The 117,180-nt window shown below is 40.4% G+C and overlaps 1 protein-coding gene and 1 long non-coding RNA gene across 2 annotated transcripts; one reads left to right on the plus strand and one right to left on the minus strand.

The window, feature by feature from the left end:
• The first annotated feature begins 13,627 nt into the window (after window positions 1-13,627).
• Window positions 13,628-20,805, plus strand: LOC124071236. Its single transcript, XR_006845307.1, has 2 exons — window positions 13,628-13,726; window positions 19,266-20,805. It is a non-coding gene; the product is annotated as an uncharacterized LOC124071236 (long non-coding RNA).
• Window positions 20,806-35,686: 14,881 nt separating this feature from the next.
• Window positions 35,687-112,367, minus strand: LOC124071008 (reticulon-4 receptor-like 1). The gene is made up of 3 exons (XM_046411428.1): window positions 112,032-112,367; window positions 38,497-38,951; window positions 35,687-37,485 (listed from the first exon to the last, which is right to left on the minus strand). Exons 1-3 carry the CDS (start codon window positions 112,042-112,044, stop codon window positions 36,586-36,588), a joined length of 1,368 nt encoding a protein of 455 aa, XP_046267384.1. The 5' UTR covers window positions 112,045-112,367; the 3' UTR covers window positions 35,687-36,585.
• Window positions 112,368-117,180: the final 4,813 nt, after the last annotated feature.

Consider the following 117,180-nt stretch of genomic DNA (forward strand, 5'->3'; position numbering starts at 1 on the left):
CTGTTCAAATCTGAAAAGGGGCTAGTAAGATCAGAAAGTCATTTCCAAGTTGAAGCCTTGCTGGTGATTGAGACTTAAGATGGAGACATGTCAGTCCACAGCCCCAAGGCATTATGGGACAGAGGAGGACACAGTGAAGAGATTAAGAGAAATGCATTTTTTTTTTGTATTATCCTTAGAGAACTTTATCTGAATGTGACATGGTAAGCAGTAGTGAACTGAATGGCTGGTAAGTTTGTCATATCTTTTCTCTGGGAATGTGGGACCTTCAGTCTGGTGAATATGCAGTTTGTCTCTATCTGCAGAATGTATGTGAGGCTACAAGGACGGCAAATGGAAATGAGCTAGCGGTTATCGCAGAGGTCGCAGCCTTGATCACAGTCTATCTGACCGCAGTCTTATCTTAAGACACACTGTATTTCAGTCATGCCTTCCTGTGAGGGTGTGGGGGAGAGACTTTGCAAGAGACCAACATACCTGAGAACCAGAACATGCAAAGCCTACATAGTGTTACAGGGCCATTTTTCAGGTTACATCTTATGCTGCCACCCCTCCCCAAAAAACCAAAATCATCACTATACCTCTGGCTATGGCCTCAAGGACCCCCAGTCATTTTAATAATCCCTGAAAGAAAACGAATAGATAGATAGATAGATACTTTATTGATCCTGAGGGAAATTCAAGAATGACTTGGTGTTCTTTATTATCAATAAATCTAAAGCACAATATAAAATAACAATAAATAATTATTTACAAGAAAATGTTTGAGAACATTAAATTGCACTAATAATATTAAAAGAGAACACAAAAACGTTTCAGTGTAAATTACAAAATTGTTCTAAATAATAACTTAAATGTGAAAAAAACTCAAATACACATAATTATTAATGTAAATGTTAATATAAATTAATATAAAAAAGAAAATGAAATAATAAAAGTGAATAAGCATGAATAGAAATGAATAAAAAATAAACTTAACTGGGCTACACTGCATAGCCCCCCCCTAGTGGTTAGGAGGACTCATTGCAGTCACTAACTTTCATCACGTGTTGTAGGTGTAACACTGGAATAATGTCATTCATTGTGAAGGTCAGTATTCAGGAGATGTTGTGTATAAAAATGGACAAAGTTGAAATTAAGCAGCAAATGCTGCTGGATGACAACCTCAATGATAGACTTTTATCCAGGAGACTGAGGTTCATGTCCTGTTGCCTTGTCACCTTTTTATTTTTTGACTTTGCAAATTTATTATTTTCATATTGTTGAATAATTGTAATTTTTCATTTCATTTGCAGTTTTGTTAGGTTTGGGCAAACAAAACTACTTGGTTAGGTTTAGTAAAAGATCATGGTTTGGGTTAAAATAATAAGTCAGTAAGTCAGGTTTTCTAGTTTATCCAAAAAGATGGCCCAGTGCTAACCAACAAGAACTTGCATGAGGTACACAGCACTGTCTGATGCAGGACGTCAGGCACCGCCTCTGGTGAAATACCAAGTCTTTAGGCAGTTCCATGGTGGTACGGGGAAGCTGCATCTCCTAATTTATGTGAGTCTATTGAGGCGAGAAGCCTGTTCACAGTTCAAATTATTATGACTCACTGAATTTTGAACTGACTTTTGGGAGCTTGATCCTGCAGCTCCACTGCTTGGTGACTTCTGCTCAGACTCTGGCTCCAAATGATGTCATCAGTGCAAGACGGCAGTGCTTGGATTATTTTCGCTTCACTACAGGGGGAGGAAATGTAGATGTGTCGTCCTTTTTTATATAAGTCAGTGGTCTGAACTGGTAGTGTACAGTGGATTTTCAGAGACTTTTTGCTGACGTCTGCCTGCTGCAGAAAACTACACTTTCACAGAGGGGAGAGTGAATCAAAACAGCAAAGTTGTGAGCTGGAAAGCTAAACAATGAGCAGAAACTCACTATTAAGTTCCATAAAGCTGAGGTGAGCTGCACATTGATAATTCTCAGCAGGTTCATCACTAAGAGTGACCCCTCTTACTTTGTCACAGTGTTGCGTTCGCTAGGTTGCAGGTGAGACACGGGAAAGCCACGGGTGATTAGGTGATTAGTGGTAACAGGTGAACAAGTGGGAGGTTCACTTACCTGGTTGAAGCATGGGCCAGTAAACAGTTGAAACGTAGACAAGTCATCCAATAGCGGCAAACTAGAATCCGGTAATGAACGAGCACGGGCTATAAGCGGGTACGAGCACTAGTTTGGCATGTTGTCTCGTCAGGAGAGATGCGCCACCGGTAAGCTGCTGTTTACATTCTTTCAGCTGCGGTTTAAGTTTGTCTGTTGTTTGTGTTGCCGCTGTGCTGCCGTGATGCGGTTCATGTGTTTGACAACTGTTACTTTGGTCACGCTGATAAAACATTCTTAGCGGTCTGTTGATTAACGTTGCCGGTTTCATAGTATCCGTGTCTGTTTGAATTGTAGCGCTTTCACCGTCACATGAGTACACTTCCTATTTTGCGGTGCTGGTTGGGTGACGTAGTTGCTTGTAATTGGTTGTATTCCTGCTCGCAATGCAGGCTGGGTAATATAGTCAGTCGGTTAATACTACTAATGAATTGCTATGCTCTGCTTTACTATTTAAAACTACATTCACTGGTTGCATTTAGGACAGCACTTTTAGGCTATTGATTTAATATGTATGCATTGTGGTTTGTGTGTGGCAATACAAAGTTTAATGTTAATGTACTTTGCTTGGTCATTCAATTAACACACTATTTATATTGTGCTATTTAAAATGCTTAATAATGCTTACTGATTATTGCAATTGATGGATATGTATTTATATGAATTCATACAGTATATTTAGTCTATATTTGGGTGTTTTTTATATGGATATATTTTTGTATTATTCAGAGTTTATACAGTATGCTTACTTGGCTTTCAATATTGCTGTTTACATCATAGCCTTTTTATTCTATAGGTTTATAACCTACTGCAATTTGTGGCTACTACTACCTACTGCTATTTGTGGATGTTATCAGTGGATTAAAAACTTAAAACTGGAAAATCAAACAAAGTAAATAAAGACCACAAAGAGTTATAACAACGTGTCTTCTCCTGGCGCCCCGTTCGGTGGGGAGAATCTTAAAGAACCGAACACACAGTGTTTTCATATTGTCATCTGATGTATTGGCTTTTTAAAAATATGGATTATAGCCACTTTAGAGAGGCAAAACATGCACACCCCATGTTGCATTTCCAAAGTATAGAAATAAATGTGCTTAGAAAAAAAGATTTTTTTTTTTGTCAATACATTTGGATCTGTTCATGTGTTGACTAGAGAGTCCACAGTGTACAGTACAAACCTAAAGGCTGTGGTAGGAAGGTAAGAAAAACAAAAGCAAAAGATTATGTGAAGTTCAGGGAATTGTTTTCTTTGTCTGAACCAAAAGGAAGTGCTTGGTTCTTTCTGAGGGCTCATCGTCTCTTTATATTTAGTTTTTGTATCTGAAAAGATTCAAGTAAACATGTGGACATAAAAGTGCTCCAGGGGGTCAGATTCCAGCTTGTGGAAAAAAAAAACTGAATTCACCCAGCACACAGCGTCCCATCAGCTATCTTCATGTTGTGCTTTGATGTGCATAACTTAAAACAATAATTCTTGTTAAATCCACAACATACATTCACTGGCGGGAGGAAGAAGTTGTGTTTTACCCAAAGCTTGGCGAGGACTGTGCTGGTCAGTTTGCCAGCTTCGACTCTGCTGGTCTCCTTGAACATTTTGATCGACAGTTTGACTGCGTGTTTCAGCTCTAGGATTTCACACTGTTATCAAGGACGCTTCACCCTCACAAGGGTATTTATAGGCTCTGTTTTCTGGGTGTGAGTAAATGTTTTCAGTGCATGAATGTATGTATGATCTCATTTATCCCACTTACAAAGAGCTCCAGAGACGCCAGCAGGGCATCCTGCAGCATTCTCCGGTCTTTCATGTTATACTGTATGTTCAGAGCTATAGGTATTTATTTCCTGTTCCGTCTCTCTTAACTTTTCTTCCTTGTAGGAAGCCATACTTCTTTTTTGTTCCATCAGCCTTTCCTTTTTGCCTCCTTCTGCTCTTTACATAAATTACTCAATCCCCTTTCAACACCTTCCTCATTCTATTACTCTCCTCATCTGTCTTTCCCTGTCCACTAACAATTTTGTTGTTTTTTTTTTCATACTGTTTCCACCAGCATCATCATCATTTCTCTCTGAGCTTCATCGATTTCTTTCTTCAGTCTGCGCTGCCTCTCATCTTCTCCTGTCTTTGTCTCCCACCAAACACCAGTTAAATAAACCTTCTCTCTCGCTCTCTCTCTCTTTCTCTCTCTCATATAAACAGATTTGGCCTGAGGGCATTTATGTATGTTTTTGTCGGCTCCACTTGGAGAGCCAGAGGCCTTGCCAACACCAAGGCCAGCATGTACTGTGCACGCTATGTGTCTGTTCTTATGCATCATAACTGTTCAGAGGTGGAAAGATTTTAAATTGCCTGTGCGTTATGAAACGGTGAACACTAATATGGATTGTGACTTAAATGGCGAAATTACTAGATGCAATTATGACATGACTGACTGTTTTAGGTAAACATTAGTGGCCTAGCTGAGTAGGTATACAAGTATGACTGGAAAATTCAGTTGACGCTGGTATGTTTATGTGACATGCATACCCAATAAGTGGATGATGAAATTAAAAAACACTCCCAAGAATACTTTGAGAGGGCTTTGGAGCATTACATTAAATGTCACAGTGGCACAGACTTGCCTCGAAATAATTAGATTTATCAAGAAGCATTATGCAATTGTAAACGCATAGCCTGAAAATTTACCCCAAATATGAATCAGGTTTTATTTGATGTGGATTCAGGTATATTATTTTTTTAAAGCATTTATGTGTACAATTTTTACATGATTGTTGCATCTTTCTGATTCATTTTGGTTATGAAAAAAATGGACTGTCTCGGTCACAGACTGGTGCAGCTGAATTAATTGTTGCAAATATTTTGAACCCGTTAACAATTACAATCAGTGGGAAATAGAGCATTTTAAATCATCATGTTAAACCAAGTAAATCTTATGGAGCAATCAGTCTCAACAATTAATTACAGACAACTCTATGTTGTTTAGATGAAATAACAAATTTCTGAGAATTTTGTGTTGATGACTCAGTTTTTTAAACTAGTGTGAAATCTGCCTTTACATGCAACCATGGCATTTGATTGTGAATTGCCCTTGATGTCTAAAGTTGTGGGTTTGAGCCCCGAGTAAATAAATAAATAACAGAAACCTTATACCTCACTAGGGATTGTGCTGGGGACTTTGTGTCCTGCATGTTTTACATGTTTCCCTCTTCCAACACACCTGATTCAAATGATCAGTCATGAAGCAGGAGCCTGATGACGACCCAGTCATTTGAATCAGGTGTGCTGGAGCAGGAAAATGTCTAAAAACATTTTAAATTTAAAACAAACAAACACACTGTATTTCAGTCATGCCTTCCTGTGCATGAGATTTAAAGATTTAAAACAAACAAAAAACAAAACAATTAAATTGTACTATATTGCTGTTTACAGGCTTTCATAGCGTCTTCATAGAATTGAATTGGAATATAGTATAGAGCACTTCCACTTTGGTTAATTATTTCCAAGAGTGCCCTTCAGCAGCCCTCAGAGATTGGATGACAACTTCTCGCTGTTATGATGTCTGTGAAGAGAGCGGTGCCAATATCAAGAAAGCAGAGGAATCGTAAATTTAACAGAAACAGATTGAGAGAAATGTGTGAATAGCAGACATTACTCAAAACACTGTATTATAGTTTGGTCTATTGTGGCTGCTGTCAACAGACAAATTGGTGTCTCTGGGCTCTGTTCTGAAGAATCAATGGTGCAGAGTGCTGCGCTCATGCTGTGGTAGCTAGCTTTTGGATATTTCACTGCTGGAGGCGCGTGGCACAGTTAAAGTGCTGTTGGAAACAGGGTGTGATTGTGAGAAACACATCTTCAGGATGTGGTATGGGCTTGCACCTATCATCATCATCATCATCATCATCATCATCATCATCATCATCATCAATCAAATTAGCAATCCCCCTTTTCTTTTCACTCAGGAGTGAATTCACAACAAAAGCTTCTCTCCTGAGGAATCCGATGTCCTTGTGTGGGAGGTAGAGAACTGTGTGAATGACTGAATATGTGGCGCCGACAATTAAATTAGCTTGGATCATTTCTTAACGCACTATTGCAGGACAACTGTTATCCATTGTAAGGAACAGCTGGATGATATTTGGGCAAACAGAAGCAGTGGCAAAAGTTTTTATCTTCTAATGGGGGCATCAACCAGCCAGAATGATCAAAATCTACAGCCCATGTTCAAAGTGGCACTGTGACAAATGGCTGCATATGAGTGAGAATATAAAACTCAGCGTGTTGAATGACAATTATTTGCATCGCAACCAGTCCAGCCTCCAGCTAGAGTGATAAATATCAGGCATTGAGAACACATGATCTGTGTTTTTAGGACTGGATTGCCTTGCCTTAACTTTTTTGGGGTTTTTTTTAAGAAAAAAGTAATTTACAAAATAATTAGACCTTTGCATTGCAAATAGTCGACTGTTTGGCAAAATGTCTGCTTTTTGTCGATCTATTGACTTTTACTTTTAAAATATTCCAGATACCCTCCAGATATGTTTATTCCACAAAAAGTTTAAACAAAAATACTTTTATTGGTATTAAAACCACATCTAAAACTTTTCCCTCTCTGACCATTAATACAGAATCTTTGAATATACAAATATGTTTTTGTTTCAAAAGTTAATTGCTGGATGCAAAATATCTCCTACTTTGTTTTTTGTTGTTGTTCTCAAGCTGCAAACTGTGTGAATCTCTCTCTCCCTCTCTCTCTCTCTCTTTCTTGAGAAGCTCTCTTTCCTGACTGCCGTTCCCTCACGCAGATCTTGGACCTGGACCTGATCCCCTTATGGATCATCGCTCACTTATGTTTTTTTAATCTACACAAATCTGTATTGTGACAACAAAATGTATACATTCTGATTTGTTCGCTACTCTCCTTTGTGTGGCGGCTTCCTTCTTTAAGTCATCATGGCGGAGAGGAGGTCATATGGCACACCTGCTGCTTAACAACACTTCAAGTTGCTCAGTTGTGCTTCTGCATCCACATTCTTCAAATATATTTTGTCAGATATTTTGTCACTGTAACCGCTATTTTGTTGGTCTTTTTCTGTACACATGGAACATCTATCGCATGTTTGTTCATTCAGGGACAGGGGCGAGGGATTACTCTTCTCTATCTCTTGTTCTCTTTCCTTTTTTTCCTGTTAAAAGGTTTTTTTTTTCCCTGACTCAAGTTGTCTGAATACAGAGGGTGTTGTACAGATTGCAAATTCCCCTGAGGAATTGAGAATTTGGGGCCATATAATATAAAACGGACTTGGCTTGACAATACTGGATCAATTAGCAGCAAAAACGAGGCTTTCAGCTGCTGGTTTCCTTTAAATATTCTGAAATATTCATTCCTCTAGAGATAAATTAGATTAAAAGAAACTAATAAATGCAGATTGTTCCAACTGAGGTATGAGTCATACTGAAAAGTGAAGACTATGAAAATCAGGTGAATCAAATGCAATTACCTTCACCATCACCACATCTCAACCAGCTGAGCACGTATATGCACGATTCTGGGGTGATGGGACATCTCATGGATTAATGATGTTTGTCCTTCCAGTGGGGTTTTAGACACTTGGAAATATATGCTAAGAAGCAGAGTTTGTATGATGATTTTTTTTTTTGCATTACTTGCTAAAACAACCAGAACAAAACGCCATGCTGTGCCACAATTTACCTTTGGAGTGTGATCGATGGGAGGCATAAGCACAAATACCTGTAATACATAGCGTGACAAATTGTTCTGTGTCTTATGATTGCAACTGCCACGGCTGTTCATCCACCTCTCCCCGCTCAAGGTACAGTCGGGTTTCCAGTAATTGGACAAAATATCAGTAGGTGGGAAAACAACCTGCGTACAGCTGAACAAAATGTCACTTTACTGGTGCAAAGTACATGCTGTCTTCTCTTTGATGGATGTTTTCCTCTGTAATTGTTGAACATATAAATGTGGAACGGCGAGTTTGCAAACTGACACTGATTTGAACTACAAACAAACTGCGACTAAGCTAAGATAAATAAGCAAAGTCTTTGAATGAACTAATTCACTGCTTGAAAGTCTGTAGGTGCAATAAAGAGAGGAAAATTAACAGTAAACATCAAACTGATTTGCATGAACAGGGTTGTGGTCAGAGGATTAATAAGCTTTAATCATTGAAAATTCACACAAACAATTTGACAACATTAATCTTTCCCGAGAGATATTGTCACCCTGCATAATCCACAGCACACAGGGACTATTTCTTCACATAAAAGTAGTTCTTGTGAACACTTATTATTTAGAATGACAGTACTTTTTTAAGCAGCTCTGTGATGGTGATATTTAACAGGTGTAATGTGATGAATACAATGACTCCTGTCCCATTGTCTGCTACAGAAAACAGTACTTCTTGTACTAAGGTGTAGGTAAAAATCAAATATCTCATAATCTGTGCAAATAAATCCCAAACTATCTGCATGGCTACCAGACTCAGTGAGAAAATGTGTTTTTTCCTCTCCTTTTTTTGTAATAAAAGCCATAATTGACTGGAGGTGTCATTCCTCACCTGTCCACCAGGCTCCCTCTGTGTTTTCCCACCTCAGCACACCTGTCGCTGGTTATTCCCTCATCAGCCCTTGTGATTTGCTGCCAGCCTCACCAGCTGCACCACATTTTGCCATTAGTGTGTCTGTGTGTGTATATATATAGCTGACATTTTACCTGCTGGCTTTTGTCAGGTTGTTGACTGCCATGTTGCTTTTATTTTATTTTTTTTATTTTCCCTGTCTACCATCCACCAAACTCCCTCCCTTCTTTCTGCCTGTGTGCTTCTACTGGCTGTTTCGTTAGAGATATTGCCAAAATCCTCAGTCTCCAACCTCTTTTCTTTTCTTCTGCCCTATGAGCCAAAGAAATGGTCCACAACATCCTAAACTGTATTAAAACCACTCAAATTGTTGGGAGCATGACAACTGGGCAAGATGTTGATCTGAAGCAAAAATAGTGGGCCCTATATTAACTCCTTATGCTGTGCCCATCTAGGAGCTCAGTGTTTTCAGTCAGTGCATGTGACTCAGTCTCTCTGTGCACCTGAAGTCTCTTCAAGATGAGCCAGTAGATAACTGTCTTAAGCCTCTATCTTCATAACCTCTAATCTGATCACAGAGAGATGACTGTGACAACTCCCCCTTGTTTGTTTTGCTTATCTGCAGGATTAGCTACAGCTGCTAGGAAAGTTTCCATTAGCAGGTAGTGAGAGGAAGAGGGGTTCAGGCTTTTAAAGTGAGATCTGCATAGATGACTGCCTTTTAGCTAATCAAACATTCATGAATGAACTGAAGGATTTCACATTGCCTTGCATGCATTGCATTGCCATGTCTCGCTTGATGGTTAAACATAAAGTTAGTCACATGGAGATGTTGCATGTGCAGCCTCGCTAAACAAAATGAAATATGTAGTCTTTTAAAGTATGACTTTAAAAGCTTTCTCACAAATATTTTCATATCACTCGCTCAAATGATTATACACTATATGGGCAAACGTATTCAGACACACCTATTTATGGGGCTGTTTTTCTGGGGTTGGGCTCGGCCCGGATTTCGGAAGGGAAATCCTAATGCTTCAGCTTACCAAGACATTTTGGACAATGCTATGCTTTCAACTTTGTGGCAACAGTTTGGGAAAGGTCTTTTTCTATGCCAGCGTGACTGTGCCCCAGCACACAAGGCAAAACTCCATAAAGATATGGCTGTATGAGTTTGGTGTGGAAGAACTTGACTGGCCCTCACAGAGCCTTGACCTCAACCCCATCCAACACCTTTGGGATGAAATCAAATGGAGATTGTGAGCCAGGTCTTTTGTCCAAAATCAATGCCTGACCTCACAAATGCTCTACTGCATGAATGGGCAAAGATTCTCACAGAAACACTCCAAAATCTTGTGAAAACACTTCCCAAAAGAGGGGAAGTTGTTATAGGTGCAAAGCTGTATCTAGAATGCAAGTCCCTATAGGTGTAATGGTCAAGTGTCCCAATACTGTTGTCCATATACTGTATTTCAAGTCAAGAACAAAGGAACAAGTAGTAAACATAGACAACAGCAGCATGTAAGCGAAAGCCTATTCCCTGAAAAACAAAAACAAAAGAACATGGACCAAGAAAACAGCAGTGGAAATCAAACAAGAGAATTGTGTTACCGTTGTAATGCCAAAATCATAAATCACGAATTGGTTAAATCATTACAACTAATCGTTATGAAGACAATCATACTCCAGCCATTTGGACTTTCTGAGCCTGATCAAATTACACAAATGAGATCCATGAGATGGATTTAAAGATATCTTAAAACAATGCAATGTGGTCCATAAGGACACTGTCATCTGTATACTGTGCAGACATCCCTATGCACTGCATTTGTTTTTTCATAAAGGCTTCACGAAAGGAGGGCTGAACATAAAAGGGACCCACGGTGTCTGCATATCCAGCACATGTATAACTCTCATTATGCTAGCATGTGTTTTACAGTGATTTGTTTAGGAAATGCATTATCCTGCTATGAAATCAGAGTCAGAAGATGGGGTGATGTTTCTTTCAGCTGCTTTGCTCGCATCTCTCCATGTTTCCAGCTGGGAGCTAAGTGGAGACACGGCTAATTACCCTGTTTACATTAAAAACGTAATTACACCCCTATGGGTAGTTACATGTTGAGTTTGCAGTACATACTGAATGTGAGGAAGAGGGGTAGAGGGTGTGGAAGCTCTTTCCCCTGTGATTGTGTGTGGATTCATCATAGGTACAAGTGAAGTGTTATTGGGAAGATCTTGAAGCTTACAAAGCAGGTTAATATTTAATTAAGCATTCAAACACGCTTTGAATGTTGGCGTTCAAGGAGGATTAATAGGAGAAAAAAAAATAAAAGAGGCGTTTGAAAAGGCAAACATAATAGAACATGTCTGCCTTGCTGCTGAGCTTCCAATACCTGGTATCTGACTTAGAATAAAACAACGCAGCTTGAAGCTCATAAATCTCTCCTACAGGGACATGGCTAATTGCAGATGCACCACATGTCTGAGGCACTGTTTATTGAGCCAGATTATCAGTCTATGGTGGCGAGGCAACAATGCTGCAGACCCTGTTCCTTAACACACAACCTCTAGAGATGGTGTTTGCTGAAAATTTTACAATCTTGAATGAAATTAGATTTTAAAGAAATAAGAAAAGGAGAATTCCTATATTAAATGGGGGATTGGAGAGTAGTAGCTGCCAGGGTGGAGGTATAATGTTTAAAAATGGTCTTTTCTTCCTTCTGCTGTTATATCAACCTGCTGAAAGACCCACACACTTCTAGCATGTGAGTGCACATATTCAATCACACACAAAGTCATCCACTAACAAATCATTCTCTTAAAATGCTGCAATTATTCCAGCTTAGCCATGTCTGTTTTTTATATTGTTTCAGTATTATAGCCTCGAGTCTCCATTTTGTCTGCTGAAGTGATACTGAATTTCACAGAATCACACAGGAAGAGATAAAAAAGCAATAGTTATAGCAAATATACTAAAGGCAAAAGCCCAGTCGAAAACCATACATACATAAGGTTTCAAATTGCTCTTCCTCTTCTCAGTCACATTAGTAGAAAACAGAGGAACAACGTTTAATTGTCCCTGTAGGGAACCCCGTGTTGCTGCACATGCTTACAGTTACAGCACTCATGTGACATATGTAAGTGACATATTATTGAAAAGCTGTTTGTGCTAAAACATTGCGCAATTCAGCAAGAGAGAGAGAGAGAGAGGGAGATGGAGAGGCAGGGAGGGAAAGCAAGATAGATAAGACACATCCTGTTAAAGCACAAATGTCTTGTTGCACTTTTCTTTGTGCCCTAAAAATTGATTTTGACTTTCCATCATGCAGACTGTCCTAGTATTGTTGGAAAATGGAAAATGCAGCTTTGTTGGACACACTTGAGTATCCTTTTTGGAAAGTAATTTTACCAAGGGGCAACCACATATGGCTGAGTGCAAAGGTGCTTTAAATATAAAAGCAGGGTGGACATTTTTCACCCTTAAAAGCACTGTTGTTGTTTTTATGAGCTGCTTGCCCATGCACGTTATTTGGATCTCACATGCATGAATACACGCATGAAACCGCAGTGTGTTCTTATATGGCGTGATCCACAATTTGACAGACACACACGCATGCACACACACACACACGCATGCACATACAGTGGTAATGCAGTCTGAGAGATAGTAGCCTTATTTCGGTGTAAAAGGGTATCAATGTATGAATTAATGTATAAAATGCATGTTTAAACGTGTTCAGAAAATGCTTTGCAACATGTTTGCAAATTTGGTGAGATGCATTCATGTTGGCAACTAAGGGTGCTCTGATTGTTTGGCCACTGATTGGCTGAAATCTGGAATAAATAATTTGATCAGCAGTCTCTATAAAGGCAGATCAGAGGAGCCAATCTATAAGCACATTCCACCTTTGCTACACCCTTACACAAAGTTTCATCAAAATCGGGCCATCTGTTTTTCCCCAATCCAGCTGACAAACTAACAAACCCACAAACAGGACCAAAAACTTGACATCCTTTGTGGAGGTGACGTGTCCACTGAGCCCATCTGTCCCATGACGATCCTCAATGTTTTCAGGTCATAGAGGCTCTGCTGTCACAGCTTTAAACAAATGGCCAGAAAGAGGAGAATGGTCCACACACAGCTTATTAAAGATAGAAGCTCATAAGCAAATGTGAAAATCACAGCCTGACCATCCATTGTGAACATTTAGCATTTTGCCAAACCCAGCATTACCTGTAAAGTAATGTAACATATATGAAAAAAATGAGAGAGTAAATGTAATCTGTGGCTTAAAACCCTGAAAGAGGGGTTTTTTGTTTTGTGTGACGCTTGCTTGCAGCTAACTCACTCGTGGAGGCTTCTGTTCCTATATCAAACTTTGCTGTGACACTTTGATTTTCTTGTCGATTACAAGGCAGTGAACAGCAGCTATGAACTTCAGAATGGCCATCTGGAAACCTGAGAGTGACAGAGAATGTTTTTCTGGAGTGATTTTCTCATGTCACGCCTACATCCATCCAAGTTCATTTCAAGAGAGGCATTGCCACGCAAATATCCCTGCATATCACTGATGACGGATTGTTCAGCACATTGTTGACAAGTTTTTGGAATGTGGCTTTAAATCATTCATGCTTGCTAATATCACAATGAAACTTATAAAGGAGAAACTCCTATAAAGGAGCTTATACCTAGATAATCCCTATTTAATGCATGTTCAGTTATAGCATGCTGTTTAATTGTCATAGTGCAATAAAACAATAGGAACTGTCTGTCCAGACATGATTAAATCCTGTAACGGGCCAATGAACATTCATCTTGTTGCCACCTCCTCCTCTTCCAGACTTCTTGGCAGGAGTGCTTGTGCAGAAAAAGGCTGATATACTCTTTTCTGTGTCTTTTGCAGGCGTTATGGATGCCACTATATTTGACAAGTGTTCAGAGGGTGAAGTTCACCAGTGGTGGGCGAGCAGGGCAAGACTAAGTGTATGAAGCTGCATATTTACTGTCACTTTTTCAACTCAACCACCACTTTACCTCCATTAGACTGTGACCACTTCGCTGCTCTTTTCCTTTTTCCATTCTTTCCAATATGTTATTGTCTTGATGTTTCATAAAACTCTACCTCTGTGACACTTGCCATGATTATCAGTCTTACACAATATGCTGCTATTATTAATGAAGAATACAATGAAGAAGCACAGTAGTTTATTTGACCCTGAACTCTTATACCGTCTTATGCCACAGTGTAATGGAATTTAACATATTGTGATATGGTTTCTTGTAATAACTAAATGTAACAACATTGGCCACCTGTTTCGCCTACTGGCATGGTACAATAGTGATACTGACATCTGTATCAGGCAGGCATAAAAGTATGACTCAAGATAACTTACCTGGGATTTGCGAGATTAGAAATGCAACGTTTTCTATGAACGCAATTTGGGATTTTGTTTAATAAACAAATCTCTTTCCATGCATACACTGTATAGACAAAACAATTGGGATCCCTGACCATTACATCGCATTCTTAACACATAGACATTAAAATGAAGGTGGTCTTCCCCTATCCAACTACAACAGCTTCCCCTCTTTTGGGAAGGCTTTACACAAGACTTTGAAGTGTCTCTGAGAATTTTTGTCCATTCATGCAGTAGAGCATTTGTGAGGTCAGACACTGATGTTGGACCAAAAGGCCTGGCTCAAAATCACCGTTCCAGTTCATCGCAAAGGTGTCGGATGGGGTTGAGGTCAGGGCTCTGTGTGGTCCAGTCAGGTTCTTCCACACCAAACTCATCCAACCATGTCTTTATGGACTTTGTTTTGTGCACTGGAGCACAGTCATGCTGGAATAAAAAAGGGCCTTCATGTTGGCACAAAGTTGAAAGCATAGAATTGTCCAAAATGCCTTGGTATGCTGAAGCATTAAGATTTCCCTTCACTGGAAGTAAGGGGCCGAGGCCAGCTTCTGAAAAACAGCCCCATCCCAATACTTTTGATATATACTGTAGCATGTATTTCAATGCCATTGTGTAGAAACAAGCTTTGGAACTCTCACGTCCCCATGTACTTCCACAGGCAGATATTTAAGTCATTTTATGGTCACACGCTCCATTCAGACTCCACTCATGCATGTCCACAACTGTCTCTGGCAACACGTGGTCCTTGCTTGTATACCTCCGCCTGTTTTTAGCAATGTGACTCCCTCCATCTACCCAGCCTCCTCCTCCCTTATCAGCATTCAGCTGTAAGCTGTGAATTTTGTTTCTTTTAATGTGTTCATGTTCATCAAAATGTTGTGTATCTAAGGCTCTGCCGGGGGCCAGCATCAATGTCTGTGCCAAGCTTGCTGAAGTGCAGAGCCACAGCACCAAATCAAATGCAAATTTTTGCTGTGATAAATGGTTAAAACCTTGACATGGATGTCCTGACTGAAATGTTTATTTATCATTTTTTCTGATATTTCAGTGCTTGAAATCCTTACAAACTTGATTTTGACAGCAAGCATCCATATTCATCAAGGCTCAAACACATCAAAAAGAGGCAAAATAAATGTGTTCCATAAAAGGCCTATCAAAATTGAGGTTAAAAAAAAGAAAAAGAAAAAGTGAGTGTAGATTTGCATGTGCTTTAACAGTGGCATTTACCCTTTAACAGCACCAGCCTTTTTAATCTTCTGTAAGTAGCATCTTTTTTTTTTTCCTTTTTGAAAATTTGCCTTCTTTGTAATAACGTAACCAAGATCCTCTGTGGCCATTTTGTCTTCAATCTAATTAGAATCAGTCTCTCCTCACTTCTTCGCCTTCTCATTTATCCCGAACCTTCCGCTAATGAGTTGAGTTTAATCAGGCATTCCATTTCACTTAGAAACCAATAAATGTTGAGCTCATTCACAAGTGAGTTTTCATTTAAAAAAAAGAAAGAAAAGAATAAAAAATTCTCGCGCTGTCTGTCTGAAAATACAGCCGTTCTCTTTGCGCCCGCTCAAGAGTCACAGAAGATTATTTTAACACAAAGAACTCTTCTCGCAGCTCGTTTCTGAAGCATGGACATAATTGGAGGGAAGGTTATCACTCTGTGGAAGGCGAGCTGAAAGAGGTGTTTCGCTGAGGAATAATAACATATTTCATTATGGATAGTCTGGTAGTCAGGGTGTTCAGGGGAATACTGACTTATTGTGTTGTCTTAAGATTACGGGAAGACATTGTTCAGTTCTGAGGACAAAAGAGCCAGAGAGGAAACACGTACTGTATGATGTGTGTAATAACAGATCCATCAAACGATGACTTCATTTATGGCTCTGTTATGTCTCCATATAAAACTGACTCAGAAGATGACATGCTGTGAGTAGGCTGCTTCAGTCAGTGACACACCTCCATGTGCCACAGAGAGGTAAGGACTTAGAAACACACATACTGTATCAGCAGTCAGTGTGGTCAATCAAATACAGTACTGCAACGAAACTGGATCCACACTTCTGTATTCGTAGACAAGACACGTGCCAGCAATTAAGCTTTACTGTTTACATCTATTTTCAGAAAACATTCAACTCCCAGTTTGTAATCTAAACTGAGCTAAGTCATGATCTTAATAACAGCCAACAGCTCAATTTCAAGTTGGAAGTTGTAAAGCATTTGGACATTTTTAGATATTCCACTTAACATCAAGTGATTAGTGAGTCCAGGGTTTCAGGTGACACTTGTATCAGCTGAGTTATTCAGTGTCTGGGTTACAGCTGAGCAGAGGGTTGAGTACATTGTTAGGATAAGTGTTATGGACTACAATAAAAAGTGCAGAAGTGCAGTCAGGCTTTGGGTTTTCATAGTTTAAAGTGAGACACTAAATGCAGTGCCTGGATTTATCCACATGTTTATTTGATGTGTAACATCAAATTAAAATGGCAGTTCCAATTTTTGTTCATCTGAACACCAGGATATTTCAGGGTTTTTTGTTCAAGTCATTTCATGGAAAATTAACTGCCTTATATCATCATAACTTGTATAGTACAAAAGAAAATGGGATTCACTTTTCACTTGTACCAAACTGCACAGCTCACACAATTGGTTTTACTCTGCAGTCTCTTTGAATTGTCCAGTCTCAGTTGCCAGAGGAAGAACATCTGTGCAACTTGAATCTTTGGCTTGTCCCCAACCTGGTTTAGTCCCCCTGTTGTCTGATGTTTCCCTTTCTGACTTTACAAATGAAACCTTTTTGACAACTACACCACAAGATAATTGAGATCTAATAATCTCTATTTTTAAGCTTTCTCATATCCCTCTAATTTGAAGTATTAAGTTTTAATTTAAAGCTGGTACTGAGCAAGAGAACACAGAAGAAAGGACAAATATTCGAAGTCGTCACCACAAGGTCAGCTTTGGAAGAATACATTTCTACTGTAACGTTCACTTCCAATCTGGACAAAGATCAATCTGGGAACCTGCAGCTCTCTGGGACAAGGTCAGAACAAGCAGGGTGGGGATCACATTAAAGTCAATACAAGTGTCCAGGCAGTTACTGCAGGTTATTGTACAATCCACAACAGCTTTTCCACTTGGTGGTGTAGATGTAAAATTTGCAGGAGGAAATGCACGATTATTGTGCCTTTAAATCATGTATAGATAATTCTCATATAAAGACAATTTTGATACAGTTTGAACTTGGGTCGATACGAAAGCTAAAACATGAAAATTTCTTTGTCAGCCGTTCCACCCTGTTCATATGGTTTATAGGGTTATCTCATAGTGACTGTACTGCTCATTCACTTGTATGCCATGGAAAAAACAAACCAAAAAAGCAAACAAACAATTGACTCGGATCGAAACTTCATCCTATCATGTCTATATCCAGATCAGAAGTATTGAAAATAGCACCTAAAAAGCTAGTTTGGAACAAGTCAGCTGCAGTACAGTAAAGTAAATTTCTTCCAAATAAAGTGCTCCTCTGGATCGAAGGTTGCTGGATAGAAGGCTGGTCCTCTGTATTCATTTGGTGGCATGTTGTAAAACCAGTTCCACTCTAATATGGACACTTGTGAAAGAGCATACGGTAAAACTGAGAAAAGGTTAGCTATTCTCCTCACTACACTGCCATATGATATAGTCTTTGACTTGGAATTTGAACTTTCTATTAAGTTTCGGATGTCAAGGTGGATCCTTATTCTTGAGGGACAGGAACTGTGACATCCCTCCCGCTGTCCAGAGAGCTGTCCTTGTCAAGCTGTCCTTGTCAAGCTTGGCACACAACTGGCTGACAGTTGAGGGTCGTCAGTTCATCTAGTTCATCTGGGCTCCCAGGCTATAAAATCTAACCCATATGTTGTTAGTCCTGCCTTTCTTCCTTCGGCTGACATCTGCCCTGCATCATCTTCTTTTCCTTGCACAACTTCAACACCTCCACAGAACACAACTCAGACATCCCTGTTTTAACTGCTGAAGTTTCTGATATGAAGTTTCAAGGGAAAATGTGAACAGGCTCTTCCAGTTGGCCTACCGCAAATCATTTTGTCTAAATCTGACCCACTGACAGCCATTAAATAAAACTATATAGAAACGTCCAGTTTTATCCAAAGATATTGTTTGCTTATGGAGGTCATAGAGGCATCAGTTTTATGTATCTTTAATAAATCTAATAAATTGTGTGAATTTACTTGTTGGCTGTGACACAAAGATTGCACACTTTGTCTGGGGTGCGAGAAAAGTATTGTTGCATTACAGCCTAAAATGTGATTGGCTTGTTCCAAATTTAATCCAATAAAATGAAATGTGATTTCTTTTCAAATCTTTGGCGCATGGAAAAAAAATGCTACTTGTTTTGACGTTGGGGATGCTGGGGGATGCAAGAAAACTTGTTCCAGATAACCTGGACTGATCTGAACATGGCAGCAGGTCAGAAATGTATTTTTAAATCAATTCTTTGATTGTGAAATGCACACAGGAAGCCAATTTGCAGGAGACACCATTACAATAGCGGAGCCAAGGGAAGATAAAAGCATGGACAAGTTTTTCCAAATCCTGCTGAGATGTGCGTTCTTTAATTTGTGATGGATGATAAAATGCTGGTGTCTTTGTCTTAATGTGGAGTCCCAAAGAGGCGGTTTAGTTGCTTTACATCTGTGAAATATCTTGTTACAACGTTTTGTATTTTAGAGCAAAAGTGGCTTAGAGAGCTCATTAGGTTACCTGCTCTAAAGCCAAAAGAACAATATTCAAACACAAGACAATCATTTCATAAGTGTGTGTGTGTGTGTGTGGTGTGTCTCTCTCTCTCTCTCTCTCTGTGTGTGTGTCTGTGTGTGTGTGCTAAATAGCCATAAGATAGAGGGGTTATGGAGACTGCCAGGCAGAACTAGGACACACATGCAATGTAGGTTAGCATTTATGAGGGAACAGCACTATCTGTCTGGGACAATTCACCAGAGACAATATGCGTGTGCATGCATGGATTTATATGTGTGTGTGTGTAACCTAAAGAATAATATCTAAGACCCATGTTTATATGCGTGTGTGTATGTGTGTCTCCTACCCAGAAGTCCTAAGAGAAAACAGGTTCCCTGGCCTGTGGAGTAAGTTAGCTGTCGGCAGTAAATAGCTGCCTGTGTGGTACTGGGCCACTGGGCAGGCAGAAATAACGAGGACTGAAGATCGAGCCAGCTGGAGCTTCACTTCACACAGCATGACTCTGCTCGACTTTCTAATGGCCAGCGTTTTGTTATGTGTAAGAAAACTTGGGTCAGTTTTCTGTCAGTTGTCTCTCAGGCCTAAAGTAGAGGAATCTTTATTAGTACCAAAAGTGCTGATCTGGAAATGAAGGCCTGGGCAAGAGGATGTTACACAACATGCACATGGTTCAGCAGTCGACATATGGGAACAGACCGGAGCCTCATCAGATCAGGGATTATTTTAATGTCAGCAGATAAAATATTGCAGTTGGTTATCCAATAAAATAATGTAGTGCAATCACAAAAAGGCTAAATTGGCATTATGATAAATGTTCTTTGCTAATTTAAGCTGATAAACACAATAATTCAGAATTATAGCAATTCAAACTGAGAAATGTTGCATAAGTGATCTTGACTATTGTGACAGAGCTTAGTGCTAAGTAAACATCTTCATGCGCATGTGTGCATTTATGGATGTGTGTGTGTGTGTGTATTTTGATGTTTGCTGCACTGACGTGTGTTTGCAGAACAAATGGCTTAGTGGAGTACAAGCATGGCCAGTTGTATTTGTCTGCTGCAAGCCCCCCTTCCAATCTGGTATCACCAGAGCACATTGTCTGAGTCACCCAAGTGTGTTTGCATGTGTGTGTGAGACTTAAGCTGGAACTTATTGTGAATTGTAAGAAATTGGTCAAAAAGCAAATGCACCATGTTTCTCTGAGCTCTTTTTTTTTTAAAAAAATTTTGAACAACAGCCATGCAGCAGTCATGTAGCATGAAGTGATTGTGGCGAAGCTGGATGTGGTTATTGGATGCCGTAATATACTGCCTGCGGTGAGGCCAAATATTACATCAGGCTGAAGTGCTTAAACAACAAAGACCGTTACAGAACAGAGAACAACTATTTTTACTCAGACCAGAAACATCCATTTAATCCTGGACAGAGAAAGAAGAAAAATCAGGTTAAAAAACTTTAAAGAGCATATATACTGATTCTACGTCACAGGGATGTCGTTGTGTTGGTGGAAACAACAGAAACAAATATATTACCCTGTATGTGGACCATCACTTAAAGAAAAAAAGGGGGAAAAAACTATAAAAATACAATAATATGTTCTTCAAATCAGTGACCCCTGAAATCCAATGATGCGTACAATAAATGTTCAAACGCGCAGCCCAGCAGCTTACGCAACAGTCCATATGTGTGGAAGTAATCAATCAGTCAATCAATTGTTCTGCAGAGCTGATGGGACTTGATGTGTCCAGTGATAATTCTCTTCACATTTTGTTTTGTTTTTTTTTTTATTGTGTCTTTTATCCCCTGATGATAATAAAAAATATTAAATGTAGCCGTTTTAAACAGACAACAGCTCCTCGTTAAACTTATGCACACCTGGCAGAATTCAAACACACTGAATGTGATTCGTCTGTTTATTTCAGAACTAGTTGCTCACCTCGCTGCTATGCAAGTTCGACTGAAATTATTCTCTTTCTTTGTTTTGTAAAAAAAAAAAAAAAGATCACGAAAGCTAATGAGTTGCCAGAAAAACTCAGGTTAAGTGAAGATTTGTTTTTTCTTCCAAAACTTGTGCATTGTATTTTATTAAGATGGTGATAATTTCAAACATTTTTTTTCTTTTTTAGCCATTCTTCACTGTCACCTATGGAAACTCACACAACCAAGATAGAAATTAAAATGCTGCAAAATTATAGCCAAGCATAAGACCGCATTATTCCTGCTCAAAATCACATTTTGTTAACGCATCAGTTGTTGAAAAAAGGCCCTTTAAAGTAGTCGTAATTGTTTTGCTCCACCACTAAACCATATATATATACATATATATATATATATATAGCAACTTTGATACTTCTACTATAAAGAGGGCATAAAGAGAAGACACTGAAGCAGGTTTGGCACAGCAGAACACAGAAAGTCTAAGTAGAGTAACATAGAGGCAAGGATGGCGGAAATGATGGATCTCAGAAAGCTGCTGCAGAAGAAAATATGGGAGGAATCCACACAGAGGGATGAAGGGAGGTTGACAGGGTGACATGGATGGGTGTCGCACCCTCCTCCGGTTCTATTGGTCTTACAGTGACGAAAGTGTCACTGCAGCGAAGACAGTTATCAAGAGGAGGGAGAACAACAGTGGGAGAAGAAGAAGAAGAAGAAGAAGAAATGAGGAGAGCAAAGGAATGAGAGGGAGACAGAGAGGAACCGAGTCGAAAGAGAACGAAAAATCGTGAGGATGAGGTAAGATTGTGAGGGTGGGAGGACAGAGAGGAACAGCAGGAGGTACAAACACTTCAAATGTGAATCATAGGCATCTGGCAGGAAACGGGAGGGGGGGGAGCTGAGATGTGAGACATAAGGAGAGGTGACAGAGTTAGAGAGTGGGTGAGTGAGACAAAAGCAGGCAGAATGATGGAGAAAATGAGAACCTGAGAGGATTTGATGGAAGGAACAAAAAAGTTGCAAGTAAAGCACTGACGATGAGAAGAGAAAGAGAGGCAAATGAATCACGTAAATCAGCACGCTTAGCCTTATGTCCTTCTTCATGCCTTATTTATTTGGTTAGAGTTTGTAAGGGTGATGGGCTTTCGCCGCCCAAATGTTTTTAAGAGAGAGAGAGAGAGAGAGAGAGAAAGGAGGGAGGAAGAGAGTGAAATGTGACAAATCTTGTCAACTCGTCCTCCCACATAATCTGCTGACAGCTTCTCTGTCCAGTAAAGAAAAAAAAATAAATAAAAAAATAAAAAAGATTTCAATTCCATCATTTTTCTTCCGACATTAATGGGCCCTCAGATGGGGAGCTGAGGAAAAGCTTTACAGAGAAACAGTGAGTGACAATGAACATTTCACATGAGTAATCGTTTTCCCGTGGGAGTTTTTAGCAGAGTATAAGCAATTCACAGCTTCATTGTATTCATGAACCGGCAAGTTATGCACAGATTCCCCACGTTTGTGTTGGATTCAGCCAGTCTTTTTCGTACAATAAAGAAAGTTGAGGCATGTTATGACAGCTGAGCATGAACCTCATCCCAACTCATACGAGCAGGAACACAGGGGGAGTTAAAGGGGCTCCAAGCAGGTTGAATTCAGGTTCAGCTTTGACTTGAGCGATAGGTCAAAAATTGATTTTGTACCTGTAATATCCCAGGGTTTGTTTCTAAACCTGCCATGACCTGTTGTGACATTATGTTTTTCAATTTGAGACAACATCGCACCAAAAAAATACTAAATTTTAGTTGAAAACCACTCACAGCAAATCCTTGTTTTAACCCAGTGTTTGTGTTTTTAGACTTTTTGTTATACTTTTCAGGTATTTGCCCAGAATAACATAGTATTATTTGTAATTGTTATATTTAGTCTCTTTTAAACTTATTTGTTACTGATTGTTTTGTAAACATAATAAATTTGTGACAGTTTTAGGGTAAAAGCTTGTCTCAAACTAAACGACAGTAATTAGAAACTTTGCAAAGCAACTCATTGATTCTGGACAAAGTTAACTCATTATTGCCATTGGCATTGACATTTTTAGTGTGCAGATGTCAGCTCTCTTGGAGTTCAACAAGTCCTCTCAAGTAACTGTCAAAATAAGTTGCTTGTCAATGACCCATGAAGCAAGGGGGCAATTGCAGAGGTGGTGCAGATGTGATATTGGCATGACAACAAAGGTGCCAAAATATTCTCAGCTCAAGTGGAAGGTAAATTTGGATTATTTTGTCACACACACTCATCTCAAGGTCAAGAGTGAACCTGCTCAAGATTCACGAGTGTTGAACAATCCCTCCCAAGCCTTTGTGTAATATATTTGGAGTTATGCCAGAAGATGGCTCCATTAAGCTCAAGTGCTTGTAACGTTTACCTCCTTAATTGCTGAAAAGCTTATTGCTCCCCCATGCAACTTCACAAGATAAATTAAATACTCAAAGGGACAACACAACACTTTATGAGGCTCTGGTCAGATGTTTTTCAATTACTATTTGTCGTGTATTTTTTTTTTTTTTTTTTTTGCATTTTATTGTGCTACAGGCCACATCTGCTGTTATATGGGCATATTGTGGTGGGAAGGAGATAGAAAAAATAAAGTACCTAAATTTGTTTTTGTTTTTTTACCACGACTGCAGTATGAGCATTTGATTTTTGATGCTCTGGCACTGCTATGGTTAATGACTTTAAGTTTAAATATGAAAAATACTTGGTTCAGGTGAAAGAAAGATTGTGGTCATGATTAAAAGAAAAATTATATTTGTTGGTCTCGCTACTTCTTCAGTGTGCTTTTGCTCCTGACAGAAAAGTGGTCATAATTTACACATCCAAAAAACACCTAATGTTGTTTTCATGGCATTTTACGCCTACACATAATTTTTAAGGTTGGGGAAAAAAAATCATCTTCCTCCACACTGGATGACAATAGCATATGGATTCCAACTCTTCACTGAAGCTGTATAAGCTCTACGCCTGAGAGAAAAATTCAGACTCCACGTTTTTTTAGTTGCACCATCGAGAATATTTCTATTAAATGAAAATATTCTGACTAATTTTATGCAAATTCACCCCAATTTCATTCTGGCATATTTGATATCTTTGGGATCTTAACTAAAATGTACACACAAAAAAGAAGCAAAAAACACAAAAGTGTTATGGGTTAATGACAGCCTAATTTTTTCTTGTTTGCTCGCTTGACAATACAAATACGTTTAAACAGTATACAATACTCTCTCTCCTCTATTGTTTTGTGTGGGGGCAGTTTTCATGGCTTGTTCACAGCATGTTGTCTGTCATCTCTTCTTGAATAAGGGATACTAATGACTGCACATATTAGACACAGACTTGCTTGCAGGAGAAATTGTTGCAGTTCATATTTATATATGAGCTGGAGCCAATAACAATGTCGTGGATCAGTTTTATTATGCTTGATTATATTCGCTAGTCCCTAAACTATTTTCTGCTGGTGTAAATGTAAGCTGCCCACCAAACCAAATTCTTATCTGTAATGATGATAAATGCCATGCTAACTAACTCTGTAAAGTATTATTCAGTTAATACCATGGCAACATATTTTCAGTATTCCTGCCTTGAGCAGTTACATTAGCCCCAGTCTCTAAGGACACACTGAATAGTCTTGTGACTTTGTATTGATGACAACTAAATAAAAACACCATTATAATCATCCCCCTGACACACACACACACACGCACAGTGTAAGGTGTTTGGGAGACATAAGGCTTAGGCAGGCTCATAAAAAACAGATTAAACCATGATGGATCAGTGAATCTGCTACAGAAGTCAGATAAACAGGGCGAGGTTATGGAGACAAGAAGAAGATAAGGACAAGAATGACAAGAACCTCTTTTGTTTTTCTCTTATTTTCTCAGCCCTGCTCCCAACCTGCTTCCTCCTTCCTCTTGACTGTTTTGCCTTCCATTATGGGAACACTACAAACGTGCACTCAGGGAGACACAAAGCTCAAGGCACAAGCCACCTACTCTTAAAGTCATTGTTTTCTCTCTCTCTCTCTCTCTCTCTCTCTCTCTCTCTCTCTCTCTCTCTCTCTCTCTCTCACTTCATCTTTGTGGTTTTAATTTTCCAAATGCTTAGGCTTTAATTAATAAGGGAAAGAGAGAGGCCTTAATTGAAAGCATTCCTGAGAATACCAACTACTACTCCTGAGGACTGCTCCATTTTCTCCCTCTCAACAACGGAAAGCGCAAGCAAACCCTTATGCTCCTCATTTTACACATTTCGGTGTAGTAGCACCACCTTTCCTGAAATCACACCTAAATATGTTCAAAATTAATATCTGTATAATAGTAAAAGTGTCACTTAAGTTAGAAAGGGTTGTAGTTATTGAGACATGAGTAATTTTGGGGGGTTAAATTGTGGTTTACAAAAACTGTACCGGAACTGGATTGATTTTACAGGAACCTTGCCATAGTAAATTCTCAGTGTAACTTGTGACTGAAGTTATGTACTGCACATTTGTGAATGATACTCAAATAAAAAAAAGTACTTAGTTATATACTGGAAATAAAAATACAGTAGTGATACCATAAACCTTTACTGTTTACACCAACCCTTTTACAGTGTAGGTCTCCTGATGTTCTCAAAATGTGCTCGGAAACTTTACTGAAATCAGATTAAATATAACCATGTAAGTCTGCTTAGTCATGTGTGATGTGATGAAATCTGTGCTTCAAAAGCCACAGACACTGCAGAAAATCAATGATGCAACATATGCATGAAAACATGTTTTTGGCCCAGCCATGTAAGTAACCTTACAGCCGCTTTCTAAAGCGGACGACCAGAATGGAGCGATGCAGAGTTGAAACCTGCACTCCGGGCTAAGAGGATTACAGCTGAACATCATCCAGCGTCCGTGGCCAGATGAAAGTCATTCTCGACTTTAAGAAGGACAGTCTCACTATTGTGTGTTCTGTGGCCTGATTGGCCCTATTGTATATTGCCCTACTGCACTTTGAGATACACACAACTCTCCGCTGTTAACAGCTGCTGTGGTCCAGCTACATTGGCTGGGAATGTAAACTTATATTGTCAGTCTGTTTATTCCACTCTCATGCTGTTTGTTACAGTACTGAACCTTGCACTCAGGCCTGAGAGGTTTTAAATTGAACATCGCCTGGCGTCTGCTGACTACAGGTTCATAATAATTCATAACAATGGGAGGAATAGAGTCAGTGCAATGTACTCTCGTCAGCCATATGGTGCATTTGTCTTCTGCAGCCAAATGATCACTACCCCCACCTATCTACACTGGGACAATTACTTTAAAGAGAAGTCTGCCTCCTAGTTCAGGTAATACAGGAGCTGCATGTTGCTAAGGTTGCTTTAAGTTTATTTTTAATCCAGTAATTTGGATAAAAGCCAACTTCTGAGTAACCTTTGCTGAATTTCTGTTGAAATGTCAAAAGTGCCAAATACCATCCCACAGAAACTATTTATCAGAGGCAACATGACTACATCCAAGGTTTAGCACTGCCCAAAATGATTGTGCCCCATGTACTGTAATGAGTCTCTGGTATTGCCGACCTTTACCAATTACTTGAAACTTGCTCAACTTAACCAAGAGGACCCAATCTTTTTAGATGGGCATGACAGAAAAGTTTACTGATTCTGGCAGATGAAAGTTATGACTTTTTTCTAGCAGCTTCTCAATCATGCCAGCGATCAATCAGTCGTAACTGTCACCAGCATCATTTTCCTTTTTACCACACTGACAGTGAACATTCATGCTTCTGTGCCTCAAATCTCAGTGTGCAAGCTTTGGAAGATATGTCAGTCAGCTGCTCCAGCAGTGGAAACCAGTGAAGACAGTAAGGGAAAAAAATAAAGACAACGTCTGATAGCTCCACTAAAGGTGCTGAACACCTGTATCCGCTCTATGTCTATTTACTTAGCCAGTCTGATCTTCAAGATCAACCCCCAAGCTGGTCCCAAGCTCTCATCTGTCCCCACACACATGCTCCAGCAAACCAGCTGATCTGAAGACCAAGAAGCTTTCCTCCAGCCTTTTTGAAAACCTGAATCTCAGTGATTCGGGGTACACCCTGGACTGGTCGCCAGTCAATCACAGGGCCAACACACAAAGACATACAACCATTCATGCACACACTCACACCCAGGGGCAATGTAGAGTAGCCAATTAACCTAATGTGCATGTTTTTCGTATTGTGGGAGGAAGCCGGAGTACCCGGAGAAAACCCACGCAGGCACAGGGAGAACATGCAAACTCCACATAGAAGGGCCCAGACCAGGATTCGAACCTGGAACCCTCTTGCTATGAGTCGACAGTGCTAACCACTGCACCACCCCAGAGTGGACCCCTGACTAACAATTACAAGGTCATCCACTGGCTACAAGATGCATGTATTCATTGAGAGTCAGGGTAACCTTCAGATTGGAAGATTCCTAGCCTAAAGGATTCCTTCAGTGTTGTGAGGAGCTATTTCACCATTGCAGCAGATTACATGGCCTGCAAGTTGCCCTCTGGGGATGAACTGCTTCAACATGCCACATGAATAGATGCAAAACTGCCACATTCTCTTCTCTGAGGTATTTCATAGGCATGTTGGTGTTTTGCCCGAGGAGGTGACAGTGGATGATGTTGAAGAGTAGTTCTGACTGTTTCAGTTCACAAGACTGGATGATGGTATCCTTTCCAAGAGGGCTGATGAGGCTTGAAGGCAATCTGATAACAACAAGAGGAGGAAAAGCTTTTCGCAAACCGTTCTTCTGTCATGCTGGGCTACTTTGTTATTTTTTGCAGTAATGCAAAAGAGTTTTCAGCTTTTTGACCAAAAGCACAACCCAGAACTATGCCAGCCTCAGTGGTAATATGCTAAATTCTCTTATGACCAACAAGGTTCAGGCAACTACCACCTGAACTCCGTGTTAGTGTCAATTAAGTCAAATTGACGAACTGTAGGCAGTGTGTCAAACTGGTGCAATTAAATGTTTGTGCTACTATTAGTTTGCTTATTTATTTAATTTTTGATAGATTTTTTTCATTAGACCTTTTACTGCCAGAAGTTCTATTAAGATTGATTCAGGCACATTTTTTTTTTCTCAAGGTCAGCATTTAATTCATTAAAACATTTTCCTGCCAGAGTTTATACTGAGCTACTGTAAATGATTCAGTTTTTATTTTCAGGTACACACAGAGTTTATTTTTGGATTTCAGACATTTAGAAAGTAGTAGAGGCTATTCATAATATATATGTGATGTATTGGTTTTTCGCCACACAGACACCCATTAGCCAAAAATTTTGTCGGCATAAACTCCAAGACTTCAGTCAAAGTTGGCAGGTCAGCGTTGTCATTATTAAGCTTGTTTTGTACTGATAGTCATCTGCTACTTGTCACTGATATGTGCAATGGACGTGACTTAGCCTGCAGCTGAAAATCAGGTGGCTTCCTGGACTTACACTGATCCACATCAGTGCTTTAAATAATATATTCACTGCTCTTTTGAGGGCCAACCACATGGCGCCTATGTAATATCTGGTGCCTGAGTCAGTATGTAATGTGGTTTTGAAGGAAGTTTATCATCCCTGTGTGATGGGCTGAGTTTGGTGTGAGCCCATGGAGAATGTTGAGATCAAATGTCAGGTATCATTTCTGTACATGTCGCTGTATTCAGAACCATCTAATTTATGTAATTAGTCAGACTGTGATGTGTTATATCTTTACATATGTGTTGATGTCTGTCTCATGTCTATGCCCAGCACCAGTTTAGAAAGAATAGTCACTGACTGTCATACTTATCCACAGTCAGTCAAATTCACTTGTGTTATTTCTCACAGTTTGATGACAATGCTTAAGATAGTTTAGGCTATCTGTCTTTTTTAGCTCTTCTCACCCTTCAGAGTAAAGGTTGACCTGGCTCACGCCGACACCCCGGCGTCTCCTCCGAGGACAGCTCCAGAGTCTGCTGATACCAAGGCCTTGACAATAGCAGATGATTAGACACTCACTGTGCAAATCTCGTGTCTGTGCATAACACTCTCCAGTATAGGTTATTTCACCAAATCTGGATGCTCAGTCCCTTCGTTATTGTCTATTTTGGGATTTTATCAAGAATGTGTGAAACTATCTTGAGCAAGTTGTATAAGATGTATAAAAGACTTGTGATGGGTTTTCTCAGGTCAGAACTGGGTGGCATCACATGCAGCTGTACTGATGACTCCTGATTCTCATTGAGCTATATATATTAAAAGTATATTAAAAATTATATTTAAAGTTTACATTTTTGGACTGGGCTCAGTAATGTAACTGCTATATATGAATATCTGTGCAGATCAATCAAACAAAAATGATGAATCTAGGTTAGATATCATTCAGGGTTTTCAGTCAGACATCACTTGATCTAATATTAAAGGCACTGAAGTTGTGTGTTATAAATAGCTAATTCAGTGATTAACCATTTCTCCAACATGGAAGGCAGATTACAGGAAATCTCTCATTACCTCATTATCTAACAGTGTTAGCATGTGCTGCTGTGATGCCACCAGGGCAGGGGAGATTAGCCAGCTCATCATGAACACAGTGATTGGAGATATGCTCCTGTTAAGCTTTGTGGAGGAGGAGGAGGAGGAGGAGGCATCTTCTGTTGAGCTGGGCTACAAGCTACCATCACGGTGAACAATGACTACCAGTGTGGTGAAGATGTGTGAGGAAAGCACTGTGCCAACATGTGTCTTTCATTCTATCTCATTCTTATTTGTGTGTTCATTCGGTAAGTTGAGCTGTAAAAACACCATTTGCCTTCTCACTCTAAGCAGGCAGGGAAGATGGCACAGTCTCCCAAGCAAATTCACTGTGCTTTACTGCATGTGCCTGATGCTATGGTTTGATAGGAATGTGAGCTTTTTTGGGGGGACATAGTTAGTGACAAGATCAAAAAATCAAGACAAGCTTTTTATCAATGCAGTTTAAAAACTATAAAAAGTACTGCTCACTGTCGAAAAGCTGCAAATAATTAATAATATTGAAAAACTTATGATGCAGGGATTAGGTTGGGACAGCATCGAGATGACAGGTAGAGGACTAAAAGTGAAATCCTGTATCCTCCAGGAATGGTTTCAAACCACCCAGCACAGCAGAGCACTCAGAAATAATAGATAGCACCCCATTAGCAGGGGAGCTCTGGGTTCTTTTTCTTTTTCTTCTTCTTTTTCTTCTAGTTTTTTAGAAAAAAAATAGTAAAATACAAATGCAGAAATAAAAAAAAAAAATCATGCTTCTTAAGAAGGTTTTTAGTGGGTGGAATCAAATAGCACACAGCTGTGGGGATTCTTGCCATGTTGATGCTTTTCTTTTCACACCCTGACCTTGAAGTAGGCCATCCACACAGGTCACTGAACATGGGTCAATCCTTTTACACTGTTGCTTGACTGGCGCCCAACCTGGTTTGAGTGTGTGTACTGTAGGACAGTCAAGCATTTTCTGTAGAGGACTAATCAGCCAAGTCAACTGAGAACACCTTTGTTCTTCTTTGACTGAGTTGCACTAAGGTCACTGTTCAGGCAACCAGTTAATCACACACAGTCCCTAGTGGGAAGCTCGTTAGGGGGGAACGGACAAAGCAGTGAGCTATAACAGGATGCTCACATGCAGCAGCTTCTGTTGTGTGAGTCGAAAGGTTTTTGCTTCGATGTGTTCTAGTCCACTGACTACTGTTGACATACTATTTTTCAGCCATGTTGTCACTGTGGCTCTAATGCCAGAGTTGGTCTGTCGGTTCGTCAGCCTGTCCACCACTGAAATATCTCAACAAGTATGGGATTGATTGACATGAAATTTATGAAAAGTTCTGGAGACGTTCATGGTCTCCAGAAGACGAATCCCTCTGACTATGGCAATCCCTTGATTTTTTTTTTTTCTGTTGCACCAGAATAAGTATATTCTCGTTAAAGTATATCTCGTCCGAAAAAACCTTTCCCCAATTCACCTTTGTTTCACTCTCCACATGATATATTATTTAGGCTCACAGATATTTACTAAGCTCCAGCCATTCACCGTCATGGTTTGTCAGTGATATTCATCTCTCAGATGGAAACAAGTTTAGGGAGAATAATGTGTGTGCATGATGTGTTTGAATTTAGACATCTGTTTTTGTTTGGTTGGGGGAGCAGTGCATTAAAAATGTAGTTAGAAACACAAATATTGTACAGATACAGAGACATCACTTATTTAAAAGATTAATCCGGGATGATGAAACATTTAATAATGCTGCAGCAAGACTCCAAAACTGATGAAAACACACTGACACATGTTTGATTCACCATGCATACACAACAGATGAAGACATCGGCTGCATATTCAAATGTCATTTCCCAGATTTTCCTGTTTAAAAAGGCTGTTAAAAGGTTGACAATATCTCCAACTGTTGCTGATTGTAACCTTTTTTTTGTTCATATGCCCATGAACTTTTGTTGCTCTATAATACTTTGATATTTGGACTTTTCAAGTAACGATAAGATGCACGGTAGGCGCACTGAATAAAAGAACCACTCTGTGTGGTGGGTTGAGACTGACTCGGAGTAAAAGGAGCTGTCAACAAATTTGAGTGAATCTGATGAATATTTTGACTTCTTCCTGACAGATCAAGTCAGATCTAGCAGGGCACAGGCTTGTGGTTTCACGGCTGCACGTCTTCGTTTGGCTCCATTACGGTTCCACACTTTGACCTTCTTCCTAATTAGAATCAGATATCTGGCCGTAATGAGTGCAATGTACCCAGATGGAGTTATGGCAATGAAAAAATGGCTGGTGTTAAATGGTGCTTACGGACAGGTACTGTAAGGCATGTGAGCTGGGGCGTGATAGATGCCATGCGCTTGGATGACAATAGAACATCAAATCATATGGTGGGAATATTCCACTTTCATTCTTCTTGAGGAAGAGTGATTGGGACACAAATGGCGTATGCATCAGTTTGGTGGAAATGGCAAGCATTTGCATCTTACTGCAGGTGTTTCCTGTTTCTTAGTTTGCCGCTTGTTTCACAAAACCTGCTGCTGTTCATTCTAGCAGTGCTTTATTTCTTATTTTCACTCTCCCTCACTCTTTTGAGCTTTTCTTTTGCTGAGTCTCAACTCTTCAGGGATTCACACAGAGAAATCAATTTTGCTTGGCCTCTTTGCCTTTGGAAGGGAACATGGGCATATATAAATATTCACATGCGGCTATTTCAGATCCTCAGCTTAGGGACTGAACTAGTGGATGAGTTGTTCTTCCGTTTGATCATGAAGCCTGTATACATGCGTCTCTATGGATGGTTTCTCTCTTTCCTGATTCATCCCTCGATCCGCAGCTCTTTCCTCACTACCTTGTTTTCCCCTTTAACTTCTTCCCTTCTTAACTTCCCACATTCCTCTGTTCATCCTCAACAGCATCTTCTAATTTCTTTTGCCTCCCTTCACTTTCCCTTTATTCATTTTCACCTTTCTTTTCTCTCAGCTCTCTTCCTTTCATTCCTCTGTCATCCTTCTGTCATTTATCAACAGTTCTTCCCTTCCTTTGCTCTCTTCATCCTTCCATCCTTCATTCATTTGCCCTTCTCTTCCTTTACCCTCCTCATTTATTACTTATCTTTTTCTTCCATAATTTTTCTATTTGTCTTCCTAACTCACTTCTCCCTTTCTTCCAACTTCTTGCTTCTTTTACTGCTTACTTTCTGCCATCATTCTCAATTCATTCCTTTGTCTTTCTTCTTCCTAAATGAGATCCTCCCTTGCTTCACGATTCTCTTTGTTGTTGTATCATAGATGTTGCTTTATTTTTAGTAATTTTAATCTTTTCCTCGGTAGTATAAAATATATATTCAGTATATACCTTTTGTATTTTAAGTTCCTTCATAATGAATGTGCTTTTACCCATGTGACTTCTGTTTTAGAAACTGATTCATTTTTCATATTCTGCATGAACTCATTCAGACAGAAGCTCTGCGCTCCAATTTAAATGCTGTTCTCCATCACATGTGGTGTCTCTACATGGATGATTGCATGTAAACTGCAGGCCAGGCTTCGCTGTGATTGACCAAAGCTGATACTGTAGCCACCCATATTATGCCCACTTCCTCTCCCCTGGCTGCTGGTCTGTTTGGTGCTGATAAGTACTTCATGGATTTCTTTTGCAGATATCTCCACCCCTCTTCCTTTAAATCCTTGTTCTTTTCCCTCATTGTTTCTCTCTCTTCCTCTCTCCCCCGATTGTCAGCTTTGTTTTACAAACAGAGCAGTGATACTGTCTCTCAGAGGCACACCTCTTCCCCTGCCCTGGCCGCCTGTCAGGCTGGATCTGCCATGACAGTAGGCATACTTGGTGCACCGGTGGACACGCACATAAAGCACACAAACACACGCAATTCAGTGCCGCTTGCAAACACGCATCCATAAATGTGAACAATGTGCAAACAATCAAAGTGGACATAGCACGCACTAGCGCCCTATTTGACCTCACCTTGACCTGACACAAGACACCTCCCTTGGAACCTCATGGCTAATACAGCTCGACAGGTGTGTGTATTTGTGTGCGTGTGTGTGTGTGCTTACAGTCATTCTGATGCATATTTTATATGAGGCTGCTGAGTGTATGAGTGAAACTAGGACATAAAGGAGGCCAAAATATACCCTGGTTAAATGTGGGTGTGTTTCTTTCCCTGCAGTAGATGCATTTGTGAACTTATTCCATTACCTTTTTCACTTTTTAACCATTTTTCTTTCCTTTCATTGCCTTATCATTCAGCCTCAGGGCTCATTCTGGAGGTCTGTCTATTAGCCACGCTCACACACATACACTACACTACACGCACAGACAGATGTGCATACGCACCAACAAAAGGGAGGCAAACAAACACAGACCACCTCAGCCATTTGAGGACACTTTCTGTTTAATGTTATTTATAAACAGCTTTTGAGTCTGGCATTGTTTGATAACCACATACAAAACATTTGCGTTGCACAAATGAAGAGAGGAGAGGAAAAGAATAAGGAGATACAGGAGGAGGGGAAGTGGGAGCGATGAGGGTGGAAAAGAAAGGAGCAGAGGAGGTGGAAAGAGAGGAAGAGAGTAAGCAGACAGGGGAGGGAGGGAGGGGAGGAGGTGAGGAGAGGTAGGGAGGGAAAGACAGAAGTATGAATAGGAGGATAGAAAAGAATAGAGGAGGAGCAGGAAGGGGTGGTGCAGTGTACTGTTTATCTGGAATGAGTCAGCAAAACAGACAGAACTGAAAAAAGTGAAATAATGATAGTAATCATATTAAATAAAAAATAAAGTTCCAGTCCCTAGCTCCCTATTTATTTCTTTAGGGAACTACTGAGACACAACGGAGAGTTTCTCTTTTTTTCTCTTTTTTTTTTCTTTCTTTCTTTTCTTTTTTTTCTTTTTTTACAAAAAAAGTCATCCTCACAGGAATAAACAGACACATTTTACATCACCTCTGGGTTCACAGCAGCACAAACAAGTTCACCAGTAGGGGTCTCTAATCCTACATGTCAGAAGAACGACACCAGTGACAGGCTTCTGTTCGTCCCCAACATTTAGATAGATAAACACGAAAGGCGGGGCTCAGCAGGAAACACACAAGCAGGGTACAAATGTGGCCTCTGCTCTTGGATTCCAAACCATTGTGAGGTTGCCAGAAAACCGAACAAATAACTTTTTGTGCTTTTTGTCAGCATTTCATGGTTTTAGCTTCTGAGCTTGGTCATCCTTTGTGTACGAGGGCAGCTTCTTTTCAAAATAGGATTCATAACTTTGTAATGCAATAAGAAATAAAGAGACCTTCAGCATAACTGGCTGGTTAAGGTACCTGGACGGCCTGTGTGTGCTGTACAGGCTTCATCTATTGCAATGGAGCACTTGAGACTTTGGGCTAATGACTCCGAAATACTTCAGGTCTAAAGTCAAAACCTGTACAGCATCTGGTGCTCAGCTCTGGGATTTTAAAGCCCTGGACTGACAGGGGTTAGTAGCTTGCAGTGGAACAGGAAGGCTGTGAAGGTAATCGGGCTTGATTTGGGGTGTGTGTGCTTGAACTGCTCCAGTTCATACAGGGCACTGGGTCCCAGAGTCCTCTCTGTCCTTGTTATTTCCTGAAGAAGAATCCCGAGCCTCAGAAAGAGCTCTTCTCGGACGTAGCAGCATAAACATCCAACTCTCCAATCAGGGCTTACAGATTGTCAAGTCCATCTGTTTTGGAGTGCACTAAACATACCAGAGAGGACAAAGAAAGAAATTCCGTTGGAGTTTGTCAGTCCCTTTTCCCTGTGATGATCATCACAGACTCTGAATTGCTTTAGCGTTCCAGTATCAGCAATTGATTAAACCATTGCAGGAGACATATTATTGTGTTGCTGTGTTGGTCATCAGTACTCCTCCCTGATTGTTTGGGCTCCTGTGACTGTTTTGATTGAGTCATCTTTGCTTGAAGGATATATTTACTTTCTACTATTCTCCACAGCCTTTCAGAAGAAAGTGCGTAAGAGTTTCCGGGAGATAGAAGGTTTATAAGCAAGGCTCAGGCCTCTGTTTTTCCCTGGTCTGGCATGAGTTGACCTTTCAGGCTCATTGAGGCCCCTGTTTTGTAGCCAGTGAGGTCGAAGAGTGGATGAAAACATCCTTTATCTCCATGGTTTGTCCTCATCGGCCACTGGCTCATTAGGCACTCTTGCAATCTAGTGTCGTTCTACCTGCATGGCTTCAGTGGTGTTTTTTTTGTTTGTTTTATTTATTTATTTATTTTTTGAGGGGGGGGGGGGTCTTTTTTTTGTCTTTTTGTCTTTTTTTTTTTTTTTTTTTTTTTTTTTTGTGGACACAGAAGCATACAAACAGTAACACTCATTCACTTGCTCATTTACACTGACTGTGACCTGTTGACTCTTATGATAGATTAGCTCTGAATGGCTTTTAATTAACTGGTTTGCCATGACAAGGACAAACAGACACCTTTTTAACAGGGCTTATTCAAAGACGTGTCAGTTATATAGATGCATCACAACTGCAGTGGCGTTTTCTTAGAATTTAGACTGAAAGCCAAGGGTACAGATGTACAGTACAGTAAAGTGGGCTCACCTTGCTGTCAGTATAATCACTTTATTAACAGATATGAAGTGATTATAGTTATTACTGCTCAAATGACTCATTTTACTGCCGCTTGTGTCTCCAGTATTCTGCATCTTAAGGTGCTGTTGAGTGACTGTGCTTTTGTCTCAGCGTGAATGACAGATGGAGCGTGCGCTGAGAAAGCTCTGTCTTGTCAAGAGGGCTAAACATAGAGAAGAAGTCTTGAACTGTTTTGATCCTCATTGCATGTTCTTCTTGCTCTTATTTCAATGAATTATTGACTTGTTATTTTATGTGGCTGTACATAAATTCAGTTAAGCAGTCGATGCCACAGAGACAAATGTAAAGTTTTCCTGTTGTTTCCTTGGGTGACATCATAAAAGCTATGGGCTTAAATGTTTTCCCTGACTTCCATGTTTGATTATGTCTTGTAAAGATATCCTGCCTTAATACTGCAGGGATACTTCAACAGTAGATATTTGATAATGTTCTTTATACACAGTCATGTACACACACAGTTATACACACATGCCTCATTTAAAGAGCCAGGGCAGGGTGGTTCAGGAGAATGAATCATAAGGTTGCATCTTTCCTGTCTCAGCGTAGGATCACAGAGATGAGGGAGAGCAGCAGAGCTGATGGTAAACAGAAAATATAATCTGCAAGGTGTGACTGTGCTTTATTATTGGCTCTCTGGACCCCACTTGGTGGGCCAACAGAAGTTCTGGGGATGCATTTGTTCTTCCTTCTTGCAGTTGCAGATAGGTCATATTTACCTCCATCTGGAGTATAGTCCTTCTCAACCTCCTCCTGTAGTACCTGCACCTCATTGAGCCCCCCTTTCGCCTTGCGGCCCCGTCGAGTACAGTTTCTGCGGCCTCCCTTAGGCGGCCGTGGTAGAGGTGAGGGTGAAGGCGAGTTGTGCTGGTCCCCATGGGGCAAGTACGGCCGCTGATGGTGGTTGTGATGGGTTCTGTGACGATTCAGGTGATTCAAGGACTCCCCATGCTCCATCTCCCCACCGGGGGCACCACGTGCATGATCCTCGCTTGACAAGCAACTGGGCAGCTCCTCTTTCTTCACCATTTTCAGGTCCTTCCCCACCAACTCTGGTGGTGAAACACACATGAGTGAGGAGGTAGAGCCTCTGAACCTACGTAGCCAATCCCAAAGTGACAGGGCCTTGCAGTCACACTCCCAGGGGTTGTCGTTAAGTCGTAGGTACTCCAGAGCAGGCAGTAGAGTCAGGCTGGCACCAGATAACTCAGTCAGGGAGTTATTAAACAGGTAAAGGGTGGTGAGGCGCCGCAGGTCATGGAATGCCTGGCGGTCAACCCACTGGATTCGGTTCTGGTGGAGAAGTAGGCGGTCTAATACCCCCAGACCACGGAAGGTGTTTTGGCGAAGGCTCCACAGTCGATTGCCATGCAGGAAGAGATGACTGAGATTCAGCAGGTCGATGAACAGATCATCTTCCAGGAACTCTAACTGGTTGTCCTGCCAGGGTGTAAGGGAAGGAAGAGAGGCAAAAACAGCAGCTCAAAATGCAGTACAGAGCATTGCACTGAACATCACTTTCATTTTTCATGATTTATTTTACATTCACTTTCTGTATTATGATATGTTGCTTCTGGAAAAACAGTGTTATCACTATTGTAACACTGATTTCAGCACTAGTATATCCTTGCAGCTTTTTACTCAGCTCTGACATCACACAAGAAACCAGTAGCATCACATGTTATGTATAAATGTATGCAGAACACAACAAATAGGTTTGTCTTATTACACAGAATACGGTGACAAAGCACAGTACATGAATGAAATAGCTGGACCATCAAGGAATTCAAAGGATGTGTTATTTTTTTGATGGAGATTTGTTGGATATTCAGTGACCTGTACAGCTTTCAGAGGGCAGTGGCAAGAAAAAAATGGTGAGCAGTGTAAAAGGGGTCAGAAATGATTCTCTTTACCCCTTGAGTGGTGCGTTTCAGGTTAAGGGCTCAGTTAAAGGAAAGGGCCCAATGACCAATGGTCATGCGTGATATACTCACAGCTAGGGGTGGTTTCTGTACGCTTGACAAGCTGTTGAACCGAACTGTTACAACTGACATAAAAATGCTGTCAAACATTCAAGCTGTAACCTTTACCCCCTCACTCAGTGTCGCAATCAGTTCATTTTTGCAATCAATAATATGGATATGTGGTCCTTTCCATATAGCAGAGGCTAAATAATTAATAAAATCATACAGCATACTCCGGCCTGAATTTTTAAACCTGCTTTGTTTTCCTACAGTGGTTGACCACAGAAGCTCTGCTGTAGATTACTTTAGTCTGAGGGCTGCTTTGTCGTATTTTCCCTGCACTCGGGATAACAGCTAACATTTGATCAGCATCCAATTCATATGCAGTAAGTGCTGAGCCGGGCTGATGGACAGATTACACCATAATGCGATTGTGGCTGCAGATGCAATATACAGTAGAGATAAAAGGAGGTTATTATCCATGTACCTGTAGGTAGAGATACTGAAGATTATGGAGGCCCGCAAAGATCCCTGGAGGCAGGCTGATCAGGCCACAATGGTATAGATGCAGGGCGTGTAGCCTACCCAGACCCAGGAAGGTATCTGAAGCAATAGCCTTCAGGTGCCGGTTGTCCCCAAGGTCGAGCTCCTCCAGGCGGTCAAAGCCATGGAAGGTGGACGGTTGTATGTAGGAAATATTGTTGGAGTAAAGCCACAGCATGGTGGTGGTGGGCGAGAAGTGGCCGCGAAGCAGCCGCTGAATCTTGTTGTTCTGCAGGAAGACACGCTCGCTCTGGGCAGGGATGCCCTCGGGCACCTCATGGAAGTTGTGGGCCTGGCAGGAGACGGTGCTAGGTGACGTGTAGCAGATGCAGTGGCGAGGGCACGGCAGAGAGAGATCCAGGCCACACAGCACCAAGAGTAACTCCACCCCGCCATAACCTGAGAGCAGGATGAAAATGAAATAAAGATACAAAGAGATGGAAGGAAAGGGAGCATGAGAGAAAGACAAGCAGAATTAATTGAATTCATACAGCAGAGCTCCTGTTATCAGATGCATCTTAAATGGAAAAACTCATTGCTCTCAGTTTACAGGGACAACAATAGGCATGGTTCAGTGCAGACAAATTACAACACTAACACAAATATCGTACAAACACACACGCAGATGCACACAGTGTTTCATGAGCCCGTTCTTCACACATATTTTTCAATCATTCCCAAACTGTTTACCCTTAATCTTAACCTTGCCTACCCTTCGCTTTTATCTTCATCCAAAACTGTTTCAAAATCTGAACTCAGGGGACCATTTTATCACATTTTGCAAAAAAAACTTGAATATCCTGAATACCAAGAGGCGCCCTCACCACCACACCCAGACGGTCACATTAAAATACTGCTCAGGTACACACTTCGTGGAGCAGAAAAGAGTGTGTGCAGTCTTGTGTTTCTTTTGTTGTGTTGTAGTATGATTGTCACAGAGGTACTACTATTACTATTCATGTGTTCCTTGCACCAATCTTGATGACACGGCACACATGCAGACAGACACACAGCAACGCACGGTGTTATATCCTTTGGTTATCCTCTAAAGGCGACAGAAAATCGATGCTTCTCCTGCTTACAAGTGAACACGCTCCACACCTGTAATACATTCCCACAATAAGGGAAACTGAGAAAGAGGGATAGAAGGAGAGACGGGAGGTGAAGAATAAAGCGGGAATCATCTGCAGCATGGCTGTGAAGTGGATATTACTTTTTGTTTCCTGATTCCCCTCATCTCAGTCCTTATTCATGTGGTCCCCCCCCCCCTCTCGTGGATCAGTCCAGTTTTTGATGTATTGTGGGACCACAGAGGGTGGAGACAAGCTGATCCAGGGATAATTTTCAAACAGAGAGAGGGAGTTGTTATACAGTATGAACATCAGGCGCTGATATGTGCCTAACCTTGAGTGTGTGTGTGTGACAGATGTGATGGACAGATGTCAGGTTGACCAGGACACTGCTGCTCTGTAAAGAACAACATGTTCTGAAATGTCAGTAGGGGACAGATCCCCATTATCCTGTGTGGCACACGTGAGAATAGCTCTGTGCACTTGTGTAACCATGTAGGTACCAGGTACGTGTCTGTCCATATGTCTTTCTATATATGTTACATTTTATCTGAAATTTATTGTGAGAGCAACTTGTCTCTTGTATTTGACAAAGCTGACCTTTTCCTTCCAAAAATAAATAAATAAATAAAAAATACACAGCTGTCGTGTTGTCAGAACATCTCTTCTGTCCTGCTGTACCAACAGCAAATCAATACTATGCAATCTTCTTTAATACTGCGCAAATAAACAAATTCCAAAACCTTCTTATTATATATGATTAAAACAATAAAACAAGTTTTTACTGTCTGCAATTCTCTGTTAGACTTAAATTTATCTTTAATAAATGATTATTCTTTTAATTGAGCCATAGTGATGGTTTGACTCTATGGACGGCAATGTTGGGCCACGATTACGATCAAAATATCTCTACAAATTCTTCCTATATTGCCATGACATTTAGTACAGATATCTACTGTATGGTCCCCAGAGCATGAGCCATGCTTACTCTATCTTTTCCTGTAGTGGCACTGATATTTGTGACTTTTCATCAGGGCAGTAGTTCATTCTTTTCAACACTTTGGTTTATAACCAGCAAAACTAATGACATTCCCATCATCCACATGTTGTGCTTTTCTTTAAAGCTAATTAGCAAAATAATCCAAAGTCATTTATTCTTTACCAGTTACTATACACTTATTTGGTGCGACATTTTTTGTTAAAAATGACTAATGTATATATGGCTGCTAATTAAGAGTAATAGACAGTTAGCAGTATTTATATGTCACAAAGACTTTCCAGCTTTGTCAAACAAGGTGAGATATTGATATTGCAACACCGTTTTACACACATTTCCATTCAGCATGAAACATTTTGCTGGTGTGACGTGCTTATATTGAAAGACCCACTGCTGCAGACGGGTTGAATAATAATTATTAAGCAGTGATCAGTTCACATTTCTAAAATGTGTTGATGCTCAAGACTTCTTTACAGCCTTTCACATGTGCTAACCAAGATTTGATTGGTCAAACATTACTGTTGTAAGCTGGAACATACAGTATGGATTCAGCCCCTTGGGGTATCCTCCTCTACTCTTCTCCTCTGCTTTATCTGTTCATCTATGTTGCCCTTTGCTTTATGCTTCTCTGCTTTCTTTCTCTGGAGCATTTACACAGCCCTTCCTCCACAGCTTTATCTTCCTGGTCTGCCCTGCCTCCTGCGCCTGTTAATTAGGTGTAAAGCTGCTATTTGCCACATTGTGTGGTGTGTACAAAGAGTGAACTGTACATGCACATCTGTGTGAATGTGTGACTTTGTGTCTTTGTTTAATTTGGTGAGAATCACTTGACTGAGCTGTAATTTCTTGACTTGGACAGAAGGGTGTTTATACCTTTTGCTTCAAGTTTTATTAGTTTTGAGAAAAAGATAATATTTTGATTATATTTTAAGAATATTATCAAAAAGATACGCCAGTGACAATCACATGTGACTAAAAGGCGATCCATAAATGAGTGAATGAGTTAAACATCATCACAATTTTCTTTGCGTTCAAACCTCAACTCGTCACAAATGACATTTATGGTTTCAAAGCTTTTAGTGTACGTTTGTAATGTTAAACTCACCAGCTGGGTGTTCCCACTGCTCCCATTAATTATTTTTACATTCAAATTGTCTTCAGCACAAGTCTGCTTGACATGTACTTGTGATAGTGCTTCTAGCGTCAGTTTGCATTTCCAATCGCTTTTTTTTCCATGTTGCCTTTCTGTTTACCCCTGCAGTGTTTAATTGTTTTCTTTTTTGTATTTTCATCATCATCACTCTGCATCTTCATTTTCTATCTTCTTCCCCAGTTCTTCTTTCATTCGTTCTGATTACATGCTCTATCTTTCTGCTATTCATTGTGCAGCAGAGTGTACACGTATGTTTGAAAAGACGACTGTCCCTAGTAGTGCGTGTGCTGTATATATCTGAGCACATCTGAGGGAAATGTGGCTTGCAGATTAACAGTGGGTGTTTAAAGTTTACACGCCGACTCATGGAAGTGATGATGTATAGCAATCTCACACTGGCATCGTCTCGTTTTATTTATTTATTTATCTTTCACCATTCAAAAATGGAATCATTTCCATTCACTATAGTGTATACTAAGGCAGTGGAAGGTTTGCGGTTCAGGGTAAACGTGGATAATCCATAAACTGTTCTCAGCATGAGTGAAAGAAAGGCTCCCATCCCGCATCAACAAGAAATCCTTGGTATCTTGGTGTCTAATATTAAAAACATGGTTTCAAACACCTTAACTCCATGTCAGCACAAATCCTTGGATTTCCTACTGTAAATTTTAAACTATCTTCAGTTCAACAGCTCTAGTGCAGCCTTGAATACATAAATACACAACTAATTGCAAATCAGCAATTAGCTGAGGCGTTAAGCCAAACTGGCGTTAAGCCAAACCTCAAACCTGCGATGACTCCCGGTAAGGAGCATCAAGGTACATAAAAATCTCTTTCACCAGTAATTTTCATGATGCATTTCCCCATGTACTGCCAATAAATAGGAAAATGAATGAGCATGAGCTGCAATTAAAGTGATTCTTGCCTGGTGTGAATCTCTGGTGAAGGGGCGTAATGTTTTAAAGCTCAACCTTCGTAAGATTGAAATATTTTTCTGTGGTTTTGTCAAATTTCATTAGATGACAGTGGGATAGGTGAAAAAGGGAGCAATTAAAGAAAATACTTTTTCTGTATGTGGACATCCAAACACTACAACCACACAGCATGTAATTGTAGATCATCTCATTGCAAAACCATGGGCCATGCACCATATTGTTCGCAGCTTGAGTCTTTGTTGCATCTCTCTCTCCTTCATTTCCGGTTGTCTATCTACCCTCTGTAATACAGGCTTTATTATGCCCCCCAAATACTTAAAAAATAATCTGCTGCTACAGCACAAGAGCCTCCAATCTTCTGGAAAAGCTTTTCACAAGATTTTTTGAACATGGCTGCAGGGATTTGTATTCATGAGATCAGACACTGATGTTGAGTGATAAGGTCAGCGTTAATCCCAAAGAAGGTGATGGATCATGTTGAGGTCAGAATTCTGGGCTCTGTGCAGGCCCAGACCTGAAAGCAAACTGGACAAACCTGTTCTTTATGGACCTGGCTTTGTGCATGGGTGTTTTGTACTCATGATAGCATGATGGGCACCTTCCCCATGTTATTGGGTTTTTGTGCTTTTTTTATTGAGTATGTGCAGACCCTTAGTTTCTCAGACGATCAAAAATTCATAATAGACTCGTAATCAACCTTGATTGCAATTCGAAGTGTCCTGTGAACAGTTTTACAGATGTCTCTTTTATGACGGTGGTCTGTGGGGAAAAGACTTTTTGGGCTGCAGTGAGTGATCACTGATCAAAATTGGAAGCACGGCTGAGGACTGCTGCTGTATCCAGGTCTACATAATACATTCATGGTGGAGACAATATGAGTCACAGAAGTCGGAGAAATAAGTGAGCCAGAGAAAAGTAATTTCACATGGCATGCTCTAAAAGGAAGAAAAGTAGACAGCAAGAACAAAGCTTTTCATCAAGAATGGATAGAATCTTACATGTTCATTCTCCCCATGGGCAGTTCAAAACCAGTATGTCTCACGTCTCAGACCAAGAACTGAGCATATGTTGAGCAAACATACCCACTCAAATCCAGAAAATAAAACCTTTTTATATGGCAGTGAATCATACCACATGTAAGACATTTTGGACCTTTGCTTGAAAAAAATCTTCTAGAATTGGACCAGATTTATTTTTTTCTTTCTGAATCTCAGCTTCTGTTAGTTTTGTTTGCATGGATATGCTATTAGATTTGGGCACATGAGGGGCAAACTGTAATTTAACTCAAAATTATAATTCAACGCAAACTACACTAACAAACAAGACCCCAACTCAATCAAGATTAAGTCCTCTGTCCTCACCCTGTATCATTTTCCCTTTAAAATAAATGAATCTAATAAATAAATCTAGACTTGTGTGTCTGTACTCCCATCAGAGTGCAGCCCAAGGATTGGTGACACCATCATGTGGAAGCGCTTTTGTCCTGCTGGGCATAATGAACATGTCTGTGTATGGCAGCGGCGTCACTTACGGGTCCTCAGCGCTTTCATTTCAGACCAAGGTTGACGCCAACGTGCTACTCAATCAATAAACAAACTAAGATCCTGAAAAGCTATTTGTTTCAGCGACGTTGCTACTACTTTAGAAATGTAGTGAAGCAAGTAACGCTACTGCTGCCCAACACTGTGAAGAGGCGTGTCCACATACTTTCAGCCTAATTCGGTAATTCCACTATTTGAAACTTGACAGATTACTGTTTACTGCTCTGCACAATCAGATGTTTTGCTGTTCAAATTCCAGCTTGACTGGATCATGAACACATGAGTGAATATGTCCTTTTGTCCTCTGGGTTAGTGCTCATGTATTGCTCTCACTTCATACCAGTAATTGTCCATTTCAGCAAGTGATGCCTTCTTAATCAAAACTCTCTCTCTCTCTCTCTCTCCATGTCCCCCTCTATTTCCCAGTGGTTGTTTGTCTACATTCTCATCTTAGCTTCCCCGGTTAGATATTTGGTGAGAGCTTCATCAAGCAAAGCCAGGATTTAATTACAAGAGCTATCTCCCTGTTCTGTCTCTCTCGCGTCCCTTCACACCAGTCATAAAGTGCACACAAAAACACACAGAAAAGAGAAGAACAAACACATAAACATGCTTCTTGTCAGGCCGTCATCACAACCACCTCCTAACTACAACTTGGCATCTGGAATAGACACCTGCCACTCATTCTGGCAAATACAAGGAGAAAGTGGGGAATGTAAGAGAGGGAGGGGAAAAGAGAGGAGCAGAGCCAGGGAGGGGAGGAATGGGCAATATCATACTCAAAGGGAATGAGGAGCTCTTAAAACATGAAAGCAGAGGCAAGGGAAGAGAGGCACAGCATGGCGGTGTGGGAGGGTAAGAGAGCAGAGTGAGTGAGACTGTAGCTAAAAAAGGATGACGGGGATGACAGGGATCTACTGCGAAGCATACACCATTATAGGTAGGTGTGTAAATGTCTGTCTGCCCTGCACAGAGCACAACTGTGACTTCCAACGATTTGGCAGCTAATTCTGTCACCTTCTATGAGGTGAGTCACGCACTTGCAAATTGATTACACATAACGCACATGCATACTCACTTAAAGAAAAAAAAACATTTTGTCACGCTGAAGCACATGTATGCTCTTATGCATCCAGGTGCACACATACACATGCATGCAGGCCACAGGCTCATACACCCACATGCAGATACAGATAATCAACCTTAATTAAGATGCAGTGGCAGGATTTAATCAGAGAATTGAAAAAAAGCAAGTGCAAATCAGTGAAAAGGCAGAGGAATTTAGAAAAACGGCGAGGAGACAGAGTGAGAGTGCAGGAGAGATGATGCCGAGCTCAGACACTCAATATAGATGCTGCTCCTCTCTTGTTGGTGGTTGATTTAGCTTAGCATAATCCCAAAGATCATTTAGCATTGCTCATTCAAATGGTGATAAATCTCTGGCAGAGTTAATGAGAGATTTAAATGGCGTCATTGCCTCAAAGACACAGCTGAAATATCTCTGCACTATATAATCCTCCCCTCTCATGTAATATAGTACATAACCATTACATCCATCTTCATACTGGAGACAAATCAGGTCAATATTTCTGGCTCTGCACCACTGATCCTCTGTGGCCTTGGAATTACTACTTTGTTGTCTCTAAAAAGTTTCTTTTGTTTAAACTCCTACTTCTGTGACCCCTAACAACAACAACAAAAAAAAAAACAACAATAAAAAAAAAACAAAAAACACAGCTTTCAAGCAAATTGCTGGCTGACTGGACACAGACGGAGTAACAATTGATTTCTTGAAACAGACATGATTGTAGCTACACCCCTGTCTCAGTCCTCGATCCTGTCTGTTTACAGAGCATCAAAAATGTTGCAGAGCCAAAGAGAGTTTACCCTTTTAAATCATTGTTTTTCATCTCTCTTTTTTTTCCCACGGCTTCTTCATTGTGCAATTATGGACGCACCTAAGAAATGTTTCACGCCATCATGAGGTAAAGCAGGTCAATGAATGCAGAGAAGGACTGTTTTATCTCATTTACAACAAATCCTGTGTATTAAGAAATGAAATGATGAAATGACAAGTGCATTGGCAGACATTAATCAGCAGCTATTACAATAATTGATTAATTGCTTTAGTAATGATTTGTAATGATTGGACCAGAAACTGGCTCCTGCCCATTGAATGATTTGTTGATATTTTCATTATTTTTCTGACATTGTTTTAAAGCAAATAAAATAAATAAATAAATATAAACATAATTTATTTCCAGCCCAAATGTGAGTTGGCTACTGGTCATTTTTAAAAGCACACTATAAGTTTTGAGTTCTACCCTCCAAAGAGCCAGTAGTTCTACGCCATGAAAACGAACTTTGAAATCTTGGCTGTTAAGAGTGACTGAGGCAAACATAGTTACTTGCCAAATAGAAACTAATTCAGTCTTTCTCTACAACATGTCCTTGAACACACCACCAAAGTTTTCCAAACTGTCCTTTCTTGCAAATATGCAATGTCAAGAAATGGCTATAAAGTACTGACTGTGATGGACTACGCACTACAGCGAGTACTTTATCTAAAGCAGTCCTTTAGATTTTGTACTATAATGGGAAAGTGACGACTCTTTAACCTCAGCATCTCCAGGGCAGCGGTGTCGTCTGCCTCGCTCCAGCAGGGAGGCAAAGTGCTTGAAGTTGAAAGAAACAACGATGTTTTCTTAATTATCATGAAGCACCTTAAGTGGTACCTCACCTGTTTAACAAATCTGAGAAGGTATGCTTGACTGCTATTTTTCAAAGTATTTTATAATTAGCGTTGGTCCTGTGTGGTCTTTTCTCCACTGTCTGACACTTTCAGTGGTCTGATTCTCTGCTCCAGGCCCTTCGGCCCCTGGCCCGGCGCTGTGACATCTGTTCAGCTCATAACATACTGGCCCATTAGAAAAATACGCACACTCTACTCTGATCAGGGTGAACACATTCATCTCTCTGTGTGTGTGTGTTTGTGTTTGGGACTGAGACAGTGAGGCAAAGACATTGAGAGAGAGATTGAGAGAGAGAGAGAGAGAGAGAGAAAATGCAAAAATAACCTCTACCCTCTTTGCATGCAGTAATTGGGTCATTTGAAAGGCTAAGCTTATCTCAACACTAATCAAGCTCTAATTATACTCAGAAAAACTTTGCCTACCCCACCCCTCCCTCCCAAACACACACATACACACACACACAATCCAAGCATAATCAGATGATGCAGGTCACAGCTTTCCTTATTTAATTCCTGCCTATTAGTGAAGGAAAGATGTGAGCGGGAGTACACCGCTGCTACTGCTGTTGCTGTCCTCCATCTCATCCTGCCTCACTGAAGCCACAGTGATAACACAGACCGACAGGGTGACATGTGTCCATGGGAAACAGGGGCCACGTTCAGATTTCAATGAGGAGGTGTGGCACCTCCTCCTCAGGCATCAAAGACTCATTCATTCAGGCACACAAGGACGCAGGAGGCCGAGGCCTCCGCACTCAATAATCGACACAGCACAATGCTGAAATCGCCAAGCACAATTTACACTGTACCCGGAGAGAATAATTTTACTCATAGGTAAAGATCAGAACACAAAATAAATCCATGTGATAATAGGGTTAGAATCTACTTCTCATGTGCACAGTCAGTCGTTCATTTGCATTATTTCGCCATCTTTCTAGTTGCTTTCTCTTTCTTGAATATCTGAGCTGTTAATACTGAGAGAAAACCTTGTTTACTGTAAACCGTGGCAACCAGAGTTATCTTAAAGCAAAAAACACAATGTTGAGGTGCATAAAATGTGGGTGAAAGTGTTTTGTCGTTAAAAAAAAAAACAAACAACCCCCCCCTCCAAAAAAAAACAAGGTTGCAGGCAGGAGTGCAGTTTCAAAGTGACACACACACACACACACACACACACACACACACACACACACAGAACACACAGACAAACACGCCCCAATGGAGCAAATACAGTACACACCAATCACAGGAATTTCACAGCTGACTGACCCTGATCTGGCAGAAGGCATCTGTGTCTGCTGAGATGATGTGTATAAATGTGTGTGTGTGTGTGTGTGTGTGTGTGTGTGTGTGTGTGTGTGTGTGTGTGCATCAACACACACTCCACAGCGGTGATGGCTGAGGTTCTGGTTGCCCTCCTGTGTCTTGCCCATCACTGGATCTGGAACGCTCTTTGGCAGATATCCTCAGTGGAGAGCGGCGAGAAATTAGCCTGTCCAACAGGCCAATGAGAGGAGGAAGAGAAAGTTCAGCATCAGGGGCGAGCTGTTTCTTCTCTTAATAGCTGTTTGTCCAGTTCCCCCAGCACAAGGAAAATCTCTCTTCCTCGGCTTGCGACTAAATCATTCCTTGCTCTCTACACTGCAGGTATGAATCACCCTTTGTCACCCTCCTCCGTTCTCCTCCCTGTTGTTCGTTTAGTTTCCCATCTGTCTCTATTACAAAGATTGTTAAAAGTACATCAGGACATATTACTGCATAAATCTTTCATAGCACTGACTGTCTGTGCTCTTGCACCTTGTTTCCACAGTATTTATTTTTGAGGCTCTCAGAGCGAGAAATTTCCGTCATGCTCAGGGATTACACTTGTAAATCAGACACGCACAGATTCAAGAAAAGAGAAAAGAATAGAGGAAGAAGGCAGAAGGCGAGCGAGATGAAGGGTTACAAATCCAAATATCCAGAATGACAAGTGAAGTGAGCGATTTCAGCACAGTGACATGTCCAAAGGATCATCTGTCACCGGGCTGTTTTATCGGATAACACGCCATTCTAGCACACTTGCCTTAGACTGAGCCAATCACAGGCAGGCATTGGCCATTTTTCATACTGATTGGCCCAAACAAGAGGGGGGAGATCGGCATCAGATCTCTCATTAAACTGGCTCCCCATGGAGAATGATTTTAAGCACTATAGAACTGTCAGCACTTGATGCGTTGCATCCCAAACTGAGTTATCCAGCAGCTGACAAATGTGAGACCCACAGCAACAAAATGATTAATGACTTGAGAGCACAACTACATATGCAGTACACTGCACTGGAATGAAATTGCTGGATCAACCCCCTCCATCTAAATCCAAACTGTCAAACTGAACTGTTTCTAATAGTTTTCAACTGACAGCAATTCAAACGTTCTCACAACACCATTAGCATGATATTAGTGCAGCAAAGTGCTACACTACCCCTTCGGCCTGCTTTTCCTTGTTGACATTTGTCACACCGTGCCGCTGGAGGAAAATACATTCAGGTGAAATGACAGAGAAATAGCACAGAAGAGACATCAGTCAGGAAATATGAGAAGGGCAGTGGACAGGAGAGAAAGAATGCACAGGAGGAGGTGTCACAGCTTTTCTCCATCAGCTAAACAGAGATGGATGAAGCGAGAAGAGCATGTCGGTGAAACTTCCTCAATCAGTCATCGGATCTGGCTAATCTGAAGGTTGCCGGTTAAACTCTGCCATCAGTCATGGAGTTAGGCTTCTGTGAAGGTTAGAATCATCTGGAAAAAATGCTGTCCTTCTGCTCTCTTGTTTGTTATGCTGATTCCTTTGCAGTTCCTCTGTGGTTTCTGTAAGGTTGTGTTGTGTTTATCTCTTGATTCTTAACATGAACGTGTTTTCCCTCTTTATATTCAATGGGAAACTGTGGTGAAAATCTGCCTTGAGTAAATACTCAATGTCTACAGGATTGAAGAAGGGCTCTGAAAGGTTTGTAGCCTTCTCCTCCACTGAGGACCCCAGCTGTACAGCTTGAATTCACAGCATTTACAATGGAACCCAGTGATGACTCAGCTGCAGCATGAAAATGTCTTTAAACAAACCAAAACGTTCACAGAAACCTTTCAACCCACTCCGGCAGTCAACAATCATCTTCTTTGCTGGTGAGCTATATGCTAAATGTGTTCCAGACAAATTCAGCTGTCATGAAATCACTAAATATGCTATTTCACTTTGGAGCTGTGAGGAGGCAATACAGAAGTAGGGCTTTTAATAATGCTGTGAAGAAGCTATTAGGTGTTCCTGTTTGAGAACATCGTCAGGAATGATTCACATCTATTGCAGAAATCACTGAGAACAAAAATTAATACGTTATATGTGTTTATTGTACTGCTACAATGTCTGGATAGCTAGCCTCTGCTCTGTTGCTGTGAACACACAGTTAACATGGTTACAGGTACACAGAAAGTATGTTAATCTCTTACAGCCCTAAAAGGTGCTATTTGGCCATAATTTCAGTTCAAAACAATCAAAAATATATACTGAAGTTAGCATGCTAACCAAGTAACTGGAGGCCCGTCTTATCTTGTACCACCACTTTGTACTTCTAGAGGCAATACCCCCTCCTTAGTGTTAGGAAGAAAATCTCAGTACTGCAATAGTTGAAGAAATGATGCTGGACCTGGATGTCTTATGCTTGAAAGATTTATTGTACTTGAGCGCTTGAGGAGAATCAGGAGTCATCAGTACAGCTGCATGTGATGCCACCCAGTTCTGACTTGAGAAACCCCGACACAAGTCTTTTATACAAATATGAAAATGCTCAAGATAGTTTTACCCATTCTTGGCAAAAGCCCAAAACAGATGATAAGGGACTGAGCGTCTACTTCATGAAATAGCCAAAACAGGACAGAGTTACATACAGAGTCAAGATTCGCTCAGTGAACATACAATCACCTGCCAGTGTCAAGGCCTTCATATCAGTCAGCTCTACAGCTGTCTCCAGGGGAGACGTCTGGGTGTCTGCCATTGAGATTTAGTGCTACTGTGATGCCCCAGGTCAACCCCTAAAAGGGAGGATGGGAGAAAAGTAAAAGAATTCCCTTACACTTAGTTTCAGCTGTGAGACACAATGAATGGCAAGTTCACTAAGATTCCAAAGCTGTCAAGAGAATGAATATTGTTATACTTCTTTTCCTTATTAAACAGAGAATTATACATGCTTGGTCTTGAGTTGTCTTTCTGCCATCACCTCTGGTTTGGTCGAAATAAATCCTCAGTTCAGAGAGTATGGTATGAAAGTCTTTCTTTCTTCACCTCCCTCCTGTCCCCACCTGCTGTGTCTTCTTGTCCCCAGCATGACAGTTCTCATCTGAGCTGCTCTAAATTGCCTTTATACTGGATCCCCTGTTGTCAAACTGGCCACTGCTGTTCTTGTTACTGTCCCAGGTCCCAGTCCGATGACCATCTGTGTTTACTAGGATGTTGACTGAGCCCAGTTGACCTTGGTGATATAACCATAATCTGAGGTTACAATACAGGCACAGTGAAGTCAGCTGTAGGGTTAACTGGGCTAAGAGTAGCTACAGCTACAGCCAGTCATAAATGCAGCATAACTAGATAACTACAAAAGATTGATATCTACAGATGACTACAGAAATATTACCTTTTTGAATTTTGCATTCTAATAGAAGACAGATAAAAATAGCCAAAGGCGCACTGGCATTTTGGGAAATCTGATAAATCTATAAATAGAGGAACATGAAATTCCCTCTGTAAATGTCTCTCTGTAACAGAGCACGAAAAGAATTTACATTTACAGAAAATTTGAATTACCACCTTATGCCTTCCGCACCACTCAAGTTCCAATCCATGTCTGTCTTGGGTTGCACAATATATGAACTGAATGACAGAGAGCTTCATCACGAGACAATAATGACAATCATAAAGCTTTACACGCATCGTCAACCCAGCAGCACAGAAGACCTACACAATCAACACAGTTTCAAAATCAGTGTCACCAATTCAGCATTCAACCAAATGTAAAATATGCTCACAATCTTCCTTTCTGTTGAAGAAGCGTCTCACTTAAACAGCAAATGAGTCTTATGAATCCAAAGCACTTGAACCTGAGAATCTTGAAAAAGTGTTGCACTGTTAAGGGGCTCCCTTGATGTTGTCCACACGAGTATATACAGTAACATCTACATTTAACACTCAATCTCTGAAAAGCACTTTGTTGTTAAGTTTGAGCATCGCCTCATTTTTGGCTCATTTGAATTGAACAAGAAAGACTGGAGTAGAAAGCTTTTGGTCACATTGTTATCTAAATGGGTGCACGCCAGAAATGATGTGGCATGGCATCAGATTGCATTATTCATACTTGAGATTTACTGTCAGTGAATATTCCCACACCCAGCCACCATAACTGAATTACTCATCATTCCTCTTTATTCCCCTTTTTACTGTCCCCTGTTTATTCACTTCCTGTCCTAAATTAGTTCCATTTATTTTTTCCCTTCAGTTTCTTCTCACTCTGAGAGTCTGGGTTTTCTGGGTGTCTCTGCATTCTCATGCTACCCTCTTTATTGTCTATCTTTACTTGGCTCATTATCACTATTTGTTCTGGTCAAAAGCAGTTTGAATGAAAACATCTCACGGAGAGGTCTCTGGATTATCCACTGTTGAGGTTTTCAGATGTCATTTTTCAGTGCTTTGAACATCACAAAACAAATTTGATTCACCTCCACTGCATTGTGGTAGCGGCAGAGGTTACAAGCTGAATATATCAAAGCTTTGACAAATAAAGCTAAAATTATCCGCATGGAAAGATTACCCACGACGGACAAATGAGAAAATATTTTTGTCTGATTTGGGTGGAACGACTCTTTTAAGGTAGATTAGGTAGGCAGGTTAGAGTTGGGTCATGACTGAGTTTGGATCTGCCGGGTTAAATTTGTCCACATAGTGAGCGCTGCCTTGGAGAGTGAGCTTGGAGTAGAAAATTTACCTTGAACTCTTCTCTCTTTTTTCCTCCTCTTTATTCCTGAAATAACTCTTTTCACTTCTCCTTTTAAACACACACTCACACACACACACACACACACACACACACACACACACACACACACACTCACACACAAGGATCCTTTGACAGAAGACATCAGGATTTTGAATTAATCTAAAACATTTTATTCCAGGCAGTGTGACTCCACTCTCTCCTTCACCTGAGGCGAATAACGAAGAGAAAGAAGTGTGTGTGTGTGTGTGTGTGTGTGTGTGTGTCCCTGATCTTTTTTCAGCATGTTTTGATTTCCTTCCTGAAGGCCACACACGTTGTACACATACACACTTCCTCCAACTGCACACATTGAAAAACAGGAACACCCCCCCCCCCAAAAAAAAAACAACAAGCACATGCAAGCACACATTGGAGTATAACACGTCCAAACACACACACACACACACACACACACACACACACTCTAACACTGTACCCACGTTTATATGCCAAGAAGCATGTATGGTGACACACATTTTTGCTTTCACAAACGTGTATTACTCACAGTTTCACAAACACACACCATCCCACGCACACACACATATTGCACATCACACCAGCTAGAAATTAATTATGAATGCATATCCCCGACTCCATCCTCCTTCGCAGTACACTTTGTCCGTCCACTCAATCCACCTTCACCTTGGCTACATAATCCTCTCAATTTCTCATCCGTTTTGTGCCACCTTCCTCTGACCCTCTGTCTTCCCTGTGTTTCCACTCCTCTATTCCTCCTCCTCCTCCTCTTCTGCTCCTCCACCTCCTAAATGTCTCTGGATTAGGGTTGACCCGTGCAGCATGGCTCTGAATTCTGATGCTTCTATTTTGAAATGCTGCATTTAAGGATTTTTCGAGCATTTTTCTTCAGCTAAATTTTAACACTGAACTTCATGTGAGTCTTCATCAGTGTTTTCAGTTTGTTTTTACGCCTGAACATCAGCAGAAAAAAAAAAAAAACCCCACCAAATCATTTCTTGTTCTACACTCTTTGTTCAGGTTGTCAAACAACAAAGCTGCACATCACAGGTTACATCTCTGTTCTGCTCCCTTCTGCTCTCCATGATCACCTGCTGCTGTGTCAACACAGCTGAACTCATAATGAAGTGAAAATATTACCTGTTATCTACTTGGCAATCAGCATTTGCTGTGCTCCTGCACTACGACTTCAAACAAATATCTATTTTATTATTGCAAATGAATGACAGCAGCTGCGCCATGTAATCAGCTATAATGACATTTAAACTGAGTCTTCACTGAGAAATTAGAGGCAACAGACAGTTTGCATTTTAATTTCATTTCCATACAGGCCGCTGACCAGGCACCATAATCTGTATCCAATAATAAAAAAATCAAAAACAGACATCTGGGTTTCTGTTTAACACTCTGGAGCAGCTTAGCATAAACCAGAGCTGAAACAGTTAGTTCGGTAATCAAGTATTCAGTCAACAGAAAATGAATCCCAAACCATTAACAATCAATTAATGATTTCAGTCATTTTCTAAGCAATCGTGCCAAACATCTTTGTCAAAATATTTGTAATGGTCATAATGATAATGAACTAAATACCTTTGGGTTTGTTTTTTTGTTTTTTCAACAAAAAAAAAAAACACTCAGTATGAAAATGTTGTCTGCAGAGGCAAAAGGAACATGTATTTTCAAATTCCACCAGCTTAGTGTGGACAAATTTTCGATGATATTTTATTTAGGAAAAGGTCTTAAGTTGCTTTGAGTTTAGACAAAATGAAGCACATTTGTTTGAGAAGTTTGGCCTATTGTGTTGAACAAAAAATATGCATTTATTTGAGGGGGTTTGGCATACATATGCCAAACTCAGTTATCATATTGATTGGGACATTTGAAACTACGGTCCCAAGGGGGATGCTTGGGAACTTACATGGGAGCAAAAGCTAATATAGATGTATGTGTGTGTGTGTGTGTAGGAGAAAGAGAGATAGCAAGATCTCTGGCTGACATTTTCCCTCCAACTAGCAGAGCGTTGGTGGGTAATGCCAGTAACATTAGTGTTCATGTGTGTGCTTATGCTTTTTACAAATGCCACTTTCTACTGCCAGCTTATAGCAGAAGCCCTCCAGACACACACACTCACAGGCACACGAACACTCACACACACTCTCTCACACACACACAGATAGAGGGTTGTTACAGTTGTTCTCAGCTGCAGGGTTTTTGCATGATGGAAAAGTGTCTCACTGCACTGAGGTAAACTGTATGCCAGCACCTTCCCCCTTACACACACATACACACTCAAACCCATTTCTCTCTCTCTCTCTCTCTCTCTCTCTCTCTCTGTCTTTATCTCTCTGTTTGTCTGTCTCTCTTTCAATTAGAGCCCATATGCTAGAAGCCCCCCAGCTCTCCATGTGCCCCTTTGAAGTGAAGTAGATTAAAAAAACAAACGTTTGGAAAACCTTAAATGAGCATTTGGAGAGCTGAGAATAGGGGAGCTCACACACACAAACACACACACACACACACACTCCCTCCCAGAAATATATTTATTAACATGCATGGACTAACAGTACCACAGACAGGCATGTATACGGAAACAAGCAGATCTCGAATGAGTCATGAATAAATTCAGTGACGAGAATCTGGATACATTAATATAAACACAAACACACAGTCACCGTATTAATATTTGATTCAGTATTCCACATGACGTCTGCCTCTTTCATAAATGTACAGTATGACTAGTGCTGAGAGCTATAAATAGAAAAAATAAATACTAAAAGTGGCTGGTTGCTCAATGTCCTCTTAAAAAAATCTAACTTATGCTGCATTCAGGAAGAAGTATTCCCAGCTGAATGTAGAGCAGGTTTGGGAAATTGGATTTTGAAGCTATTTTGTCCACTTCTTTAACTCCATAGATTCCTCTGCTCAGTGTATTCACGGCAAAGGGATTTGTTACCTGTAGTGCTCTCTCTCTCTCTCTCTCTCTCGCTCTCTCTCTCTCTCTCTCTCTCTCTCTCACTCTCTTTCTCTGGTTGGCCCTTACAAAACACACACAGCGATTGCACTCTGACTTTGCAAAACATACTCAGGTACACACACGCACACGTGCTGTGTTCAGCTGGTATTTACATGCCATAATGCCTTGGGATCAACCTCACCATTTAACAGCTCGGTAATTAATGCCAGTGCTTCTCAGCTGGGAGGGTGAGACAAACCACATGTACACAAAGTACACACAAACCAATATAAATATGCACAAGCAGATAGGCCAAGGCCAAAAATGTAGAGAAAGTGGTGCACAAACTGAAATCTTACAAAAACCTCATCTTAAAGGATAATTTATAGCAGTAAACCCTATTGGTAAACATAATTAAGATAGAAGTTAATGGACCACTCATTAAGCCCCACCCTCCGTCAGGTACTGGTGCAACGCCTGTCAAGCCTTTAGTTCCTGCACTGCACAAATGCTGTTCACGCTGGTAGCAGTAGACCACCTCCCACAGTGCTCTGTAACTTTTAAAGCAATTTTATTTTGTTTACACAGAAGTAAACAAAATAAGCTCCTAAAGACAGCAGATATTTTGCCTTTGCTATAGCTAGGTATAGGATAGGCTACTGCTAACTCTAAATCCTCAGTGGTTCATTAAAAGTACTGTGTCCAGCTCATGCTTTTAACCCCAGAGAATAACTGATATAACTAATGACATGCCCTTTCAATCATGATGTTTCAAACCCTGTTGATAACATTAATTAAAGCAAACTTATCAGCAAACTTAAGGCTTGAGCAGTGTGATAGGAATCAGCACGATAACAACTACCTAAAATGAAGGAAACCTTCTCTAGGAAAAATTTATTTGATGACAGCCAACAGTAAAATAAGGTTTGACCTTCCTTTCTTACTGTAATTAGCACCCATAGTTTTAGTGTACATTTCCAATGTACTCGCTTTCAATTTTACCTCCAAAACAAGTGGTTGAGACAATCTTAGCTGAACTTTGGGCTTGTGAACATCTTATATGATTTCCTTATGACTTCTTTCTCGCAGTTTTACTGTGATCTTAGCAATGGTGAGAACAACGTTGTCATAACCAACAGAAATGGTTACAATGATTTGTAAACTACAATAGTCCTTGAATCTCCCACTTAGTTTAAGTTTTTATTATTTATCCTCCTGCTGGAAAGAAGAAGTGATGTCAATGAACATGTGAAAATGTTAGCCTCAACAGCCACAAAGCAAATCTATTACTTCTGAAAAAAGAAACCTGGACAACATACCACTGCAACTCACACTCAACTTTTCTGCAATGACTGCTGCGATGAGACTGTGATCTGACAGTGCACTTCACAAGTAGATAGGAGATTGATTTCTCTTGTTTCTCCTTTGGTCCCCTGAAGTTAACCTATTTGCTTGTTGTGCTTTAACGTGACAAGAAGGTGAGAAGGGAGCAATGTGGGCAAAGTATGTCTGTATGCATATATCACATGTCTGACTGTATTCAGGCTTGTCTCTGTGTCACTGATCCCCAAATCCAGTTCTGTTTTCTGTCCTAACATGTAATTAACTGCAGTCACCTGTCGGATCAAGTGTAAATCAGACCTCAATTAGACTGCTAGAAGGAAAACTACTTGACAGAGTAGAAATCCAGAATGAGAGGATTTTGGGCACTCGGGTGCACATATTCAAACTGACACCAAGGAGCAATGAATCACACGCAGAAGTGACTTCTCCTCTCTGACTACATTTACAAACACACCAGAAACCAGATAACTGAGAGGAGTCCGTCCAAGGTGAAAAACAACCAAAGTTTACATGCAGTCACCAGATTTACTCTTAAACTGCAGTGCATCCTTTTTTTCTGCATGCAAATGTATAAATGCTAATGACCTGTAATCTCATGGTCATTTGTAACTGTATTACAGTATTATGAAAAGGAAGCTTTCAGTCTTGCATTGTTTTCTAATGCATTAACACAAAAAGTCTAAAAAAGGGTATGCAGAGCAGCGTAGGTGAGATGCAGCTATACTTCACATATTTGCCCACTGCAATTCTCTTTTACACCAAAGCATAATGTCTTCCATTAAACCCACTCTGCATATGTGTAACACCTCTTCTCCAGTGTAAGGTTGTAAATCCGTAAAATGTGAATTCTTGCTATAATGCAAGCGGTTTAAAAAGTCTTATAGGTTTTTATGTGACATTACCGTCGGTTGCTATTGTTCATTCCTGCTCGATGAGGGAATCTGTCTCTGTTGAATCTGGTAATTTTAAAATTTTGGACATAAATGAAAGGATTAAATGTTTATCTGTGGACTAAGATAATTCTCCAATATGGAAAGCTAAATAAATAATTTAAAAACCAATTGGTTTATTTGAAAAATGCATTCTAACAAAGCTAAAATGCATGTTCATGAGCGAGAACATGTGCTTGTGTAACATAACACTTGCTAATTCATGAAAATGTGAGCAGAAGATCCTGTGCCTGTTTTTCTATGCACGTGTACATGTGGGCACATACAGATATAAACAGGGCGAAGGAGGTGGTGGGTTTCAGATAAGAAACTGAGATGTATGTGAAAAGGAGGTTGTTGAGACAAACAGGAAACAGAAGGAGAAACAGAGAAACAGGAGGCAGAGGACGAGAATGAGAACGGTAACCTGAACATGACGTAAATGAACAAAAGATCGCGGGTTAAAGGGTTAAACTTTTTACTCCAAACCAACACTATCACCAACACAAAGTGCTCTGCAAAAAGACAATCAGAAAAATCACAAAAAAATCTATTTAGAATTTGTATGTATTAAGATTTTGTCAGCACAATTGAAAGTGCAGGAGCCTTGACAGCAAATGGCTTTGAACATCTTTATCTTACAATTTCTTCACTTCTTTTTGACTTGGCGCCTCATTTTAAGTCATCATAAGTGACTGATTTTATTTTTATTGCAGACAAACCTGGTGTGAGAGCAGTCACCTTCTTCTTTACTTCAGCACAGATCTTTGAGTCTAATGTATATGTGTGTGTGTTGTGGCAAGTGCACAGTGCTACACTTTACTGTACGAGGCAGAGCTGCCCTTACGAGATCCTAAAATACTGCACAGTGGGTTTTCTGCCTAGAGACAGAGACACACAGAAAGATTGAGTAAGAGAGTAAAGATGAAAGAGGGAGAACAGCACAGCACAAGATGGGTTGGGACTGAATGAATAATAGGCGATCCATAATGGATGACAAGTTGACCAAGTTCTTTCTCTCTCTGTCTTTCTCTGTCTCTATTCCATCTCTCTTTTTCTCCCTCCTTTGGCTTTTTCACTTTCTCCTCTTTTCCTCTATGCTTCACTCTCACTGTGACATCATGTCACTGCTTTGAGGCACATGTTCTGGAAGAAGACGGCGACTGCCATCCTCCCCTGAGCCTCTTAGCTGCCTTTGGAGGAGAGCCGCTTTACTTTATGGGCTTCTCAAATCTCCTGGAGACGTTCTCTCTCTCTTCTCTCTGCTTCTCTAAAAAGTCCGATTAGAGGACAAGGGATGTAAAACAGGGAGAGAGGGGACAAGAAGTGGGGAGCAGGGTGAGAGAGTAGGAAAAATGACTGGGAAAATGAGGTAAACACTCATAGATTTTCACAAGAAAGTAAAAAGCTGTGTAATGAGAAGCTGTGTAAATGGGAAAAGACACTCTGGGGTGTAACATTTGGCACCTGTTCATGCTCTTTTGCACTTTGCAGAGTGATATTATCCACCAGAAAATGGATAAATTGATGCGCTTGAAACACACAGTGAATCATTCAATGAGCAAAAACTCTAACATGGTTATAAAAAAATCATTTATTACTGCCTCCCCTCTTTGCAGGAGTAAAACAACTCCAACATGACTGCAGGAACAGACGAGCAGAGAATTTGTAACCAGATTTTTCTTCAGTCTGTTTATTTCTTTATTCATTTGTTGTCAGTCATAAACATTTGCTCCTGTTATGACAAAGAAAAGCGCTGCATGATTTGCCATGCTTGGCAGCAAGCAGGCAGTAGAATGGTGCAGCTCCTTGTTGTTTTGTCTGTAACAGCTGTGTTGGTTGTCCATAAGCTCCTAAGCTGCCTTCCCTACCGCGCCACTCCCTGTGCTGCACAGACCTCCCATGGTGTTCCTCTGGTAAGTTCATTGTACACATCAAAACAGAGCGCCGAGCATATTACGACATGGAGAGATCTGCAAATAATAGCCGGGAAAACATCTACAGCCTCTCTTTTCTTTGTGTGTTGATATTTGAGACTAAACCCACCTTGTTTTTGAGATAGAGACAGCAAAGAGGCAGGCAGAGGTGGAAAAGACTTTCTTTCTTGGGTCAGATTTGCGCTTGTTATTGGATATCAATGTCAGAATTGAACAAACATACATATTCTGGTAAGGGGCCATTTCAATTCAGAGGAAACACAGTGAAGAAATGAGAAGATTAGACAAAAGAGATGAGGAAAAACACATGTGAAAGAACTGCTTAAAGGAAGCAACAGCTGAGGCTATTTCTTTTTTCCACGGCACTGAGTCTTCCCTGTTGGTGTAACAGTTGTTCAGGAGTCAACAGGGACCCAATTCACACAGCTCTCTGGAACCTGCTCAGTTTTTCCATCACTCCATCTCAGTCCAAAACATTTTCACTTTCAATGATGCTCTAAACTGCAATGATTTCACAGTGAAAATCAAAGATTAGAAGCTGTTATTGCCTTATTGTTATTGCTATTGTAGTTCAGTTTCATATCCTCATCCATCTTTCAGCAGTTATCCACATCAATAGTCATTCTCTCCCCCTCTCTCGCTCAGTACAGCAAACGCCTGCGAGGACATAAGCTGAAATATTTAACACAGCTCTCCCTGAATCCACACTCAGCATACAAGCGGCGCTATGTTAGCAGCATTAACCACACTCCAAACAATGTTGATGTTGTCTCCATTGTCTCGCTACCCATCAGTAATTGGCAGCCTTCAAGGTTTACAAGGTCAAAGCTTGATTTAAAATGAATTTGACTTTGTTTTCAAATTACTGTGCTGTTCCTGGTTAGGCAGAGACCAGGAAACTGCAACTAACATATAATAACACCCATCTGACACATGAGGCATATTAGAGCTAAATTTATTCTGGTGGAAGCACTTGCATCCTTTGGTGAAATGTAAACAAAAATTTGAGGCACTTGTCACAGCTGGAGACTGTTGTTTGAATAGAAAAATAATTGGTTTTTGGTTTGTTTTGCAATTGCATACAATGACAACTGAAATTGTTTTTCATGCCAAACAAAATGGAAATGATATTTTAACAAGTTAATTCTTTGCATGATAGATGATCCTGGTGACTGACAAGGCATTTTTACAATCCATTTAGAAATGGGTGTGTGTGGTTTTTACTTTCATTGTACCCTTCTCCATTTACTGTTGCCATACCCCAAAGATGTCTCTCTGTAAAATCCTGCACACCATTAAGTTAATACCAAATCCTTGGCCTACAGATATTTTGTTTTATACGTTAGTACGCCCACTGTTATCCCTGCACAGCCTTATAAGAAAATTCCTTCAAAAATATCAGCTAGATCCCCTAATTAACTCAGTATTTTCCTGATGCCTGATGGTTTCCTCAAGCGACGCAATCACATGCAGAATGTGAATCTAAATAGATGACCTTTGGTGACCCAAAACAATCTTACGCATGAGTCAGCAGAGACAAAACTGCCCCACAGACACGTTGGCATCGCTGTAAAATAAACTCGGAAAAAAATTCAATTCAAATTCAAAAAACTCAAGCGGATATATACACATACACAAACAGGGAGATAAATATTAACAAGCATTTACACCTTAAACACCAGATAATTCTCTTTTTAGTTAATCATAAGTCTGCCTTTGCTGGCACCAGAAGTGGAACACCAACACACCGTAGGGTGGAGCAGCAGTGTCAGTATATTCTGACATGTAAAGCAAAAGATTCAAACACACAATTAGATTTCTACCCTCTTCACAAGTGTGTGTGTCTGTGTGTGTGTGTGTGTGTGTGTGTGCGGACACACTGCTGTTTGATGGACAGCTCAGGTAATTATAGTTCCACAGTGGCAGTAACCCCCGTGCAACCTCTCAGGCTGAATCCTCGCACCCTGGCATTGATGAACCCCAGCAAGGAAGTTAATGCCAAAAAGGACACTTCCTGTGCTGAAAATATACCTACTAAATGACTGGGGGAGGAAAGAGGGACAGAGTGAGTAGGAAGGATAAACAGGAGGTAAACAAAGGAAAGAATGCATACTGGCTGGCCAAGACTGACCTGAGCAACCAGGAGGGAAGAAGTGATCAGAAGAGAAAGGAGGAAGAGGGAAATTATTGAGGCCAGTGTAAGGAAGGAGGGAAGAGTGGGGGGTGGGCAGTGGTGATGGTGTGTAAGGGTGACAACCACAGTGCTCTGCTGTGCTAACAGGCACACTACCAAAATAAATCTGCAAGACTGAGCAGAGGTGAGAGGAGGCAACCGTTTTTTTAATAGAGAGCGAGGAGGAAAAAAAGAGAGAGGGAAGCTGAGGGGAAGGAGAAAATAGTAAGTGATTGTAAGAGCAGGGGGAAAGTCAGTGTGGTAGAAAACAAGACATGGAGAAAAACCTAAAAGAGAAAAAGGAGAAATTGCACAGGATAGCGTTGCACCAGCTATTCCTGAGTTTGTGTCTAAAGCCCTTATATTTAGCAGCTTCGAGCTGGTTTTAAAGTCACGATTTACTTAATCAGGTTACACCATTAAAACTTAGAGTTGGTGTAAAATCAATATTTCATCCACATATATATAATATATGATATACAAATGACTGTGTAATGTGAAAGAATCATCACAGTCTGCACTCCCCCCAACTCAACTAAGCATTAAATGCACTAGTGTTGTTTTTAGCAGTAGCAGGCAGCTGTTTTTTTTGTTTTTGTTTTGTTTTGTTTTGTTTTTTGTTTTGTTTTTTAAGAATAGACTCTGATAGCCTGACTGTACAATACCTGCTCACAACCAAAATCCATACAGCCAAATTCACAGACTTGTTAAGGCAGTAGACCATTTGTCTGGTGAAGAGACAGATATTTCCCTCAGGAGTTGGTGGAGACCAAAAATAGAGTTAAAAGCAGAGTGAATATTGGACTTGCATCTGCCAGGTGGTGGTTCAGAATATGGTCATATGAATAATTTTTGAGACAGTCATATGAAAGCACTGACAAACAAAATTGTCCTGGCAATGGGAAGCCACATGACAAAACAGCCATGTGTATCATTTGGGAAGGCTATGAAAAATGATGTCAAGTGGACTTGGTTTGTGTGTGGAGTTCGGTTTGAGCCAGTTTTAACTCATGAACAGCTGGTACAACTGGCTCCAGATGTAGATGTCTCTTGTTCTTTCAATCTACTTTTTTCCTCACTCTCCCAACCTCGTCCCCCTCTCTCTGTCTGTTCCAGGTCTTCACAAATGAAATATTGATGAAATATTCATCTTTTCCTGACGTAGCCTTGCTCTCTTTCCCTCCCTCCTCTCCACCTCTTTCCCTTTTTGTCTCGTCCTGTCATTCAATTCCAAATCAGTTATCTTCTCTTGTTACCCATCTGGGCATCACTTGGTCCCTTCATCAATCTTTCAATCACTCCCTCCTTCTCTTCCTATCTCTCTCTGGTGACTCTTGTCCTTCTCCTGTCATCTTTCTATCAAACAATGCTAAAATAATCTGTTATCAGTGGGTTTATTCAGGAAATGTACTGGAAATGCTAACGTAAAGGATCACAGAGCAGGGGATTATAAGTTAATGTGATAACAGAACACCCCATAGGAGCCCTGTCAGTTAGCTGTATGATGTACAGAATACAGTGACAGATGATTAGTAGAAAGAATTAAGTCTGGGGGGGTAGAAATCATTTTTGACTTCTCATTTCAGATATTTCTCATTCCAAGTTGCTACTCTATACACTCATTATGCCTAAAGTGATTAAGAAGCATTTCTGCTGAAATGAGGCACGTACATCACATCATCGAATTTGACATATTTAGATCAAAATTCGATAATCTTTTAAGATGTGAGCTTATGATCCCGGACAGTTCTGTTTGCTTTGGTTCTGTCAGCACAGTATCCAGCCGTTTTTTTTAATGCTGTGTCTGTAACTTTTGCTAAGGAGGGATATATATATATATGTATGTGTATGTGTGTGTGGTGTGTGTATGCAAAAAAGTTAACTGCACTGCATATCAATTAAAGTATTATATATACATATATTTTCATATATTAGCTCAGCTTAGCTTAGCTTAGCTTAGCTTAGCATAAAAGTTGGAAACAGCCTGGCCATGTCCATGGTTACAAAAAGCTACCTCTCAGCACCTCTTAAGCTCAATAACATTTTGATTAATATGTTTAAAAAAGTGTGAACTAAAAAAAAAACACATTGTGATTTTAAACAAGGTAATGAGGAGGAGGATTACCACCATCAGGGACTTTGAAATTCTTGAACTATTTCTCTGAAACTTCAAAACAACCAGGACTGGCAACACAGCCTCCTTGTCAGATGTAATAACATTGCAAGCTTTTCTTCATCACCAGATAACTCTTTTAGAGGAAAATAAAGCACACATGAAATGATCTCTACTAAGGTGTCACTGTACAAAGCTGTGACAGCAGTAGCATCTCACATACTGTGCAGACTCAAGACGCTGTTTAATAATGAAGAATAATACTGGAAGTGAAGCAGAGATCGACTGTGCTTTGACAGGGATTTTTTAAAAAATAAAGATCATCAGATCATTCCTTGAAAAAGATATTTTATGCGTTCTTGTGCTTTTGGTCTACTTTAGTTTTTTTCTTTCTTCTAGCTGTTGGAATTCTACCAAAAAATCATAACTGCCGTGAAATGATCTGAGCAACTAGGTAATGTCATGACTTTTGTATTTGCTGTGCTGCGGCATAGCATCGAATGTAAAATATTACTGCTTATAGGAAATGAAATGGAATGAACAAGACAACAAACTTGATGACATGACGGACCTGATGCACACGTGTCTCCATGTCATAATTACATTGGGGAACAGATATGACTCCATTTCAATTATTTAGATTCAATATCATAACAATGTCATGTTTGGGAGGAAATAGTAAATTTATATTCCCCATTGCACAAACGCTTGTAGACCTTTGTTCATCTCTGCGAGTGTCTGAAATAGAGACACCACAGCCTTGTCTCCAAATGACACAGACTGTGCACGACAATGCTCTCAGAGCCAATCAAAATCCCTAGTGAGGAAACTTGTCCAATCAAGAAAGAGGTGGAATAGGAGGTGGACAAAAAAAAAAAAAAAAAAACTTGAGAGGTGAGAGGAGGCAAGAAACATTGAGAAAGAGAGAATATGTTTGTGCTGGAAAGACATGAGGCTTAAAGCTTAGATATCCTGTTTTAAATTCCTCTATTCTAATTAAGGCATTATAATTAAAACATGAAACTGTACGTTTAATTTATCGCCAATAACTGAGGATAGTAATTATAATCGTCAGTTGCTCATTAGTCTTTCCCTGCTAACTCTGTCTTGTAACTCTGTCTGTTTTCCATGTTGATTGCGTTGTTTGTACTCTGCTCTCCTGTCTGTCCATGTTTTTAGATGTGTGAATGTGTAAAAATAATGTGTAAGTAAACTATTAACACTACAGAGAAGTGCAAAGTTTTCTCATTAACATAAATTATTATCAGTTGACTGATTGGAAGTGAGCTTTTGATCCCCACATGCCAGAGCACACACACTGCTCAGGTGGCACCTCATGTGAGGTGATGCTTCTCTCACAGGCTGACAATCCACAAAAGAAAACCCTAGATGTGTGTAACACCACACGCAAGTGTCTCTCTCCCTCTGCCTCACACACACACACACACACATGCGTACGCACTGAGGCAGAACTGCTGACAACAGTCTCTGGATTATCTCTGAGCTTCTCCATCCTTCTTTACAATTCGCACAACCATCACTGTCTCTCTGTCCATTAACTCCATTCCCTTTGTCTCCTATCCTTATTTTGCATTTGGCCTCCAACATTCGTATTTGACTTTTTTTTTTTTTTTGCATGTGTGTATGTAGGCACAAATGTGCGATAAGAGGTGAACTTCCTGGTTCTCATCCAGCTAGTGTCTCTGCTTATCTTACCTGATTTGATATGAATCCCCTTCTACTTACAGAAAGGCATACACACGTTCTTATGTACAGCTGAGCATAAAAGAAGAACAACTAAGTGAAGTCAGTCATCCGATTTTCAAAGTGTGAGGGGAGTATCATCACACATTCAGTAGAAGCTGAAATATGTGTGTCATTGCCTCGACTGTCAGGTGTATCACTCATACTGTTGACTAGAGGCTGGGACTGCACTGGAAAAGCCAAACCACTGCAACCAGTGCTTAATGAGGTGTACAGCACACTGGCAACTCTAACCATTATCTAGCATGCAGGGGAACAAAGTCACAGGAGGCTATTGATTATCTATTTGACATGCTGCTGAAGCCAAGAGGGCAGGAAGAAAAAGGGGGGGGGGGGCAAGGACGGGCAGCTCCAAAGTCTATCTGAAGTCTATCTGACAAATGGATGCAGACAGACAGACAGACAGGAATCAAACACATCAGGCATGAGCTTTGACAAAATGATCTGTTTGTGTGTGTTCAGGAACATTAGACACCAGGCAGACATGAAAAATGGACACTCTTGCAAGATCACTGTAATTTCCATCTCCTGTAATGATTAGTTCGAAGCTGGGTTTACTTTTTACTGTGACAGGATTTGTACAGTTACTTGATGGCTATAACATCTAGGTAATGTTAAAAGGGATTCCGCTGGGTGATGAGCAGTTCAGAGGGAAGACGCAGCCGACGCGCTGACACTGTTCATAGACTGTTCAACAGCTGTATGAATGAACAGTTTGATTCCAAGTGTTCTTATGTATGCGCCAACACTGATCACCATATCCTTGTTGCCTCACCAGCTAAGGGATTCTGCATCAAGCTAGTCCATATTTGTCCCAGAGCCACACCAGTGTGCAGGATTTAGTGACACTGAGTGTTGTGGTTGCAGATTGTCGCCAACTGAGCAGCCCTCTTCTAACCCTCCCCTATGGCAGCCGCTAAAAACATTAAAGATGCGAAAGGCCCTCTCTAGAGCCAGTGTTTGATTTGTCTGTTGTGGGCTGCTGTAGAAACATGGTGGTACAACATGGTGGTACAACATGGTGGCACAACATGGTGGACTCTGTGGAAGAGGATCCACTCCCTCATAGATATATAAGACAACTGAACTCAACCAGTAAATTACTTCTGGTGTCAAGTCATTAGTAATGTAATTACTGTTTGACTAAGGAATACGTTTTCAATAATTGATTATGTTACTAGACTCACAAAGTGCTCAAGTAAAGCTGCTCTGGGGCAAAATGTACAACAGTGAATTTGTGCCTGATTGGCCTGCAGTGTGAATGTGTGAATGTAACAATCTCCCCTTCTGCAGCCTGCCTGCTGACTGGCGATGCTGAACAAAAAGATGCTAGATTAATGTTTGTAGCTGCAGTCAAAAATGTTACTCCTAAACATTTTGTGGTGTGTTGAGAGGAGACTGACTGCAGATGATTATTAATACAGCAGTTTTCAGTTCGCTGGCTATTGGTAGAAATCAAGGCGGTTCATAAAATGGTGATGATCAAAGCTGACCTCGGTGAGCATGTAAGAACAAGTAAAAAGACTATCACTCCAAAGTCTGCAGAACGACCATAATGATAACACAGATGTGTCATTTCAAGGCTAACGGCACTCAGAGAGTGTTATTTCTTTTCTTAAGTAGGACATCACCATCATTTCTCTCTCTTTTTGTGTGTGTGTGTGTGTGTATCTCTGTCCCTCAGCTGGAAACCAGAAAATCAAGACTTTATCCTATGATGTTATGCTGATTTACATATTAGTGCTGCTCAGTTCACAGTTAATCAGAGACTAAATTTGCGGATTTGTGATTGTTGTGAACATCATAGTCAAATAATTTAAACTGAATCATAATAACTGGTTCTCAACCAGGGCCCTCACCTCTCAAAATAGAGATGAATTCCATTTTAAAATGTGCATACAAATAAAACATTTTTACCCAGGTGTTATACAAGACATACTACTGAGAGGTGAATTGAATATATGGAGAGACAATATATGAGACAAATCGGTTAAGTCAACAGTCAAGCTTCTGTTTAATCACTATTAAACTTGTTTTTCCTTTTCAGTGCTGCAGAGCAATGTATTACTTCTGTCATTGTTTCTTAATAACATCTCCACCCCGAAGACTTTAACTTTTTGGAGGGGCTCCGGTCTTTTCTAGGAGGAGAAGCATTCACACACTTTCCGTGCACTGTTCTTAGTCTGCATAGCAGTGCCTAATTTCTACACTTCATTAAATTCTACCAGATTGTGCTGCTTTGGAGGTGTTGGGTGTTGTGATTCTGTGAAGGGAGGGCAGGCCGAGGCATTAGTGGAAAGGTCAGTTGGTTGCCATTACTAAAACTGTTGTGTTTTTGCCCAACGCAGCACAATGTGACACACCATCCATTCCCTCTCAGAATAACTGCTCCCTCAGGGATGAATCCCCCCCCCCCCCTAACCCCACCACCACTACCACCACCCAAAGTCTTCTTCACACAGGCATTCTGTTATCAAAGTCATCAGCTAAAGACCGACATCAATACATACAATTGACCGGTGATGTCAAAGTGAAGATGTGTTACTTCAGGGTCACAGGAATCTTCATGTTAAATGTCTTACAGTCATTCGGGTGTAGAGGTCAGTGCATTTAACTGTGTGTGTGTGTGTGTGTGTGTGTGTGTGTGTGTGTGTGTGTGTCAGGCCCCAGGAATCTGTACGAAGGCATCAAATAACTAGCTTCATGTTTCATTTTCCAGTCTTTTCTCTGGCTTAATCAAGGTCAGAGGTTATCCAGGATAGAAAAAAAATATGATTTAGTATGGGATGTTTTCCACCTTTAGTGAGGTAGAGACTGAAAATAGAGTAGGATTAAAACATAACATGGTGAGAGCAGCAGATTACAACACACAGAAACTCAATGAAAACCATCATGAAAGTAGAGAAATTCTTTGTAACCCAACAAGCAAATGGCAGAGGATTCGAGAAGTGAATAATCTGCTGTTGCTGCTGCTGTGCTGCACAAATTCAAAATAATTCTCACTTTCTACACACATCTGTAAACATTTTCTCAGTCTAATCTGGCGTAGCGCAGCCATTTAACTGTGAAGAGGAAATTCACTCACAATGGCATCAAAAGCTCGGCACATCATGCGAGTGCAGCATGTTAACTGTGCTTTAACCTGCACTGACTGCAGGCCAAGCACACAGAAACATGCATGCTGTTGATTGTGAGGTGATATTTTGTTTAGCTGAGACGAGAAAAGTATGCAAAACGCTTTGGCGAGGCCTTAAGCCTTAAATACACTAGGATATAATGGTTGACGCATGCAGGCATTAGTGAAGTAAGATTAACTGCTATGATAGAATATTAGGTGATGCCTAATAAATAAGCCTGCCTGTCTGCCAACAGACTCCCTTATGACGGAGGAGAACAGTGCAGCTGAGGCACACCATGTCCTGTTAACTGAGCAGCTTGTTCTGTGTGCAGAGATTACTGATTAAGAGAAAACATCACAAATTTGCTCCTTGAAAGCAGGAGAATTCTCTTCTTTAGAGATCACGCCGATTTCACTAAAACTACGATGATTTTTCCATTTGTGTGGCGGCAGAACGCCACACATATAAACCCTACAGGAACTCTGAAATCACTGGAAAGTATATGAAAACATTCTAAAACAAAAGTGGACGTGTGAAGTTCGCATTGTCAGCAAATGCGCCCGTGAGATTAAATCTGTGGTAAACGTTAGAGCTAGCAGAGAGGTTAAACTAACGATTTCTTAAAGAACGGGACATGTTTCTCCACACACTCGCATGATCACTTGATGAAGCGTGGCATTGGCCAGTGCACGGTCATGCAGCAAGGAGGCGTGAGTTGAAGAGAGAGACAGGAGAATGAAAAACAGAAAAGTCATACGCTAAGGAGAGAGGAGCTGAAGTCTAGGTAGTGATCCAATGCTGAGGGACAAGGACAAGTGCAGAAAAATATGTTGGAGAAATACAAGATCGGGGCATATATTAAAAATGATGTCAAGTAGGTCAGGAGTGTCAAACCCATTGAGCAAGAGTCACTTGAACGCAACTTTAGAGTATGACTCCTTATGTGTGTGTATGTTGGTGGCACATTGCCTTGAGAAAATGTGCTCGAGTCTGCATGAAAGTGATTACACGTCACTGAGCTGCAAAATGCACATATGGTACCAGCATGAGCAAAAGTTTCAACCTACATCCAGTCACATGGAAAGAGAATATTATAATTGTGCACCGCTGTGGGGATTTAAGAGACATGTGTTCTATAATGGCGCTGCTCAACTCTCGGCTCAGCTCCACATTAACGACATGAACTGCATGTATGTACCAGATGCTGGTGAAAAAAAATACAGAATTTATACCAGAGATGTTTGTGTAACAAAGAAAGAAAAGAATAGCAGCATCTGGGGCAAATAGTATATCCAGCGCAATTTCTGTCTTTTGTCCACCATTTGTACGTTATATTTAGAAATGATAGCAATATTCTAATTCTACAAAATGAACAGAAAATTATATAGCTGTACAATATATCGTATGTAAAATCCAAATATTGCATGGAGTGAAATTTTGACTTCATAGTAGCCTTAGAGAAAAGGTCACGGGATTAATAAAGTTATTCTAGCACTAAAAACCATGTATGCGTGTACAGAATGTAATGGCAATCCAAGAAGCATTTGTTGAGATATTTTAGTTTGGACAAAAGTCTTGGATCTTGGGGTCCCATCAGCATGGTGAAAACAAAGCAACATGAAGAAGCAATGTCAAAAAAAAATGTGGTTGCACATTAGAGCATCTCGTCTCCTTTTTTGTGAATTTCTTGTTAACTTTTAACTCTTCAAGCCTCTAAAAATGAATCCAATGAAACAAGGAAAGTGGCTGGCAAGTAGAAATTTCTTCATTTTAAGGCAGCGCAAGTCCAGATGTTTTGGAACTGCTACATAAGAGCACAAGTTGACAGCACAAATATGGAGTGGCTGTGCTGAAGAAGCTAACAGTGACAGACAGGAACCAGCAGTAAAGTGACTCATCCATACTGAGCATCAAACTCCATCACTGAGCTATAACTGGTTCTGACTGTACATCATGAAACAGCAACAAGTCTCTATGCAGACTGACTGGGTCAAACATGATGTGAGATACATATGGACCCATCCAGTCCAGCCTGTGCATAAATATGGCACACATTTAGAAAATAATGCATTAAAAACACAAATATGTATACACTATTGCAGTATGCTGTCATGTCAACACTGTCCACTCGTACTGCAATGCCGCAGGCAGACGCCAATGGCGTGAATTTTGCGACTGTAGAAGTCATAATTATGAAAATTTATGGGAATAGGAATGGGTATATGAATATGGAAATAACCGTAGGAAACAATGCAAATATGTCATTGTATAAGACTAAAGTTAAAGAACTGCTGCACTCAGGCTCATGACAGGCTTTAGGGAAAATTATTTCAAGTACAAGAGAAAAATGAAAACAGGCTTGAACCACAATAAGCATGTTTTTATGCAGGGTAAAAAAGCACTTGATTCCCAGTAGTACATTTGCATACTGTTTTAAGCTGAAAGACAGCATGCGAACAACTGAAAGTTAAGGCATACAGCAGTTGGAAGAATCAAAGCGCTGACTCTTGCATTATGCAACAGTACATGTTCCTAACAATGATAATTCTATAATATCCCTTTCTAAGCAATCCCCTGTTCTGTCTCTCTTACAGCTCCCACTTCAGAAAGCACATATTCCAGCTTTACTCACTCGTGTCATTTTACTGTCAAATCGTTGGCTCATTTTTTAGAAAGTATTATGATTTTATCATGGAGTTCAGTGGATGATGACTACAAAAACTATTTCAGAAACTGATTCTGTCTGGCTTGTGACGTTGGCCCTTTGGTGTGAATCCCCTCACTGTGCATATACTGTGGCTAGGACAGTGAATGTATAATTTTAATAAACGCAAGTACAAGTAATCCTCCTTTTTTTTTTAATGAATTCATCCCCCAGAAAACTGCTTTTAATACACCACACAGTGTAACGATGCAACACCAACCTGTAGCTATGTGTTTGACTTTTCCATTGTGACTTTTTCAGCCTATATCTTCTGGGCATGAAAAAAAATGAAGTAAAGCTAATGGGCAAAATTTCCAGTTCAGTACTTGAGCCGTTTGCAAGCCTTAAATATATGCATAAGAATCTGAAATTAGGCTCCTGAATCTTTTGAGGGTCTGTTCCCCTCTACACTGAAGAGCATATTGCATGTAGTACCACTATTCCCAAACTGGGGTAAGTGTACCTCCAGGAGTTTTGGAGCTCTGTGGAGGGGTACCAGAGGAGATTCTAAATTCAGCATCAAATTATTAACGATGAACCTCATTAACTTTGAGAGCCTTCTGCTTATCATTGCTTCCCATTAATGTGAGCACTTGTTACTAGAAGCCTAAAAATATGTTTCGTTAATACAAAATAAGCTGAAAATTCCAATTTGGGGTTTTCTGGCCTGATGGTCTCAAATCTTTAGGATTTAAAATCTAAATTTCAAACATGTTTCTTTTGTATGGTGCGTTTGTTCTGTTCTTGCGTCTAACCTGTCAGTCATAGATTTTATTGTCTTTCAGTGTATCATCCTGCACGGGCTTCTCACTGAGGATGACCGCATTTCTGGCTCTCACTCTGTCATAAGATGGTGGTGCTTGAAACAGGGAGTCCAAATGAGAAGTCCTGAACAATCTAGTTTAAAATCTTGTTGCAACATTGCACATTAGCTTACTCTTTGATCTGCACTGTTTCTGTGTGTGCCCAAGGCAACAGAGGGATACAAAGCAGAACACAAACAGTAGATCAGTCAAGCACAGCGATGAGATTTGATATTCCTGAATTTCATCTGCTCGTCGTCCGGCAAGTGACAGTGTAGAGTTATTTTCCAAGCGTCGTGCAGCTTGTCCGTTCCATCTCCTTTCACATGGACATACTGTACGTTGTCTGGTTCCAGGCCAGACTGAATAACTTGGGGTTCACAGCAACAGCTCCTGTGACTTCTTCTTCTTCAAACTTTATTGTCAGCATATTTTCTACATACACCGAAATTCTTCTCTGCGTTTAACCCATCACTGATTGGACACACACATGCAACATGCAGTGAAACACACCGGAGCAGTGGGCTGTCTTTTTCAGACATCCGGGGAGCAGTTGGGGGTTAAGTGCCTTGCTCAAGGGCGCATCGACCGGGCCCTCTGGTCACAAGCCGCTTCTCCAACCTCTAGGCCACGGTGGCAGCTGTAGCCTTCCCTCGCATAAAGCTACTGTCGATGAAAGTGTGACTATACCTAAAGCTAATGTGCAACATCAATAAGTCTGTGACTTATAAAATAAGGCTGAGAGCTATTTTGCTAAAGAGTATATTTCCTGTTAATTACCTTTAAATTAAAAAATTAGAAATGAACATATTTACAGGATGTATATTCACCGTCAAGTAAAAACATAGCAACACTGTGCGTGAGTGACAGCTCTGACTACAAAAGAAGAGGATTAATAAAAAACAAACAAAAAAATCACTAATAACAAATAAAAACAATAAGATTTCTAAACACTAAACTGAAAACAAATTTGACTTAACGGATTTCAGGTGAGCAGCTGGATTTAGATAAACTCCCTCCCACAGTACCAGATCACAAAATTTAATCAACTGTTCTTTCCTCTCAAGGTTTGTCAGTCCACCATGTTTAATGGAAATCCAATTAAACAATTTTTTTTTTAAAGAAAATCACTTGTTCAGACAGACAAAATGAAAGCCACATGGCTGCTACCACAGCTTGCACTCCCACTTCTCCTTCTTCTCCTAATGTTAATAATAATTCTTCCCACACTTTTTAAAACAGACGCTAGCTGAACTGAATAAATTTATAGGTTAGATTAAGTTACATCACAGAAATATAGGTGGTTCAGAGTGAAAGTGAATCAAAGATAATTCAATAAAATTAAGCTGAACAATTCTCAGAATGACAGCTCTGAAGGAATTTGAGAAGGAAAGTACTTTTTTTTTTAAATTTAATTTAATTTTATTATATTTTTTTCACTTTTACTTTATTTCTGTAACCCTGTCTTCCAAAGCTCCATGGTCACCTTTTCTCTTTGACTTTAAAAAGCACAAACCATCCTCTGTGGAGTCTGAATGCTGGCTCACGAGGGATTAAAAGGTCTGATATGCAGCAGGAGATTAAACCATGCAGCTAAATGCCATCAAAACAATCAGAAAACCTGTTTTTACACTAAATAGCAACCAGTGTGTGGAGGCTAAAACAACTTCCTTTACTAAGGTAAACAACTCAGTGGAAATGTGTTGCTACAGGTATTCAGGTATTATGTTGCTCTACAGAATCAGAACAATCTGAATAGATAACAGAGGAAACAAAAAAAAAAATGATACTCCCATACAGCACATGAAGAAGAATGTTTGAATGAAAATGTGTGTGTGAATCACATACTATAGCCTTCACATGCAGCAGATCCAAACACAGAAACCTGTTAAACAGCATCTATGCCAAGGCAAATTAAAGCTGATCTGGTGGCTCATGAACACCTAAAATCTCAACAAGTCCTCTAAATTAAAAGACAGATCATGCCGTCGGTCTTCTCGATCAACAGAAGCATTTCCTGGTGTGCTCTTTGTCTGTGCTTTCTAATGAACTGCTAAAAATTGACCCCCTTGCAGCTGTATGCCTTCATGCACCAGTTCACTTCAGTTTATAATTCATGTTGGTCCAGACTCATATAACACATGTTGTGAAGACGTTAAAGGAATATAATAAAAGATACCAAGTATGGTTACTGGTGAAGTAGAAGCTACCACTATGTTGACATCAGAATCAGAATCAGCTTTATTTGCCAAGTACGTGTGACCATACATTTTTTCTCTCTCCTGTGCACCATACAAAATACAAAATAACAAATAATAATAATAAAAAATGAAGAATAAAGTATTTACAAGAAGAAAAAAAAACAAGATATATATATATATATATATATATATATATATATATATATATACATGTAGTGCAAACAGTGGAATGATGTAGTGCAAACAGTGTGATGGCATGTATGATTCACCTGATGCTCAGTATGAGCAAAACGATGAGTTTGTGGTGGACCACTGCTGAATGCCTATTAGTGTGCGTGACCACTGACAGAAACGAAAGCAGAGTCAAATTCCTCATAAGTGTTCATATGCTCGGCCAGTAAAGCTGATTCTGCCCTGTCTGTCCACCCTGACCTCATGTGGATGTTGTCGCTCTAAAATGACATCATGAGCCTTTCTTGTTGTGTCATGTCATAAGAGGGCTTTGTCACTTGAGTGTGGCATTTCATGTCATTTCATTGCTGCAGTGCTGTTTTACCTGCGCATAAAAAACCTGCCTTTTTTATTCAAAGAGGGGGAAAAAACTGATATCATGCAGGACGTGATGCCCGCGGTTAGATACATAAAACTCTGTAGATTCACAACTTTAACTGTGTGTACACACAAAGATGACATTTCCGAATGTTTTCCTTTTTTTATTGTTAGTAAGATTTATAAAGCTGTGCAAGTGAAACGTTTTCCACTTCCATAGTTGGCCCCAAATGAATACAAATGAACACAACTGGTTTGCATATTGATCACACAAAGAAGCAGTAGAGTTTTAGAGATTTGTGATCCATCTGCGAGGTTCAACAACAAAGCCAGAGCAGCTGTCAGTAAGCACAGCTGTGGCTATTTATAGTGCCTCCATCATTAATTCATCACATGTACCTGTAAACCAGTGCCATAGCATCTCAATCATCTTCATCGATGACTAATTCATACGGCTCGGATTGAAACAGTTTTAACAAAGTACTTCACGGTAGAACGTAAAATGAGGAGATCATAAACACAGGGAAATGGTGACTTCCTGTTCACACATCTGGCCACAGGCCTCTGATTTTGAAGGCAATGCAACACTAAATCCCTTTCCTCGGCTTTCATACTGTCCTTGTTTGTGTGACTAGAAGAGATTTCAGCGCTGGTAACTGAATGCTCTGGCTGTATTGTGTTGTGGCATAATTCATGGGAGTTATTAAGTCCAGTGGAGAAAAAAGAAAAGAAAAAGATTAAAAAAAAATAAGCAAATGAAACACGTTATACGGTCAGTCGACATGATGGAGGGACTAGGCCTCAGCAGAAAGCTTAAAGAAAGCCAGGGTGGAGTATCAAACTGCTAGAATCTATCGCTAAACCCCCAATACCAAATTGATTTGTGTTCGATTTTCCATCCGGCTGTACATTTCAAAGGCGTTCAGGCTATTTTACTTGCCTTAGGTGCGGAATCCGCTGCTTTTGTGAGCTGCTTAGTATCACGCACTATTATTAAATAAAACGGAGTCTGGGGTTAGAATATCAAAGGTTCGGTTTTCTTTTGATTTTCTTTGTGAGAAATCTGCCTCTGCGTGACGGAAATCGATCAAATGCACCCTCCATTAATCTTACTCTCACTTGTGTGAGAAAAAAGAACTCAAAAAAAAAAAAAGAGCAAAAAACCTGAGTTTCTCCCCGCTCACTGCCTCTCTGGGCTCCAGGGAGTGGTGCTCAGTGGGCAGACTGTGCTAACACACACATGCACACTGACCCTATATGCCTGCAAACACACAGGGTGTGGATGCACGCACACATAAAGGCAGACACACACACACACAGAGCGGGTAATCTGTCTGATTGAAAGAGCTTTCAGACGGGTAATTAAATTTCCCAATGATCCGCCGCGGTGGCTACACACGAATCCGGCTTTCAGAGGTGAGCAGACGACCGAGACCCACAGCAATAACACACAGCTAGTGCCAAAGAGAGAGAGACAGAGAGAGAGAGACGGAGAGAGAGACAGAGAGAGAGACAGAGACAGAGAGAGGTTATATTTCATGTTGACAAGGACAAGATAAACACTGGGGCCTTTAACGACCATTAGCTCAACCCTAACCCTCATCTTCAGCACTTGTGCCATCCCAGTGTAATCCAAAAACAAGCACGCATAGACACACACACACACACACACACACACACATGTACACGTACTCCTATCAGTGCTACATGCCACCAGTAATGACAGTAATGCCATAAATAAAACATTTTCTAATACTATTTCTCAAGATAAAACACACACACACACACACAATGATACACCTATGGATAATCCAGGTGCAGCTTCAGGTACAGAAGGCGCATCAATTTTCAGACGTTCATAGAAAAATAACCAAAAACTGAATAATTGTTTTAATGTACAGTTCAATATTTTGGGAAACAGCTTGACGACTATGTTGGAGGCTGATAATTTACAGGTTTATTATAAGTATGAATGTTAAGTATGGAGCTGGAGTCAGGACATGAGTAGCTTGCACCAGCTTAGCATAAAGACTGAATTCAGGGGGAAAATATAACCTGACACAATATCTCTTTTTTCTTTTCTTTTTTTTTTTTTTTTTTGCTTAACCCGTACAGTTGCAGAAGCTACTGTTATGTTGTTTAAGTGGAGTTTTGAAGGATTTTTATCACTGCATCTGTACAGAAACCAAAAATAAATCCTGCTGTTACCAGCGGTATCTAGCAACCCACACCAGACAGACTGATAACAGACAGACAGACTGTTGTTCAGAGATAGATCCAACAGATCTTCATAAAATCACAAGTTTTCAGGACATCTCACTGTCTGAAAGAAAAGAAAATCAGTGTACTTTCCTAAATGTTTGCCTTTTCCTTTGGTTTTTGTTGAATTTTATGGCTGCCAATGAATAAAACATTTTGCTGTGTTCTCTGCTGCAAGATGATGCTGTCCACCACCCTTTACAATAAATTTGAGCCTCTTCAGAGCTCACAACATGCTTTCACATAATCAAAAGAAAGATAGAAAATGAAGGCAAAAGGCAAATAAGCTGCTAATTTTGCACCAGAATGCCTCAAAGCAATTTAGGACAAGAATAAACTTAACTAAACAGTTAAACTCCCATCTAGTTTCCCCACTGATAATTTGTTTTGATAAAATAAAATGCAAAAATAATGAGCCTACAGTTAATTGATCACTGGTCGCAACTATGGTTTAGGGGGGAAAAATCTCTTGTTTTCATCTTGCCTGTTCCTTCCTCGCAGGTGTCTGGTTTCACTTGCACTGCTCATCCAGGTGGAAATAAATGAGCAGGGTTATTAGAAGAACATGTTGTCTGTTCAAAGCAAATAGAGGCAGAGAAACACAATAACAGCCTCCCATCAGGCTAAATGTAGCGCATCGGCTGCAATGAGAAGAACAGAGGTTATATAAGCACCGGTGTGATTTGATCACCAATTGGCATGGCAACCTGCCCTGGCCAAGCAGCCTAAATTAATCGAGGTCTCCCATGTGAGACAAAGGCCAAGCTAATCGAGCAGCTCAGACTCAGTCTGTTAATCTCGAAAGGCAATAAGAGCAGGTTCGACAGACATCTGGATCTGTCATCAAACACAAATTAGCACACACTGGAGATTTTGTACCTTGTGCTGATGTTTAGTTTTGAGTGTGAGAGTTTGTTCATTCCTTTAGGGAAATTTTCTTCATTTTTCAGCCTCAGCTGCACAGGAAGGTCAGAGCTGAGAGCTCAGAACAAGATCCCCCGAGCTGGTACAGATACAGTGTGTTGTTCAAGTACACTAACTTTTTTGCATGAAGTACACGAATGGTGGGTGACTTGTGTGAGAACAACACACGTGCACACACAAATGTATACAAGCACACACACACTGTTTCTGGCAGTTTCGAGGTACACTGAGTTTTTGGCCACTTATGAGGACCATCCTGCCCCCTTTTCAAGTAGTCAGACGTGTCTGTAAAAAAAAAAATTCAGGTAAGATAGTGATAGCTGAATACACACACATACACACACACAGAAAGAGAGAGAGAGCGCGGGAGAGTAAGAGGCTTTGCTCCCGTCACTTCCTTTTTTCTTTTTTTTTATGCAGTTTCTCAAATATGCTGATGACAACAGCTCACGTCTTCAGCTTCCTCACCCATCTGGACAATATGTGCACAGTGTTTGCATTTACCTCTGTGTGTCTGTGTGTGTGTGTGGTGTTAAGAGTTAGACAAGAAAATAGAGAGAATAAAATGAAAGAAAGCAAAGACAGAACAAGAGAAAGGAGGCTTGGAGGTGTATATAGAGGGATGCGTCTCATTCTTTCTTGTTCCGTCTCTTCTTTTTTCTTTGCACTGTAATTAGACAGGTCTGTGTGAGCGGCATAGCAAGCAGAATGATGGAGGAGCCACAGGGAGGTTGGGGGGGGAGGGAATTAGTCAGGGGAGACATGATGAAGCCAAATAGTAGAACAGCACGGGGAGATGAGATTAGATCAGATCAGATCAAAAAAGAAAGGTGGCCAAATAAACAGCATCGAGTTGTTCAGATTAGACAAACCAAAATGTGATATGATACTGCAGATACGATGAAAAATTCCTGCTGTTTTTAAGTGCGGGTGCACAAGTGTAGCATAATAATGGAAGAGTCAGAAGAGGATGCAGAAAGCTGAGGTTCAGTCATTACAGCTTCTCCATCTGTGGTGTTTATGTGATACCTGATTTCGGCTGTTATGTGAAATTGGGACACGAGAGAGAGGCTGGGACAAGAGAAAGACGGTAGCTAAAGGCAGAGGAGAAGTGTGAGGTGGTGAGTGAAAGAGAGAGCTGAAGAGGGGTGGGACTGGGAGCAATTCACAAGCTTGTTAAAATACCACTAATTACCAGCTGGCCTTGCAATATAATGAGTCTACCTGAGTGCTAAGAGCTGAGGGGAAACAGTGAAACGGATATAATAGCAGGACAGGAGGAGAGCCGAGAGAGAAAAAGAGAAAGATGAAAAGGAAGCGTGTGACAAACAGGGGTCAATGAGGTACAGTGTTCATGTAAACAGATGCACTGTCACTTAAACAAAAGCAGCAGAGGCTGTAATTGTGAATATGTGATTGAGAAATTCTGATTGTGAGGCAGAGAGGAAACAGTATAATTACAGCAGGAAAACAAGTTCAAGATCAAGCTGTACATGCCTAAACTAGGGCTGTAGCTCTTGATATATTTCATAATTGAGTAATCTCTTGACTATTGTTTTGATTCATGAATTAATCATTTAATCTACAAAATGGCAGAAAATAGTGACTATTCTGGAAGCACGGTGCTTTGGGCTGAATGCTAATATCAGCATGGTCACAATGACAACGCTAACATGTTCATACGTATTTGTCAGGTAATGTTCATGACATTTCCTGTCTTTGTTTAGCATTTTAGCATGCTAATGTTTGCTAATAAGGAAAAAAGCCAGAACAGCCGAGGCAGGGATGGAGGAAGTCTGTAGAATTCTTCATCAGGCCAATACCGACACCAAATTACCCGGAAATCCCTTAAATATACTTGACATAATTCATTCGTGTGGAAGGAACGATGAACTTTGTTGTGAACATAAATCAACTAAAATACCCAACTATTTGTGACCAGTACTTATAAAGCGCACAATAAACACAAGCATGAGGTGACCGTTGTGTCATTTCTCTGTTTTGTTAGGGAATTGAGTTTCTGCTCCACGAGGCGCGCACACTAACTACTGAAGATACAGATCCACGGGATGGAAATAGACTTTAAAGGTCAGAGCTTACAGCACCATCGACAGTGCTAAATGCAGCATCTTTGTGGAGCATGACAGCAACAGAGAAAAGACTGCAGTACCTTGTTGGAAGCACATGTTCAGTTGCTAATTTATTTTATTTATTTGCAGGAGGAACATTTTGGTGCAGAAAGGTACAGAAGAGATATTTTTACTTTTTCTTTTTCTTTTTTTTTTTTTAAATCTACGGTAGAGAAGGAAAAGAAAATTGGACTGGGCATGAGACAAATGTCACAGACCAGACATGAAACCAGTACATCACTGGTACATGTTAACTGTTGGGACCAAATGAACCACCAGGGTGCCCTTAGGGCTTCTTGTGTGACAGTTTTTACAATGAGAAAAATTCGAAAGAAAAAATGATAACGCGTCCACTCAGTAATATATTTCATGTATTCTAAATGTACATGCAGGACAGTCTCTTCACACTTCATTAAAACACTTTACGTTTCTAGCTCAAGGGCATGCTTCCTTTTTATATGATGTACTAAGTGATGGAGCTACTTTAGTTGAAATCTACATTGTGCCAAAAGCAATGACTGTTTAATAAAACAGTGAATCTGTGGTAGCATGTCACATTATCGGAGATGTACATTCAGTCTGAGCCATGTCTTGTTACTCTCATTTTACAACATTGTTCGGCTTAATTTTAGCAGGCCTGTGTGTTACATTGCTCTACACGCATACTTAAAGATCTTGGAACATGTTTTTAAGACACACAAGCTATAAATACTGAAATAAGAATTGGTTACCTTGTTCTTCTTAAAAATGTCATGTGCCAAATTCATTCACGGTGCAGTACTCATGTACTCATTTCAGTACTCATTTCAGAGGTTTATCTAAGGCACACAACATGTCTCCCACCTCACTGCAAAGTCCAATCTCAGCATACACATCACCCTTGTGTAAGTGGTATTGGACCATGATTGGCTGCCAAACTGATTGTTATGTCACCTAGGTGACGTAACAACGAGAAAAACTCATTTTTGACACGAGGAGTATTTTAGCAATAGGTTAAACAGTTTCAGTGTGTATCATTTACAAATGATACAATGATATCATTCATTTACAAATGATACGCACGTACATGTTGGTCGATGTAGGTGTTTCAGAGGAAGGGCAGGCTCTGATAATCCTCCATCAGCAAGTAAGGTCAAGGGGAATGAAAGCAGAGGGTTGCAGTGATGCTGCACACATCGCTGACCTTCAGTGCATATGAGCCAGAGCTGTTTGCAGAAGAACACGTTGCCTCTTATCAACAGAGAAAAACAAACAAACAACAAAACTATCACGATGTATGGTTATGACTCACATGACAATCAGATTGTCATAAAAAACACACATGATTCATAAGCAACATTCTCCTGCCATGTTGATGATTAATTAGAGTTCTGCTTTCATATGTATAATAAGCATAATAAATTTTGGATTATTTTTGGCTCCTGTAGTTAGCGTTATACAAAAAAGACAACGCTGAGTATGTATATACACCTGTGCCCATGTATTTGTTTACTGTGGGCAGAGGTTTCAAGCCACAGATTTAAGAGAACATGTTCGCACATAAATCATTATCATACCAGATTCAGTGGAAAGACTGATTCAGACTGAACTAATTGTTGATGAATCACCCGTCATTAAATGAGAATGCTTGAGCGCGAATGCATGCAAATGTGTCAGATGAGAAATACCAAATACATTTATTAAAATTATACTACAAGATGTGGCTGTGTGACGAATGCTGTGCATGCAGGTGGCCCGAGACGTCTCGTTTTGACACTATGCAGCATGTATGAGTTCAAAAGCCCCTCGTGATGCACAGACTACTTTTTTCACTGTTCAATCATCCAACTCAGCGGGAGATGCTGTAAACAAAATGCGGTGCTTTGTACTTTGCAGTCATGTCTATCAAAAAGGGTTTGTATTCGGTAAAGATTTTGCCACACTGGGCAGCATATCACCACTTGAGTATAATCTATAGGACGTTCCACAAATGCGTTGGCATGCTGAACCATGAACACAGGATCAAGGGATGCACCTGACAGCAGAACATATCAGAGCTGCTCTCTCAATCAACTTTTCAGTGATGATGGCAGTGAGGGGGAAACACTGTCTTCATCTACTTAAAGCTCTGATGGTTTTCCTGATGATTTTTATGAAGCTGCATTACAGCTACTGCTCTATAGTCTCTATGGTTTTATGAATTCATTGTCATTGTTTTTGCCAAGGAGGTCTAGAGCAGTTAATAGGATGCCTCCCCTATGTGCTGCAGGTCCTGTACCTAAAAGGTTACGACTGGGGCATCATGAAATTTCAGAAATGTTTTAGCTGCACTGCAACAAAGGGAAAACTGTGACTCTGCCTCAAAGGGGTATCCACTTGGGGGGGCCTGCTGTCATGCCACTCATGTGCAGGAGCAGCAGTGGCCTTTTCCAGAGTACTGTAGGATGCTGATGAGGTGCCTGTATGAGGACACTTTGACATCTTCTGCTTTGCAAGTTTTCTTTTTCCCTGGCTGTGAATGTATTCCTACATTTTTCAACCATCCGTTGACACAAAACTTTGAAGGAAATTTGAAAGGAAAGAGTGATGTGCAAAAACATCGACTTGCAAAAGTTGTGAAGTGGATCTCAGGGCTTTCACTGTCTCTGGTTGTTTGAAAGGACTTTAAGTGTTGATCTCATCTATCTGAACTGATTTACATCTTGAGTACAACCCCACTGTGCAGTCGCACAGGCTAAATATGATTATAACACTGACAACAGCTGGTAGAGTACATAAAACATTTTATCTTAAGATTTAAGTCCTTTAAGATCTTGACTGTGGTTCATTTGGCGACGACCACAGTTAACGTGATAGTAGCAAGTGTTGTCTAACATTACAATGAGAAACACAATAGAAGAGCATAACCATGTCTGTTTATAGTGCAGTCAAACAATCTCATGCCGAGAAGATGGACGTGTGTCGGCTATCGAACTAACTGCTACTTCTTCTTCCCTTATTCTGCACATTAAAAAATATTTAAAACTGACCCACTCACAAAAAAATTCAGAAAATGACCGTTGTTGCCAATGGTAGCAGTGGCAGGAAATGTTCCATCCACACTAGTGATAACTTACTGTAGTAGAGTACTAATTTGGTGTGAAGACTGATGTCAATTAGATAAATTTACATACAGTAAAGCCACACTGCATGCAAGCAAACTTTTTTCTATCCACTGCAAGAAAGACGGGCAGAAGAAGTAATTTCTGAATGCAAATACATTGAATGATTATTGCAGAAGAGCAGGAGGTTGATTTCATAAAGGAAATTATATTGCAACTTAGATTTATGCTTAGTAATTTGGTCTGTGTGGGTATGATCATTTACGATTTTTTTTTTAAATGCACGGTGTTGTGACCATGGGCGTTTTTCTTCACTGTTTTGAATGAGTTATGTTTGAACTCCAGATGCAAGTAAATACTGATAAGTTGCAGCTTGAGCACATTTGGGCATTGTGTCTTCCAGCTTCCAATCCTGGACTCTTTTCACTGTTGATGAAAATTGCAATGAACCGTGGACCACAGCTGCCAAGACTGATAAACTCTGACATGTCCGTGTGTTCGGGACTCATGTGCTTTTAGAATATCTCCAAAAACTTCCATGTGCAGATTGAAGCACAGCACAGATATTTATCTCAAAAATATTTTTATAGTTTTGTTACAAATCTACAAGCTCTGAATTCATGTGAAGCGCAACAACCTTTCTGCCTGTAACACTCCAACTGTAAAACTATCTTTTCAGACAGTGTCACTGTGTTTAAACCTTCTTCAAAAGATATGACATCGCTGTCTGACAGGTCTGTATATTTGAGTGCCTATCCTGTGAAGTAAGATGACAGCATGAAATACGAATGGGAAGCTGTTTTCGTTGCACATGAACATGAATATAACTTTGGAAGTTCAGTGTATGGAAACATTGGCTCATGATTGTTTGACGAGTCTGAGCACGAGTTGAGTAAGACATTTGATATAACAAGTTGATGACCCACACAATCTGTACTTCGTGCACTGCTTGGTCTGAGACTATAACCACTAAGGTTGAACTTCCTGGCAGCAGCTGCATGGTGATGTCAAGTGGGTACTTCTTCCATTTGTGTAGCAAATGTATTTTGATAGTTTCCTTTCTTCTGTCTACACTGGCTGCATTAAATCTTGAGCGTCCCTATTCTACAGCTGCCTACTTTGCTTTGTCTACTTTATGCTTTGTGCTTCTCTAGCTTTCAATCTTTACAGCAGATGAACCTCTCTTTGTCTGATGCAAAGGTCATTTTGAAATTGTCTGAAACCCTCAGATGGCTCTGGCTTTGTGCATAACCCTTGAGTGCTGAAAGATCTATCATCATCATCAACATCAAAGAATTTTCTTTACAGTGTTTCCAATGTGCTCTTTTTGTGTCCAGAAATCTCATCCATCCACTTTAAAATTCCAGAAAAAAAAAATGGCTCCATTATTTGAATGCAGAGTATTGTTGTTGCACACTCAGAAAGCTGTAGTCTGCTGCTCATTGTTACTTCTGTTATCTTTATTGTTCAAACGAGTGTTACTCTTAGCTAGCCACAATGAGCTACTATATTATAACCTAATCCTGGCTATAGGCTGACAGCATCAACATTTTAATGGACAGCTGACTTTTATTTATATTGCACAATGGGCATATAATATATCTGAGAGTTGTGTGACAGTTGTGTGACACCTTAATTTAGAGTTTTAAGGAACTAGTGTAGAGAATTAAGATAATTCTAAGCTCTAAATGTGTTGGTGTTTTTCAGCATAACTTTCTTAACTGTTAACACCTCCCACATGTCAACCAACTGCTGCCAAGCACATCTGTGGTCCTTTGTTTCCGCCTAAAACTTTTTTTTTTCCTCAGCAGACAAAGGATAATAATACTTGAAAGATTTTCTTTTTTGCCTAAATGTAGTGTTTACCATGACAATCCTCCAATTCAAAATACATTTAACTTGTTGTCCATGTGATTTCCATTGCAGGGAAAAAAAAATCATCTTTTGTTGTTAATTACTAAATTTGTATGCCATGTTTTACTCTGAAAGTGGCAGATGTAGGTAGATGCACTCAAGGTAGGTTTTCTGGCTGTGATGGAACAAAATGTTCCACAGCTTTTGGAAATGGGTCTGTGTTTACTGAGGATGCAGACTGCTTGAGGCTATGCGTGATAGAAAAAAGCTTGGGATGGAAGGAACTTGGCCAGCCACATCAGGGCTGAATTTTCAATTTTTTTTTTTTCATTATTATTATTTTTTTTTTTTCCAGTTTCTTCCGAGCAGTGCTTGAAGAAGGGTTGTGACTCAGGTGGTTGAGGTCACAACTCTATTTGGCACCCTCTCACGTTCACTGCAGCCAGTCTGGTGTGGTCAGTGGCTGAGATCTCACAGATCTGAGAACAGGAGAGGTTTGTCACAGATGTGAAACTGACAGTAGAGGAGATGAAAGAGAAAACGTTTGGCTGCAGGAAGTGTGTCTGTTTTGGTGTGGAGGAAATCTTGACATAAGCTACATTTGTCAGTAGTAATAGAGAGGATTTCAAGAGTGTGATTCTGTGATGTACAAAAATGGACAGAGCCACCACAGCTGACGGGATCCTGCTATATTTCTCAAGTCACAGTCGGGTATGTAACTGTGCAATGGATGCACAACAAATTAGAGATGGTAGCTGTTTTCATCAAGTACACTGATGAGGTGAATCCAGGCAAAAGTCATTATCTCTTATGGAGTCCCTTTATTAGATTTCAATCAGAAAGTCAAACAGAACATGCAAACATGCTGATAGGCAGAAGCAGATGAGTGATGCTAGAAAGCTTGTGATGATTAAAAACGTGACGGCAGCTCGAAGTCAAGAAGTCTGATGTTGTATATTTAGCGTAGTTGTTTCTCAATGGGGAAACCTTAAATGTAAGAATCATTTAAAATTTACATTTCTGACACTAAATTTAACTGTAATTGTACCTCAGCGCTGTCATCTCGACTTTCAGCTGCTTTGTTTTTGAAACGGGTTGTGCTGCCGCAGACCTTCTCAGCCTGTAATAAATTTTAATCTATGAATATTTGTCTGCTTTCAAGCCATACAACACACCTGTGTACATGCATATTCTGCGTCCACGCTGACTCCTTTTGTCTCCGCAGGCTACTTACAAATGAACGTGCCGCGCTGCAGTGATGTACAGTCACAGCTGTCGTATCATTTCCACTTTGGACAGATTTTTATTGCCACTGCTTCTCATAGTTTGTCAGCATTGACGTGCTGGTGTGCTTGAGTGTGCCTGTTTGTGCCGTGTATGAATGTGTGCAACAGAAATAGGAAAAGGTAAAAAGCTAATTATTTTTTGATGCAAGCAAGTCTGAAATTTGCATACAGCGACAGCAATGAGATCTCTGCTATAGCAATTGGCATGTTTACATCTGGGACACAGTTGGGAAGAAACGAGCTTGCGCATACTGCACGTGTGCGAGTGTAGATATGAGCACATGTGTGAATGTGCTTGTCATATTAGTGCACTGGGACTGTTTTGGATAAAGTCCTTCCTCTTGCAGCTCTGTGAAAGGAGATGGGGACAATAAAAGGAGGATTAGATTGTGTCTGAGGGTGTGTGTTTGTGTGTGTGTGTGTGTGTGTTGTAGTTGTTGCATATGGGAAAATGACTTAATGTGAACCTCCAGGCGATGGAGACTAAAAGATGGCAATATTACAGTATAACGGAAGTTCTGTTTTGAGCAGGACACTAACGTAAGATGAAATAGTGTGAGTCCATTCTGTTCTATTACAAAAACTAAATTTAATTTAAACAGTGGGATACTTGTGTACATAAACAGAGAGAGATTATTGAGAGATTATGTTCCTGGGGTGTTGATCCTCGCAAATGGGATCAGAGCCTGATGAAATTGACAGCTGAACAATATTCGCTGAGGGTTTGAATGTTATGCCTCTTCCTGCTAGTGTCTTTATAGGATTACAGGCACGATGTCACATCACATAGATAACTTTTTGACTTAAAACGCCCAAAGACCTGGCACAAATCCCTTTCACATGTAGATATTAGCATTCAGTTTAACCTCACCAGATGTGCGGGTTTTAAACCGTCAGGTCAAATCAGGTAAGCAGTCAGTGACAGAAAAGCACACTGACACGGCTTTAAAATGCTCTCCTCTGAATGACAAAATCTTTAAATTTGGCATCCCGGAAAGTCATGGCAAACTCTGAAAAGTTTCTGTAAATGCTGTTTGACCCAGGTCTGTGTGTACGCCTGAGTATTTCATTTCAGCCCACTCCCATTTCTGCTGTCTGCTTCGGCTTCTTTCACCCTCTTCCTCTCTTTCCACCCTTTTTTTCCCCCTCTACATGTCTGTCACACCTCAGACGTGTCTTCATCTTGTATCTGTGAAGCCTAGCAATGTCAAGCGAAGGGGCTGAAATAGAAGTGTATGAAATATGAAACAGAGTTACATAAGGAGAATTCAGTCAGCTGCAGAAAGCTGAGCTGAGTTACACGTCGGTGTTTACACACACACACAAATACACATGGTGTACTCATCAAAATGAATTGTGTGTATTCTTGAGGTCTTAAACCTGCTGAAAGCATTTTTCCAGATATTTGGAAAACTTTGAAAACTTCATCTGCATTTTTTTTTTTAAACAGAGACCCTCCTGTTGAAATACTGCTCAATAGTGCATTTCCGCTTTGAAATGTCTAAAAACTCAAAAATATTTTCTGAGGTGTTGAGGTGTAATAACCTCAAATGCTTCCAACAATGCTTTAAAGCCAGAGAAATCAGTACTTTTACTCAAGGTAAAGGTGTGTTTCCTTTCACTGTGTTTCTGCAGAGAGTCAGAGAGCAGGATTGACCCGAATGCTTAGGGGCCTCGGTCGTTGCCATGGTAATTGATGTCCAAATCAGCATTTGAACGCTTCTTCTTTTTTCTTTTTTTCTTCCCTAAGAGGAAGGAGACGTTACACTGACTGCACCGGAAAAGTAGAAAAAGACTAATTTATAATGAGCGACAAACCAGGCTCCTCCATTCATCTGAATCCACATGCACCCATAAATCATCCACTCACCACCAACCTGAACAGACTATTTTGAGTCAGAGACCCAACCCCACATGGACATTTCATTCCACTCCTCTGGTTTAAATTATGTGGAGCAGCACAAGCTTCTCAGGTGAATTCTTTATGTTTTTTGTTTTTTTTCTTGATATTTTGCATTGATCTGTGAATTTTTCCTTTAATGATTTACTCTAATGAAACAAGGGGCAGCTTTTAATGCTTCAGCTTTCATTTCAGCGTTTGCGTGTCACCTTTGAGACGTGTAGAAAAACAGAGCGTTAACCTGCTTGTGTGTCACTGTGCCTCACGGGGAGAGCTTCACCCACCCCAAACCCATCTGCCATTAATCAAATTGTACAGATATAAGCTTTGAATATTCACTGGTAATTCTTATTGAGGCTTTGAAGCCCTAAAAATGATTTTCAGAAACAAAGAATCACAGAGTGAGGAAGAAAGTTGACTACCAACACGAGTAAAACATTCAAACATTACCTTGTTTGTTAACATTTCTGCCCTTTTAATATGAGGACAACAATTGCCGTGATCCCACTCTAATTCACTACATCATCAAACTCTCTTTTGTTTCCACTGTGTTGACTGAAAAACTCTCATCTGCAGAAATTACATCGTGAATTGAACTGAAAAGTTTGCTTTTCAATACGACAGATTTCCAACGCACGACTATCATGTCATGATATATCCAACCCGAAATCAAGCGTAACCTGTGATGACTTTCACCGATTGTCCAGTCCCAACCTCCGACCTTTACACATGCAGTGAACAGTGCAATGCAATCACCTGCGTATCACAACACTTATTTTCTTTACACAGAGAGGAACAGAGGAATTCTATTTTCTCTTTATTCTGCTCCTCAGTTCTTATTACAGAACAAAAGCCACACAGACTCTGTATCTAATTCTGGCCTGTGTTATGAAATCTCCTCTCTGTAATCAACATCGTGTCCTCTTTGACCTCCTTAGGTGTGTGTATGTGTGTGTAGAGACAGAAATTGTTTGCTTTCATTCTTTTCACTACCTGCTTGTGTGTGTGTGCTATCTCTGCATTTGAGCTGTGTGTGGGAGATAATGTGTGTGTGTGCATGTTTCAGAGCATGTGTGTCTTTGTAACACTATTAAAAGGTGCTTTTACTGAATTAACAAACTCACCTAAAAACTCAACCATGGTCCCCTAAATTAAACTTGTCTCCCCTGATTCCCAAATCTAAATATAACCATAAGCTTACATCTGAGCTTTGCTGTTGTTTAAACTCCCAAGCTGCTCAGGTGCATTTGAGGTAATCATACAAAGCTGCCCTGTGACCACCAGTAATTCAGCTCTCTGAACAGGACTGTTCTCTGGAGTGAAAAGTATTGTACTAGTACAGCTCTCCGTTGACTTAAAAGTTTGAATATGGGAATATGGGACTTATTGTCCTTCTTCTTCTTACTACTGAACATGAATAATTTTCCACACTTTATTTTTATCATACTTTTTCACATGAGCAAGAAATCAGCAGTGCGTAGAGGAAAAAAAAAAAACAGGAGGGTGCAGTGACTGAGATGAGGAGGAAGAGAAAAATAAAATGTTAACAACATAAAATCCACTCGGGAAAGGAGTAATGTTGCTGAGCTACTTTATATGCAGGCAGTCAACTGTCTGTAAAAAATGATGTAAACAAATATTGTAATGCTAAGAGTACTGCACTACTCTGAAAAGTCTTTAGATGTGACTACACAGATGAAATGTGTGAACCACCTCTGCAGCCACTCAGACCCAACACAAGAGAAACCTCTGGAGAAACCGAACGTTTACATTTAAGTCTGCTTGCTTTACATGGTTATTTTTGGTTTTTCTCCGTGTTAACTGGGTAGCATTTCAGCATTCATTGCTTAAATAATGGGAAATTTCCCTAGTCCCATTGCAGCGTGGCTGTCAGGGATGCTGTGTGAAAACATCAAAGCCGCTGCAGCCCCATTTTCTTTTTACACCTCATCAATTCTGCTCCAAATTCCCCTTTTTTCTCTTCTCTTGCTGTGGTTTTTAATTCTCTGTCTACTTAGCCTCTGTGACAAAGATTACTAGAATTAAATTTGATCTTACTGCACTCAAAGTACAAGTATCATATGTGCACAACGGTAAAACAGCTGAGTTATGGAAAACGCAGTATAGTAAAAGTTATTATTAATGTATATTCAGCATCTGCAATAACGGCCACACCAAAAGAGGGAGTCAAAACTGTATTAAATTATAAAAAGCTGTTTAAAGCTCTTTATTCATTTGGTGAAAATAGCAAGCTAGACTTGGCATTGACTTCATAAACACAGACAAAAGTAGTGATGTGCATGTAATTATGTACTGACTTCCACGTTTCCATTGGACCTACAGCACATTTGAAATAGTGACATCAGAGATTAAATTAAAACAGCCTCAGTCGACCTTCTACAATATTTTACCCTTGCTTATTACTTTCAAGGAAAAAAAATGAAATAAAAATAAATGAGTTTATAAATTCCATAAAAATCCCTTTTATGTAATGTGACCATATTGTGGTGGCGGTCATGCAGTAACTGCTAAACAACATATTTTCATGAATGTCGGCAAAATTGATTTCAAAGTGTGATTTTGGGGACCAGACCGTGTCCATTTATTTTTTAATTCATTCATTTTTCATCAGTTTTTATCTTTAATATTCATTGTTACCAGCGGATCAATCTTGATATTAGTGGTGGCCCGTTCACATTCCTCTACTGTGCAAATTTCAAACCTTGTGGATGAATAATTTTCTACACGCAAAGGATTAAATCTACCCATTGGTTGTACTATTCGTGTCCGAGTGCTACCCTCAGGTCAAACCTAACTTTAAAAACGTGATGTTGATTTGCACAATACCCAGAAAGTGCATGTTTTGGCTGAGCCCAAAATTTTCAACTATGTACATAAGATATCAAAAGCGAGCCTCAAGAAAGTTACATGAAATTTGCTGAAGACATTCGGGAAGTTTTTGATCCTCAACTTTCCCTCTAAGTTCCAGCTTCAGTCCAAAACATCAACATGACACTAATTATGAGGAAAATTACCAAGATCATTCATGGTGTTTTGGGACAAACCTTTTCAGATTTTAATGACTCTTTGGCCTCTCTTCAAGCACCACTCTCAGTTAAAACCATTAAGAGACTCCATGTTAGTCTTTCCAATGACTGTTTTTTGAGACTTTAAAGCCTCGCTATTTTAATTACAGAATTCAAAGTAGTCATTATATGTAATAACTGAAATTATTTATGGACTTGTAAAATATATCTATTATGGGAAATGAAATAATTTCCTCTGGATCCCTATTGCTTTTCCACTTACTTAAAAGGTTTTGTTCAGCCAAGGCTATATGAATGGCCCTGCACATATGAGTGAGCCCATTAACTTTGTACTTCTTGCATTTCTTTGATGTCCTTCTCTCGCAGTCTTTGCAGAGACCAGCCTTCAATCCCTGCTATACTTCAAGCTTCCTCTTTGCTCCCTCTTGATCCTCCTTCTCACGGTAGCGTTGCCCTGTCCTACCCAAACAAGCTCCTAATGAGGCCAAACCTCCGTTTTCACACACAAACACACTTACACACATACACGTTCAGACATACTCATGCATGCACGCTCACACCCGATCATTTCTCAGGGTGCTGCTGCAGACCCACGTGGCTTTGGTGCAAAATCTCCTCTCCATCTGTCAATGTTTTACACATCTCTCTCTCTCTCTCTCTCTCTCTCTCTCTCTCTCTCTCTCTCTCTGTCCGTCTTAGTCACTTCATTTCCACCTCTGGAAAGTGGGACAGTGACACAGATCAGTAGAGGTGACACAGATAAGATGGACACTGTGGCATAGCAAAGAAGACCCCTGCCCTGCACCTACCCTTGTTTTTAATTCCTGTCCCTGCTGTGTTTTCCAGCGGTCTGCCCTCACCGGCCAGGGAGCAGCAGATGTTACAGAATTAAGCTGTAATAGTTCTGCTTTAGCTGTAGGCGACAGCTGTGCTTATATATTCTAAAACAGCAGCATCTACTCCATTGTGCCACGTCCCTCTCTGCAGGAAGTGATAGCTTTTGGACTGAGTTTGTATCATGGCAAAAATGCAGTCTCTGCTCCAATACACTCTCTACTTTTAACGCTGTTCATTTGCATCGACTGCTTTCTGTTGGCTCAATGAGTCGCTTCCTTTTTTGTCTATTCAAATAATTCTTTTTCCCATCTGTTCTTTGTTCAGAACCATCAATCTGACTATATGCATAGTCTCCCTGCGTAGTCGTTTCCCACGCATCAGTCTTTTGCCTCAGTGTCTCATCTCCTTCCGGAGTTCTGTCTCCCTTTCTTAATTGGTCTGTCCATAATGCATAATGCCACTCTGTATACATGCTTAGTGCCTCTCTAGCTTCCGTGTAGATGAAGGAGAATTGATCGGTTTATCCCAGATGCAGTTGGTGACATAGTCAATGGACATACTCAGTAGTATGAACTTAACTCAATATGTCCAATACTCTATCGCCGTATGTGTGAGAGAGACTGAGACAGAGAGTATCTGCAGTGGAGTTTGAAAGACTAAAAATAATGCAGTACTTTTTTGGATCTTGCCTGCTCTAGAATAGAAAGCAGCACAGTGAACTTTTCTAAGAACACTTCAGTGCATTTAATATTTACTATGATGATGCTCTTACACTGAGTACTTGGCAATTAGCACTACGGTAGACTAAACTTCTCTTTATGCGTCTCTAGCTCGCAAGAAGCCAAAGATAATAAACCATTTCAGTGTGTTTACTGTAATGAGAACATGTGGGTTATCAACAATATCAGCATCATGATTACCAGAGTGGAACAATGACGTGACCTGTGGTTTCTCCACCAAATTTGAACAGTTTATCTCTCTTCTCTCTAGAGACCAAATGACCTCCCACTCAAACACCTTGATCCATTAAATAGTCATTATTCAAGAAAAAATGCTACAAATTTGCTTGTTTTATCCCCTCCAATATGAGGATCTTTGTTTTATTTTACTGTTAATTGCATATCTTTGGACTGCCTTGGTATCTGGGAAACTATAATTACCATTCCCTCTCCTCTTTTTCTGATATTTAATAGCCCAAACCTAATTGATTAATTGAGAAAATAATCAGCGGAATAATCAATAACGGAAATAACTGTTATTGCAGTGCTAATATACTGCATTACATAGCATCCTGTCAATACAAAGCACAATGCTAGTGTGCGTAGTGTTTATATGCCAGAGATTTTACGTCGGCCCTGCAGGCTGGAGTCCAATATCCACCAATCACTGATGTCTGACCACAAATATGCAAGCTGTGGCTGGATTATGTTACAGCACGTTCTGTTGGTGCTACTATTAATAGAGAAACTAGCACTGCTGCCTCCTGTACATCCAATTTTTCTCCTGTGTAAAGTTGGTCAAAATGGCAGCTCTAGTGGGAAGCTCTCGCCCTTTGACAGAAGCTTAATTTTATTAAAGTTTTTTGGTATTTTGTTGTCCTGGAAATTCTGCAGTGTGACATTACTTTACCAACAAGTCATTCATCTGTGAAAGTTGTTATTGGTGATGCAGAGTGCAGAGTCTGTGTAAAATATGAGGAGAAATATTCAAACACATGCCATGTACTCATGAATTATGAGAGCTGAAGTGGAAAGAGACAGAAGCACAGTGTGAGGATGCACAGTCACCATGTGTTTAGAACCACAATGATTTCAGTGCCCATGTGATTAAATGTGTAATTATTAGACAATTCCTTCTCCCAGGAACTCAGCTCTTTGTCTCTTTGCAGATTGACTGGTGGAATATATCTGCAAAATTGTTCAAATTGGCACTAAACATTTTGCTTGTGTGCAAAATATTGCTTTGTTAGTAGCACTGTTATCTGTCCCCACCCAAAAAAAAAAGCCCCTGAAAACCACATCTCAGATGTTCACATTGGTTTTCAAAGTGGGGTCCGGGGACCCACAGGGGTCCTTGATGGAGTTCCACAGGTCCCCAGCAAAAGAAGAAATCATTTATTTTCACAATAACGTTAAACATAAGTGAAACAAATCACTGTTTTGTTCATGGGTTTCATGCATTTTGTGTTTCTGTACACTTTTTTGATGTGAAAAGTTTCACTAAGACTGCTCCATAACATTAAATATTCATGACTAAATGAGCAAAAATAAAAGTTTAAGCTCATAAAAACATCCTTTCATATTATTTATTGGGAGTTTAAAGATATGATATGCAGAATTTCTGCATTGAAATGTCTGAAAACAACCAGACTTTAATAATATATTTTGTTGAGCTGTGTACTTACATTATCCTAAATGTTTCCAACAGTGATCAAATTCAGAGAAATCTTTTACTTTTAAATCTAATTTAGTCCAAGTTGCATTTCATTTGGTCACCTGTCACATCAGGAGGAGAGTCACTAACCAGTGAGAAAATAACAGACTAAACATAACATGAATTCAACTTTAAAACACTTCTGCCTGAGTCACATCAGACAGATTTTCTTCTGCCATCACAGTTGCTTAACAATGAAGAGAGCAACTCCCATGATCCCACACCACTTCACTACATCATCAAACTAGTGAAAGACACCTAGTAGCTGAAATTACATCCTGTGAGTTAAAGACCCAAGAACTAATCTCCATCAGGGTTGGTTTGGACATTAAAGGATGTCACTGACAGTCGCTGGTAACATAAGACAACTCACCTTTCTTCAACAGGGCCTCACCCACTTTAAACCAATGAGAAAACAACAGACAAAACCACAAATCTGACATGTGAGATAACCAAAACTCTGACAGAAAACAGTGTGTTTGTGTAGGACTCACTCATAGGATGAAGCTGATTGAGGAAATACGCCTTTAAAATGAACTGGACTTTAAATTAATGCTTATGTGCTGCGCATGGGATCTCAGTTGTAAAGTAAAATAGCTGCATAAGGTGCTGTGTGTATGTGTGGTGTGTGTCTGTGTGTGTTTTGGATATCAGTGGCTCATTTAGAAATAAATTGATGCTCACAATCAGATAAGAAGCTTATTGTGTAGTGAGACCATCTCATAATTAAAACTGAATATGAATAATCTCTCGAGAGCATGTTTCATTAGCGCGATGTATCTGGTGCATTCACTCCAACATTTCATGTACGACGCGTAACTTCACCTACGTCATCCTGCGATAATATCTCTGTCAAGCTATAAAAACAACAGTAATCTGATAATCCATCCATAAAACATCATGAGTGCATCTGGAAGTACGTGCTGACATGTTTGCGGAGCATGATCGCATTAAAATGACATAGCAAATATCCAGGAAAAGAGAAACAACCTGCAACACAACTTTATCCCCCCTGTATGAATTAATTTTTTCCTGCCCCTGTGGAGACGCGTTCAATTAAAAATGCAGGTCTGAGTGGAAGGCAACAGTAGTGCATGAATCAGCTCGTACAAAGTGGGATTGATAAACAATAGGCTGTCAGGATGATAAAATATGCCTTTAAAGTAAAGAAAGGTAAGGCTGGCACAAATGGGCCAAAACTCACAAACACAACCACATGCACACACTTTACACACATACACACACACACACACACTTTGAGAAGTGATGAGCCAGCTCTACTTTTGAATTGAGGCTGCCCATCTTTGGTCAGGCCATAAAATTCCCCTCAGAATCACAGGTCTGAACCATAAAATTCCCAGTGATAAAGGGAATATATGACAGCCCCCCTCCCCCCCTCTGCCTCCCCCCTCCATCCCCGTTTTCTCTCTCTCTCTCTCTCTCTCTCTCTCTTACTCTCACTCTGGGAGATTGCTGTGGATGTCCCGTCCCCTTTGATGTGAGTAAAGCAAGGGCTTAACTCTGCTCCGGCCTGCTCTGGCTGACTGACTCCGATTCCAGAAGGTATTACCATGCTAACTCTTTAAGGTAAGCCTGTGCTCCGTCGCCTCTGGACCACAGGGGGCTTGTGGGTAAACACGGAGGGATTGTAGTAGGAAGGAGGAGGTACTGGGATGTTAGGGATGTGGTGGTAAACAGTACGCATCTAAAGGGGGGAAAATAATGATGCGACAGAGGGTTTGTGTGTGTGTGTGGCATCTATATTACATAGTTAATCCAATTTATCTACCTTCGCTGAGGTGTTCTTGTCATTATTAAAACACCCAATGAGCGTCCAAACTCTTGCAGCAGTAGGAGGGGATTGAAGAAGTGGATTATTTGTTGTTATCCTCTTTTCTGGTGACATCTCAGGATGATTATGGAGGAATTAAGTCCCTCCATTTATGACTTCACCATTTTAATAACACAATACTTTATTTACCCAACATCCTACTTCAGTTCTCAACGTGGAAATGTATATGTCATCTGTTTAACACAGTGATGTCATACACGAGATATAATTGTCCATTTTACTTTGGCTGATCCAAACAAAACTGTGGCGTCTTCGGGAGCAGACTCAACTCCCACGCGTCGCACAACCAGCAGCACATACGCACATGTGACTACATGAAAAACCTCTTCCATGAACGTGTCTGGGGAAATGCTTGTGAAATGACATTTGGAGAAGATGTAGCTGTCTTGATCTGTTGCCGAGCAGAGCGTGTAAGGTCCCTCAGACTAGCAGAGGAGACAGATGGGAAGAGACGGGGCAGGTAGGAGGAGACAGAGGGAGATGCAGACCAAAACACATGCTGAGAGGTAGGCAGGAACCCTGGCACTTTGTATTAGTGTCGTATTTATAATGGCTTCACATTTATGATAGGATGCAAATATAATTTAATTTGATTACACTCTTCATGTCACATTTCACCTTTCCTTTGTTTTGTTCTTCACATAAATATATGAATGAAAACAGAGTAGTTCTCTGTGGTCCAGCACAAAAGGTGGGCTTACTTTATTGTCCATTACCAGCCATAGAAATCACTGTTTTCGCTGCTTGAAGCTCTCGTGGCCCCAGGTAACTTTCCATGTAAATAAATAAACTGGACTTTGCAGCACAATAGCAGCTCCTGACATCTGTCCATACCAATTAGTTTTTACAAGTACTCAGTCAATGAATGTCAGGGCATTTGTCTCAGTTCAGTACAATTGTGCTGTTTTCCAGGTCTGCATATGAACAGATCAGTGGCTGCTGACTGATCAGGTTGGGGCAGAAGATTCATTATAAAGCATCTATAGATGACATTCGCTGCCACTAAATGTCACATCAGAGTATCTCACACCAAAAGAAAACAGCAGGTAGTTGTTTACTGCTATATTAATGTTCAGAATCTCATTTATATCACCTTTAACTTATGGGACATATTTATCTTGCCATTAAATATGTCAATAACCAAGTTTAATGTTCATACATCAGTGATCCTTTTAGCATAGATTAATCTTCACTCAACATGAAGATAAAGAGAGACAACCTGCCTTTACAATATAAACAAATGTACTTATCTCGGTCGCCCTAAATCTCGGGCAGTGCAGCACAAATCTGCCCTGGGGACGGATAATTTGCTTCAAGAGTCGTCGCCTGATATTATGTTAGTCAAAACATATGCAGAGACAGCCGAACGAAAGAAAGGCATTAAAGAGGCATTAGAGGAATATGGTAGAAAGATAGTTAGGTGGGTCAGTAGATAGCACATAGAGAGAAAGACAGCGATGCACAATAATGATGTTTATTTTATTTAAAAGGTCAACTGACTCATCTTCATGTTTATTGCGGCATTTGGTCCAGCTCATTAAGAGATGTTAACTGCCGTCAGAGCTCAAGGCCTAGTGTTTGCACCTGATCAAGTGCTGAAAGCCCTTCAGAAGTCACTGTCTGCTAAGTGCAGTGTGCTGCATTTTGTGTGGTTGCATACAGCTCTTGCTATTACAAGACTGATTGCAGCGGTATTGATCTGGCCAGCTGAGAAATCGACCTAAAACATGTTTGACATCATCTCTCTCCTCCATCCCTCTCCATCTCTTTCACACTATGCCCTCCGTCCTTTTCATCATTCCAGAGCGTAGGCCGTTTTCCTTCACCTCAGCTTCCAACCTCCTTTTACAAATCACTCTCTCGCCTTTCCTCTCCTCGTGTTATCACTCTCGCTGCCATCGCTCTTTTGCCAACATTCACCCTCCACCCTACCTTCATCTATCAAGACTGTTTCTCAGTTCACTTCTTGCTCCACTTTTTTCATTCCCCCCCTCCCCCGCCTCTTTGCATCCCATTGCTTCTCAAATGCATAACTTTCTCCTTCCTGCTTAAGCATCCACCTTTGCCCTCATCCTTTCTGCAGTTTTCCTTCAACTCCACTTCTGACGTCAACTTTGTCACCCTCACAACTCGCTCTTTCTTTTTTTAACCTCGCAGCTCAGCTTCCCTTCTCCACCCTCCTTTCCTCCCAGGGTGATTAAGTGATGGTTGGGCTGGCACAGCTGGTGTAGTTGGGCAAGCAGCCCATCTTCATGACAGCTGTGCTGCAGTGTAGCCAGATCCTTACTGGGACACTAACACTGTTGTAATCATAACAAAAACACGGGTCATACAGGCTTTTTAGAATTATTAGGTATGCATCTGTTGTGTTGTGATGATCTCATAGGTCATTATATCCCCTAATATCAGGTGTAAGCAAAGGTGTAAAAATTCTGTCCTGTGAGGCTCCTGAGCATGAATGTTTCTGTTTGTGCCCACACCTCTTGTCCCCTGCCTCATTTTCCTTTTTTCGCTATTTCACACATTCTCTATGGAGTCACAGCATTTGCTTCATGCTGCTTCTGCATGCACACCCTTCATTAAATCACACCTGCGTAGCCACATGATTGTCTAACGTTGGGTGGGTGAGCTGACATTAACTCATGAGCCAGTGGTGCCATCTGTTAAACTGCACATCTGGAAAAAAAAAAAAAAAGGTCTACAAAGTCTGTGCTCACTGGTGCACCCTGGTTCACAGGAAGGTCACACTCTCTCTCACACACACACACACGCACACACACACACACACACACACACCAGGTGGAGAGCTGGACTGACTTATGAATGAGCAGAAACATCTGAAGTAAGCACCTTTCTCAAAGCAGTAATTGAATTGCGCCAAAGTGACAGTGCTACAACTCAGTTATGAGCTTGGTGAGCTGTGCTAAACTCACTATTAGTCACAAACTGTTGTCTACTTGGCGGGAGTTTTTCCTCTTCTCTGTGCTCTTGTGCATCATCAGTTTTGGGTCATGCTGACAGCTTAAGAGGATTAATGCGGTATTGGTTAAAGGGGGAGAGGGAGTTCAGAGGGTGCGCTGTGGATGTCTTCACCCTTCCTCCCTCTCACCACTGTCACAGTCTGTTCAGCTGTGAGACAAGCACACGTTGGTCTCTGCATTGTAGTTGTCGTCCTCTAACAGACCCTAACCCTCTACATTAACTTTGCTGGCGCCCTCTGACACAGATGCTGCAGGGACAAGTCTCCCATAAACACCACTTACATGGGACAGCAGCACACCCATAAACCAGCTCTATCAGCAACAGCTATACCAGTTTGACACTTTTATTTAAAGCTCACTATATTTAATGTTGTCTCTCTCAGTGTCTCACACTGTGGCTTTGGGTGCACATTCTGCTCCATTTTTATGATATTAAACCGTAGTGATCTCTCCATGATTCAAAGGCAAATGTACTGTACAACTGTGTACATGCCGTAAATGAGGTGTTTTATTCCCATTGACGGGTCCACCATTTGAATGATTACTGACATAAAATCAAAGCTAGCGGCATAAAAGGAAAACTCACTATGGATTATTACAGTCTCTACCTTGAGTCCATCATGCAGAAATCATTTCCAGTATGCTGGACATGGAGCAGATGGTTTGAGGGTTGGCTTAGAGTTTTTAATTCATCCCCTTGATATGTTAAAGATACACAATATACTGTATATAGTACTTCTATGATATTTTCATTTATTTATTAATTGTATTACAATCCAGCTTCAAAAACAGCATTTAGTCCTGAATACAAGAAAACTAAAATATAAATGCAATGTCATGAAAATGACTGCTGGTTTGTGCAGCAATGCACAGTATAATAATGAAGCTGATTTACTTCATATTAGAATGGGTACATGTCTTTTCCAGCTCTGTTACACTTCACCTCTGGTGACTTTTTGAGTTGTGTTCCAGAAAACCTCCACACTGGAGCCAGTAAAAGGGCACCATGGGATTCATCTGTACAGTGTCCCCAGCTGAGCATCTGATTGTTATGTAAGAATACGTGTCACACACACACACACACATACACACACACATGCACTGATACACATAGATACACACACTCACAGGCACACCCAAGTGCCTCAGCGTTATAATGAGACTCAAGACACAAACAAGCTGTGGCAGTAGACAAACAACACTTTCTCACACGTCCCTCATCTCCTGTTCTCTCACATCACTCCATCTTTACTTCCTCTCGTCACTCTCAAGCACACATCAAACACGAACACACACACACACACATTAGACGCTTCTACTTTCAGCCATTTCATGCATCAGTGTCTCCGTGCGGCGTGCTGGTGCACCTCTGCGTGGGCTTTTTTGTGACGTGAAGTCATCTTTGTCCTTTCCATATTTGTTCTAAGATTAACACAGGAACTTAGTCAAGACTTGGATTTAGCATCAGTAAACACAGAACAGGATGAATTTCATTGTGTGGGTTGAAAGTCTGTTGCTGTACAACCCAGATCCCAAAAAAAGCACAGATGAATGCATACGAGGGACAGAGGTAGGGCTTCAAGCATTGATCATTCATAATTACTTATTGATTCATAATTTAGTTGAAAAAACATAAAACAAAAAAACTGTGTAAAACACTCACCTCTGTGATGTTTTCAAACAGAAGGAAAAAAAATGTAAATCACTACATTTAAGTCACTGGAACCACACAATATCTGTCATTTTTGCTGTGTAAATGTCAAATGGAAAATATTTAGTTATCAGAACTGCTGTTGACTCATTTTCTATCACTAATCTAACTGATTAAGTGACTGATTGTTTCAGCAATAGACAGACGAGCAGGATAGAAGCAATTCAAAGAAAAAAGAAGGAGACAAGAGGGTAAGACTGCCGCCTCAGTTGCCAGTTTATCAGGCACAGCTAAAACTAATGCACTTTAACACAAACTGTCCTGCAATAAATCTGAGCAGCATGAAGGCTGTGATGTTCAGGTTTGCTGCTGCTGAACGACTGACCGGAGTTTCTATTATTTCCTTGATCACATTTCTGTCAACGAGGGCACACTGAATACAAGAACGTCTCTACATCAAACACGGAACATTAAAAGCGCCATGAAAGTATAATTTATCGCATGGTTGTTGTATTAGACTGCAATCATTTTAGCTGTGAGCACCTAATAAACTGCAAGCTGAGTGTATACACTGGTGGCTTTTGCTTTGACTGTAGCTTCAAAGCTAAAAGTGCAAATAAAATTAACAAGCATATGCATTTATGTTTCATTTATTTTGGAGCTTATCTCTTTTTAAATTGATCAAAATGTGCTCAGTACAGACAAAAGATGGAGAATCTTTAGTGTTTTCACTTTCAGTCTGCTTGTAAGGACACTTCAGGTGCTCTTATATTTTGTGCACTTGTGTTCAGTGTGTATCATTTTAACAAAGCTCTAACGCAAAGTGTAAGCACCAGTCAGAGGCAGATGGGCTTGTTAATGCAGTGATGTAGTTATGTAAGACCTGCTACTGCTGCCGCTCCTGTCTGTCTGTACTGCAGTACAGAGAGAGAGGGAGGGAGGGAGAAAACGTAAAAGAGACCTTGTGAGTAAGTCACTGTGTGTGTCTGCATGTGTCTGTTTGAGTCATTGTGTATGTGCAGACACACACGTGCTCAGGTGTGCCTACAGGAACACAGTGGGACAGATGGGGAATGATGTGGTAAATCAGGATGAATTGACTTGTTGTCCTGGGTTTGATGAACTCTTCTCCCTCTTTAACCCATCTCCTTCAATTCCCCACATGCTGGGTAACTGCCAATACAAGCTTTAAACACTTTGCTGCACAGAGGTAGCAGGAAAAAAAGAGAGTCAGAAAAGGAGAGAGACTCAGAATCCAAGGGAACAAATAAAGAAGAAAGGTTGTAAGGCAGTTTTTGCACGTGCATATTGACACACCAGTACAGTTTGGGATACTCAAGTGCTCCATTTGAGATTTGTTGAAGGGGGTTGACAAAACAACATAAATAATGAATGAAAAATTACCTGTAAGTGTAAACATGGTTTCAGTGTGAATATGATGTATATGAATGAATGCCAAAGGGCAAAGTGATTTTGTTTATGAGACTTTGAAATACAAATCAGGAAAGTAAAGCTCCACGGAGACTAAATAACACTGCTATAGATAATTTAATGTATCAGTGAAAACGGTCAAAAATCATTAAAACATAAGGTAATGACTCCTCTGAATTAAAAGACGAAATTGATTGTCGTTTCCTTCCACAAACATCCATATGAGTGTTTCCTGTTCTGACGCCCCTTTGGACAGGACCACATCAGTGTTGTAGAGCAGGCATGTCAAACCGGTCCACAGGAGGGCCGGTGTGGCTGCAGGTTTTTGTGCCAACCAACCAAGAGCACACCGTTGACCAATCAGCTGTCTGAAGACGGAGATCAGTTGATTAAATGAGTCAAGTCTGGTGTGCTGCAAAACCTGCAGCCACACCGGCCCTCCTGTGGACCAGTTTGACATGCCTGTTGTAGAGAAATAAATCACTGTTTTCTGAACTGTTACCACTATAGACACGTTAGTACAAAAAAACTTGGCTAAGGATTAGGAACGACTGTTGTCATTATCAAAACACTGTCACAACATTATCTGTTGTTGCTAAACTAGAAACGATCAGCAGTCACACACTTGGCTGACCCAGCCATCCATGCCGACCTCCTCCCGACAAAGAGCTGCGCTGCTGTAACAACACTGAGCTATTTCTGCCCTTCTTCCAGATAGACAATAATTAGAATTCACATCGTCACTGGAGGTCTTTGTCAGGTAAGCATAAACAACGAGAGGCTGCGCTGGTAGGGGTGTGTTGTAGTGAGATGATTAAATGTAATCCAGGAAGGCTGATTAGAATAACATATCCATGAATTTGAAGGCTTGACAGTGATTTTATCCTCCATCATTCCAGGTAAAGGAGTAGAAATATGGCATACCTATTTGATTGGCCAAGCGTACCACCTGGCTGAGCGAATCGCATAAGCATTCTGGTAGCATCTTGGCACGGCACTCTGCATTGGCACCGCTCATGCATCAACAGAGTGGTCCATTCAAATGAAAAAGGAACACAGGCTACAGCATATGAACAATCAACTAATATTGATGTTTCCTAGCGAGGAAGGCCTCAAGACGATGATCTGATCTCAGAGGGACAGCAGTCTCACGTTGAAACTAACCAACAGGGGATGATGGAGCGGTTTTAGAGAGAGATTGTAAAAGCTGCTAATTGGCATGCTAACTACTTGACACACCTGTCTGAGGACTCAGCCACTTCAAAGTTGAAAATCTTCAGCAGTGGTTTGTCTACCCCTTGTAAACACCAGGAAGAAGGAAGAAGATCCTAACTCAGATCTCATGCAGCAACCTGCATGTGATAGCAGGGCTGCTGAAGTATAAGCCAGTTTATGGAAGCATGTTAAATACCTTATCCTATTTACTTGTTTTTTCTGTCTGTACAAGTTCTGTTTCCATGGTAATATGCAGGAAAAAAAATCCATTCATTTATGTTTGCAGGGCTGTTTGTAATCAGAAGAAGAAGATGGGTATCAAGAGCTTATCTGGAATAAAACCTGGAATAGGAGCTGGTGGCTGCAATACAGTACATGCATACAAACATATTACAGAGAACGTGAGTGGCGCATATCAGAATAACTGGCATGTGGAACGAAAAAAATACTAAAACGAGATAAAAAGGGAGGCCGAATGAAAAAGGGGAAGAGAGTGAGAGGGAGTGAAAGGATGGACTGAGCTGTGTGATCTGCCGTGAGGAAAGCAGCGAGCCCATACAGCTGAGAGCTGAAGACCCCAAACGCCTTATCGGAAACCAAAACAGCTATCAATTATTCAACAGGTACAGAGCGAACCAGCTACAGAGGAGAAGACAGGGGAGGAGAGGAGATTTGAGGGGGGGGGATAGAGGAGATATATCCTGCACAGGAGTTAGACACAAAGGATTTGATTTTTTCCTTTGTGAATGTGTGCAGAAATGTGCTATGTAGTGCGAATTCCTCAATAATGTGGCCATCATTTTCTCACCGATGTATCAGCCGCAATGAACAAATATGGGACTTTATGTCCAGTACCATTTGAGATAGGCTAGTGTTAACTGCTATATTAAGGGTAGTATATTAATGGCTTTACTTTAAAGGAATAGTTCAAAGTTTTGAGAAATACAATTGATTGCTTTCTTTCTGAGAAATCAATCTCGCAGTGAGCTCACCTTGTTCTGTCCAACATGAAAAAATGAGCTTTACAGTTTATAGAAATGACTCATTGACCTGTTGTATCTTGTTTATTTAAAGTCTCCCCTCAGTCATCGATGTGTTTTTCTTCCTGTTTCGACAGTTGGCTGTTTGAGCTTCACTGTGCAGAATGATGTAAGTGCACAGTTTGACCGTAGAAGGCTGTTTTCACGTTTCACTGCTCGAAGTCGACAATTCTCTCTCTGTGCACAATGAAAATAGTTTGGAAGTCAATGCTCAACTGAAGGAGAAGTAGGAGGCATCTTGTGTCCAGTGGTTAAAATTGTGATTTGTATATTCTGGAATTTTTAATGAGGGAGAAGGAGTTGGCGCCTTTTTTTCCAACTGCAAATTAGAAAATTAATGCATCTTTGTAATGGATCTTTAACGAATTCCACAAACAACCTATTGAATGAATGTTAGAGGTTTTGGCAGGTGTATTGTTGAACAGACAAAAAGACAGACTCAAACACTGTACTTAATACACAGATGTAAAATTGATATCCATCTCCTCAATTCACTCTCAGGAATAAATCAAAAAATAGCTCAAAACTGTCTTCTGCTTACATTTTAACTTTATGGCTTCTAATTTAAGACACTTCAGCGTTAACACGAATAATAATGGCTCATTCACTTCAGTAAGCCAACAAGGAAGCTGCTGTAAGCCATTAGTTTGTCCAACTGTCTCCCTCTCTCTGGGGACAAGAAAATACCAAAGTTCCTGGGCAACAGAGGGAGACAGTGAAAAAAGCCTGAAACAAAATCAGCTCCCGTCAGCTCAGTTTTGACTCGTCACTGACTCTCCCCCTCTCTCTCCCCCTCTCTCTCAGTGCAGTCCCTCATCCTCCAGGTGAAGTCAGTTTCCAAATAATCACGCATTTATTTCCTGTGTCCATCACACTTTTTCTCTCCTTCTGCCCTTCTTCTCCTTCTACTGTACATGTCTGCATCAGCATCTGCATGGTATACACTCCTCCAGTCCTCCAGCTCTGACATTTACACTAATGATTCCTGAGGCTCACACACACACACACACACACACACAGAGAGAGAGAGAGAGAGAGAGAGAGAGAGAGCACATGCACAGCTAGCCCTTGCTGTTGTCAAGTGAACCTGCAATCAGAGGCCTCCACAGGGCTCCAGTTAGGGTGTAATGTCCCATTTGATTGGGCACTCTGTTCACACAGGACCTTCCTGCTGTGTCTGCCCCTGGCTCTCAAGGTGAACCACCAAGATTCATAAGCAAATTAGTGCACCATATTTACCAACAATTCAGCAATAACTTCTGCAGCTGAAATTAAACAAGTAGTGTGAGTCTAATTAGAGGCAATTGAGGCATAAACCATTTCTGCTTTGTTTGTTTTGCTGTGCAAGCTTCGTGGTTTTTACCTCCTTTTTTTTTGGTTTAAACAATGTAAAATTGTGCAGAGTAATGTTTCCTTTGTTATGGCTGGCTCCATTAACTTGCGCTATAACCTAAAACATATTGAAAGTGCAAAGCAGCATGTTTGAGCATAATGATAAATGTTTGGTAGAGCTTTGTTTGGCAAGAAAGTTGGAATAAAACATCGCAGGGCCATTGTGAAATGTCACTTAATGGTCTGTACAGCATAATTTGTAGCATTTGGTGTTTGCTTTAGCATCAAAACAATTTCTGCTCAGTCAGTGTTTAGTTTTTCTTTGTTTTTGTTTTTTTTTGTGTGTGTGTGTGTGTTAGGAGTTCTCCAGTTTAAAAGCTCAAAGCTATAAAACATCAGTCCCTGTACTTATTTTAATGTATTTCAACATGGTGTATTGACTGCAAACCCTTCACACGTTTTAGAAAATTGTTGTACCACTTGGTGATAAAATACAATTCAGCAGGCAGACCACCCTGAGCTCAGGCTACATCAGAAGAAAGAAGGAGTCTGTGAGTGACCTTGAGATCAGGCAGGAGGAGCTGTTGCAAAAGGTCATTGATATGCACGGCCATCGCACGGACATTCGCTGTGTGTGGCGCTGTGTGCGCCGATGCGGTTCATCCTGTTCTCCGCTGTGACTTGCATTAGAGATGTAATTGATTATCATATGAATTCCATTCCAGTCATCAAATCCCAAGATGATTTAGTTATCTACAGAATCCACAAGAAGTACCTGCATTGTGTCCCTGTGCCCTAATCTGTAAAATCTGTCCACCGCCTCAGGATGGCGATACTGCAAGAGAAAATTTGGATCAATCTCAGCACTCAATTATCCCACCATTTGGTGCTTCACGACCCGAATAAACATTTTGTCACTAATCCATATGTTGTTATCATCCACCAAGGCTATCATAGATGCACACACACACAGACATACACACATATAATGACACAAAAACGCAACAGCAGCTTCTAATTGCTTCACTGTAGATTTTACAGTGGCCTGCAGGCAAAATGTAGGCGTGCCAATGCAACTGTCAGCTCAGAGAGAGGAAGTAAGGATGTGACATTAGTCTTTCTCGAAATGCAGTCAGATACACTGTATGATAATATGTTTTTAATATAGTCTATCAAATACCATTCATCCTGTGAGAACATACTGTTTTGCACTGAAAATGTCTGGATTGAATAGGGACAAACTTCTCATTTCTTTGGGCTCAAGTTGAGCAGGAAGTCCATAATACTACTGGAAAGTTTAATAATCAGGCCAGACTTTATTCACATTAAGGCCCAGAAAAAGCTGAGGGCCCTCAAGCGAGGTTAAGGCTGCAGTCTGAATGAACAGTGACTTGCAATTTTACCATCATATATTGATATTGATCAGTGAATTTCAGTACTGAGCTGAAGTTAGTTATATATTATCATGGCTGAAGGTAATATCACAGAACATTTCACGACTTCAGATATTGCAAATTTTTGTGGATTACAATATAATCTTTGGTGAGAGTGAGACTGAAAGCAATAGGATGAAATCAAATTAAAAATTATGATAATAAGACAAGAGGAGGAGACAGTTTTTTGTCTTTAGAAGTTTGTGAGGTCAGACACTGATGTTGGACCAAAAGGCCTGGCTCACAATCTCCATTCCTGTTCATAACTTGAACTTGTATGTCTCAATATGACACCATCAAATCCACAGAGACTGCATACTCTTATGCAGCAACGGTAGTCATTATGAATTGTGTATATCAGAGTTTAAGGAGGGAGATTTGTGAGTTAAAGATACTGCATGAGGTAGAAGGGACGTTTCATTCAAGCACAAATAACAGCTTTGATGATGAGTTTTTATTGTTGACAGAGCACAGCTCTGTGGTCCAAACCATACATCATCGCTTTAACTCAGAATGTAATGCAATGATTTCACAATGTCTGTATTCATTTCCTCACACCAATTCAGCCACTGTAAATGTTGGCATACTCTTTTCTTAGCTTTTGAATCTAAGATATTTCTGAAACCATCTAACACATAAAATTCTAGAGGGAAGCAGTTTGCTGATTAACAGATACGCCGAGGAGTCTCTCCAGAAAGCCTCAAAATGATGCCATCAGTTTGACAGTACATTTTATTCTAAAACAGTATTCCATTATGGCATGAGATAATGTATGAAAGCAGGGTGATGGGGCTACAGTGCCATTTTCCCACTCTTTAAAGAAAATCCTGTCTGGCGAAATGCTTTTAAAACCCTCATAAAGTTGTTTGTATTGATCGATTACAGTTGATTTGTTTGTCTGAGCCGCGACCGTCGGGACTCTGAAGCTCAATCCACATGTTTACCCTTAAATTCATCTGCACGTTCTGACTGCTGATCACCTTTGCAGCCAATGATGGTGTTTCTTTGAATGATATCATTGACTCACCTGTGCTTCATGAGTGAAGCTGTGCATTAAATGTGGCAAAAAGCTTGATGAAATCAATTTTCAATGCAGTTTCCTAAAAGAAAAAGAAAACTAGGTGCTTTGAAAATCACTATCAAAATAAGCATGGGATTATGGGTAAGAAACTCATTAAATTTATCGCTCATTGTCACACGTGGTAAGACTACATATGAATATTTGATATGAAAGTAAGTATAGAATTATGTATTATTCTCAAATATGAGGATTTGTTTTTTTTTTGTCAAATATGATCACTGAGTATCTTTGAGTTTTGGACTGTTGGTAGGATAAAACAGCAATCTGAAGAGTTGAGCTTGAGCTATAGGAAATTATAAAGGACATTTTTCATAATTTTCTGACATTTTAGAAACAAATTGATTAATTGAGAAAATTGGCATGCTTGGGCAAATAATGTTTAGCTGCTGGACTAGCTGATACCATAAAACTCAAAATGCAACTCTCAGTGTGTGCACTTTTAAAGGCTGTGACACAGCATAGTAAAGAATTTTCTTTTGCGCCTTTCTTCATTGTAGCATTTCTATTCATAATGAATTGCAAAGTTTGCCATGTTTTTGTTTTTGTTTTTGTTTTTTTTTGTTTTTTTGGTCTCTCACAGTGTCAGTGTACGTGATTGTGAAAAACTGCACATAAAACAAGAGACAGCTGAAAGGTTGGAGACAGAAGCAAAGTCAAGTAAGGGAAACAAATCCAGCTTCAAACAAGCTGGGAAACAAAGCGTCGGCAGCTACCCAAACCAGCCAGCTAGTAGCCAATCAGCCTGCCAGGCCTCCCTCCTCTCAGGCTGAGGCTGGCAGCGGGAACTGGCCAAGCAGAGAGATAGAGGAAGACAAAGAGAGAAAGAGAGAGGGAGTTTTCATTACACAAAAACACTTATCCTCCTTCTCCTCCCTCCCTCTCTCTCTCCCTCTCTCTCGCTCTTGTTTTATCCCGTTGAAGAGAGATACTGTGGGTAAAGGTGACAGACATAGATAACTGTATCTCAGGCAGACTGCACAATTACTCTGAATTTTATTATTGTTACTGACAGCCACATATTTGTAGGAGGAGATACAAAGCAACGCATGAGCCATCACCACTGCGTGTGTGTGCGTGTGTGTGTAGGTGGGTGGGTGCTATCCATCAGAAATTACAGGAAGATTAAAATTAAAGCTTGTCTCCCTCTAGCCAGCAAGCTTTATGTGTCTCTCCTCTGCTCTGTCATGGCCTACACACACAGACACACACAAACACAATGACAGCACTAATCAGCCCTCTGTCAAGCCCATTAGGTCCCACTCTTAATGAGGAGATCGCCCAGCTTGTGCCCTCACTCGGGCCAACCAAGTGAGCTAATAAGTAATGATGTGAATGGATGTTTGTGCGTTGTTTGCCTTCCTCGGTGTTGGACCGCTCTGAAATGACAAATGACAGACTTCCAGTGTCTCTATAAAAGAATGTTTTCTATTATGTTCCCAGGGTTTAGTCAGCCGTGCACTCCACTCATCACAAAACAGCACCCTGACAATCTGCCTTTCACTGGAGCCCCACTGTATTTTCTTTTTTTTTTTTGGGAGGGGGGGCATGGTTGGCAGATGAGTCACCATTCCACAAATACTTCTTTTTGAAAAATATGTCTGTGCGTGTTGTGCGTTTGTGTGGGCGTGTGTTTACTTTCATATTTTGCATTATGTTTGAATCATGACTAAATGAGTGATGCTTTTTAAACATCCATCATCCATTTCTGACCAGGCCTCTTAGGGTTTGTTAAAAGTGCTGCTTGCCGGGCCTCCTTTTTGTCACACACACACACACACACACGTGCACCCTCATGTGCGCATGTAAGCACTGAAAGGAGGTTGATAGTGGGATTGGGAGCTTCCCCGTCAACACACACACAACGCGCAACACGCACACGCTCAGACAAGGTCATTGTGGTTAAAACTTAATATATTTTCTCACCACAAAACAGCCGCGAGAAAGTGTGACAGTAAGCAGCATGTGAGGTATTAGACGCGCCTTGTTCTGTCGTCTGCTCCTCCACCGGGAGAGCCACCCTCTCCCAAAGCAGACAGAAGTCAAAATATCCTGCTGTTGGTAGGCTGCGCGCCGCGTTCTGTCACGCCAGTGCAACCACGCAAGCACCACCTAAGCGCGCGCTCAATCAAGTCGTGGATAATGTGCGCGCACAAAGTGCCCAAACGGGTGAAACTTCTGTAACAGCGAGCACAATTGCCAACTTTTCCCCTAACAATCTCATTCTTACACACTCTCTTACACACACACACACGCACGCACACACGCACACTGGCACGCGCAGCACCAGCACCAGCCATCTTCTTGCAGGTAAGTCCTACAAACTGCAGTGCGGCAGCGGGTTCGCTATTTTAAGATTTTTTTTTTATTTTTTTTGTACATGAAGTGGGTTTGGATAAATAATTAATTTCCTTTCCATTCCAGGCTGTCAGATCAGATAAAGAGACGGCTGGTAAGTTGTTAAAGCAACACCGAGAGGCTCATTTCGCGTTTCCATTATGGCAACATTTAAAACAAACAAACAAAAAAAGACATAGTACTTCAGGAATTTGTACCAACTCACAGACACAGACGCACGTCGACACCGATAAACGGCCCAGCCACGCACGCTCCTCATCACCAACAGCAGCAGCAGTAGTCTCTTACCTCGCCTAAACATATTGGCAGCGGCTGTTTGGACCGTCTAGTAGTGTCTGTGCGGGAGTAGCATCCTTGTGAAGGTCCAATCCTGTGCTGCTGTTGACTAAATTATTATTTTGATTCCCTCTGACCGCTGGCAGGCAGGCTGTGTAGTCTTGTCTCCTCGGTGGCTGTTTTCATAAGTGAAGGCGGTTGGAGGACGAGAAGGAGGAGGAGGAGGAGGTGGTGGTGGAATAAGAGGAGGAGAAAAGAGAGGTGGGGGTGGAGGGTGGTCGGATGATGTTTGACAAAATTAAAAACGCAAACAGGAGGTCCGCCACCGGTAGAAACGAAGTTTTCTCCTCCGCGAGCAAAAACACCTCGTCCCGTCCTGACACACTTAAACGTGTTTTAAAGACATTTCAACTCACCGCCATCTGGTGTTTATGAATCAATAACATGCATTCTGACTTAAGCTGATGCCCGTTCAGAGGAGTGTGCTGTCCAGCTGTGGACTGAAAACGGCCCCAAAACAACAGAAAAGTTCCTTTATGTCTTTAACATCTTCCTCCTGTCAGGTTGCGGGTCAGGTAGAGTCTCAAATGTGCTGCGTGTGGATAAGTCGGTGTGAGTCAGTGCCGTCTACTGTCTCTGTTACCGGAGAGCTCCGAGGCAGCCGCTTCAGCCCCCCTCCTACTGTGAGATGTGACTGATGAAAGCCAGAGCAGCCTCTCTCTCTCTCTCCATCTCACTTTCTCTCTCTCTATCTCTGTGTGTGTGTGTGTGTGTGTGAGAGAGAGAGAGAGTGTCTTCTCATTTCTCTTTCTCTTCCCATTCAAATAAGCTACCCTTTATTGGCATGACAGTCAAGAAGCTTATATGTTGATGAAGCAGTTAAAGGTTTTCAAATTAAAATCCTGCTTGTATCAGTTCTTTGCACCCTCTCACTCTTCCACTCATCAGGTCCAGGTCTCTAGCGCTCCTTTATCTGCCTCAATTCAATTTCACTTCAACAATTCACTTTGCTTTATGGCTGTCAGTGTTGCACAAATAATATCACCAAAGCTTCAATTACAATTCGATTACTCCCTTTCTCTTACCTTACCACTTTCTGCCTCACTGTCTCTCAAAGTCAAATTCACAGTTTCTTTATTGGAGTATTGTAAGAATGTGCAGTACAAGTTTTACAAGGTTACACTGCAAAAAGACATTCCTAAAACAGTTATTGTAAAGAAATAATGGCGAAAAAGGACAGCATTTGTGGTCATAGTTTAACAATTGAAGATAATAGTTTTGGTGCAAGCTGTCAAGAAATGAGATCTAGAAATCCAAACGAAGTATTTGTAAGTAGCTCAAGTATTGTTGTTCAGTACTGAACATCTACTGCACACATTTACTCCTGTTCTGTATACAGTTACTGTATGTTACTATGCTTTACCTTCCATTTTATGCTACGCTGTACCTCCACTTCACCACATTTCATGGAGAAATGTACTTTTTACTTCACAACATTCATCTTACATAGGAAATAAATATTATGTATAGCTAAGTTGATTTTTACTTTAAGATTAAAATTTTACATGCAAAACTATCATCTTTCTACAGATCATGCAGATTAAATTGGCACAATATAAAATGATTAAAACTGTATGCACCTCGACCAGTTGCAACATTAAAAAGCTCCTCATACAGTATATGATAATATATCTATGCAATCCAGTACAAGCGCTCTGCCACATATTCCTTCTCCTTTAAGAGGCTGATGCTGTAAATGTTGAGCTTTTGTTAAAATGTTCTGTAAGGTGTTAACAATAAAGCGTGAAGGTTTGAGGTAGTAGTTTGTGGAGGTGGAGGCCCATGCAAAACATTAGAAACAACTCTGAATATAATGTAGTACAGCCAAGTAACACTACAAACTATAGCTAGAATTCATGGCTGAGTTGTTGGATTTCACAGGTGTACCTAATAAAGTGAATCTTTTGTTTCGCAAAAGAGCGTGTACAATTTTTGAGTTGTGTTTTGGTACAAAAGATGGTTATTGTGTTTTTATACTCACTCCAAGTTTTGTCTCTACTGTCTCTACTGTCTGCTGCTGACAGAACTGACGCCGTCTGATTGCAATGGTTTGCCAGGTTTGCCTGTGTCCACCAGTCTCAGTGGGCAGGTTGTCATCACTAAGTCTGAATCTAATGTCTTCCTCAGTTTCTGGTCCCACATGAGGCCCAGATTCAAGTCATTTCAATTCAATTTATTTATATAGTACCAAATCATAATAACAGTTGTCTCATGGCACTTTCTAATTAGAGCAGATCTAGACCAAACCCTTTAATTTGATTTGATGCCACTTTATATTGTCTGTTCACATGTCCAGTGTCTGACATGCTTTTCTTTAATCTACTGGTTGGTCCAGGTTATGTGAGGCTTGTGTTCTCACATTTTTCTCAGATTTTCATCCCTGGTTTTAAATGTAAGAACATTATCACAAAAATCCCAAACCAGTTACCCATTGCTAACACTAATTTAGGTACTGTTGACACCTTGTATCAGTGAATATTTCTGATTGTGTATTTGAATGTGTAACAAAACAGCACAACAAAATCATTGCAATCATATGAGGACTTGTGCAAATGCTGATGAGAGTTTTCTTTCTCAAATGATTTTCCCTTTCGCTGTGGCATACACTGATATATTTAGCTGTCTCTGGGGAGGTTTCTTCCTCCCAGAAGGGATTGCATTTTGATTTGGTCAAAAGAAGTACCTTACTTTCTCTTTTCTCTGAAAATGTTTGTCTGTCATCTCATTTTCAGGACAGAGCTGACACATTCTGCTTTATCTCAGTTTCATCCTTGCGTTGTCCAGTCTTGATGCCCCTCACTTTGTGTTTGTTTCTGTTGTTGTCTGTTGTGTTGAGTGGTCTTATTGTGAGAATATAGGTTTTAGAATCCAGAATCTGTGCAGCACTCCTGTCTAAATATGTAAATGAAATGAATGTGTAAAGTGTTTGCCTTTTCTCAGAATGTATGCTTTTGGAAGGAAGAAAAACAAGTAAAATTATGGTAAAGACTGAGCCATTTCTTATTGGTATAGGGCAGTCGTGGATCAGCGGTTAGGGTGTCGGACCCGTAACCGGTGGATCGCTGGTTCGATTCCCCGTACCGGTGTCCATGGCTGAGGTACCCTTGAGCAAGGTACCTAACCCCCACTGCTCCCCGGGCGCTGCACGCGGTCGCCCACTGCCCCGGGTTTGCTGTGTGTGTGTGCACGTCACTTGGGTGGGTTAAATGCAGAGCACAAATTTCGTTGGAGTGAGTTCCCTCCAATGACAAAATATGTCACTTTCATGTGTACCCTTTTATACCTTTGGCTCCCCAGGCAGAGGGTTTAGCAGTAAAAGAGACCTACAATCATACACTCTGTGACTCTGAATCATACTGTGTGTTCAGCATCGAATCTGAACTGAACTGTGAGGACTGAGAGAAAATACCATGGTGGTCACCAAATATGATCAAACCGTGTCTTCAACAGATAGCATCCTTCTCTTTGATGTCACGTAACAATCTCCAAATGTCTCATATTCATCAAACACACATCCAAAACAAGCTTTTGCGGAACTTAATTAGAGTTATTCACCCTCCTTCTAGCACCTTGTTGGTATCCGCCTAAGGACCCCAGAAAAAAATATTTTTAACTCCTGAATTCTCAACTATGGTCACAAGCTACTCACTAATTTTATCTGTTAATTGGTGGGGGGCAGTCAAGTTGGCCACCTGCTGTGGCTGTAACAAAGACCTCTTTGACATTACACAGAATTTGGTCCATTTGATCATTGCATTAGTGCAGCTGTAAAACACAATCCCCCAGCAAGGCCTTAACATGTCTGGTTGCCTTTTACATTTAATGTAGTACCCCATTATTCACTTATTAGAGTGAGCCTTTATCCTCAGTACCTGCCGTCCCTCAGACTCCTCATCAAGCTAACAAGCAAGGGAATATGCCTTGTAAACTGATGTTACTACAGAAAGCTAAGATAACATAATACACAGATAGTAAGTTACCATTGTCACTGAAGTGGAGTGGATTGGCAAATCTCAGTAAAGCTCAGTTTTTAGCCACGTTAGCATGGATATCACTATTGGTCAATTGGTCCACCACTTTTATCAAGACTAAAATAACTTAGCAACTATTAGATGAGCTGCCATGAAATTTGGTACAGAAGTTCATGGTTCTAAAGTCTTTGATGATCCCCTAACCTTCCTTTCAGTGCCATCATGAGGTTGACATTTGTAGATGTGAGTGAATGTCTCTCCTACTAAATATTGCCATGAAATTTGGTACAGACATTCACATTTCTCACAAGATAATTTATCATCAATTTTGTCATGTGTGAACTAGACTAAAACGGTGAGCATGGTAACTTTAATCTTTAACATCAGCATATTAACATTGTCTCACTGTAAATATGTTTAAAACATATTAAATGGCATGTTCCTTGAATATAAACTTGAATATAAACCAAATAGCAAAAAGCATAGATATTACATTCATCATAAACTGGAGCTAGCATTGAAAATAACACATAAAATACAAAAACTAAATAAGTTAAACGAGTACTACTGTTGCTGTATTGTAACTACGACCGGTTGGTTTCCTCATACTTTTTCAAGGCCTTGCATAAGCTTTCAAAAAAGCTACACACACCTCCACAGGTGTTTTCAGTTACTGAAAGAAAGAAACACTAGAGATTACACCTCTAGTCAGGTGCAGGCTGGGTGGAGCTCAGTGATTAATTAAAGATTTTTAGAGCTCAGCTTGGAATAACAGGGTGTCTGTCAACTCTGTATACTAATGAGAACAATAACAGTGTAAGCTTTCCTGCCGTAACAGGTGCAACAAAACTAGCAACTGAGCGAGGCAGCTGTCAGTCAAACACATTCCCACACAGTCCTGAGAAGACAGCTAACCAGAAGACGCAAAGATGTGTATGGGTGGAATATGGGTATGAAGAGGCTTTACTGACACTTCTGAGGGATGTACTAAAGTCCACAACATGTTCCTTCCCATAAGTTGAAAATGTAATATTTTCTTTTCCTCCCTACCCCTCTTTCCCCAAGTTTCTTGCTATCTTTAGCATTTTCTTTCCATTTCCCTGAATGTGTTTTTCTTTACAACCCATTTC

This window comes from Scatophagus argus, chromosome 14 (genome assembly GCF_020382885.2).
Source record: "Scatophagus argus isolate fScaArg1 chromosome 14, fScaArg1.pri, whole genome shotgun sequence".
In the NCBI taxonomy this organism is placed as follows: Eukaryota; Metazoa; Chordata; class Actinopteri; family Scatophagidae; genus Scatophagus; species Scatophagus argus.

Excerpts from the sequence above, each read along its gene's own strand:
- LOC124071008 (XM_046411428.1), bottom strand. Across the intron at positions 37,486-38,496 it reads TTCAGTATCTCTACCTACAG|GACAACCAGTTAGAGTTCCT; the intron begins GTACATGGATAA and ends ACACCCTGGCAG.